The sequence below is a fragment of the Conger conger genome, chromosome 3 (assembly GCF_963514075.1).
Source record: "Conger conger chromosome 3, fConCon1.1, whole genome shotgun sequence".
Taxonomy (NCBI): Eukaryota; Metazoa; Chordata; class Actinopteri; order Anguilliformes; family Congridae; genus Conger; species Conger conger.
Genome location: NC_083762.1, coordinates 26,536,782 through 26,680,960, shown reverse-complemented (window position 1 = coordinate 26,680,960; position 144,179 = coordinate 26,536,782). Strand labels below are relative to the sequence as shown.

Genomic DNA, 144,179 nt, shown 5'->3' with positions numbered 1-144,179 from the left:
AGGTAGGTAGGCTATAGGCTATAGAGCAGCAGCCTATTTCTGAAAATGTGTGATTTATGTATTCTTTAGATTGAGACTATGTTGTAGGATATTATCAGTAATGGGCTGAAACAACTGTACGTTTTTAAATACTTTAATAGCAGAAGTGAACACATAATGAATGTAACGGACATATCCCATATATTCCTACCAGTTAAATTTGGTTAAAACAAATTTTAAAACAAAATTGTAGGCTGTCACCTACATATATCTAATATGAAGATCTAGAAATATATAGCTACATTTTGTTTATTGCATATTTGAATTTGTATGTGCTAACAAAGTAATGTACAGGATTCATTCGAAAACATTTCATTTTTATGTTCCAAATTGAGAACATAAAAAATAAACGAGTTTATTATAATAATAATAATAATAATAATAATAATAATAATAATAATAATAATAATAATAATAATATGTAGTCTTGGGCTTCATTTTACAATCCTCTCGTATAATTCACTTATTAAAAAAGAAAAAACGTCAATTTTACAGGAAGCCTATGTTGCCTCGTGGGTTTATTGTATTGTGCACAGGAAAGTCGGTAATCTCGGTTTCTTTCTTCAACTCTGATAGGACTTTGAAGAGGTTTTGATTGGGAGTTCTTTGTGCTTCCAGGATCGTTTTATTTCGAAAGGGGCTCAGGTTAAATCCTCTATTTGTGAGTTCAGCATGAGGTCCGGCCAAGACTCTTGTATCTGCACGTGTCGGGGATAGACAGGGATAAAGGGACTGCTGCAGGCCCCGGGGAGAAAAGCGCATGCCAACTAACATTAAAAAGAGAAGAAAGAAGGAGAGAGAATTCAGCCTGTCTAATCAAGAGAATAGACCTGAATGTTAATCCGACGATTAATCTCTTTCAGTGTGGAAAGTTTCCAGGAAAAACCGAGTGGTCTTTCTGAGTTTAAAGAAGCTAGTATCATCCAACTATAATGACGGAAATAGGCTGCCATATTTAGCTAGGCCCATTATATATGTATATATATATTACTGCAGCGAAATCAAATAATAACTGGAGAACGAACCTAATTCAAGTTACTATTAATTAAATGCCCAATATTACCACCTGTTTTGGTTTAGGCTATGCAATCACAATGCGCGCAGTTGCACGACAGTAGGCTAGTAACGCACAGTAACGTGCGTATTCTTTATGAATATGTCTCATTGTTCATATGCAAAGAACCATAAGCAATTATAAAAACCAAACACTGACATGAACTGACGCCGGAATCACGAGCTCAACTCGCACCTGCAAAGCAATTATCGTAGAGCTGGCCTAATTGGACAGACTATCGTTTATGTGTTGCCAAATTAATGCTATCAATATTTGATAAACATATTAATTGGGACGATTAAATTATAGGCATATATAATATAGCTTTCATAGCATACGTACGTGTGCCAATAGTTCACCATTTTTGTAATTATTTGGTCGTGGTATAAAATATTAGTCTATCCGTATTGTTATAATAGCCTAACAGTGGCACAGTGCAGCTTAAGAGGAATAACAACGGGTTAGTTGTACACGAGTCGAACCGAAGCGCTGTGTATAAGGAGAACAATGGTCCCTTGCTTTTGTAGAGGTCTCTGTGACGATGTGTTAATTAATCTAATTCATTAGTCTCTGATAATTGGTTTTTAAAACGAAACACGTTGGAAATGCACAAAGCCTCGTTCGTCCTAGTCCCACCGTAAATACAGTCTCACAAAGGCACGGGATACGGCTCGGGGGCGGCTTGAGACTGGGACAAATTGTGAAGCTTGGCAACGATTGCGTGCCCTTAATTTGGCATGAATAGAGTCGACATTAGTCAGAAGGTGATGCATGAGGCGTTTTCGGTGTCTGGATTTTCACTGCATCTGTTTGGGCGTCTCATGTTTCATCAGCAAATGAAGACTGACCTTGTTTTACAGACTTCCAATCTGACCAATAACACATTGCAATTCAAATATTAAAGATGATGACGATGGTCTGACAAAATATAAATAGTTCTGTAAAAGTAATAAAATCCTGCATTAAGAATGCACCTACCTTTGTTTAAAGACAACTGAGTATGATGGGCTGATTTTTATCAATTAAATATGCATTACTCTTGTTCTAATGCAGTGTATGTTGTACCCCCCACTCCCCCAAACTTTTCATTACCATTTATTTCTACAGTTTTCTACCCTTATAGGTTCACAAATGCCCACAAGTGAAACAATATGCCCCTGACCAGAGAGAGAGATTGATTTTGTGTGTTTACCCCTCTGCCCGGCCCCCACACCCCTCAGGGCTGAAAGGCAGCACTGGCAGGGAAGCAAAGGGTCACAGGGCATCACAGAGAAGGGGCACCCCCTGACCCCCCAGGGAGACAGCTTCTCCAGTCAAACAGTAACAAAAACATCAAAATATCCTGCACCCTGCCTGCTCATCTAAAGCCACCCCCCAACAACCACACACACACACACACACACACACACACACACACACAAAGGGTGGCCCAGGGATAGCCTTGTCTCACAAAATGTCTTGAACCTTTGACCTTTACATTGCTCTGTGCATGGGGTTGGGTCATGTTCAATACATAAATGGAAATTTTGATCGACTTCAAGGAGGGTTTATGGACAGACCAGCCCTCATTCCTCTTTGGCGTCTTGGTCAGCTCGAATGCAGCCAGTGCTGATTTCCATGATTCATCTCCCAACTGACAATGCTCACAATCTATACACATGCTGCATCCATTGCTGGCTTTTAAGTGCAGCAATTATGATAAATCACATTGCCCAAGGATGAAATAGCCCATGCTCATTCAGGATTTAAACCACACGATTCAAGATGCAGCATTCATGCCTGACATTCATGTTGCAGTGCCATTTTTAAAAGCACACATACTTATTAATAACAAAATTATTTGCTCAGTCTGCATATTTTGTGGCAGCAAAGTCATGCTCATTAATCCCATGGAAATTGGTTATTGTAGAAGTAGCGATTATTATCAGGGCACCAACGTGAGTGGCAGAAAAGGATAATTGTTTTGCTGCATAATATTTTTCTTATAATTTAAAAGTGATTATATTAAGCCATCCCACCCTCAAAACTACAAGGATGCAGTAATATATAGTTGAATGATAATTATCTGTGAATTTCCCTCATCCTTCATTTCTGGGTCCCCCACCTCCACAGTGCGCTCTTCCTTCAGTGCCAAAACATTCCTGGCCCATTAAATATTGATGGGGTAAGGATGGGAGGGACATAGGGGTTGCAACCCTCCTCTTCTGGCTCTCGCTGGCCTCTGAAGCCCAAGAGTGACCAGACAGCCTGCACCCTGGGAGAGGAGAGGGCTCAGCTGGACAGAGCCCTTACAAAAACTTCCCTGGATAATAAAGGAACAGCACAGTCACAGTGGGTATGAGAGAGCCCTGAAGGAAACAATTACAGCCAGCTAATGATGGGAGCCTTAGCAGATGAGGAAGCTTGTTATCTCGACCAGGAATTTCCCAGTTAGTTCTGTTTAACGCTACAATGTTTAGTAAGTCTATGAAAAGTTGTGAAAATGTTTCACAGGCATGAATATAGGGTTGGGACAGACTGCCACTCAACTACCCTATTCCACATGATTTTTTTCTTTACTGAACAAATATCTTTCATTGCTGGTTATGTCAGTGTTACAGAGCTATACATGCCAGATTGTTGCCCTCCAGGGCCTAAATTCAAGAGTCCTCCACCAGATTGGCTGGGCTGGGCCAGAACTTTTAGCACTCATTTAGAATACAATACTGTTCCTGTATAACAGTTTGTTTTGAACCGCTGTCCTCCTTGATTGCTTGTTTTGGAGGTATTGTGCCCACTCCTGTAGCCGGCCGTTAGTATTATTTTGCTGTTTGTGGACACACCCTATGCAGGGATTAGCTGATGACTACCTCAGCCTCCCCATCCCTGCTTGTCCCTGCTGTCAATCTACTGCCAGTTTAGAGCATTTAGAGCATTCCTCCCTGTGTCTTTTATCCCAACCAACGCCCCTGCACCTTGATCCCGTGATGGAACCTGAAAAGCAAACCTGATGGCATCAGAGGGGGTGATTAGGATGCCTAATGATTTGTTGAGCAAATACGGGATTATTTTCTAATTGGGGATATTAGTATCACAGACGGTTTAGCACCTGCCCCAACGCCACTGCTGCCTGAGGAACAGACCCCCCCCGAAAAAATAATTCTCCCTTTGTAAATCAAGGTACACATTTTCTTGCAAGCCCAGGAGTCTTTCTGGAACATTGTAAGAGGTGTGTTGTCAAATACAATTTATTTGGTTTTAACAGGTACCTATAAACCAAAAATATGGGCACTGCTGGTCAAAAAGCCTTTTACATTGAATATCTAAGTGAGCAGAAGCGAACCTGACCTCTAAATGGTATAACATTAAACAAGACACATTTCTTAAAATTATAAAGATTAATATTTATTTTGTAATGTTTAACAGTTTCAAAATAATAAAAAAGGAAAAAAGCCCTATTCAAAAGTTTGGGAACCCTGTCAGTTAGTACTTTGTAACTTGTATCTCGGGCAACTATAACAAGCTTACAAACACTTCTTCTAGCCAGCTAAGAGTCTTTCAATTCTTAAATTTTTCCCCATTCTTCCTGGCAAATCACATCTAGATCAGAAATATTCTTTGACCTCCTTGCATATAGAATATGTTTCAGATTTTTACATATTTTAAATAATATTAAAGTCTGGGGACTGTGGTGGCCATTTCCAAATCTTCATTCGGAATATATTGGCGGAATCTATTCTTCCTTCCACTCGCACAGCTGCCACACAAAAGCATAACATAACAGTTGGCAAGGTGTTTTTCACTACAAAGGCTTGACCCTTTCTTCTCCAAACATATCTTCCTTGGTGGCGGGCAAAAAGTTGGTTTTGTCAGTCCAAAGCACATTGTTCCAAAAGGCTTCAGGCTTTTCAATGTTTTCTTTTGCAAACCTCAGACTCTTAATTTTGTGTTGAGGTTGTAAGAAAGGCTTCTTTCTGGAAACTCTGCCATGTAGGTGTTTGTTGTTTAAAGTATGTTGTATTGTTGTCCTGTGAACAGCTAGACATGTATTTGCGACTCTTTTTTATGTGTCGGTTCTTCTGAGCATTTCTCACCAGGTCTCGGAAGACCTTGCCTTGGCTTTAACTTTTCCATGAACCTTCCATTCTCTAATAATGTTACTTACAGTGGAAATAGGTAGTGGAAACATTGAGAGAGTTTTTGTAGCCTCCTCCTTCTCGGTGGAAATGTCATTTAGTCATCTTCAATCAAAAAGTAACTAAGAATAATCCAAAAGGGTTCCCAGACTTTTGCACAGGGCCCTTTTCATTTTTTTCATCATTTATAAAAATTTTTGCCCCCCATTGTAGCTTTCCTCTGCCACTCCCTCCATTGTCCATTGTTGAGAATAAACCAAATTCTTCAGGCAAGTAGGCATCTCGACCAAATGTCATATCCATTAAAAGTGTCAAACACTTTTTGATCAAACAGACTTTGCAGATAACCTGTCTTAATCTTTTATAAATTTTATTAATTTTATTCACTGGGTCCACTGTGTGTTTTTTTAAATACCACATTAGCTAATCTCAGCATTAACATGCATGCATGAAAGCTTGGGATATATCATGCATGGACATTAAGGTTATGGAATTACAATGTGCTGTTCCCAAATGTGGAAAAATATCTCCCCCAAGGAAAACTATTTATAATTGAATACTTGTGATATTTTAATTATGGAATAATATTCACTATATTATACTACATCAGATGTTATGGAATTTAGTGCATAGATTGGATGTGCCACTGCTACATCTTATCAGTATGGCAGTTTTGTCACATAAAAAAAATTGGTTACCACATGTGATGTATTGAGATATTCGTGTTGTTCATAATTACTGCAGTGGTATACATAATTCTGTTTAACAAGTTTGCAGGTGTGGTTGCATTCCATATTTCAGCTTTTATTAAAGATATGTTGTATCCATTTTGGTTTCACCATGTACATTACAACACTTTTCCCCCATTTCAGGGTTCCGTGTTATTTCGGACAAATGGTGTCACATGTGTTTCTGTTTTTGGAGGAACTTGACAAAATGCTTCTGTACACTTCAAAATTCATTCTGCTGCTATCAGCAGTTACATTATTAATGAAGAGAGCCAGCATATGTGGCAGTCATACTGTAGGCAAAACCTATGGCCCCGAATATACATCCCCAACTATAACACCCCCACCACCACGTTTAATAGATGAGGGGGTGCTTTTGATCTTATCCGCAAAACCTTTTCCAGAACTCTCTATGTTCTTTTAGGTACTTTTTAGCAAGCTGTATCCTGGCCAGTCTGTTTTTGCAGCTTACTTGGGTTTGCATCTTGCAATGCCTGCCTCCTGAATGGTTGTGATTTGTCAGACAGGTGTTTGAGGGTTTTTCTTCAAGATAGTGAGAATTATTCAGTAATTAACTGCAGAGTTCTTTGTTAACCTATCAGCCCCTTTGTGATTACTGAGCCCACCAGGGCTCTCCTTCTTCTTAATGATGTTCCAAACAGTTGATTTTCCAAATAAGTCTAAGATTTGGACTGTTATTTTTCTTGCTTCTCAGGGGGACTGTGGTCCTCATGTTGACAAACGGCAATAACCAAAGGCAATTAAAAGTATAGACTGAAAGCTCTCTCATAAGCTGAATACCATATCAGTAAAATGTTATCATAGAAATATTGTTCATCTGAACATTTGCAATTTAATTAATATCAGGACTGATAGTCAGCTTTTCTGGTTGATGGTAGGGTTACTGTTTCTTTCCATGACTTTTTTCCGTGACTTTTTCTAGTGACTTTCAGCTGAATTGCTGAAATTTCTGTTTAACAGACAAAAAAGATACTAAAGAAAGCCTATTGAAATGTTTCTTCCTGGTACAACAGTGTGGTCGGATTGGTCAGTATCACGCATGACTTGGTATTAAAGTAGAATTGATCCCACTGTAAATTCCTCCACATTGTTCTCAATTTGTAAACCCCCTCAAGATGCTTTGTGTGATGGGACTTAAGCCTCTACAGTCCCCAATCACTCCTACTGCCAGTCTAATAACAGGGGCAGCTTCTTTTTGTCTCACCCTGTCAGAGAGCTGGAGGGAGTCACTGTGAGGGGGAAAGCCTGGCTTTTCTGAGCTTCTGTCCCCTCTGTCCTCCTCACGTGGATGATTTCCCCTCCTCCCACTCACACTTGCCCACAGGCTCTGTGGTAGGATCTCCTGCTGAAGCCCCCAGCTGTCTGTTTCTATGGCCAGAGACACTCTCAGGGCAGTAGGGTGAATTGGATGCACCTTCAGCCATCACTTCACCCTGAATCACCTCCAGGGTACCTGATATCCTCACTGCTGAAGACTAGTACCAGGTGTGTCGGCTGTAGACAATAGGAATGCTGCCTTTGTTAAATTAACTGATAGCAAGGATTTTCCTAGGTTATTCCCTCCCCTCACTGAAATGGGAAAAAGACCCAAGCTGGAGCACAGCATAGGGAGCCACACAAATCCCGGGTGCCACACTGCAGGGTCATACAGACACACCAAACTCCTGAATTAAAATTTCTCAGTCTCAAAATGGCAGTCCCAGGGGTGGGTTGATTGCTGGGGTTTCACAGATGACAGCGGTTCAATCATGTCTAACGGTGCCGTAATGGACTGCTGCTGTAGCCACACCATTTGCCTGGCCATTTGAGCCCCACCGGTGTCTGTGCAAAAATACTGTGGGGGCAGATGTTTCTGTATGGTAGATTAAGCATCTGTTCCGCATAACCTCAGGTAGAGGCCAACCTTAGGTTTGGATGCCTAAAACGTCTGCTTTAGAATGAGAGGGATACAATGGCACAGCCAGCCGTCGCCTGAGGGATAGTTGTTCCAAGTGACTGCTCCAAGTCTGTAAAGTTATCTTGTCCTCATTTGTAATGGAAAGCCACTAATACACACACGCACACACTCATATGCATACCCACATACACACACACACACACACACACACATATGCACACATTGATAGTTTTTCCCCCTCCCACATGCATCACATTCAGCTGTCACAGTTGTTTTATGTACTCCCTTAGAGTAAAATGTACTCTACCAGTTGATTTACATTGATTGCTTTGCTGTGTGCACACAAATACTTCAGTGAATGGCTGGGCTAAAAGTGAAGTTAAACATACAAGTTGTCTGACATGGAATACAGGGATTACCTAAAATGCAACAATATACTGTATACAAAATCCCTGCTACATATAAATTCAGCTTCTGAGTGCCTGTTGAATTAGCTGTTTGATACATTAGAAGAAACTTGTATTTCACTGGGCTGCTATATCAGATGTGTGATGTGTCAAAATCAAGCGGGTCGGTTGTGAAGAAGGGGAAGGTTAAATTTACAAGTGCTGCCCACAATGGGCCCTGAAAAGTCACAAGAGCATCCTTCCTCTAAAGAGTGTCAACACACGCAGCCCTCTTAAAACAGGAGAGCCACAGTGTGTCAGACAATGAGCTGACTGGTGTTAAACGGAGACCGCTCTTAAAGAAACGCTGAGGGTGCTTTGATTTCAGGGCAATACAAGTTCAAAACACGACCTGTTTGTAGGGTAAGCGGCCCGTACCGCCCCCGCCACTCTCCGTGAAGGGAAGTAGGTAGCAGAGGGTTGGAAGTGCTCTCAACCATGTTAAGTGCTGTCTAATTAGCCTGGAGTGGACTCAAGAGGAGGGAAGGGGGTGGAGGCACATCCACCTGTATTGAAACGCACTGTCACCTATGCCTGCAATCCCTCTGGCTATGTGGGCCCTCACCCCTCCAGATCTGCATTCTGCCCGGGTTGTGTGTGTGTATGTGTGTGGAGTGGGGGGTGGAGAGCCAGATGCTTAGATACCCACAGAGGCAAAACAGAGTCACAGGAAAGTGTCAATCAAGAGGGTAGCCATGCAGCTGGGCATATTCAGAGTGGTTCCTCTGGAAATAGATGACTTTTTTTAAACCCCTCCCCACCCTGAGAGGGGGAGTCCTCAGAGAGAACAGATAAAAATCAAGGAAATCCAATCCCACTCGATGCTGAGGATAAACAGATGTGATTCTTCTCCCCTCAATGCAATACAAGATAACCTCTCCCCCTGCCCCACCCCTCCCTCACTGCCACTGATTGCACCTGCACTGACGCTCTGAGTACCACAGCCAAGCATGACGCCAGTGCTTTATTCTGCCTTCCATAGGCCAAGCTGCTTGGTGTATACTATTATTGGAAGGGTGTCCAATTAATTGATTTTGAATTGAGTAGCAGGATATTTCTTATCCTGGTTCATTCTTGTTCTCAAAGAACTGCCAATCAATAGCTTAGGACCTAGCTTGTTCTCACAAAGCTGGTAGTCTGGAGTTTCAGTAGAAGCATACCTTGTAGCAGTTAAGATACTTTGTATTGTCAAGCACCAGCTGTGAGAGCATGGAATTATAGGATTCCATCACGCATTTCCATCTACTGTACATTTCGTATTAACTGGTTGTTTCTTTTTCCTATGGAATTACTGACTAATACCAGCATGCGAAACACAAAATCTTAATCCCTCATTGTGTAAAAATGAAGTAGCTGAATGAAGATGCAGTAATATCCATTGACTCACATGTCATCCATGGAGCAGGTGGCAATAGTTATTTGCTTTTTAGAATAAATGTTTAACATAAATTGCCTAATTTATAAAACAGTTATGTGTTCCCATACTTTGAAATACAAAGTAAAATATGTACTGTTTGTAGCAAAACATGTCTGTTTCAATAAGTCAGTGATATATTGTATTAATGTATATCATGGAAGAGTTTGTGTTCATATGTGTGTGTGTGTGTGTGTGTGTTTGCACAAATGTGGGTATTTGTGCATGTGTTTATGTGGAGGTCACTAAGAGGTAAATCTTTCCGTCCCACAATGATATTTATTGTATGTATCATTTGAAAATAAAAACCCTTTGTCTACAAAAAGAAAAGAAATGGCCGTTCCCTGCACAGCGATAGATTGACCCTTGGTAAAAACAATTGCCTTTGTGAAACCATTTGCTTTTTAGGGATGTGTTTTCAAACTCTACTATCTGGTAAGGTATGCATTATTTTCGCTCTGCACATTAGCAATCACTACTGTTCTTCTGTTCAAAGACAGGAATAGGAACAAAAACACCTCCAGCAGTGATGGTAAAAAAGTGTTGAAAAGAGGGCAATAAAGAATGTAGAGCTAGTTCACTGGTTCAAATAGCTCACTGGGCAGTGTTGTGTCCTATACTACATTGAGTAGAGGAATGCTCACTCATATTCAGCACATAAACACATGCAGCACGCACACACATACACCTAGATGCAAAACTACTCGGGCCATGACACGATGTTTGTTGTTTTGAAGTAGAACAATGAATATAAGGATAAAGTGCAGATTGCCAGCTTTAATTTGAGAGTATTTATATCCACATTGCGTGATCTCTGAAGGCCTTTTATACATAGTGCCTCCATTTTAGGGGACTGAGAGTAATTGGACAAATTGCCATAATCTTAAATAAAGCCATCATATTTAGATTCTTTGCAGTTGAAGGCTGCCTGCAGGCTGCAGCCCTCAGAAATGACCAGATGCCATATATCTTCCCTGGTGATGCACTGCAGTGTTCTTCACTTCGTGTTTGAGTTGGGGGCTTTTTGCCTTGTGTCTTGTCTTCTGCAAGTGAAACACTTGTTCAGTTGGATTCAGGTAAGGTGAGGCCAGACAAGAACATTCCACTTTTTGGCACTGTTGCTTTAGCAGTATGTTTGGGGTCATTGTCCAACTGCAATGTGTGGCTTGAGCCATTTGTTTGGACCTGAGTAGATGTTTCTGCACACATCAAGTCATAAGACTATGATAAAGGAGGCATGCTTTAGATCAGCAGTTCTTTTCTTTCTCCAAACATTTCTCTTTCCATCACTTTGGTACAGATTAATAATCTGTCCATATGACTTTGTTCCAGTATTCTACAGGTTTTTATGTACTTTTTAGTTAACTCTGACCTGGCCTTTCTTTTCTTGAGGTTTACCCATTTGCATCATGTGGTGAACCCTCCAAACCTCCTGTGGTTATGCAAGTGTAGACTTTATTTTAGTCTTTGATACAGCTACAGTATGCCCACATCCTGGAGATCTGTTCTGCAGATGACAAGCGGTTTGTCTGCACAATTGAATTAATTCCTTGGCCATTCACTACAGTGGTCTTCCATGGTCTACCAGGTTGCTTGTCATTGTTGAGCTCACCAGTGTGTTCTTGTATCGTTTATTTTGACCCACACAATCCTTCGGCTATGCCTCTGATCAATTAATTTTGATTTGTCCACCCATAATGTACTGCTTCACTGCCATTCGCACTTCAGTCTTCACATTGAGAGACAGCAGCAACAGACTCCAAATGTTCATTCAGCACCTAGAATCAACTCCATTGATTCACATTTTCAATAAAAATCCAATGATCAATACAGAGTCAACACACCGACTCAAAATATAAATTCAACTCTCAACTTTTTGTTAGCTTTTTTATGCATGAAGTAATGATGCAAATACACACAGCGGGTTAAGGAACAGCTGAGCAGCCAATTGTGCACTTACCTTTCATCAAAGTGTATAAAATGTATTAAAAGGCTCCAATTCCTACATAGTTCACCTAATATGGATGAAATACTGAAATTAATGCTGCCAGTCTGCGCTTTAACCTCATACTCATTGTTTCATTTCAAATTAAACAAAGCCAAAACAACAAAACTTGTGTCACCATCCAAAAACTTATGGACTGCACCTTGTATATGAAGCAGACATAACAACACAGAGCAAGATTGTATCTTTTAAACTGACCTGGGTGGCCAATGTCTGCATGGGTTAGAACTTTGGAGAGCCTAGTGAGGTGAATTACAATTACTGTCACTTTTCAAAGGGCCTCTCTCACAAGGCAGACTCTTTAAGGATTGTGCAAACAACTTTCTACAATGTTCTGAGGTGAGGCAAACCACATAACACTTTCATGTTTGGCCACAATATTTTCCAGATTTTAGCAGGATGCTTGTGTCAGATACTTCACTCTTGTTTTCTAGCTTTGTTTTTTGGCCTATTTGAAAATAAAAATAAAGTTTTATGGATAGCCACATTATGTTTGTGTTCTGTTAGAAAGACGGAAGGGATTTTGAAACAATTGGAATGAAGCCAGACTCTCACTGCTGTGGTTAGTAACATGTAGGCGTGATAAAATATTAAATAAAATTAAGTCTAGCCGACACTGATGCAAATGAATACGGTCTAGAAATGGCAGTTAATGCAAATGAACTTTTGTTCATGGGGGAAGGGCATGCATGTTGTGCTGTGCCTCTCTTTGAACCCTCAAAGAAGCGTTATTTCATTTTTCTTCCTTTTTTTTTACTGTCAGGGGATGTTACTGGGATGAAGCCGTGAGGTTTTTATGAGAACTTAATAAGGGCCAGAAAGGTCAGGGCCCCCTCCTTGTCTTCAACAATTACCATGAAATTCTTAATGTCCACACAGCCGAGAGGACCTCGGATTTAAAAGTGTCATCCAGAGGGCGACTCCACCGGTGGTGCCCCCACCCTGGTCCTCCCCCCCTACGCCCAAAATTTACTCTCATCTTCTAGGGGTGCTGCGATGAGAAGTTTAAGGTCCAGCCAGGCCTCTGCTGAACCTCTGACCCTCACAAGACAGAGGAGAGGAGGCCATTTCCAGGGCAATAAAAATAACCATAGCAACGCTCATCACTATGCCTACTTTACTGAAATATTACATGGAACTTCTACCATTTACATAAATCAAGACAAAATAAAATGCACAATATTTATTATACATATTCAGTTTCAGTGGGCTTGGAGCACCAATCCATGGGTCATCTATGGATCAGTAATGTCAGTAATGTTTTCCTGCAGCATTAAGCCACAGATCAGTAAGATAAACTATAAACTATAAACTATTATTGGGGCAGTTCAACCAAAAATGAAATTAAGATGTTTTTATGTTTCCATCTGTATTGGATTTTTTTCTAATGTAAATTTTTGGTGCTTTGAAGCCACAGGACAAAAGGACCGATATGGTCTGCTTGACCAGGGTGAATTTTTGAAAAAGCAACACATTATCTGGATGGACAGATACTACTTCTGGTAAGTGGAAAACGTCTTTATTCCATTTTTGGGTGAACTGCCTCTTTAAGGCACAAGTCCATGGGAGTACCTTAGAGTCTAGAGGCTTCATTTAAAGGAAATGAATGTCATCTATACAGGGATACAATTCCTCAAAATATAAAATGAACCTTGCCTCTTGGCAATTTGCAAGAAACACTAGAATCTTAAAGAAGTACTGTAACTTTCCCACTGCAGAAAGTTTTCAGATTCCTCCTTCTATTTATCACAGGCTATACTTTACAAAGAATTCCCTGTGGCCGACCAAATAATGAAGCCCATTTTTCTACCTTACATAATAAAACTGAATTCCCTCCCATTGATTTGGCCCTCTATTTAATTTAATTTTTTTTGTTTTAATTCACCATGAAGAAAAGTATAAATCAGACATTTAAGTTGGCTTAGCGCACGGCTAGCAAACAATGCCAAAATGGGGGAGAAGAAGAGGGTAACGCCATAATGTAAAATAGTTAAAAGCTTATTAGAACCATTGAAAGGCAGCCTGATATCCACTTTGTTTCGGAACACCCTGAGCTCAGCCTTTCAAGCAATTGTGAAGGGGGCAATTCAAATCTCTTTTGGTCCATATGAATGAGGGCCTCTTAAAGCTCTTTTATAAGCCAGCAAATTCCCCACAGGCGTATGGCCTTTAGCTCTATTACTGATTTACCCAAAGCATTCATCTCCAGCCTTCTGCTTCTCCCCTCCCATTGTTCTCCCCAGCCACCCCAGCACCTGACAACTCTAGCACCAGGCTTCTTTTGCTACTTAAAAATGTGTAGGCCCAAAGAATTGAGATTATTGCCATATATCTTTACCCCTCCCTTCTTACCCATTTTTTTACAGCAGTAAAAAAAAAAAGGAACGTGAAAAAAGAAAGGTAGATTGATTGATTTTCTTCACTCATGGGGTATTGCATTCGATAATGTTAACATCGGATGGCTGAATGAGGCAGGCCCTGCTCCGGAGGCTTGTTTCTTTTCATTCTTTCTCCTCAGATAAAGGAGTGAAAAAATTCCAAGTGGGCCCATTGCCTCTGTACTTAGATTAATTAGGCCTCCTTTTAAGAGCCATTCATCCCATCTCTCAAAAAGAGGTCCCAGTTACATTATGTTAAGTTTTCAGAGCCTATTTGCATTTGTTTGTGTTGCCCGAGTAAGTGTTGAGGAGCACTTGGAAAGGGACAGAAAAGGAAATAAAAACAAAGACAATGGGAAAATATACCTTCACTGGCTTTCACTATGTTCTGTGTTGTTTTCCTTTCTTATTGCAAGTTAACAGCTCTCCAAGAGAAGAGTGCTCTAAAAAACTCAGAAATAGATATGTCATTTGTTTGGATATAAACAAGATATGAATGAGAATTTTGCCTGTGTGCCTGTATTTTAGTAGCTTTGGTAACAGGCTAAATTATGTTTTCAAGTTGTATTTTATTTCAAAGGTTTGACTACAACAGTGTGAAGTCAGCACTTCAGACAATATGTTGATTAAATGAATCCTTCTGTTGAAATAATCAAAGTAGCATGCTATATAATGAATATTGTAAACATCACACACCCATGTCAGCCATGGACAAAGTTACTGATTAAGTATATATGTTTTGTTTCTGTACTGGCCCCTAGACTGGGAGTTTAAAATCGATTAATAAATACACTCCTGGATACAATGTACAGCTAAGGTAATGAATGTGAGTATAATACAATACAATTTAGGTTTGCTACTTTATTCTTCAACATAATTCGTTTTTATATGCCTCAGGGGAATGCTGGAGCTGTGTTCACCATAGACCTTTTTGATTACATGGAATCAAATTCAATATTTATTGAGTCTGGACTGGCATTATGAGCAACAAAAATATGACCACTATTTTCTTTTCAATACATACTGATTTAAACCAGACAACAGGTAACTATTGTTTAATAGTATGCAATTACTATGAGTAATAATTATGAGAAAATGGGAATTATGCATGATATTTTTTGTATTTATTATTATGTAAATGTAGTAAAATAATCAATGAATTAACTGGATGGATGAATTATCAGTATATACTCAGATTAGACAAAGTGTGTGTGCGTGCCTGTGTGTGTGTGTCCGAAATCCAAACATTTTCTCTATTCTTACTTTACTTACGGTTCCGTACATATCTAAAGATGAATGTGCCTGAATGCTGCATACAGGCCTTTGTCTCCTGCTCGAGCAGGGACCATTCAGCCCCGTGATTTGATGTTGTCATGCCATCACTGTCTTTCCCTGCTGCCATTTCCATTCCAGGGGCCAGCCAAAAGTCTGAGTAGGAGGAGTCAACACTGTGTGCTATTTTGTAAGTGTTTGAATTTCTGCAGCCTTGAATGGTGCCTTGAACCATATGATGAATATTGATCTTTTTTTCATTTTTTTAAAAAACAACAATTTAATAAAAGTACTTTTCTATCTCAGAGTGAGCAGTTGCACCCATATTCAGTTACACTGCATCATCTCACACCTGTCAGCATCCATTCATTCCAATGACTTGCATTCATTCCTGGGCCCATTGGACTCCCATCATATATGTCAAGAATCTGATACAGCGCACTTGAAATATCTGGTTGTTGTCTTTTTGTGATTTTACTTTCACAAAACAGGTGGCTGCTGGCCAGCCTGTTTCCAGCCAAATACATCTCCTATGGCTGTACATGTGGCCATTCTGAACACCAGAGAAGAATGTCTTTGTGGCCTCAGTGGATGGTCACCGTCTTTGTTGACTATATCATGTCATTTCCTTAAGTTTCCACTTTATGGCCATAAGCATCATAAGGTCACCATCACATAAGGCCATACGCATAAGGTCACCTATGATCCTGAGAGCTGAAAGAGCCAGTGTTAGATCATTCTCACACTCATATGACCTCAATTCTCTCTTCACTCTCATTGTAGAGAAGATGGTCTATGGTCTGTTAGGGTCTGAAGCACCCTATTGCTTTTTGTTAGGTTAGATACAGTTCATTGCCAGTTTCTTGACAGAAATAGAAATGCAAAAATAGTTGAGGTTGACCCAAATAAGCTATTTCTACCATCAAAAACAACAGCAACAGGCATTTGTGAGCTATCGGCAGGTTTGGAGTAGTCAATTCTGAGACAGGGAACCACGGGCGAGGGGCGTGATTAGTCCGCGTCCTGAGCCTATTTGCGTGCGGGGGACACAGGGGGCACGTGAGACAACATGGGATCAGTGGCATGGTGTCAAGAAAGCGTTCCCAGGAAGGGTGAAGGACAACAGCGTGGTTGTGTGCCGGGGGTTTGGGGATGGCAGAGACAGGGGCCTGACATCTGACAAAGCACGGGGCAGGGTGTTTGAGAGGGGATTGGGCTGTGTGGCCCGCTTAATACTGAGGAACGATTAAGAACACAAAGGCCCGGGACGGAGCACCCTGAATGGGGGCCGTGTGTCCCAGATCGCATTAGGGTCTTAGAGCCAGGGGTGGGATTAAGCCCCAGTGAAAGTGTCTGGGACGCGGTGAATGTGGAGTCAGCCTCTTTAATTGCATTTTTTTTTTATTCCCGGATTGCCAGCGAAGAGCCGTGGCAATGTGTGAGAGCACAACAAGTTAAATTAACCTTGTTGTGCGGGGGAAAATGGAAAAGGAATATTTTTACATTGCATCTGTTGCTGGGATAAAGGACACAGTAGAAAAGAAAAGCAGGCACGGTCTGGAAAGTGTGCGTGGTGATCGGACATTCGATCCAGCTTTTTTGTTGCTCTATTTTTCAGCTCCATGCCTGAGTTTAAATGAGGCACAGTTTTGGTTATTTGGGGGGGTGTAATTGAAAATGCGCTGCACCTGCCTCCACTGGGACCATCAGACGAGCATGCATGTCCGTACATAAAATCAGCAAATGATGCAGAATGCTTCTCACACTAAATTAAGGTGCTTGGCAGTGGAGCAGTGGAGGAACTTTAGAGAATGACCACAAGAGTTTTCCTAATGTTCAAAGTGTTGAAGACCAAAATTGAGACTGCTCTTGTTAATTCGTTTCTGAGATATTTGCTGAGATACCTATGCCCCACCATACAGTACAGACAAGGACCCCGAGATGAGGAAGAGGCCATGCCCATTTGGAGTGCAGCAATGCCCTACACCAGGGAGCCCTACCACTTCACCAGGGTGGGGGTAAAACGTGCACTTTATATTAGGACTAAAAGCAGGACAAAGAGGCCAGAAGAATGGAGGCAGTGTACGACAGCCTCCCAAAACAAGGAGGTCGCCTGTGGACATTGATCTTCGGTGCCTCTCGCTCCCTTTCACAGGGCCCGACAGCATCTCTCCCGCTTCACCTTTGGGCAGGGCCCTCACCCTTTCCTGCTCCTTGGGGGAATGCTGGTCGTGTGCGTTTGAACCCCGCTTCCCCCCGACGACAATAAAAAGTGCTCCCCCCGCCTCCTGCACCCCTCTTCTCCATTTCCTCGCCTCGCCGAGCGAGCGCACAGGGAGGTCAGTGAGGGCATCCTAAAGTGGATAACAAAGCTTTGAAAAGCTCGGACACTTGAAGATCGCCTGACCAAGCTCCCGTTCTTCTCCCCCTAAGTCCTCCCCACAGCCTTTTCCAACCCCGAGCCACCCACTTGTCCCCTCCCCTGCCCCACTGAAGTGCAGTCTTGACTTTACTGTCATCTCTGGCAACCCTTAGTTCATGCCCGAGGGGGGTGTTTCTGTGGCTGTCAATAGTAGAGAAACAAAGGAAAACCCCTTCCTTCACAACACGTGCAGTGTTCCACACTCTGCTTCTGCTGGAAGGAAGGGTGCTGACAGGCCCAAAAGCAATTTGTAGATATTTTCAATCATCAATTAATTGGCTTCTTCCTTCCATAATCATTTATCCAAAGCGGAATGTGTTCCCCTCACCCCCCCCCCTACAGGTTAAAGTGTGCCTCCTGACAATTCCCAGAAGTCAGAGCTCTGTGACCCCTACTGTTACGTTTATCTGCTGGCTCCATTGGCTCTCATATACCCTGGGGCCTCTCAGTTTTAGCACAGCCCCCCAATCCCTTTGCAATATCCATGTTTACAAGCTTCTTCTGCAAGAGTAACAAAAGTCAACATTTGACTGACATCTGTCCATAGATCAAATTCATGATTCTGGTCCATTGAAGGTCTGAATGTAAACAAAGGCTCATTTATATTTCATTAACTAGGTTTAAAATTGTAGAATATTGAAGATTAATGCTACCATGATTCTAGTCGCCTGAAGTTACAGTAATATCTGAGATAATTTTAAGAGAAGGCATGGATTGTCCTTGGCCTACTGATTATCCTGAATAAAATATTAAGTTTTACCAACACACTGTATGAGGCACCATTCAAGGCTGAATGACACTCCTGTTACAGAGAAGTACAGAGAATCCCACAATATCTGCTTGGAAGCTTCAGCATCTGCCAGAGTTCTTAAAATAAAAAATGCAACAATGGTTGTTTACATAATTTTCTACATAACTTACCACATGAAACATGATTACTGAACACAATAACTATTTCTGATATGTTACACTTATTTGTATCATATATCCTTATTAATGAAACCACTCTTTGCAAACTGGCCTGTATTCCAGTCACTGCACTGAGGATTAATTCCATTTGCATCCCTCCATACAATAGCTATCATGACTATCTAAGACAGAAAATTTACATTTATTATGGCCTCTCATAAGAAGTATCATTGGTTTTTAATATCCTCATTTCAAATTGGTGAGCTGCGCTATAGCTTACATAATGATGGATAGTTAAGCGGGACCTAAGCTGTCACTGTTTGATGGCAAAAAAATCTGCACCTATTACATTACACGTAAGATATGATCGTGTTTAGTGTGACAGACAATAATTATTACCTGACAAGCTTCATAAATCCTCTGACATGACCATGGCAGAACTAGGCTTAGATCTGAGGAATGCTTCATTGAAATACGTGAAATCCCCAGAAAAACACACCTCTTGTCAAAAAAGACAACATGCCGCCCCCCGCCCCCCACACACACACACCTCCCTCATCCCCTCTAAATCTCTTCAGTGCTTCAGATACTGGGCTGTCTCACCTGTTGCCTTGACTCCTTAAACGCCTGGATCTGGCCCAGAACAGGGGCCTCGCAGTGCAGGCAGGGGTGATGTGGGGTGGGGGGTTTGGGGGTGAAAGTGTGCCGACTGGCTGCAAAAAGGCGGCTTTGAATGAGTGAGCAGGAGATCAATGCAGGCCCCAGAAAATCCCATTACGGCCCAAAGGCACTCGCTGCCTTGGCTTAGACCTTTGGCAGCCATCCTGCCCAGGGCTACATCTCTCTCTTTGTGCACCTTGTCTTTTTCCTAGATTTTATCACATTAGTTCCAGGGGGAAGCTGGAAGTCTGGAATAATTACCAGTCCTGTTATACTGGCTGGACAGAGGGAGGGGAGGGCAAAGGCCATGCAGAAGGAGGCGGAGAGAATATGATCAATAGAGGAGACATCTTTTTTGTTGATGTTGCTTAAAAAAAGAAGATATATTGAAAGTGTGCATTTGAAACTGTCTTAGAGGTTCCTTTGTTGAGCAAGACTGGATCTGACACTCGAGGCCGTAAATAATGAGCTGGGTTCCTTACAGAGTTTATAAGCAATGACAGCTTGAGTCAAAGTTTTGCAGCTGTGTGATATCCACTTGACCCTTTTAACACAAAAAGTAAAAGAGTGAAAATGAAAAATTACTTGTACAAACACTGTCATATTGGCAGTAGTCTCAAGAATGTCTATGGTGACATCGCTATCATAGTTTTCACTTCTTACGAAACACTGAACACATTTCTGTATCTCTGCTGGGAGTACTTTGAAACAATAACAATAGGATCTCCTTAGCGATTCAGTAGGTGTTCATCCCACAACTTCCCTCCCATCTGTTCATCTGAACGTGCAGAATCAGAGCCGACACAACAATCAATCTGCCACACACATGATGCAAAGCAACACACACAAGTACAGCCAGCCCTCTGCTCTCAGGCATAATAAATGACAGCAGACCCCGAAAAACACCTGAGGGTAAACTAACTAGATGCAGAGCCACTCTGCCAATAGCTGCTTGGGTCTGGAGGAAAGCGACAGGGGATGCTGATCAATAACCCTCCTGATCAATCGCGGGGAATCTGATTCTAATGCGCTGGGTGAGTGGGCCACTCACCACTTGACGGAGTGGCTGTCTGGCCGAGACGGCTTCCTGTGCTCATTATTCAGGGGCTGGGAGGGACTGCTTATCACCCCTCTGAGGTTTAGAATGGGGCAGGCGTCCATCATTAGTCAGGGGGGGGCCTGTCAGTGCATGGCATTGGCTTGGCTTTCGCTATCAGCCCAAGTGTGTCGGGAGAATGATTAACAAACCTGCTAATGTCTCGAGCTCTCGGAGTGTGTCGGCCCTCTTTCACAGGGTAATTACAAGGGAGCGTAGGGTGGTCAGTATAAGTCCAGTAAAATTGTGCAGGAAACACTGCTGTATAAAAAGAAAGATTCCACTGCCCAAATGATCATTTGCATATGTTGCCAGATAAAATGCTGACTTTATAATGTAATGTATAATGTAATGTAATGTCATGTACACACATTACTGCGACACCTGATCACTGGTAAGGAATCAATTGTTGATGCATTATCTACTCTAGGAGGATAATTGATTTCAGTAACACCTACACAAAATGTATTTCAATTCAATTTCTGCAAGAACATAGCAGAAACATACCTGCTTAAATACAAGACAGCGGAGTTAAGACATAAAAATTAAAATTAACAATGTAATATAATAGTAAAGCTACATATACACATTTATTAAACTCATGCTAGAAAGGAGCAATTACTGTTTTAATATTCAATTAACATTTTGACATCATTTGTTGAAAATGTATATATTTTGAGCCCCAATCAATTTGGAAACATGTCCGGTTAAAAACAAATGGAACAAAACTTGCCATTCTTTCTGCAGTATATTGCGGCAGTAAATGTAGAAATCTTTCAGTGCTTGAAGAAAGCATAGCCCTGAAGATGGGGTCATTATTATAAAAACAAAAGGAGCGGTATTCGCCTCAGAGGGGCCTCTAGTACAGAACAGAGGTCATACCACTGTTGGCCAGCCCGGTCACAGCTGGATATTCTCCCCATCTCATCCTCAGAGGTTCGGCCCAGCAGCACAAGGGCTAGACCATAAACCAGCAACTGGGGTGTATGCTGCCCCATTGTAAACCAACAGGGGGGGTAGAGAAACACTGTCAAGAGTTCAATGATTATTTATTGAAAGGACTGTAATGAGTGTCTATTTCACAGACCCCCCCCCCCCCCCCCCACACTTACAAGGGCAAACTGAGGGCAAATTCTGACCGCACAGTCCCATTAACATCATCTTTTAAACAGGCTACAGAACCTATGTCGAGGGTACAAGGACACTTTAAACTGAGGGGCAGAAGAGCACCACCTGTGGGGCTGCTTTATACTGACTGTAATTGAAAGAAATTAACAAAATGTCACAGGCCAACAGGGCTTATTCCAGACTGAATTTCAGTCTCTGTCTTTCAGTCTCTTTGTTTCAGTCACTGAATTTCCGCAATCTGCACCTGCGCGCTATAATTCAGTCTTCAACTTCCAACTACGTCAAATAAGGGTTTAACCCCTTAGCGCAGATGCCAAATCTGGCACCTGTAGTTTAACCCCTTTGCAGGTGCCAAATCTGGCAGGATGCAGCAGGAACACACCAGCCCGGCTAACTACTGCCAGAGGGACCTCAGCCCCTTGAATCGGCCAGAAGCTACCCTCCGATGTTCCCATGCCCATAGATTGGTAATGTACCAGCTCACACAGCCCACACCTGGGCCTGCTTGGCTGTGCAGCTGACAGACATCCAACACGTCACTCCACCTCACCTTCACAGACTTCATGGGAGGCTCTTCTTGACTCCAGCAGTGCTGTGACCCTGATGTGACCTCTAGTGCAACCCTTCCAAGGCTGCTTCCACTGGCCCAGCCTGTGATGTGCAGTATGAGGAATACTGCCGTAGCTGTGAGGTATGTCAGTGAAGATCCCCTATAAAGCCCGTCCTGGCACCATTAGTTCCTCTCCCTGTCGTAGAGACCCCCCTTGAGTGGCTTAGCTTGGACCTGGTGGGACCCCTGCCCATATCTGGCTGGGGTCATATGTAGATCCTTGTGCTGGTCAACTATGCCACCTGCTACCCTGAAGCTGTGTCACTCCTTCTTGCCAACTCCAAAACAGAGAAGCTGGCTATGTTGGCTAAATTGTGTGATAAAGCTTCCACCTTACATACAATCTTTAATCACTCCCAGGACCACTCCGGTCTGCCAGCTCTGGTCACCATGTGGTTCGCTCACTACGAGCACCTGGCAGTCGAGCTGCACATTCCCCAGTGGTGGAATGACTTGCCTACCACTGTCAGGACAGCAGAATCTCTCCTCATATTCCGACGCAGACTAAAAACACACCTTTTCAAACTATACCTTAGTCCTCCCTCCTGATCCCCCCCCCCCCCCCCCCTTCCGATATCCCTCTTGTCTAACCCAAAAATAAAAATGCCTAGCTGCATCCATTAGGAAATGTAGCAGTATTTCAGGTATCTGAACAGAGTCACACCAACATAAAATCCGTTTATATGCTGCTGACATCCTATTTTTCATTACGAGCCCCTCATCCTCCCTTCTATCAGTCCTGATTACTAATTATTGGAGGGGGTCTGGCTACTTTATAACCTGGACACAATCTTAACTGGGATACTGTGGTCAGGGACTCCCCCTTTAAATATAGATCAATCAAATATCTTGGAATCCACATTTCACCAAATATAAATTAATTATTCAAACTTAACTATGCCCACATGCTAAAACAAATAAAAGACAACCTGCTACTGTATTGCCCTGGACAAACAAAACCCTGTCACACTCCGTACTCCCCTGTCATAGTATTTTCTGTTTTTGCCTGGATTTTTGTGTCTCTTGTCCTAGTTTGCTTTCCATAGTCATTTATTCCTCTGTGTCTTGTTACCTGTTTTCCTGCACCTGCACCTGTTCGTCATTTCAGTTGATTCGTCTGTGTATTTATACCCGTCTGTGCTTTCCAGCGGTTTTCCAACTCCCCAGTCAGTGCCCCACTGGTTTTTTTATTTGCCTTCTGTTCTGTGTCTGACGACCTGTTACCAAACTTTGCCTGGCCTTTTGGATTTTGATTCTTGGATTATGTTTGGTACCTTTGCCTGTTTCAACTGCCTTCCCATGTTTGGACTTTTGCTAGTTATTTTGACTACTATCTCTGCTTCACCAGTTTGCCTGCATTTGACTCCTGCCTGTCAGGTCTGCTTGTCATTTGATAAAGACATCTATTCTGCCTACTTCTGGGTTGAGATTGGTTCTTCAGTCACACCGGACACTGGACAAACAACACAAATCCACCTCGATATTGAAAAATCACAACAATACCACAATCAACACCACCCTAACAGCTTAGTGGAAATCACAACCTTGTAAAATCATTCGTACCCCATTATGGCATAATCTTGTTTTTAATGAATTAGTGTTTCTAATAAATAGTTTTTTCCAAAGATGGATGTACAGCTATTCAGTGATGGCTTAAGCATTGTTCATGATCTTTGACCACATCCAAAGAAAACATATAAGGAAAGCATCACTGCTACTTCCAGTGCATGCAGTCAAAATGATCCAGTTATTAACAGCATCAGAAACCATCGCATAATAATAATAATAATAATAATAATAATAATAATGACAGCCCCCCCTATCTAAAGCTACAATCCCTTAAAACTAAAAATAAATGTTGGCATCCAAAGATAGATCAATTTCAATTCCCATAGAGAAATGGATCACAGGCATAAATAATCCACAACCTGATATCAATTGGCAGAGTATATGCAATAACACATTTTGTATGATATGCAATTACAAAACCCAACTAATACTCTGTAAAGTCCTTCACAGGACCCACATTACCATCCATAATCTTGATATACAATAAATAATGTTTTCCAAACAATACAAAGTAGGCGGCACGGATGGTGCAGTGGTTAGCACTGCCGCCTCACAGCAAGGAGGTCCTGGGTTCGAATCCCCGTCGGCCGGGGCCTCTCTGTGCGGAGTTTTCATGTTCTCCCCGTGTCTGCGTGGGTTTCCTCCGGGTACTCCGGTTTCCTCCCACAGTCCAAAGACATGCAGGTTAGGCTGATTGGAGAGTCAAAATTGCCCATAGGTATGAGTGTGTGAGTGTGTGAGTGAATGGTGTGTGTCCAGGGTGTATTCCTGCCTTTCGCCCAATGTATGCTGGGATAGGCTCCAGCCCCCCTGTGACCCTGTTCAGGATAAGCGGGTTAAGATAATGGATGGATGGATGGAAACAATAACATTTGGTGACACTCAAGTTTGACATAATAAGCACAGTGGGCTCCAGAATTATTGGCACCCTTGATAAACCAAAAAAACAATGGTTACACACATAAGCTTTATTTTCCAACATGCATAAAGATGTGTGCTTTATTAATGATTCAAAAGTCTGACATTTTTCAAAAAAACAAAAAAAAAAATCTCAAAAAACAGGTTCCACCATTATTGGCACCCCTGGTTTAATACTTTGTGTAAATACCCATGGCAAAAAAGCCAAGATTCTTCACCTATAATTTGTGATAAGGTTTGAGAACAAATTTGGAGGGATTTATGGCCATTCCTCCATAACCTTTCAGAATCATTGATATCCTTGGGATACGCCCTCTCCAGTTCAGACCACATTTTTTTTCATGGGATTTAAGTATGGAGACTGAGATGGCTATTGAAGAATATGATTGTTTTTACTTAACCATTTCTGTGTGGATGTTGGTGTATGCTTGGTGTCATTGTCCTGCTGGACAAGACTCAGCATCCTATAAGAGGCAACCAGATTTTCTGCAAAATGTTCCTGGTACTTTGTTGTATTCATTGTGCCATTGATTATAAAGGTGCCCCTGGACCACTGGCAGCAAAACATCAATGGCCCACTGCCAGTAGGTATGAGGAGCTTGTCCTTGTAAGCATTCCATTTTGTCACCAAACATGTTGATGGTGTGTATGGCCACAACATTCAATTTTGGTCTCATCTGACCGTAGCAAGCACTCTCTTCCAGTCATAATTCCAATGAGGTTTGGCAAACTCTTGGTGCTTGGTTTTGTTTATTGTGGCCAGTAAGGGCTGTCTTCGTGCCACCCTTCCAAAGACTTTTTTAAAACTTGGAGACTCCTCGCTGGTGAGCTCAGCAATAGCAAACAACCTGATAGATCACAGAAGACCACCATAGTGGATGACTGAAGAATACTTGCGATTGTGAAAAAAAACTTATTTTCAACTGTCGAACAGATTAAGAACCAGGATGCAGGCATAGATGTGTAAAAACTAAAATAAATGTCCTGTTTGAACCAAAAACAAAACATGTGAAGGCATTACAGTATCAAGTAGGCTTTCTACCTTACCATCTGCTTGGTTGAACATCTCACACTTTTTGGTGATTTTCTGGAAAGATGAAAATTTGGCATTGCGTCACTTTTGAATAAATGACCTATTTCACTTAATTTTGTTTGTGGCTGTACTTACCCAAGACATTAACTAGTATTGCAAGTCTGGATACCATACACCAAGTAGTGCTGATGTAGGGAGCCAAAGTATGTTTTATTGTGAATTAAGGTTCTCTTTGAAATTATCAAAACAAGACACAGCCGTAACAACTGAATTGCTTGTACATACAGTAATTGGCCTATTATACCTGTTGAAGTAAACAAAGTTTCCTTTTGATCGGAAACTTTTCACCTTACCAACTATTTGGTTGAATATGCAACACTTTTTGGTAATTTCTGGCCAGATCCAACTTTGGCATTGTATAATATTTGAATAAATTAGCTATTTTCATTTTGCTTATAGCTATTCTTAAACACAATAACTACTAGTCTTAAAAATTTGTCATGAACTAAATGGTGCCATAAAATATTGGCATTTTTGAATGACAGTATTATTTTCAATGCAGTATTATGAAAATCGGAGTTTTTCAAACGGAAGATGTCAGAGTTTTCAGGTATTTCCTTGCTTTAACGCCCAAGATATGATGCTTTTAAATCGACACAAACCCCAATTTCCACTCACAAGTGACTTCTTGGGTGCCCCCCCTTTTTTAAGAGAAAATATCTCCAGAACAACAAATCCAGTGAGGCTAATGTTTTGTGTGTTCTCTATTGAATATATATAGGCAAAATGTGAGTGGTCACCGCCCACACCTCCGATTGATTTTTCACGGAATGACTCAAATGCTTTAAAATAACATTACATTTTATTTGTAAATAAATGGACAATCCAAATATTGCACGCATACCACAAGCGGTGACTTCTACTCCTACGCACACGAACACCACACAAATAGAGAAGGAAAGGTACTTTTCAGACAGCCAAGTAGCAGATCTCTATACCTCTTTATTCAAAAACAACCCAGATAAACTAAATACAGGGATGCACAGAGGCACAGACTTGTGACAGATAGGAAGAAAGAGAAAGTGAGCGATATTAAGGGAGAGAGAGAGCCAGCAACCCTTCCCTTACATCCACAGTTTCTCATGTGCAACCCGATCCGAGTGAATGGGTCCAGAATGCCGGCCACTGTGGTGCCACCCTCAACCCACTCCATTGTTTGTAACTCGCAGGCAAAGATTATGTGGTTGCCTTTAAAAAGCAAAGGGAAAGACCCCCCCACTAAAGAAAAACTTCTTTAATGGCCTGCATACAACTGGATATGGTTTTACACATTAGAGCGCTCGGTTAAACCCCTCAGGTTGCCAGAGTCACCTGGTGTCCTTGCCACCCAGCAGGACCCTCTTTCATCCTTTGTTGCTGAGTGGGGAATGGGCGTCGTTTTTTGCAATGCAGCTGGTTTTGCCCGACTGTTCCCAAAACACCCCTCAGACCACCCCCCCCCTTTTTCCAAACTACCCATCCCCACCCTCTATTCTGCTCCCACCACTTTCCAACTTCCAAATCTTAATATGCTCCTGGTAGCCCGTTCTGACAATCATTAGCATTCACACAGTCTTCCTGTGCTGTACAGTGTGAAATAATATGGCTGAAAGGGACATGCAACAGCGTGGTCACACCCCAAACTACAGCTGAGGCCTAGGGAGGGGAATGGGGAAGGGGAGGCCTGATGCAGCCTGTGCTTTGACAGTGATATTCAGTTCTGAGTGAGAACAGTCTGGAACGTGGCTCGTGGAACAAGGTTTTTTAATGGAAAATTGGAGAGCCTCTAATCTCAGGGTAACCCATTGGGTTCTTGATGGCTTGCTCTCTCTCTCCTTCTCTCTCTCCCTCTCTGTCTCTCTCTCTGAGAGGCCCCGGAAGAGTGTGCAGAGGGCATTGAATGAGCTGTTCATCTGGCCCTCACACTGTCCCACCTCCGGCTCGGCTCGGGGAAGCAAGGTAAACAAACGGCAAACAAAAGGCGGTGCTTCACAGCGAAGAAGGCTCCATGGGGGGGCCTCTCTGAGACAGCGAACGTCCACCCCGCCAACCGCCTTACAACCCCCCCCCCTCCAAAAAAAGAGGAAAAAAACCCACTCTCATTGTGGCACAGATGCGTTTTGCTCACCTATCGTCTCCTTTATCCACTCCCCAGGCAGTAGCCAGCACATGCTACTCACAAGCAGATCCCCTTCACTATCTGGATAACAATGTGTCACTGAGAATGAACAGATCAGATTATAACAATACAGTTATGCCTATTAGACAAAAAAAGGGAAATATGTTTCTGAAATGTTTTGTAAACATAACATTAAATCAAACAGTCAGTTGTTTTTAATGTTCTGATTTTTTTTTTTTTTTTGTACATGGAGCGTCTGTGTACAGTTTACAGTTTGTAAATGTAATGTTATGAAGATATTATTGACCCTACAATGTAACATCACAACATCTTAACATCTCACAACAAATTCTGGCCATTCTGGACTGTATGTTTGCTTTGAATGCACTAAACAGAGATCTGCATTAAACAGCTCCATCTGATGGCCCAAAACATTATTACAGAATGTTGTTTTTGACAGTGTATTGTTATTGTAATTAACCACAGTCAAAACAAAACAAAAATTAAGTTTGGGGAAATTACAATTACACAGTTAAAGACAATTTGTTCACATTTACTCCCTATAAAACAACTGAATTCTTATTTAATACTCATGAACACCAAAAACATAGTATCAGACCTGGGTCAAACAGGTGGTTATTTTGAGCCAAATTTGCAACACTTTAGAAACTAGTAAAATTATAGAATTTCACCGGGCCCCTTTCAAAGCAACACAATGCTTAGAAAAAAAATACTAATGTTTCTTTTTATTGATGTCTAAAGGACTAACTTATATGAAATACATGTTTTAGCTAGGTCTGATAAACACATTTAATACAGTATCAGAAGTGAAATAGTATTAGAATTTCATGGAGGGCCTTTCACCAGAAGGGCCAGTAGATTCCTGTTGAGCATCCCCATCACTTTAAATATGTTACAAGAGTTAAAGTATTTCCTAATATATAATTTCTTATTAGATGTTTGTTAAAACTTGCGAAACAATGATAAAATTGTTTGCCTCAGACCTTTACGATTCAAAAAGCATGATCTATATGGTCCACTCCATCAGAGCAGCCATTTTGGGACCCTTCAAGCTTGATTCTGAAGTCAGTGCACTAAATGGCAGAAAGTTGAAGAAAGAAAATAAAAAGACGGGATAGGGGAAAAGAGGCGAAACATCACTATTATGGCGAGGATGCCATCTTTTAAGCCTGTGAAAGCCCTCCCCAGATGGCTGAGGAGCATTTTCCCAAAAGGCATTCAGCTTTCTACAAAGCGATCTAATTGAGAACAAACTGTTATTGAATTGGGAAAGACCATGACCGTGGTGGGCCCTTCTCCAGTTCTACCTCTTGCACTGGGCTTGGGGGCCACGAGGAGGCCTCACGGCGACTTGGGCCCCAGCTACTTGGTGGCTGTGGGCTGCTCAAGGGCGGCTGAATGATGTGAGGAGTTGCCATGGATAACAAGCGAAACGACATCCCACAATACCCCTTCACTCACTCTCAGAGGGGAAACTGTCCAAACTCAACCGACTGTTAAGTGTGAGGGATACAGAAAGCTGAATGAACTTCTAGATCAATACATTTAGGGCCTCATGCAACATTGGGGAAATTATGTGTTAACTGTAAAATGAAGCTTCTGAAACTGATTTGTTCATATTCACTCAAAGGTTTAATTCAGAAACCTAAATATTTGAGATAGAATAACGAGAGAAGCAAACCAAATCCATTCTATAACAAATAACTGTTCAAACAGAGAAAAACTATTATTATTATAACAACATGTACACATTTATCTAGTATTATAATGCAAAAGTCTACTTACGTTTCCTTTTCCTGTTTATGCCTTCCATGAGTAAATACTAAAGTAGTACTCAATACACAGCTCCCTCTCCACTTGAAAAAGCAGGCTCATGGCTGATAAACTGTGTAAAAACAGTTACGCTCTTTCAAGCTGCTGCTTCCATAAAGGAGTCTGTAAGTCAATGAAGCATATCAGAGGCCATAGTAGCAACATCAGGAAAAAAGATGCCACCTTCATTTGTTTCTAAAAGTTTTGCTGGTATGATCGTTTTTGAGTATGTTCAATATAGGTTTTTCATATGTCATATCAAAAATGAGACCAAGTGATAAGACCAGTGAACACCTCTCTAAGCAATCATCAAGATTTAAAGGATCCTTTCCATTTTGGGACTTAAGATGCACCACTATTTCAGCTTTATGTTGAAGAGTGGAAAATGAATGAATTCAGGCCTTAATATGAGCAATATACATGGAACGTCCACAAATCTGGCGTATAAACTGTAGTACGGCTTCATACAGTACAACAGAATACCAACTGCCCCATTTCATTTTCCATGGTTTTTATGGAGCAGTCTGAACCTTGCTCCATCATGCTTCTTAGATGTGCTGTATATAATTGCTTGGACTATGCTTGAAAATCTTTTTGACTACTCTGAGAAACTTTTCAGAATGTCTGGGGAAATTGTTGAACATTACAATGAACTACATTTGGCATCAAGCCTTTGAGGATTTTATTATATGATTTAAATGCGTAACTAGCATTATCCAAACCAAATTCAGTTACATTGTTGAAATCAACCTCAAAAAAGTAATAAGCATTGTTTGATGCTTTCTGCAATCTGTCATTTATGGCATCAGGGTACACGGTGGTAACAAAAGATACTTTTCAATCAAATGTACATGGAATCAGAAAAGCCTGTGTAGGCTTGAAACAGCGGGCAGGTTAATTTGAACATATGTAACCGCACAGCGTTTGATGAGATTAATTAGGCCGACGTGTCACTTGGCAGGTGAACTTTATCTGATCATGCACTGTAAATAATATCCAGTAAGAAAATGGTAAAAATTGTGAGGGTTCCAGTCCATTCCTCTGTCGGCCACCAGGGAGAAACTCTTGGGACTATCACCAGTGTTCTGGAAAATTCCAGCCCGTCTAGTCCTATTGTCTTCACCTCTCTGTTGTTAATCACACCTGTGCCTTGTTATGTTAAGTTCTCCCCTTTTTATTCCATTATTCAGTCTGCGAGTGTGCTTTCCTTACGGTCTTCTGACCTTCTGTATGATTTTTTGGATTCTTATTTTTGCCTCAGTGTCTTGCTACAGATTATCATGTCCTGAGCTGTTGGGAAAAGCCAGAGGCCATCCAGAGAAGGAAAGACTGTGACAAGGCCCACCTTCACTCCCAAGGTTTTTTAAGTTCTGCCTTTTTTGTTCTCATACTCATCTTGGTTTTTGCATTCACTACTACAAAACCACTCTATTGGCTAATATTTAACAACCTGTGTCTGATCTAAAAAATGATTAAAAACACTGAAGATAAGAGCAACCTTTATGTAATGTTTCAAATAAAAAGTTTGTCTTGGACATTAAACAGTTGCTGATCTGCTACAGTACATACTTATAACATAAATTTAAGGCAAAAGGAAAAGGTACATTCCACACAGAACATCTAGCATTTCATACACACTCCAAGATATTGCACATTTCCCTCAAAATGTCATACACTTCACACACAAACTCACACGTACACTCCAAAATATCGGACAGACCTAAGATCAAAGTTTTGTTTGTTCACATTTAACATTGAATTGTGCAGCTCACACTGCACATACTGTTCTATACAGTGTAAGTCATTAGACAGTGATACATGTTTTGTTATATTAGTTCCGTACTCTATACTACTAGCCCTTTAAAGGTACAATAGGTAATTTCGGACGCCTAACGGCCAAGAGAGGAATTGCAACAACCAACAACCTCAAACCAGAACATGCACTGTTTTGGAAAGTTGATTGACAAACTCGACAGAGCCTGCCGTCTTTTTGTAGTGTTCTAGTAAGAAAATGTTCGCCGAACAGGTGACTTTATGAAATGTTGACTTTAGTGTGCTGAACAACACTATTTATATGTTTTGTCTTTTTGAAGTTTTCACTGTAGCTAACCAACTAAAACTAACCATATTATGAGCAAGCAACTTATTTGGCTATGGAACTTGATCGCTATATAGCCTAACTAAGATACGATAGTGTACCACAAACGATGCAACTGCAAGTTACAGTTTGAGACAAATAAATGTTTAGCTTAACACACATGATTCTACACGTAAAGAGATAAAAGGAACGTCTAGGTGCCAAAATTGCACTCCAGACAAGCGAAACTCTGTATACTATTGCTTATTATAGGTCCGGTCCATTGTCTCTATTGCTCAGTTGGCGTTCCAGCCGCGCTAATATCCACGATATACGGAATGTTTCAAGTTTGTCTAGTCTTTCTTTAGTGAAATTTTGAAAGATAAATGTTAATGCGTTGTAAAAAAGCGTTATGAAACTCGAAATTGTGGTATACCGTGAATATTGGCACAGCTAGGGGGAGTAACGCCACTCCGCGAAAACCATCCCGCAAGCTGTGGCAATATCCATATATAGGTTCTCAACAAGCAAATGAGCTATTAGTTAGCTTGCTGAATTTACAAATATCCACCTGAGACACTATGCGTGTACAACAATGCTCACAACGATGTTCCTATTGCCTGGGTGATATTTGTAAATTCGTCCACCTAACTATGGCTAATTTACTTGTTGCTACCAATAGCGAACTGGTATTGTTTTATAACTAGATATTTAGTCTTCGCTTGGATAATAAGCAATAGAATACAGAGTTTCAGTGATTGCTTGTCTGGAGTGCAATTTGGACAGCTACACGAGAATAATCACAGTAAGTCCCCAGGCCATTGGCTGTGGCAATTAGAACCAATGAGCTTGAATTATTGTACCTCTATGCAATGTTTTGGTACAGAGTGACGGCCCAGCCATCCATCCATTATCTTAACCCGCTTATCCTGAACAGGGTCGCAGCCTATCACAGCATACATTGGGCGAATACACTCATACCCACAGGCAATTTAGACTCTTCAATCAGCCTAACCCTAACTCTTTGGACTGGGAGGAAACCGGAGTACCCGGAGGAAACCCACGCAAACACAGGGAGAACATCCAAACTCCACACAGAGAGGCTCAGGCTGAACCCAGGACCTTTATTGCTGTGAGGCGGCAGTGCTACCCACTGCACCATCCATGCAAGTAATGGCCCATCAACTATATATTCTGACACCAGAATTTAAAGACTATAAATGCAGGCAGTGGGTGAGTCAGTGAGCCTTTTTCAACGATAGGAAGGGGTTTACAGTGGTCTTGTAGCAATGTTTTAACAAATCTTACCTATTGTCCCTTTAAGTTTGAAAGGAGACAATGACATCTCATATTGATGTCACAAATCTGGACATGCTGCATCTTGCTCAAGCAAGTCAGACTTCAAATTTGTATTTAAGATTTCTTGGGCCTGCATTCTGAACACCTAAAGTGACCTCCTGTAATGATTTAAATAGTAATGCAGGCTAAAATCATTTTGGTTCACATGCCCTAGATAGACTGGTTCCCCTACCTATAACGTTACTATACCAAAAAGAAATAAGAGCTATGTTGAGTAAATGGTGACGAACAGGTGGATTCTTCAGATGATGAGTACAGGATCAATCTACCCGGCATACTACTGTGATGTTCTGGAGAGGGACAGTCTGTTATCAAGCACCACTCCATGTTTCTAGAGGATGAACAGATTAACACTGTGGTGTCACCCAGAGTGAGTGAACGGCAGACTTGCCTGAGCACCTCAGTTTATGCCAAGTTGAATTTCAGACAAATATTTTCTATTGAGGCGGCACGGATGGCGCAGTGGGTAGCACTGCCGCCTCACAGCAAGGAGGTCCTGGGTTCGAATCCCCATCGGCTGGGGCCTCTCTGTGTGGAGTTTGCATGTTCTCCCCGTGTCTGCGTGGGTTTCCTCCGGGTACTCCGGTTTCCTCCCACAGTCCAAAGACATGCAGGTTAGGCTGATTGGAGAGTCTAAATTGCCCGCAGGTATGAGTGTGTGAGTGAATGGTGTGTGTGCCCTGTGATGGACTGGCGACCTGTCCAGGGTGTATTCCTGCCTTTCGCCCAATGTATGCTGGGATAGGCTCCAGCCCCCCTGCGACCCTGTTCAGGATAAGCAGGTTCAGATAATGGATGGATGGATGGATATTTTCTATTGAGTCATGTCTTGACCCCAATGTAGCAGAGGGAGGGAAAGAGATAGAAGTTATGTATCAGCAGCATCCCAGAGATTAGACAGGCCACAGGAGGACAGAACCAGGACTTGGTATAGAGAAAAGGAGGTGACCAAGGACTAAACCCTGGGGGACACCTGTATAGTTCTCAGAACTGTGCTGCTCTCTTCACAACCTGGAACAACCATTCCTACCATTCAGGTAGGAAGCAAACCAGTTGAGGAGGTATACTACAGGTGGGTAGGCGTTGAACTGGGAGTGTTTACAGGGACTCCATTTGATTGAAGTGCATCTTAAAAATATTTATGAGAACAAAAACTAGGGCACATAAATACAGAAGATTCCCAGAGATACAGAATCTGTGGACTGACTGTTTATCCTAATGCGGTATGAAGTAACAGACAGAATCATGCCTCATCAATATCAAGCTCTGTTCCAAAAGGTGAACATTAAAATGAAAAGCAAATCAATATAAATGTTGTTTAAAATCAACAAACACAAGCTAGCTTTCTAACTAGGATGGAGTCAACAAACATGCAAACATACTAGGTTCGGGACTTCCAAAAATGTTGCTATGTTTAGCCATAATAGGCTTCATGTCACACAAACTATATACAACAAATCCTTCTTTTTGAACAAATTATTTTGGTGTACTGTTTGTTTCGATTTGTGAGTGTATTGAACTCCTATAATACAGTGGAAAGAATAGAGCTGCTTAGAAATTAATGGATCTACACTGATCCTCCAGCTCAGCCTCAGCACAAAGTGTTTTGCTGCGTATGCTTCGTAAAATAGGTCATAATTAGGGATGGAAAGGATACAATTATCCAAATAAGAGGATAATTAAATAAGAGTATTTTCATAATCTGGAGCATAAGTACAGAAATGTGCAGTCATGTGTTAATTATGCATTACGCATGTATCCCCGACTCTGCCTTTCCCTCAGACTCACATTTGCATTTGGAGTGTCAGACAGTGGGCTACAACTCAACAGCCAGCAGGCTACTGATGGGAAGCAGCACAGTCCCACTCGAGATGCAACAGGCCTGAATGCAGACAGGTGCCAAACCACTCTTGCACTCAACAGAAACAAGTGACTAGTAGGCCAATTTATAAAGGCTAGAAGCATGTCAGTATACTGTATAGGCACACTATTAGTATCAAAAATAATGAACCTGAAGTGCAGAAAGAGTCATAATGAAAATGTTTCACTCCATGTTCGATGTTGTCAGTGCAACTACTGTATATCAAAGACTCTCAGCTTGTCTATGTACAATTCAAGTCGATTGAGCCACTACAATTATAATGGAGCCAGATTATAATACCTACAAAATACCTGAATAATACCTGTATTTTGCTGTACAATATTAGATTAGTCTGCATTGTATTAATTCCCTTCATAAAATCATTATAATAGAAAATAAATAATAGGTTATAAACGCCTATCCTAACTGAACTCACGCAGGAGGAAATATCAGCAGTAATGCAACTGGTTGGTCAGAATGTGTCAAAAAACTACTCCGTTCCCTATGCAAAATGGAACATTAAATAGAGAGAAAATAGTCGAATGCCCACAGTCAGGTCTTAATGTGTATTGAGATGAAGTTTCATTGTGACCCACACAATACGGGCTTGTGAGCGCAGCGCCGGCCTCACTCATCTCATTACTTTACTTTAGTGAGGAGACAAAAGAGACCTGTGATGGACAGAACAAAAGCCTGTCTGCAAAGTTACCAAAATAAGCGAAATACATTTCAAACCCTTCTCAAAAAGCCCACATAAATCATTTCATTCTGTTATGTCACAATACTAACCAGGGAGATGTACAGTATTACAGTGAAGATCAATACCTATCAAGTTCAGTCTGATAGCAATCAAGTTTTCATTTCGCTGAAAATATTTCAATTTTATCTTTTATCTGTTGAGACAATTATAGTTTATGGAGACTGTTGTGCTTGAAGAAAATTCAAACAATCTACATATTCTTTGGGTGAAAGAATTTTTTTTTTTGTCACATCGTATTCAATAACCCAATTTCATGTTACTTGGGTAAAACATTTTTTTAATGCATCTGTATTTTTTACATAGCCAAATTTGTTTTTCATAAGCACATTGTGTATTTAAAAAAGGATTGGGAAGCATAGCTGTGTTTGATTTGAGACGTTGTGTATGAAAGTAGCCTCTGTCCTGACCATGCTTTATGATGTCTGCGCTGTTTGCGTGCGCTTTATGCGCGGGGCATTTTCCTCTTTTAATTGGTGAGAATGGCTGGGCACTGGAGGGGAAAGACTGGGGGGAGGAGGCTGCCTTCGGCCAAGTGTCTCCGGGCTTAATTAAAGGGATCCACAGTCATATATTTTATTTTGTTTTGTATAAACAACGGCAACACGCGCTACCTTCGTCTGAGCCGCGGCCTGTTCCTGATTATTCCTCCCAAAAGCTCCCCCCCATCTGTCCCGGTTTATCTGCGCTGAGCGTCTTTCAGGCCCCTGACAAGGAGCGGCGGAGGAAAAAAAAAAAGTAAACTAGCAGGGGGTCCTCATTTCACACCAGCCCTCCGCTCTGGCCTTCCACACCAAAGCACTCTTGTATAGCTTTTTGATAGGCTTTCAATCCCGGCTCCACTGACAAGGTTTCCTTTTTACGAGGAGTGGGAGTTGTGGCTTTTTTTGGTTGGGGTGGAGGGGGGCGGGTGTAGAGGGGGCTTACGTTTGGAGAGAGTTAGGGAGATGTAGTAAGGGAGCAGAGGTGGTGGTGATGGGGGGGATTGGGTGGGGGGCATGGAGGGGGGGGGGGGGCTAGTGGTGGAAAGGAAAAACTGCAGCAGATGGGACCGATTGTGCTCTCTACGCAAATTAAGGAGTGGGACATCTGCAGCGGCAACATACTGGTGGTCTGGGGCAATTAATGCCCCTGTGGAAGAAGGGGGGATGAAAAAAAGAGGAGAGGAAAAGACAGTCCTGCCTGCCGGTGCATAGAGATGAAGTCAGGCTCACATTACAATGAGGCCAGTCACAATAGCGGGAGCCGGCGAAGGAGAGATTGAGGGGTGTGTGGAGGGGGAGTGGGGGGCAGAGGGGAAGATTAATGTACAGAGAAGCAAGCAACAACATTCTGTGCTGGCAAAAAAAAAAAAAAAAATAGGAGGGGTCTTTGGGCTGGAAGGTTTGGTCTGAGTTATAAAGTGTGTCCTTTTTTCTCTCTTCTCCATTTGAATCCAGAGGTCATTTACAGAGGTGACAGCTTAGACGTGCAGTGTTGTGGATTTAATGTGCAGCGCTTTTTCCATTTGTTTTGTCGTCCGTCCTTCACCCCCAAACCATCCCCCCCCAAACCCCCAATGTTTTTGGAGAGGTGAAGTGACAAAGCGGGGTCATCCTCGGGATTATACCTCTTTAACGTATTCTCTATTTATCGATTGGGTGCTGGGGGGGATATTTGTGGCGGAGGAAGAATGCTGGCAGGGTGTTTACGGCCTTCCCCTCCAGGGAAATGTGTGCAACAATGCAGTCACGTCGCAGATTAGCATAACTCAGCCTAATCAAAAACAGTCTGTGCTTGTTTGAAATAATTGGGGCAACTAACTGGATGGTGTTGTTGCGTAAGCTGTGGTAACCTTCTCCCTTTGGATTACAAGCAGGTGATCGACCATGCGCTCGTTTGTGAGCATTGGAGTGAGCTACCTGGACTGGTGGCAGATCAAAAAGATGTAATACTCTATACCGACTGCCGACTGAGTGTCCAGTCCCCTGTTTATTTGCTGAACGTCTACGAGAATTCCATTAACGTGATGGAATTGCATCGGGCAAAGTTGTTAGATTGTTTCATTTCAGATGTGTTCCCTTCATAACACAAGCAGTCTTTAAAGTTAAAGTAGCAGAAGAGAATTTCAGACCAAGAAATGCACATTGTATTCATGGACTATATAGTTCAGTGTCACTTGTTGCTGTTATATATCATGCTTTTTTCTGCCATCTGAAATGCAGCAAAACAGTTCCTAACACTCACAAACACCAATGCCAAGCTTTAGAACACATTCTGGATGCATCATGAAGGTATCTTGAGGATATGAATTGTGTTAAATACATTCTTCTAACACTTTTAAACACCACACAAACTACAACTCAAACTCTTCCGGCCCTACCGAAGTCCCAGTGGTGCTGAAGTCTGTCGGAAAGGGGCTATAACACAGTCAGAAAGAGATGTTGCTTTCAGCACAGGTGATTTATCACTCCATTTTGGAAGCTGCCCTCTAGCTGGGACAGAGAAACGGCTGAAAGGCTCAAGCAGTCTGGGTGAGTCCGAATAAAACAGACAATAAGCACAATACAGCCACCTTTTCTCATGGTAAATGTGATCATGTGACCAGATCAGTTCTTTCTGCCCTCGATCCTCTCCTAACACCAGGGTGAATATGAGTCTGGGGGTCACAAAGTTGTTTAATACCAGCTCGAGGTTTGTGTTCTAATTGCCAAGGCAGAAGACGGAAATAATGCCTGTCATTCGAGAGGTTTCCTTGTCGTCAATGCAAAATGCAGCTCCAACAAAAACGCCTAATTACTCATTATTATCAGTGGGCTTAACAGAGTGGGCAATCTCACAAATAGTCTGAAACAGGAACCCAGGGCGGTGCTAATCCTGTGGTTTCCTCACCTTTAGAATCGCTGCCTTCTCCTTACCGCTCTTCCCAGTGGATCAAACTCATATAATGTGAGGCAGTCTCCCAGCACTGTTAAATTAAGTATGGAGTCCCCTATCTGTCTCACACTTAAAGAGGTCCGCTTTCAAATGACAGCACACTGATTTCCTTTGATCGATCCAGGGCTGGTTCACAGTGCCTGTAGTCCCAGCTATGGACTTAATTAATCCTTGTGGGATCCATTCAGTCCATGATAATCATAGTCGTCCAAACTCAACAATACATGTTTGCTCACCATAAAGGCTCTTGAGAACTCAACACGCTTCAGTGTCTGGCAAACATTAATCATCCATTTATCATTTCATCACAGACATATGGCATAATTTTATAAACAAATAAATCAGAAATAAAAGGAATGCAGTTTCTCAGATTCAAAAGAAGAGGGAAGTTAATTTTCTTTTTCGCTTTTTCTAACGCATTTGAGTGCTCTATTCTGGAGGGAACACCATATTGGCTTATTACATGGTCAGGACTGAAGGTTTCCAGAGGTACAAAACCCAAACTGGGAAGGTAGTGTTGGTGTAGCAGCAGCATGAAGAATGACTTCCAAATATCTTTGCTGTCTACTATTGTAGTCAGAAAACACTGTCACTTAACAAGGAACAGGCTGTCTGTGCAAATATTGCATGCTTTTTAGTGCACAATTTTAGAGGTTGGCTGCATTAATATTTCTCCCCATGATAACATGCTGTAAAATATCCTTTTTGCCATCCTCTCTCCAATAATGCAAATACATAAACATGCTACTTTCTACATAAAAAAGAGTGAGCAAATTAAATGGTGGCCAAGTACAACCATGTGAATGCCTCCCAAAGAGGTGAAATGGACAGTGACGAGGTGTTAGCAGCCCCTTGTAACAAATGTGGTGTTCATGCAAGTCAGTAAAAATGAAGACAGCACAGCATACACAGAAAGCTGTTGAATTAGGGGTTTGTTTGGCGCCTCATGTTCAGGGAGAGGCTTCTACCCCGGGGATATTTTCCCTGCTGCCCTTCGGAGGGGCCATTGGCCCTTATTATTGCTCGGTGGAGTGAATCAGCCATCCAAAAATACTGCAGCCCATTCAGACCCCTGGCCGAGGGCACCCGATAGGTGACAAACTGGCAGTGAGAATGAACTTAATCCCCTAAGCCCTTGTCCAGGCTTGTCTCCCCTCTCCTTCCCTGGCTGAATAGCAGACTGCCTCCTGCTCGACACAGTCAGCTCACCAAAAAGAGCTACTGTCTTCACTGTCTACATCTTCACTTTATTCTCTTTTTTTGCTCTACTGTATAAGTTGACTTTACAGGTTTTTATTTTTTTATTTGCTTGGTAGACAAACAAACTGTGTTGTGCAACCATTCTCTGCTCAGTGATAATGAGGCTTGTCTGTTTATAAGTGTGCAGGGGGTATAGACACAGACGGCAAGGTGCAGTTTAAATGTCTGTGGTCTGTGGTCAGACAAAGACCCATTGACAGGTTTTTTTTTCCACAGGAGGCAGCTTCAATCGCAAGGCTGTCTATCTTCAAGTAATTCCTCAATGTCAACAATATTGAGAAAGTAGGACAGTAGGCCTAATTTAAAAGCCAAATGAGTAGGTTCAGCATTTTCAAGAAATGTACTACTTATAGGCTACTTTTAAATAAGATCGACATTAATAAGGAGAACTATCATTGTTCCTCACATAATTCTGGGATATGATTATACCCAATTTTCTCTTCCATTATCAATTAGAACAACAGCAGGGTTGACCAAGATGACAGTCAGTGTTTTTTTACACTGAAAACAATCCCTGATAAGAGTGCCACACATGTCCGTTTCCTCGCTACCCTCACCTAATGACCTCTGGCTCACATCCTCCATTTTGACCTCACTTCCAACCCCTTTTAGGCCAACACTAAAAGCTGGGCACCTTATAATTACCTCTTTTCCACTGACTTCCCATTCTGTGGCAATTAAGCCCTTGTCTCAGTTGTATTCAGACGTGGAACCGGGTGAGTCCACTGGCATTCAGGTTGCAGAACAATACATCTTGTTTTTGGTGTTGTGTAATGATCAGGTGTGTCATGGTCCATTCTGAAGTCAATGTGACACTCTAATCACACTTTTCACATCCGCATTGTGCATTCTCCTCCCTTTTGGTCGTAATGACATTTAACCCCCTCTTGGCATGCTTATTAGAAGGGGCTTTTCATCTTTGGCAGAAAGGTATTCCAGGACTAGGGCTTATAAATTAGGGGGAAGGATGACACCCCCCCCCCCCCCCCCCCCCATCATATAATGCACTGCACAAGACCCAATGGGCCTTCTGTGTCTGTTTGTAAAACTCTCAACATTGTGAAATGTCCACTTGTGGAATCATTCCAGCTTTCTTCTGATTCTCGCAATAGGAGCATGGAAGTCCAATACATTTTAATAGTAATGGAAATTTGTTTTGGTTTATTGCCTTGATTAGTATGACTGCAGAGATAAGAAACTGAGATTCACATATTCTTTTAATGCCGATTTAAAATAAAGATCGGACTACCATCCACAAAAATATTACAGGTCTATTAAGATCAATTGGTTCGGACAGGAAAGTAAGGAAGTTCTAAGGTGATTATTACAGATGACAGGTAGCCAAATACTGAATTGGCTTAGTCTGAGGTAAATCAATAGTTCTTATTTCAGCATATGAGGTTGGGCAGATGCCCATTGTTTAGTGTCAGGATATGTGTCACTTTTTTCCTTGAGGTGTTCCATTAAAAGCCAGGCTGAGTCTCACCAAGCTTATGAGATTAGACTTCAAGGTGGTATTACGGAAAGTATGTTTGTGACTGACTGATCCATGGGCTTTATGTTGAAAGCCTGTGTCCTGCTCCTAGAACTTCAGTAATCCTCTTTTCCTAAAATGCTACTGGTTCCTGAAAGCACTGTCCAATTTGTCAGATTTTGAGTCATGAGGATGAGGTGACAGGTGTCTGTGGTTGTCTACAGGCACTCTCTATGAGTTTCATAATGCTAAATTCAGGTGTATTGTTTGAGAAGAAAACATTAGTCATCTGAAATCTGCTTAAAAGATTGATCTCGTGAGAATGGAATTATTGTTCTATTTGTATTAATAAGAAATGGTAAAAACAATGACCAAACATTTAAAACATTTTCTCACCATGAATTACTATAAAAAGTTCCCATTGTGATGAGCTATTGGCTGGTTTAATGTTTTTGATTCTCATTGTTTGGCACAACTATTTGTTCCTAGACTAGAGCTCTGGTGTTTAGCTGGCTTTACAAAAATGGCCTCTTGTTGCCACAGCTCAAACAACACCACTGTTTAATGTACAGTATTATATTTGCATTTAAAACAGTTTAAACGTACAATTCTACCTATTGCATGTTGCAAGAGAGTGGTGGTGGGATATTACTGAGCATCAAGGATAAGAAGACATTCATGGTATTGGCTTACATGTAAGAAAACAGTTCACCAATCAGGGAGCACGTTGGGAATAGCCAATAATATTAGGGTTTACATTCTTATTGGGTGATCTGTGTATGAATTGATCCACTGGCTTTATTACGTTGAGCTTTATGCTGAAAACATATGTCCTGCTTCTTGAAATTCAGTAATCCTCTTTTCCTAAAATAGGCCATAATAGTTCTTTGCTCGTGATTCCTGAAACCACTGTCCAATTTGTCACATTTTTAGTGATGAGGATGCAGTGACAGGTTTCTTTGGTTGTCCACTGGTACTCTCTAAAAGTTTCATAATGCAAGAAGTTCAGGCATTATTGAAGAAATTAAAGAAAACATCATCTGTCATCTAGTTAAACAATAGACCTCATAAGAATGAAATTGTTGTCCTGTTTGTATAATTAATTGTTTTAAGAGATGGTAAAAACAATTAGGGAAAATTTAAAACATTTTCTCACCATGAATTACCATAAAATGCCGTAGTGTGTTACCATTTTCATGACTGCACAGGTGTTTCTGATTAGTGAGCTGTATTCAATTGCTTCCTTGGTGCATGCTAAGAGATCTTTCAGCATCTAGTCTTGATCCTAGGCTTTTGATTGAGTTTGGAGTCTGTTACTTGTGTTTGCAACATGAGGACCAGAGTTGTCCCAATGAAAGTCAAGGAAGCCATTATGAGACAGAGAAATAAGAAAACAGTGTCTTTGGCAAAGCAATAGGCTTAACAAAATTAATTGGTTGGAACATCATTAATTAAGAAATACTGAAACTCTTTTAAGACTGCACTAAAGAAGTGATTGAACACATTTGACTATTCAGAAATACCAGTCAAGCCATTTTCAATTACATCACTGTAATTGGAGAATTAGGTTCAGAATATTTCAAGGAAAAATTATTTCTTTTCAAAGAATTTGTCATCAATACGCGATGCAAGACCAAGGATATAAGCCTGAGCAGTATGCTGTCCCTGCATTTGCTGCGTATGCGCAATGAGTAAAAGTTGGGTTCTCTGGGAACCGAGCGTTGCCTTCCCGGACTTCCGATAGGGAAGCCTTGGTCCACTTGCTCCATCAGGGCAAGTGGAGATCAGCAACGCCCACTGATCCAGGGCCCTAGAAGGGAAGGCCCTCCAGATCCTCCTTGACCCAGCAGTACCCGTGGCCAAGAAAGACTTCACCTGGTGGTTCTGCGTTGATTACCAACGCCTCAATGACGCAGCCCGAAAAGACTCATACCCACTCCCCCACATTACTGCCTCCAGATGGTTCAACTCCTGTGACCTCCACAGTGGCTACTTGCAGGTGGAGTGGACCCCAGAAGAAAGTCCCAAGATGGTATTCACTATCGGCCAGGGCCTGTGGCAGTTTACAGTCATGCCTTTTGGGCTCATGGAGAGCCTGCAAGCTGACGTTCCCCGGAGCCACTTTGTCATATACAGTGCATCCAGAAAGTATTCACAGCGCTTCACTTTTCCCACATTTTATTATGTTACAGCCTTTTTCCTCAAAATTCTACACACAACACCCCATAATGACAACATGAAAGAAGTTTTTTTGAAATTTTTGCAAATTTATTAAAAATAAACAACTAAGAAATCACATGTACATAAGTATTCACAGCCTTTGCCATAAAGCTCAAAATTGAGCTCAGATGCATCCTGTTTCCACTGATCAACCTTGAGATGTTTCTACAGCTTAATTGGAGTCCACCTGTGGTAAATTCAGTTGATTGAACATGATTTAGAAAGGCACACACCTGTCTATATAAGGTCCCACAGTTGACAGTGCATGTCGGAGCACAAACCAAGCATGAAGTCAAAGGAATTGTTCGTAGACCTCCGAGACAGGATTGTCTCGAGGCACAAATCTGGGGAAGGGTACGGAAAAATTTCTGCTGCTTTGAAGGACCCAATGAGCACAGTGGCCTCCATCATCCGTAAATGGAAGAAGTTCGGAACCACCAGGACTCTTCCTAGAGCTGGCCGCCCGTCTAAACTGAGCAATCGGGGGAGAAGGGCCTTAGTCAGGGAGGTGACCAAGAACCCGATGGTCACTCTGTCAGAGCTCCAGCGTTCCTCTGTGGAGAGAGGAGAACCTTCCAGAAGGACAACCATCTCTGCAGCAATCCACCAATCAGGCCTGTATGGTAGAGTGGCCAGTCAGAAGCCATTCCTTAGTAAAAGGCACATGGCAGCCCGCCTGGAGTTTGCCAAAAGGCACCTGAAGGACTCAGACCATGAGAAACAAAATTCTCTGGTTTGATGAGACAAAGATTGAACTCTTTGGTGTGAATGCCAGGCGTCATGTTTGGAGGAAACCCGCTCATCACCTGGCCAATACAATCCCTACAGTGAAGCATGGTGGTGGCAGCATCATGCTGTGGGGATGTTTTTCAGCGGCAGGAACTGGGAGACTAGTCAGGATTGAGGGAAAGATGAATGCAGCAATGTACAGAGACATCCTGGATGAAAACCTGCTCTTGACCTCAGACTGGGGCGATGGTTCATCTTTCAGCAGAACAAGGACCCTAAGCACACAGCCAAGATATCAAAGGAGTGGCTTCAGGACAACTCTGTAAATGTCCTTGAGTGGCCCAGCCAGAGCCCAGACTTGAATCCGATTGAACATCTCTGGAGAGATCTGAAAATGGCTGTGCACCGACGTTCCCAATCCAACCTGATGGAGCTTGAGAGGTGCTGCAAAGAGGAATGGGTGAAACTGCCCAAAGATAGGTGTGCCAAGCTTGTGGCATCATATTCAAAAAGACTTGAGGCTGTAATTGCTGCCAAAGGTGCATCAACAAAGTATTGAGCAAAGGCTGTGAATACTTATGTACATGTGATTTCTTAGTTTTTTATTTGTAATAAATTTGCAAAGATTTCAAAAAAACTTCTTTCATGTTGTCATTATGGGGTGTTGTGTGTAGAATTTTGAGGAAAAAAAATAATTTATTCAATTTTGGAATAAGGCTGTAACATAAAATGTGGGAAAAGTGAAGCGCTGTGAATACTTTCCGGATGCACTGTACCTCGACGACCTGCTGGTGCTTGCGACAGACTTTAGCCATGCTCTGACCAACCTCTGTGAGGTCCTCACTGCCATCCGCTGAGCAGGGCTGCGCCTGAGTCCCAAAAAGTGCAACCTGCTTAGACGATGTGGTGAGCACTGAGGGAGTGGCCTTGGATAAGGCCCAGGTGGCTACAGTAAAGGGTTGGCCTGTCCAACGTGATGTAGTGGAGCTACAGAGCTTCCTGGGCCTGGCGTCCTACTACAGATGGTTTGTCAGACTTGCCACAATTGCAAGCCCTCTGCACTGTCTCACAGACAAGGCCCCCGTCCTGACTTACCCGAACTGCAGCCATGGTGGACACTGACGGCAGTAACTTGGAGATAGGTGCTGTGCTGGCCCAGAAAGGTGAGGATGGGAAATGGGTGGTGGCCTACTTTAGCTGTAGCATCTCGAAACTACAGTGGAACTATTGCATCCCCCACCGCGAGCTGTAGTAGAAGCCCTAAGCCACTTCAGGACCTACCTCTATGGGAAGTGCTTCCTGCTGCGGACTGACCATGCCTCCCCCCCATGGCTCCTCAACTTCAAGGAGCCGAAAGGTCAGGTTGCCCGGTGGATTGAAGCACTACAGGGCTATGACTTTGAGATCCAGCTCCAAGCAAGCAGAGTCCATGGCAATTCTGACACCCTCTCCCGGTGTCCCTTTGAGGGCTTAAAGAGTGGCGCTACTGTCAGCAACAAGAGGAGCGCAGCCAGAAGCTCCCCAGTGTGGCGACCCTCCAAGCCAAGGATCCCAGAGCTGAACCTGGCCCTCGACAGAGCGCAGCTGCGACAGGCACAATGTGACAACTTGGTGCTGTCACAAATCTAATGGTGGCTGGAGGCAGAGTGGCGACATTGGTGAGAGGTGATGGTGCTCAGGTATACTACTCCCAGTGGGCCACACTCGTCCTGAGGGAAGAGCTGCTGTACCAAAAGTGGACGGCACTGAGACGGGGGGGCCAACCTGCTGCAGCTGCTGGTGTCCCGGGGATCCAGTCCCTGGCCTTGCTACTTGTCCATGGAACAGTGGGGGCTGCCACTTGCGGGGCAGATTTTACTTGGTGGGGTGCAGCTAAGATGTCTGATCACATCCACTGCTGCGACGCCTGCACCGCCCAGAAGGGGCCGACGCAACGCTCCCACACCCCCCTATAGCAGTACCTGGTAGGGGCCCCTTCCCCACCACCAACTCTGGGAACCGGTATGTCCTTGTGGCCATGGACTATTTTACTAAGTGGCCAGACGCATACATTGTCCCAGACCAGAGAGGTGTTACAAACGGAAGACAAACTAGTTGAAGAAATGTTCTGCCGATTCGGGGCGCTGGAGGAGCTCCACAGCGACCAGGGGCGGAACAGGAGCCAAAGTGTATTGTGTTAATTCCCATGTGTAGGATGCAGCTCTCAGGGTGATGTTTCCTTAGTGCAGCCATCTTTTTACATTCTGCAGGTGGATAGCAGAGAGAAAAAAGATGTTTCAGCTCTCAAAATGTTTCAGAGGATGTGCAACAGAATTTATGGAGGCGACCACAGTGTTAGCTCGGGCCTGAAATTGGGCAGTCCAAACTGGGCAAGTGCTGGGTCGGTTGGGCCCTGCATCCAGGACATCACACATTCAAGGCTGAGCGAAGTGAACAATCAACTATAACCAGGATTCGGCAGCAGTGGGACACTGGCTTTATCCTGCCAGGGTTCCTTGCGATATCCAATATCACTGAATTAGCTCTCCTCAAAGAAAGCCGAGAAATTATGAAGCCGGCTTGTGGGAGAATGCACTTCTGTGGTAGTCTTCCTTTTATTGTTGTAGGTGACACAGCAGACACAAGAGGCACAATTTGTGCTTCCAAACTATTTATCCAGTGAGATTGTGAGAACAAGCAAGGCTATTTTACTTTGTTTAATTTTCCAGTTGCACTTCAGTATGTTTTTTCCAAAAAAAAATAGAAAATAAGGACTGTTTTTATAGAAAACATTTAATACTATATGTAAAACAACTGCTTCATTTGTGATACACTTTCTCAAATAAACAGAAAAGTTAAAATGACAGCCACAGTAAACAGCTATACAATATTTACATTTGTTAGAAATTGCTTTTGTTGTACAGAAAAAACATAAAAACATACAGTAGCCACAAATAAACAAGTTAATATGAAGACAAATCCTAGGAATGAGAGGAGTGTGTATTGGATTACATGTTCTGAGCACAGACCAGGATTAGATACCTTTTCAGTTGCATTACAAATCTAAAATATTGATGGTTCTATGATGTACACCCTTACGCCTATCTTTCAGCTCTTCTGCAATAGACATTATACACCACTCTGATGCTTCGTCATTATATTCAACTTGGTGACTGAACATTTTACTGTAGAAAATACAGTTGTGTATGTGTGAAATTGTGGATTTTATACTAATTTTCCATATATTGAATAGTATTACAACAAAGCTAATATAAGTTGAGGCAAGTGGTGTGTGAAAAAGTTATTTGTTCCACATTTTAATTGAGAAAACTTGGGAGAATGAATTATTGTAGTGCATATCGAAAACACCATGTTTGCAAAAAAGAAATGTGATCAATGAAAACCAATTGCTAAGGTTCTGGTTTCATGCTGCCATCTACTGTTGAAAAAAAAGTATCTTCCATCTATTGGTGTAGATGTCGCACATCTGTAGAAACCATATTTATATATATAAAATAAGTATTTAAAATGTAATGTTGTTTTGTGACTTTCCTTACAATTGTAACAAGACTGTACTATTCGTTTTGGGATACAAGTCTTTCTGTTCTGTAACTGATTGGGGACAAACACTGCCTTTCATAGTGATTTAAAAAAAGCATTAAAAGGCGCCCTTGCTTTAAACAATGAACCTTTAAACTGGTCCTGAATCGGTATGGTCTCAGTGGTCAACTCCCTTCACAGTGTATTCCTCTGACCTCCCTTCACTGAGTATTCTAACAATAAATAAATAAATAATTGGCCATTCCATATCTTACAATATGAGCCAGACAGAAAACATAATATACCAGTGTCTTGTGTTGAATACTGCATAATGTAACCTATGGCAACAGCCCTGCCGCCCACACCCAAGGTGAGACATGAGTGAATACTCGTAATACTACTAATTAATATATTAATTAATATTGCATGGTAAGAGGAAATCCAACTGTAATCCCAGCAGTGGCAAACCCCTGCCAACATCAGTGCAATCGGAATACATTTCAGAATACATAACCGTTTAACCATTAAAATTGTGCTTTATGAACATAACTGATGAAAGTGTCAAGGGTGAATCTGAAATCTTCAATTCACTCCACATAATAAACTACAGACCTCTTCCATGCCTGCCATTTTGTGACTGGAATGAAATTACTGTTCAACCACCCACTGATTCCCTGTCAAATGTAGCTGGAGTTGACACCTTGCCTCTGCAGATTAGATTAGATTACGCTTACTTTACTGCCACTCGTATAAATGATGTTTTTTAGGATAAAGCTGTACAGGTTTGTCTCATAAGAAAGCTGCGGCTTGGTCACCGTGCTGGTTATCACCGTGGTGTGCAGATCAGAGGCTGTTGTCTTTGGCCGACTAGCCGTCGCTCTCGGTCTTCTTGGTGAAGACCGTGGAGAGCTCCTGCAGCAGCAGGTCCCGGGATGGGCTGCCCGGGCCCAGCTGCTTCCTTTTGGGCAGGGCCTGCAGGAGGGGGCCACGAGGCTCCTCCAGGTACAGGGTGTCCAGCGAGGCGGCGGGGGGCAGCAGACGCACAGGGTTGGGCCCGATCATGCGGTCCAGGGAGCCCGTGGTCCTGGGGCCCAGGCTGACGGGTCGCTCCGCCACCTCCCGGGTGTCCGAGCTGCCGCCTGACAGGAAGCTGGTCTCCAGCGACTTGAGCACCTGCTGGCTGAAGTCACCCACCTCCTCATACAGGGGCTCCGGGCTCTGGGGCCGCTCCTCAAACGAGTCCTGCTGCATCTTCATGGGCTGGAGGGGACAAAAGGACAGGGGGGGTGTCAATTAACCCGCAACTCACACCCCAGCTCTCTGAACTGGACCAAGCAGCCAAAACTGGGTTCGGTTTTCGATGCTCATTTCCTGGTCTTGCTGAGAGACCCTGCTCACCAGTGTCACTGCAGTTGGCTCCAGTATAGGTGTTTCACCCTTTTGATATAAAGTCAATGGCAACAATAAGGTAAAAATACGAAGTCACAGGAAAATGATGCAGTCTATATTTTTTATTCATCGAATATCTCCCCATGTGCCAGCTTTCGAGTTATCATGTTATTAGGACAATACAGAAATACTGCCAGAATCACTCTCACATGCTTAGAGCTGCATTCAGCGCCTATGCTGCGCAGTCGCTGGTTCCAAATTGTATAACATGGCAGCACCTGAAAACTTGATGGTTCTAAATATTGCATGGTAGTCAGTGGACCCATCAGTGGGTGATGTAACCAGCACTTGGTCCATATTTTTTCTACAGTCAATGACCTCAACCAAGCAGACCTGGGTAAAATTGTTTTGGATTCAAATACTTTTCTATGCTTTCCTGAGTCTGGTGTATTGGAACCTATTAACCCCTAAAGTCTCACCGGCCTGTGTTTTTTTTTGTTGCATTCATCCCGTTTTTAACAGCACAATTGTCAATCACTATGGTAACCAGATACTTTGCTTGAAAGCGTTAAAACTCATGCTTCTATCAGTATGATTTACTTTAAGATGCTTTAGAGACAACAGTTCCGTGTTGTTGGTTTTGATGCTGTATACTTCTACAAAAGTGCTTGTACATATGAATGCTATTATCTACATTGTATACGCTCTCTGGAACAAGAAGAGCCCATGTACAAACTTCTCTGACCACCAAACATAGAACCGGCTAATGGTATGGTATGGAAATGAGTATATACCACAGAAGCTATCTCCCATTAGACGGAAACACAACACTGTTACCTGCAGGCACTGATTTTAAAATGGGACTTAGAGGAATTTGCCCCCTGATGATTTAAAAAACAACAGACTTCCTAATATGAGGTGAGGCCATTGTTGAAGTATTGTTGAAGTATCACAGTGACAACCTCAGGATAATTATGCAACAAGCATTAGGACAAAAGATAAATGTGTGGAGACAATGTGCCTGTAAAATGCTCAGGGCTAGGACAACACAAACTACTTCAGCCCCCTTTCTTGTAAACTCCAGCAGGACTTGGCTAAACATCCAGTTTCCTCAACAGCTTTGTACCATGATATCTTTGAATTAACTATTTATGGGAAGTTGCAGTACATCGCCTAAATGTGACATATTTTGTCTGAGAAAAATTATGAAAGGCATTAACATAAATCTGAAACCTATGAGTGGCAGAATACATGCAGAGAAAGGCAGAGAGAGATAGATGAAGCAGGACAGAGGAGCACTCAGGAATTAAAAATACCAGAAATATGCCGATTCCATCTTCAGTAGAGAAAATCAACAGAATTAGAACACATGCTTGGTTAGAGAATTTCATGTTTGAAAAAGTAAGCATTAATTAAAATGTATGACGTTCCAATCCACAATTCCACAGAACCAGATTCAAACGGTACATGCGCAACCAGCATTAATAGACCGAAGACAATAGAAAAATTAATGCAAATTATACTGCATGCAAATCATAAGCGGAGGTCATTGAGAGAGGACTGATTGGGAAAGGGAGGGTGACGGGGTCTCGCAGGCAGAATGGCACCGAGGGTCCTGTATACTTACGAAGTACATGGAGAGCGTCCTCCTAGCATGAAGCTTTCGCTGTGAAGAAAGAAGAATAAACGGGCACTACATGAGCTATGGCAGCCGGGGCAGGAGGATGGGGGTGGGACAGAGAGACTCGAACTTTAGACTGATTTTAGACCTGGTAGATTTTAGACCTGGTAGAAATGCTTCGCTTCGTGCAGGCAGACATCATTCCGTGGTAGAAGGGGTGGGGCCTGCTACTGGTGTCGAGCTATGGGCCTTACGGTTTGTGCGGCACACAGCTGAGATTAGCCTGCTTCCCTAGACACCAAGGTCCCCAATCAAAAGAAGTTCTTATTGGGTGTGACGTCACCTAGCGGAGGCTCATGTGCATGCATAAGCTCAGCACCCATTAAAAATCCGACAAGCACGCCTCCCGCTCCTCGGCCAGGACGCTGACCAACTGCGTCCCTAATTTAGGAATGGGGGCTTGCAAGGGGGCGGTTGGACCTCACCAGGGTTTTGTTGGCGGACAGCATGGTGGAGTTACTCTCGTCCCCGCGTATGGGCACCAGGGGCATGGTCCCAAACTTCTGCTTGCAGATGTCAGAGGAAGAGTGACGACGCAGCACGGGAGGCCTCAGGTCGTCATGCTGGGAGAGGGAGAGTGCACACACTGAACACACACTGTCACAATATGTATCACTGTCACAATGTGTATACAAGGTCACATTCACTGTCACACTGAGTATACACTGTCACATACACTGTCACACTGTGTGCACACGGGTAAAGACGTGGATTTAGATGAGTTAATGGTGGAGGAGCCAGGCATTGCAGCCATTTTGTGAAGCGCTGTGAATGTGTGCAAATGCTCAGCCCGTGGTGACCGACCTGTGCCTTTAGGAAATTAGTCATCCAGTCCCACAGCTCCGACTCACTGCCACAGCACAGGTACCTGTGAAAGCAGGGTATCGAGCTGCAGTTTACTGCACATTCACAACCAAATTAGGCTGCAATCAAAATTATTCTCACTGACGAAATACCTAATTACCTGATTGTCCTAATTACAATTCAGACAGAGCCCTGGACATAAATGACTCCTCACAAGTGAAAAGCGTATAGAAACCTAAGTAATCATCACATACATGCATTACAGGGGTGCGTCCAAAACAATCATGAAAATATACAATTATAAGACCTGGTGAGCTCCTTATGGTACCCACAATGAACCACATTCAGGGATAAAACTGAGAAATGTACACTGCAGTACACTGCATAGATCTGTACATTTGTAGTACTAATATAGCCGTGCTATCATTTAGAGAATGTCTGTATACTTACATCTGTTGTTTGTCCAGTAGCACAGTGAAGCCCCACCTACAAAAGGACAGAAATAAATGTCCCTTTCAACATCCAGAGAAGAATGAACAGGCTTAACAGATTTGATTCCCATTGGTAGACCATTTTCACAGGAACACAACTGGCTAACATGTACACAATATGCAGTAATCTTTGGGACATTGTTTGCATCTCACTTTGTTGGAGCTTTAAGCTTTTTCCTAATGCCAATATAGATCTTCAGGGTTTTCAGTGGCCATTCCTTCTCTGGCTTGTTCGTCTACAACGACAGAGAAACACAAGGGAACAAATCCTTACCAAAAAAGAACACCTAATGTTGTTTTTTTGTCTATGTATATGGACCCAATGATGTATTTGGAATTCACGTGCAAAATAAACATGATGTGATGTTTATAGAGAGAAATAAATCATGGAATACATTCATTCCAGCCGTAGCTTAATCCAAATGTCAACATATAATCCCGTTGGAACCATCTGTGTCTTCTTGTTCTAGCTATACCTTCCTATCCTTAAGCAGCAGGAGCCTTTGGTCCCGGATCTGGAATGTGTGCTCTTGGAATTTGTTCCCCTGCAGAAGTTTTGGGGGCTCCTCTCGACACTTCAGAACCCCATTCTTCACGATCTCGCTCTTGTAGCCTACACACCCAGAGAAAGAAGCCTCATTGCTAGGATCACAACACAAGACACAAAACATATAAATGGCACATTTATAGTAAATACTGCACTCACTGCAATTTACACAATATACAGTGCAGACCTTTGGCACCAATATAACGTAACCTTAGTTCGTGGTAATATTTAATATTATTTATAATATTCTGTCAGTAACAGCGGACTCAGATACGTCAGTCACAAAAGGAAGCACAGGAGAACTATAATAATCTACCATAACAGAAATAATATATGAACCCTTGGTTTTAAGAGGGCTGTCTTTACCTGTAAAGATGTTGATGGCCTCTCCTCTGGGGGCCTTTTTGACCACAAGGAATGCAGAGCTGGGGTTGGCCATCTTACACCACTGCAGGGCTTGCTCTAGAACCTTCTCTTTGGGATGCAATGGCCTCTCTGCCATGGGTGAGAAAAAGTTCCAAAAAGGCGTCGTACACATGTGCAACTCATATTACAGAGTCAATGGATTTTAGGAGGAACAAACCGTGCTGTATATAAACATTGTCCTATTTCCTCATTCTTATGAATCAGGTGGCGTTGAGACGCATATTCACTCAAGATTTAGAGGTTCATTTAATTGTAAATCCTAAAAATGTACAGTACTGTGCAAACGTCTTAGACACCTGTATAACATTCTGTACAGATAAGATTCTTTCCAAAATAATTCAATGAAAAGTCCTAAATAAACATACTATACATTTTACATTACTATTACATTTTAGTAATAGTTAAAAACTGAATCAAATCAGTATTTTTTGTGACCACCCTTTGGTGTTAAAACTGCATCACTTTTCTGAGATAGCCAACGCTGTCCTGTAGTTCTATAAAACAAACAGCAGGGAGGTTGTTCTAAGCATGTTGTGGAACTTTCCACAGTTCTTCTGCAGATTTTGGTTGGCTCCTTGCTTCTGATCTCAGACAGCCTTGATCAAGTTTTTATGTAAAAAGTAGTAATTTGCTTACCGTAATATGTTATTTCTTTTAATTAAATACAAAAATATCTCTGTAAAATTAAATCTTTTGGAAAATGAATATTTGAAAATCGCAAATGTGTTCTTTTGTACAAAGACACAAAAAAATGTACATATATATATAAAGTCTAGGGTGCGCCTAAGACTTCTGCACAGTACTGTATAAAAATGTACTTCTGTAACAATCAGTCTGAACAATATTGCTCATTCATTGTGTTAAGACTGATTGTTACAGCAGTACATTTTAAATGAAATGTACAACCTTAAATTAATTGATGTTTCAATATCCAGTTTATGATGTTCATAAATATTCATTATATGCATGCAAAGACATTCTACATTAGAGAAGGGTGTGCATCTACATACAATTCTAGTAGAGAATATCTACCCTTTTCCCAACCCTGCTCTCTGAATTGCTCAAGGTTATTAAAGGGAGAAGTTGGGGAAGTGCCATATTTTCCAGACCAGTCTCAGGCTCAGTTCTCACTTCTCAATTTCAGTTTCGAGTTGACTGTATGACTAGCTGATGACTACCTGAAACCGCGTGACATTTTTCTGTCTAAGACATGTGTAAGCATGCTGCCCGTAATCTCACCCAGCTCTCCATCTTCTATGGCCTCGAATGTCAGCCACACGTCCTTCTCTCCAGCTGGCACATTCCTCATGTACAACACTTGATTGGTCAGCTCCTCTGCACACATCGATGGCGACACCTGCAGGACAACAGTTGACACTGAACAATTTTGCCTATTACAGTTCTGGTGCAGGAGCACAACCTGGTGGCTGAAATGAGTAACTGCAACACAAATGAAATTTCAATTATTTATTTCAAGAAGTGGATTAATCCTAAACCAAAACAGAAATGGCTCACTCTCCATTTCATAGTACACTACTTAGCTACTCATGTCACATAGCACTGATATTATGGCTTTCTTCTAAGTTCTTCAAAAGCCAAATTAAAATGGCCAAAAAAAACATGAATAGTTCTTAAGAGATGGACCTGTGTAACCTTTTCCCCAACTGTTTGAATAACAACTTGAGTGAGTGGTATATTTTGTAAATATATAGGTATATGTGATTTACCTTAAGGGTGATGCAGCAGTCCGGAATCTTCTTCTCCAAGTAGACTTCAATGATCAAGTCCCCTGCTTGAGACAGCTGAACAAAACGGGTAAAGAAGTACAGTCACACAGTACTCTTCGAAGTCAACTGCCTGTTTTTCAGCATAGACCATGTCAAAACAGTGTAATAGTGTATAATAAGTATAATTTCTCTTATGTGTAATTTTTATAGTTGCACTTAACTTTTGTGAATTGCTCATGATCTTTGTTTGTCTACCTTGCTTTAGTCTATGAATAAAGATGTATATAAAGGTATTAATAGCCCCCTTCGGTAATATTGTTCTCAGGGGACAGCCTGCTTCACCTGTGTGTCTTTCCAGGTGGTGATGAGACTGATCTCTAGCTCGATTTGGGTCTGCTGCTCCTCGTCAATCTGCAAACATGTACACACACACACACACAAGCACGCGCGTGCGCACAAACACACACATACAGTATTTATTGCATCATACATCACCATCACACCATGCGTCACAAATACAGTCATTATTGCACCATACATCATAAGCAGCCACATCCATCTTCACAAGAAAAGGCTCCCTATGGTATTGATATTTATGGAGGTAATTTTCTGTGGGGGAAGCGGATTCCTACTTGAGTGGTGCTGATGAATGTGCATGATAGTCAAACACATCTGCACAATGCGGACCTAGAGTGAGCCTGGGACAGACATTTACTCAAACGCTTTCATGGAGTTCCTACTGTGGAATTCAGCCTTTTGATCATGCCATCAGCCAGCATTCCCATTCCAAATCAGTACAGTTTACTGCTGATACAGTATACAACATCTGATCATGCTAACATCTAGCATTCCTACACCAAAGCAGTACTTTACTCCTGAATTACAATGCCTGATCATGCTAACATCAAGCATTCCTACACCAAAGCAGTACTTTACTGCTGAATTACAATGCCTGATCATGCTAACATCTAGCATCCCTACACTAAAGCAGTACTTTACTGCTGAATTACAATGCCTGATCATGCTAACATCTAGCATCCCTACACCGAAGCAGTACTTTACTGCTGAATTACAATGCCTGATCATGCTAACATCTAGCATCCCTACACTAAAGCAGTACTTTACTGCTGAATTACAATGCCTGATCATGCTAACATCTAGCATCCCTACACCGAAGCAGTACTTTACTGCTGAATTACAATGCCTGATCATGCTAACATCTAGCATTCCTACGCCAAAGCAGTACTTTACTGCTGAATTACAATGCCTGATCATGCTAACATCTAGCATTCCTACACCAAAACAGTACTTTACTGCTGATATACAATATCTGATCATGCTAACAGCCAGCATGTTTGGTTCATCTCATATACAACAACCATCATAGTGATCTTGTGGGAGAGCAATAATTATTTCCAAGAAATCAAACATTATTTAAAAACTTAATTAATTGAACCATTAAAAAGGTTTAACAAAGGGACATAAAATAATAAAATGCAGAATGTGGAAAATTCGATTTGACAGAGTATATTTATGACAGACAGAGAAACAGACAGACCGCTGGACAGACACACACATACAGACAGACGGACTGAGAGGCCTGACTGATGTGCCCTTTGCAGACAGAGGGTCCACTCACATCGAAGACGTAGAGGTAGTTGTCGATGAGGTCCTCGATGATCTTCACCTCGTGCTCTCCTTTGCCATCCGTCTGGAATAGACTAGGCGCGAACAGCAGGGAGAGGTTCTTGGTGCACATCTGGTTGAGGTCAGCACACTTCTGAACCCTAGATCATAGACAGAGCCATTGCAGTTCAGAGAACTGCAGTTACCTTGAATTTGCATCCACCTTATCATGCCCTGCTTCTAGTCTGACATACCATACAGTACCTACTCCTACTGACTTAGCCTATATTTACTAGACATGATGTCCATGGCTGTAGACAACTGCTACTTCATGCAATTTGTACCTTATCCGGCCTATGTTCTGTTGTTCTTACCGTGACCTTTGGTAAGCACTTACTGTACGTCGCTGTGGATGAAAGCATCTGCTAAATATATATACAGTGCATCCCGAAAGTATTCACAGCGCTTCACTTTTCCCACATTTTGTTATGTTACAGCCTTATTCCAAAATGGAATAAATTATTATTTTTCCTCAAATTTCTACACACAACACCCCATAATGACAACATGAAAGAAGTTTTTTTTTGAAATTTTAGCAAATTTATTAAAAATAAACTAAGAAATCACATGTACATAAGTATTCACAGCCTTTGCTCAATACTTTGTTGATGCACCTTTGGCAGCAATCACAGCCTCAAGTCTTTTTGAATATGATGCCACAAGCTTGGCACACCTATCTTTGGGCAGTTTCACCCATTCCTCTTTGCAGCACCTCTCAAGCTCCATCAGGTTGGATGGGGAGCGTTGGTGCACAGCCATTTTCAGATCTCTCCAGAGATGTTGAATCGGATTCAAGTCTGGGCTCTGGCTGGACATTAACAGAGTTGTCCTGAAGCCACTCCTTTGATATCCTGGCTGTGTGCTTAGGGTCGTTGTCCTACTGAAAGATGAACCGTCGCCCCAGTCTGAGGTCAAGAGCGCTCTGGAGCAGGTTTTCATCCAGGATGTCTCTGTACATTGCTGCATTCATTTTTCCCTCAATCCTGACTAGTCTCCCAGTTCCTGTCGCTGAAAAACATCCCCACAGCATGATGCTGCCACCACCATGCTTCACTGTAGGGATGGTATTGGCCAGGTAATGAGCGGTGCCTGGTTTCCTCCAAACATGACGCCTGGCATTCACGCCAAAGAGTTCAATCTTTGTCTCATCAGACCAGAGAATTTTGTTTCTCATGGTCTCAAGAGTCCTTCAGGTGCCTTTTGGCAAACTCCAGGCGGGCTGCCATGTGCCTTTTACTAAGGAGTGGCTTCCGTCTGGCCACTCTACCATAGAGGCCTGATTGGTGGATTGCTGCAGAGATGGTTGTCCTTCTGGAAGGTTCTCCTCTCTCCATAGAGGAACGCTGGAGCTCTGACAGAGTGACCATCGGGTTCTTGGTCACCTCCCTGACTAAGGTCTTTCTCCCCCGATTGCTCAGTTTAGACAGGCGGCCAGCTCGAGGAAGAGCCCTGGTGGTTCCGAACTTCTTCCATTTACGGATGATGGAGGCCACTGTGCTCATTGGGTCCTTCAAAGCAGCAGAAATTTTTCTGTACCCTTCCCCAGATTTGTGCCTCGAGACAATCCTGTCTCGGAGGTCTACAGACAATTCCTTTGACTTCATGCTTGGTTTGTGCTCCGACATGCACTGTCAACTGTGGGACCTTATATAGACAGGTATGTGCCTTTCCAAATCATGTCCAATCAACTGAATTTACCACAGGTGGACTCCAATTAAGCTGTAGAAACATCTCAAGGTTGATCAGTGGAAACAGGATGCACCTGAGCTCAATTTTGAGCTTTATGGCAAAGGCTGTGAATACTTGATTTCTTAGTTTTTTATTTTTAATAAAACTTTTTTCACGTTGTCATTATGGGGTATTGTGTGTAGAATTTGGAGGAAAAAAATGAATTGAATCAATTATGGAATAAGGCTGTAAAATAAGAAAATGTGGAAAAAGTGAAGCGCTGTGAATACCTTCCGGATGCACTGTATATGTAATGAAAACAGCCAGACCAGTTACCATAAATGAAAAGCTGTGCTGCACAGCAGTTATGACGACGCCGTCACAGGCCACTAACCGGAAGAGGTGACTGATCAGAGCAGCTAGTGTCGTCCTGTTGACTCTGGGCAGACTGCGAATCAGCTCCTTGTACCTTTCCAGGCGATGCGTCTTACTGGATATCTCTACAGACACAGCACAATTATTTCCAAAAGATTTGCAACAATCACAAATGACAACCAACACAAAAGCCAATACAAGCCAGTACAATCATATTGTCTGGCATGGGATCAGGGGAGTGGTCCAATAATTCTGACAGAGATGAGGGAGCAAAAGGTTCTCCTTAGAAAAGAAGGTCTTTGGTGGGCTTTTAGAATACATGCATCTAATGATCACTATACACCTAAGATTGTTCTACAACAAAATATATCAAAGTAGTCAAAGTAAGCAAATGCAAACTAACCCCCATGAAAAGTACTTGATTGATTTGCTAAGCCAGGGGTCCTCAATCTTATCCAGAAAGGGCCAATGTGGGTGCAGGCTTTCGTTCTAACGGAGGATCTTGATTAGTAGAATCAGATGTTCCTACTTGGTTGAAAGCCTGCATCCACACCAGCCCTTTCTGGATAAGTAACTAATCCCACTAAACAGTGTCCATCGGGTTCACTTTCATTGACGTGCTTTGACTTCATTGATAATGTGAATGTGTCCTCCTCCGTTATGCTAGTAGAGTTGCCCTGCTTGGGGAGAAGGGCTGTGGGGATGCTTACTGGCAGCCTCCTGCCACGACGGATGCAGGTCGGACATGAAGATGGGGTCATCGACCTCCCGGAAGAATCTTTTGAGCACGTCGGTCACATCCTCAATGAAGTTGTCTCCAATGCGCAGCTTCACGTTCCGGGCGTCCTTGCGGAACTCCTCCATCAGGAGCTTGATCCTGGACTTGGCCCCATTTTTCCTGTATATTCCCTCATGAACCAGGCCTGGGAAGCAAACCCAGCACTGCTGTCATCATTGGAGCAGTTGTGATTTTACACAAATAGTTAGTTATAGTTCCTGGTGGAAAGCCTTCATTGAGACTGGTGCCTACTGTGGCCAGGTTATACAGTATCATGCACTAAAGAATATGAAAGCGTATGCAGCGCTAGTGTTACATTGTCAAGGGCGGGACAATTTCCCAAAGACGAATCCAACTATGATCTGAGGGAGTCCATGAAACAGAATCACAGGAACCAATACATTTTTTATAGAATCTTCTACTTTTTGCTAAAGAAAATCAAGCTGAATTAAAAACTATTCAATTTTTTAACAAAGCTCTCCAAGAGTAATATCAGTGTAGGTATCCATGCATTGTTTCTACTATAGAAAGATCAGTCACCTTCCCAACTAGGGGAAGCAGAGCCATCTAACTCATCTGTATTTGCATCAGTATGGATATCTGTATAGCTACTGGATGTTGCCTCATGGGATGTAAAAAAGTAATGGTCTTTGAGGCTGGTTATGTTTTGTAACAGAAAACACCATCTCAAGACACAAAATACTTGTTTTTGAGGGTCTTCAACCAAGTCATAACCAGGATTTCATTAATTAAGCTATTGTCTGTACCAGCAGAAGACCGTTTGAACTGATGTAGTCATTATGATTATCCCAGATTTCCTTTCAGTGAAGATACATTCTTTGTAAGGGGGGCCCAATGTAGTAAGCAACCATGTACTGGGCAGACTCACCATACTGGGTAATGAACGCGATGCAGCTGTCCACAATGATGGGTATGTCACTCCTGCTGAGCTGCTGGTCCTTGAGGGCATTTCCCTTACCGCCTGCCGCCGTCTGGATGTCCGTGTACCAGAGGGAGAAATCTGTCCGCCCCACCCCCTGCAGGTACACTGTCCTGCAGAACACAGGCTGTCATTCAGACCTCCAGCCACTGGGTGGCACCGATGAACATAAGAATACATACACCCAAGACTACTTATGAGATGGCAGCTAAGTACTAATATATGGAGTCAATAAACCGCTTCAAGTTCACTCCAATCATATGTAGAAGATGTCTACATTTTCATCTGCAAGTACACTTGATTTTATAGTCGTTCAAAGTGGGGATTTGAATGTTGTTTATGTAACTCTCATCCCAAAAATATCTGACCATTTCCAGACCTCTCAACACCAAAATCTGCACAACAGGGGACTGGAAAGGTCTGAACATTTTAAACCAAGAGTGTCAAATCTTATCATAAAAAGGACCAGAGTGGTTGCAGGCTTTTACTTGAGCCCAGCACTAAGACACCAAATTCAAGTCCTGATTGAAGACCATGACTGGCAAAAATAAAAAAACTGCACCCACACCAGCCCTATTCAGATAAGATTTGACGGCACTATTTTCAACCCTTATTTGCAGAGAATACTAAATACTTACCGCCCTCTTTCCACCAGCACCAGGGTGTCCTTCTTTTCGTGGCTGTCATTCTCAGAAGTGATACCTGTGAGAGAACAGGAGGAGAGGGTTACCATGGGTAACACAGACAAAACGCATCCACATGGTGGAGATCGGGATGGGAGCCATAACATGTTGTGTTAATGTTAAGTCATGTTCATATTAAGGGCAAGGCTGAAGCCATTATAAAGCTTCTAGCATATGAACAGAATAGCCATCTACTGATGATAATGCAGTGTTGCATTAGGAGTTTTTGGGGGCCCCTTATTATCCCCAAATATCAGAAAAAGTACAATAGGACAATACCGGTGATGACAAATTGTCATCAGCAACAGACGGCATCCCTCAAAATAGTGCAGTTTTGTGAAATACAGGTGGCAGTCACTGAATCCAGTAGATGTGGCTCATTGTATCCAGTACAGTAATGTACTGTAGAGTTATAGGTGGGACTCACTGAGCTCCTGCAGCCGTTTGAGATTGATGATGTCCTCGGCTGCCCCGTCGTTCTGTGGACAGATGAAGAGGTTGGACTTCTGCAGGACGAAGAAGCCCTCCTTCCACTGCTGGGGGTCCAGCATGGCCTTGTAGCGCAGGACGCCCACGCGCTCAAACTCCCGCGCGAGCAGGCAGTGGCAGCTCAGCGGCGTGGCGGCCTGTCGCAGGACCCACAAACACATCAGCTCTCACTACTGAACACCAGAAAGGCCAGAGCAGACGCCGTCAGGTGTTCAGACTTTACACTCAAAAACTTTACTCTAACACTGTAAAAGCTATACTCACCTCCTTCCATGGCTTTTCCCAAGTATTTGGGCTCAAAAATGATTTTTTTTATTCAGTTCATTCATTCCATAGTTGAAAAAATCTACTACAAAAAGAAATACTAGCAGTTTGTTCCATTGTTATCGAAAGAAAGTACTGGTACAGAGGTATGAATGTGTCGCTCTCCTCAAACATGCTATTCAGCAATTGAATGACTGCCGCTTTGATGTGAGCTGCTCTATCAAGAGCTATGGAAACTAGTTTTGCAGTAATCAAACAACACAAATTCTTGAAATTGGTTTGAAGATGAAGATGATAAAGCTGGAGGTGGGACACTAACTAAGACTGGACTGAGCGCGCTGTGAAACGCAGCTTCACCTTTCCGATGGCTCTCGCCCAGCTGTGGAGGGCATCCGGGGTCTCCAGACCAAACTGGTAGAGCTTCTCGGAGGATAAGTACAGTTCAAAGGTGTAGCGGAACCTGAAACAAGTTGGAGAAATGCTAATTCCAGTTTGCCAGTGAGCAGTTGTAAATAAATGATGAACAGTAACTCCGCTAGTCCCTTCAGAGATCCAAACCTCCCCACCTGTCGATGAATCCAGTGTTGTTGCTTGAATCTGGCCGGCTGACCCCCAGACATATGATATCTTTGACGTCAATCTTCATGCTGGGATCGTGGCACCGATCAGACTCGTAGAACAGGATAGACTTCTCCACCGAGCACCAGTACTTCTGGAAATCTGGGGGCACACGGGTGATGTCAGAAGGTTCTGCTGCTTCAAAATAAAAGTACCAGTCTATGCATTTCTAACACATTAAAACTCACAACTGGAATTTAAATGAAAAAGAACTAAACATAACATTCATAATTTTCAATTATCAACAAACAGGTAGATATAGGGCACATGATTGAGGTACCTGAACAATCTGTTGCAATTTCTCACTATATTTAGATATGCTACATTGTCTATTTTTGTGCACTTTCTTCCCCCAAGAAAACTGAGGAAGGACATGTAATCTGGCAAAAAGGCAGCAAATTAGCATGCAGATGAACAGATGCCTACCATCTCTGGTTTTCCGGGATAATGTCCCCCTGTTCATGGAGCCTGACTTGTAGAGGTACCCAGAATGCAACACTGGCTGGATGATTTCATCATAAACACTCTGTGACCAGTCCACAGAGCTTAAATCTGCAGACAAAAACAAAACAAAAAAGAGGCAATGCTCCTTCCTCTATTTCTTCCGATTCATTGTAATTGCAGCAAAAGGAACTGATATTTATTTAGAAGTTGGTGGCTGCAAATACATTTTTTATGGGAACAGAATGATTCATCTGCTATATCAACACTAGACACAGTTATTCTAGATGCAATGTCTGGTAGCAGAGGCAGTAGACATGTCATTATGCAGTTTTGGTCATTTCCAGGTTATATACATCACATTTCTTTATCTGTAAAGCAGTAGTTCCCACCAAATACTTTGTGTACAGGTGACACCTTAGCATAAACCTATGAAGAAAGGCAGCCCGTATCATTACAATGTATCTGAAGTGGCAGTGCTGGAGAGGTACACAAATGAGCTCTGGGGTTTTGAATAGCTTAGCGCATAAACGTTTTCCACCGTACTTTACAACTCCTAACAATGTCAATGTGTCACGAATCTGATATTCTGGATACTCCTTCAGCCCTTGAAAATAACACTACTGGTTGCAACCATCTCCTCTTTCCGACCAAAAAAAAAAGAAAAAAGCTTCAAATATTTACACACATACACTCCTGCTGGCATCCAACAGCCTCTCTCCCTCCGTCTCCTGTTTCGGAGCATTCTCTGCCCTCACAAAGACTCTCATTCAGTGGAACTTTCCGCTGCCATTCGGCCTGTTTAAGTATGGGCGCACAAAACCTCAGAGTGCCCCACAGGGGGCTGTGCAAAGCCACAATATGGCACATTTTTCTGCACAGTGACAAAAGGCTCAAAGAGGGGAAAGGAGCTTCTTCACTCCCTATGGGCTTATCTTATCCTCATTACTCACCACTTTCCGGGCACAGTACAGTTCACTGGCAGTGCTGGTTAGGCTTCTTTTCTGCTCATGTTGTGTGGTCAGAGTGTCTTTCGCACAACAATCAGGGATCCGGGTATAATTAGCAGGCTTAAATGCAGAGGGCTGAAACTTTTTACGGGGACCTGCTGGATAATTCCTCTTTGGGTGGATATTAAACATGGAATGTTTTGGCGAATTAAGATGATCAAATTACCCTGAGGAGCCTTATGTCATATTTCCAGCTGACAGTGAAATGTAAAATAATGTGAGTGAACCACCACTAAAGCCCAACAAACAAGGACACTGTAACAGTGAATGTGGAGCACTATTTGAATTGGAGCGTGCTGTAATGCTTTGAAAGCACTAATTCCTGTGGTTTGGTAGGCGAGGTTGTGCGTTACCTGAGGTAGCTTGCGGGCCGAGCGAGTTGGACGACAGACGCTTGTCGTGTCCGTTAGTGTCGGAGCGGTGGGCTGCCTCGGCCTCAGCGAAGATGTGCGTGACGGTCTTCAACAGGTTCTGTTCGGACACGGCGGTGCACAGAACCTGGGGGGGAGAAGACGCTAAAACGTGAGCATCGCTAAAACGCCCTGCCCCGCAGGAAACTCCAGCGAGTTTCCCACAGCCCTCCCTTCCGTTTTTTTTTCTTTTTCTGAGAGAAACGCTTTTCATATATGGCCCGGAGTACTTGCAAAAGTGTTGCAAAACCAACCTCACATTGATCATCACAATAAAAGAAAGGCATGAGGTGTCAGATATCCATACTGATGCAAATACAGATGAGTTTCATGGCTCTACTTCCCCTAGATGGTGAGGTGACTGATCTTTCTACAGTAGAAGTAAAAATGCACAGATCATTTTCTGATACATGGATATACAGAACAGACACCAACACTAATGAGCTTTGTTAAAGAATAGAAACCAGTACCTATGTAAACAGGAGAGGGCGTTAACATGTCCCTGGGACATTTTTATTTCTGAAGAGCCAAACCTTTGTTACCATCGCTTAGCCACCAGCGGCTTTGTTTACCTATGCTATCATGTTAGCTATGCCGAACAAGAGGATATGGTATTGTACATGTACTGTATCACGTGGATTGCAGGTTGCCATGTTTGCACCTTGAGGAGTTCCTCCTGGGTGTTGAAGGTGGGGAGGGGGCGCCGGTAGCGGCCCTCACGGTATTTGAGGATGACAAACTCCCGCCGCTGTTCTGGGGTGGCATCGCAGTCCAGCTCTTCGGCCAGAGACAGGCGGGCCGCCCAGAACTCGTTGGCCCGGTCGTTCCCCAGCATGATGAAGAGCTGTGGCAAAAAACGCAGAACATCACAAACTTAAAGCAGCAAGCAAACCAGTAGCCTTTTCTTAATTATGAATTAAACACTGCAAAAAAACTTAAAAGAAGTATGTCTTCTTAGTATACAAGTCTTAAGTAAATTTAGACTTTAAATCTTATTTCTATGACTTTTTTATGAAATGAGACTAAAATAAACTGCCATGGGGTGAGAAAATTTCACTTGTCAAGTACACATTAACTTAAAACAAGCTAATAGTTTCTATTAGTTTCTTACTATAAGACTAAAAATGCTTGTGAAGACAGTCATTTTTTGCAGTGAAATAAATCACTGAGCTGTTTTGGTCCCAATTCAATCCAAATCCAAACTGCCTTGTCCTTAAATCTCAGTTCTGACTTTAGGAAAGTGTGAAATGTTATTTGAGACACTTCTCCATTATGATTCTGGCAATTGTTTAAATGAAAGAAAACTGCTTTTTGTTTTTAAAGTAAAATGTTTTAAAGTTTTTGTGCTAATTGCTTTCTTGAAGCTATGGTTTAGATTGAATCGGGGGCTCCTGCCCATGCCCCGTCCCCTGTCTCCCACCCTCACCTGCACAATCTCATTGCTCCACACACTGGTGTCCAGTTTCAGGCTCTGGACTTTGGACACCATTGTTCCGAGCCCTCTGTGCTGACCTGCAGACAAAAGGAACAAACAGAGGGACAGCAGTGCTGAAATTTTATCTGCTCCCACTGAAATCCAGGCCTTCCCACAGAGATTACGCTCTCTTGTAGTAATCTTAACGAGGCTCGCATAACCGGAGAAGCACTTATGTCATCGCTGGGCTTAGCACTCACGATACAGTACGGCATATATTGGTGTAGAGAATTTTGCCATTTTGAATGAGTTTCTCTTCAAGCGGAGGCTGTCAACATAGGCACATTAAAGCCATGCTATCCGTTCATTTACAGTACTGGACCCTGCAAGCCAGCCTTTAGCCCTCAGACTGCCTCACCTGCACAGTTCTTGCAGATGACCACGCAGAGGTTGATGGAGGCCCAGTCGGGATTGATGGCCTTGCAGTCAGCGCAGATCTTGTTGGACCGGTTGGACCAGATCTTCTCGGCCACCTCGTAATCGGAGAGCGTCTCTGCGATGGCCTCCTGCAGTGACTCCATCCAGTCCTTCTTCTCCCTCTCCGACTCGGCAGTGAAGCTGTGGGAGGGGTGCAGCGCGTTACTGGCCTGCCGCCCGTGGTCACGCGTTCCTACGGCGACCACAGGGTCCTCGAGCCCCCTCCCCCTACATGCCACCCTCCCACTGCACAGCCAGGGGAGGGCTGCCCATACCCTCGCCTGCAAAGCAGCTAACTGCCACCAGAGCTGGGTCAAATAGGTAATTGCACTGGATTCAAATACTTTTCTATGCTTCGCTGAGCTTGTCTGGTGTACTAGAACCTATGAAACACTCAAATTGAGACTAGCAGAGCCAATGAGACTAGTAGACAGACGAAAATGTATTGCTGCCAGTGGTGCAGAGGATTTTTGGGGACAAATTTACCTGAAACTTTTGTACGGAGTTATCAGGTCAAAGCTTTTGTTCTTGCCGTCTCTGATGGTAGAGCCCCTGGCCTCTATCAAAGTTATCCCGATTCCATTCTTAAAACACTGGAATAGAAGCAAAATTTAAAGTGAACAATGAAACATTGAACAGAAAAATTGTTTATACATATGCAAACATCTGTATAAATATGGTCATAAATATGCAACCATTTTTTCCTAAACACTTCAATTCTTTCTCTTCACCGTTTCATGAACTGAGGAATACTAAGGATTTCAAAATCAGCGTGAGAATGTTTTTTAGACTTGGCTTTGTCTACTCTACTGTGGGTGGGGCTCCATAGCCTCCAGGCCTAAGTTTGGAAAGAAGAGAGGGATTACTTTTCCTCTGGGACAGTGAGATCACCTGCTCGCTTTTGTACAGCCACACTTGGTCAGTGTAGATAGCGGCGTGGATCTTGGACTTGGTCCCTTTGAGCTCCAGAAAGCCGCTCTTCTGGCAGTGGTTGCCAGGGCCAAATCTGGGCCGCCCGAACACCAGCTGCTCCTTGACTCTCTCCTGCAGCGTGCCACACCATTTGTGCCTCAGGGCTGCAGTAGGAATGAAAACTTGTTGGTTTTTTTGGACCCTACATGCCCTGCTTGTATTCACCACGGTTCCCACTAAGTTCACCCTTGGGGACAGAAATAAGGGGGTAATTCACTGGGCCGGCGTTAGGCGCTGGAATAGTTTGTGGCTCAAGTGACACACGGTTAAACGTTCACAGGCCCTGAGGTCTGAGGTCACCTCCGCTGCCTGTGTCTATGTACATGCTCTTGAAATAACGTGTGTTTACCTTCATTATCTGCACGGAAGACGAACGTCCTGTGGTTCGTCACAACCTCAAATTTATTGTCTTTGGCAGCGCGGGCCATCTGTATCGCAGCCAAAGGAATCACGCCTTTTGGGTAAACTTCCTGGAGGAGAAGCCATTTGAGGCGGGAAGGGGGGTGATGTCAAATAAGGTTTGGTAAACAACAAACACTGTTAACCATGCAATGTTCTATAAAAAGGACATTTCTGAAAGCTCTGTGACTTGCATGTAATAATATCATAATATAAAAATTATATAATAAATACTGACACTGCAAATTGCAAAGAAAAGGAATTTTTTTTATTGCTTTGCTTCCAAACCAGAAGAATGTGACACAACTTCTACATGCATATATGCAACAACAGTCATGTACAATGGTGTGCAAAAATGTGGGTACCCGTGGTTAAAAAGCCTTTTACAATGTATATGTAAGTGAAGAGACGCGAACCTGACCTCAAAATGGTACAACGTTAAACATGAGAAATTTCATCTTTTTTTTTCTTCTTTTTTTTTTTTAAGCAAGATTACTTTTTTTGTTTCATAATAATCAAAAATGAAAAAAGGCCCTGTGCAAAACTTTGGGAACCCTGTCAGAACTTTGTAAATCCTCCTTGGGCAACTATAACAGCTTGTAAACAATTCTCTGCAGAACCCCTAGATCAGAAATATTATTTGGCCTCCTTGCATGTATTGCATGTTTGAGATCTCTCCACAGATTTTCAATAATATTCAAGTCTGGGGACTGTTGTGGCCACTCCAAAACCTTAATCCGTCTTTCCTGGAGGTTAATTTCGAGGTATGCTTTGGCTCATTGTCTTGTTGGAATAACAAACTTCTCTTCAATGTCTGGACTGACCTTTGAACATGAATTTCTTGATATTCTTCCTTTCACTTGCACAATATGTCCTGTGCCCCCAGCTGCCACACAACCCCAAAGCATAATGGATCCACCTCCATGCTTCACAGTTCGCAAGGTGTTCTTCTATAGAAAGGTTTCACCATTTTTTCTCCAAAAATACCTTACCAGTAATCATCTTTTTATAAAGTAACAAAGAATAATCCAAAAGGGTTCCCAAACTTTTACACAGGGCCTTTACTTTAACTCTGTACCATTTAGAGTTCAGGTTTGCTTTCGGTCACATACAGGTTCATTATAACAGACATTTAAACCAGGGGTACCCAAGTGTTTTGCACCCCACTGTAACAGATTGCCAACAGTTTCAAATCAGAGGTCTCAGCGAATTCTTAATTCAAATGTAGCTGAATGAAGAGAAGCAATGACCCGACATCCTAAAATGCACAACGCTCATCCTGAAAAGGACAACTCCCATCCTGAAATGCACAATGCTATGCAGTACCTTCTCATTGCCGAAATACATCAGATTTTTGCCATCAAACTTCACATATCGCTTCTGGAACACATAGTTTCTGGAACAATATATGATGGGTTGGTTAGTACTGATAATCAATAGTTTATCGCTATAAACCATTTTTAGCACAATATCACATCTTTCACTACAAAATGACAAAATTCACCCCATTACAAAACTACATATCCAGTATAAAGCCATTGATTTCTCAATCAATAAACATTTGAATTTGTAAACAAAACATCTTACAGATTCATAAAACTCAAATTGAGGAAGTTGCTTGTATAACTATTAAGAATGCGAAAGAATGGATGAAAATAAGAAATACTATATATTATTTATGAAGTCTCATCTACAAGGGTTGTGCAAAATTTCTGATCACAATTCGTGAGTTGGATGTTGAACTGAATTGGTCACACCCTACAGGATGTTGAATTAAAGTGTGAATTGAAATTTCAGGAAGTGGAAAGACATTCTAATCAGTCACAATCCGTCACACAACAAAATAATCTCACATATCATTTACCAGAAATACAAAGAATTACATCATTCATTTCTGAAAATGATTTCCACCTACTCCCTTGTATAGAATCGCAAGGAAATCTTAACCTTGGTACCTATCACATTAACTAGATTCATGTACTATAATATTCTAGACCTATGCCATGTTCAGAGAAATTTGTTTTTTAATATATAAAGCCGCAATTCCAATTCCCAATGAATGTTTTACACACATTTAAGGCATTGCTTATTTACACACTGAATTAATATGTGGCATAATGCATATTTTGTCATGCTAAGGAGTCACAATAGAATTAAATTTAAATTTAAATTTAAATTAGATTTCAGCACAACCCTGTCATCTACTCTATTCTACATTTATTCCCATTCGGGCCGTGAAACAACACAACAGCACAACACGACACCATATAAAAAGAGAAGAGAGGAGGCACAGACACACCGGTTTGGGAAGACAGACATGAAGCACAGAGAGTTCCGCAGAAAGGAAGAGACGCAACAGGAGCACGTGCGCAGCAGCCAGGGCGGCTCGTACCCTTGAGGCGAGAGCTTGTCCAGCCAGCCGCTGAGGATGGGCGTGGCCCGCTCCGACTGGGAGGTGTAGCTGGCGTAGGGGGAGATGGTCAGGTCCTCGTCCAGCTCCCCCGGGTACAGCCTGGGGGGCATGGAGAGGCACCGCCCAGGGGCGGGGGCGGGGCTGGAGTCCCCCACTGTGCAGTAGCCCTGCGACCCGCAGTGCACTGGCCGGGAGGGCCGAGGTGTTCTGGCCGGGGGCCGCGGCCTGCCAACGGAAAACTCGGTCACCCATGACCACTTGCTGCGAGACCGGCTGTGTAATCGCACCATACCACTGGCCCGTGTCTCCATGCTGGTCCCTCTCAGCATATTCAACGGTTTGTGTCGTTTTATACTTTATACGTAAAATACCTTAACGTGCACGTCATTCTGAAATACATTCCTCACAGACAGTTCAAACAGGAATTGTTGTGCAGATACCCCGATGGTCAGTAATAACAATATAACGTAAATAACTACTATTACCTACATTTGAAGGCTTGAGTGTGTAGATACAGACATGTAAGACCGCACCACAGACAGCGAAAACAGGGAATCAGCAGGGTAATCTGAGAGCATTTAGAAATGGCAGAGAGCTGCCCTGAAAGAGCGCAGTCAACACCAACACAAAGATCTTTTTGTTAACGCCCACGTAGGCCTGCCTGAGTTTAATCGAGGGGCTCTGCCAGTGCCAGCTGCCCTGTGCCCTGGTGCTCATTAAATCACAACTCCAGGACCCAGGATGCAGTTCTCTTACCCAGAATCCTCTCCTTTCATGTTTTCATCCTTTCTCAGAGCACCAGTGTCTGCTTCATGTTCGGTCCTTGCAACCTTTGAGTAACCAGCAGGAAACAAAACTGTGTTAAAATACAGAAACTTTGAAAAAAGACTTCAAAACTCCATATATCTCCTGTCCAATGCTTAAGCATTACTGCCAAATACTGCCAAAACCGATATGTTTAGTATTTCCCTATACAACATTAAACACAAGGTATCCTCCCCTGAAGTTGTAACAATCGGTCATCCTACAATAACCTCCACCAAATACTAAATCAAATCAAAACTTTTAAAGGAGCTGGTAGGTTTTCAGACGCCATAATGCAACTTGGGTTATTCTACTAGATACGGTTAAATACAGTTTATTCTGAGTGACAATGTCAGTATCTCGTGTGGGACTGAAATGCTCATCTATCTTGTCAAATCCTAAATCCAACAAAATTATTTTCAATGATCTAACAAAAAGTTAGTTACTTATCTCTGGAAGAAACTGGTATTCAGGTGAGACACAACAGACTGGTTATTCTAGAAACTGGGTTAATATAAAGTGAACCAGGAATGAGAAGCCATTCTCAGGCCTGCACATGCCCTGCTCCTTTAACATGCCACCTGCATGTTTAATTTTCCCTGTAGAAGGCTAACACTCACACATCCCACAGGCCATGCTCACCTCATGAAGCTGCCTGTTGTTCTTAAACACTGTTTCACAGTAAGGGCTGATTGACTCTTCTGGGTCTACCTGGCTACCTGTTTTGGAAGAACAAAGGCACTTGGACAATGCAACAAAACTGTCTTCATTGCAGATAGAGTATGGGCACACTGTGCTGGGCCAAGCACAAAAAAATAGCTTCTTTTAAAAAGTATCTTAGTAGAGCACTGCAATGAAGCTTCTTTATCGTTTTCAATTAGGGTGTGTGGGTACATCTCATTCACAAAAGTGAACATGATAGCATGAAACATGTCTATATTTACTCCAATACAAACTTGTCACATGCAGATTCAAACTAACATGCACAAGTAAACTCTGATATGAGTGCATGATCCAACTTTTTGATCTTCACTGAGCACTGTTTGAGAGCAGTGTGGGGATTTTCCCGTTGTGGACGGGAGACTTACTGAGCGCTCTCTCAGTTGGGTCCGGCAGGCTGTTGTTTGAAGTGCTGCAGAAACAGAAACTTTTTGAGAATTTCACTCTGGTTCATAGATATTATTGCATGTTAATACAATACAACCATTTCCGATGCTCTCAACACAAAATGTGATGCCTGCAAAAAGGCCTGCAATGGCCATCTCAAGCACCGGACCTCAATTCAATGGAAAACCTGTGAGCTGAACTGAAGAGAGCAGCTGATAAGCTCAAGAATGTGAAGGATCTTGAAAGGATCTGCTGAGAGGAATGGTCCAAAATCTTCCCAAATGTGTTCCTTAACCTTGTCAAGCATTGTGAAACACTGTGTCATGTGGTTATCCTTGCCAGAGGTGGATGCACCAAGTACTATACCAGGGGTGACAATAATTATTAAACCCTGATTTTGCTGAAATTTATTTTGTATTAAATGAACATATGATTTTGGTTGCTTACAGTATTTCACGTTGGCATTTTTGGTATTTCAATAATTACTGTAGATATTGTTTATGTTTTAAGTATTTTTTTTGCATTGCCAGTCAGGGGTGCCAATAATTCTGGAGCCCATAAAAGCTTTTGATTTCAAAGTAATGGCCTCTTATACAGTCAAATCAGCAGGTCGCTGAAAAAATATTCTTTATACATTTATTTTTCTAATTTGTGTTCTTGTAGGAAAGAAAACAGGTACAAAAGAACGTTTCAAGATTACAACCTGAAATGTACAGTATAATGATATCAAAACACCATATTTCAGTTCACTGCATGTATAACATAACACATCTTACAGACAATGCCATCGCTGTGGGATGGTTACCATTCTATATCTGTGGTGCATTCGGATCATGGGATCTATGGAATTTAAAAGAAGTTTGTTTGGTAGTTGCGTGTTTTAACATGTCTGTTACTTATTCTTGGCCCTGGTGACACATCTCTGCCACAATATTGTGGAAACTACACAGGAAGTGGTGAACAAATGAGTCAATAATTGTTATTTTTCTGAAGTAATTGGTGGTTCTCTGCACAATCTGATAAAACAGTTTGGGATCTCTGTGAAGTGAGCATCCTTTGATCAGAGACCATCTTTGAACGCCAAACTGAAATGTACTGGCACTAGGAGTTCTGTTTATAAAATGAAGATTTAAACTACATGATCATAAACAGAACACATATTATTTTTCATATACCCTTTAAAAGGTTTTGTTCAGGGATTCATTGTATCTTTTAACACTCCAGAAGAATATTACCCCTATTTATGTAGAATTTGCCTCCACTCCTTAAGTGGTGGAGATACCAATTCAGGAAAAAAATTGTATAAAGTGGGCTGTACAAGAAAATAAGAAGACATATAGCATTTGCTATATATTCTGAATAACCTGCATCTATACATGACTATGTATGAATTTCTGTATACTACAATCAATACTTAAAGGTCCAATATTGTGGAAAATGACATTTCCAGTGCAATGTGGATTATAAAGGAGTTATCAACACACTGTGAAAATATCAAAAGCATATCCACACAATCCGTGTGAAGAAAATGTGCATTTAAATGAGCCGCTATGAATTCCGTGAAGTAGTGACATCACAACCATATGTGACTCAATGCCATAAAGGGTGTGCCATTGCACAGTTCTCAACTTCACAGTTGAGAAAATCACAGATTTTGTTCAAAAATCAGGTGAGTGCACATCTGGAATCTTGAAATACTATAAATCCATTATGCGTCACAATGGATATATGCAAATATGAAAACATCTAAAAAATATAAGTATAATAATAAGTATAAGTATAATATAATATAATAATAATAGCCAAGTCCGGCCACTTTTCCTGTCGGTCCTCCACGTTCTTCAGCTGTAGCCTGTGCAAATGAATGCAAATTAAGTGCTGACAATATTATTGTCACAGCCCTTTGAACCCCAGCAACACTATAGAAAAGCCTAATTAAATTAGGTTCTCCACAAAAGTATTGGGTTTGCAAATGCACCCAACCATCAACAACATGAACATACAACATGCCTATTTATCTAAACTCAAGAGGTAGGCTAATAGATCTGCTTCGATACTTTTGTGCGGTATGGCATGAAGACAGCTACTGTAGGTCAGCTTGATGAAAGTGTAATAAGCGCAAATAAAACATAATGTGCTAATGTAAACTTACATCTGAATCAGTCTGTATGTTCTTAGCTTCTTTAAAACTCATCCACCGATAGAAACAATATCCAATTTTAATGACATTTCTGTTCCGACGAAGATCACTTTCATGAAGCTGAATAACTACTCTGGGTAAAACCCGGATGAAACTGACGAGTCTATACAAGAAAAGCAGCCACTCTTAACCGGTTTCTTTCAACATCATCAACCTGGTTGCTATTCAAAAAACTGTCTGAGCAAGTCAGAGAGTAGGGGAGACATTATCATGGACCTGACATGTCATCTGCGTAAAAATTTACATTATGTGTTTGGTCCCTGCTCATGCAAACCACAGAAACTGTGCTTTCTCTGTAGAGAAGATAGACGTTGTGAGAAGAGTGTTAAAGTGAACTCCAAGCAGTGGAGTTTGGTACCGTTTTTCTCAATGTGCCTATAATATACCTCATTACCTTTTAACTTTACTTTTAATAGGCAACTTTTTCAGTGTAAGTTGCTTTAGGGAGTGTCATGAGAGTCTTGCGGTATTGTTCTCTACCCCAACTGTACCCCATACAGAGTGGATGATGTCTTTATGATACACGATCAGCTGTAGTAACGTTCCAAGAATCAGCAGTAAATGCGTGTGTCCAACGAGTTGTGCCGTGTTTTTGAATCCTTAAACCTGTGTGTCGCTGCTGGAAGAAAATCCTAAAGGAAACACTGTATTCAGCTCTGTTCTTAATTTTTTGCTTCAGCACCACCCACCTTGTAGCCGGAACAAACACAAGCACTAGTCACAGATGCCGTTCAGTTAGTTGGAGCTAGCCAGCCAATCAGAACAGAGGTTTGTTGATGTTAATGAGCCTTAAAAACACAGTCAATAAAACTGCCTATTCTTGGCAAAGCTCATGAGAGGCACTGGAGAATGGACATTTAAACAGATAGATAGTTTTATATATCATGGAACTTTCAACTACTACTTGTGCAGCCAGTTAACATTGATACTAATATTTCATTTTGTGAAAACACCTTTTTGGTATCAAAGTGAAAATAAACAAAGCCCTCCTGATGCTTTGGAAATTTAACAGAGAGCTTAACTTTAGTCTAAAGACAGGCAGAGCATTTTAGTCGATGTGAAACGCCAGGCTGATGGAAATACGGGCACAGAATCCCAAGCATTTCTGAGTACCTTAATGACTCAAATGTGGTAGAAAGCTTTTCTCACTTCCATCTACTAAAAAGTGATACTCTTCATTAAACTACTGCTCATTTACTTCCACGTTTACATCTGTGCTATTTTAGTTTCTACCAGCCATTTATCAATTGTATCTGATTTTAGCCTCAGTGTAACTTGTACACACATTTCTTTTGTGGCATAATTTTGTGACATAATTTACTTGCGAGGACTTAATGCTTAACCATTTGTCAATGTGAGATGAACTGGGTACACATCCCTGCGTTAAGCACACTTCCTTTTCACCAGGGTAACACATTAATTAACCTGGCAGCTGAAGCTGACTTTTCAGAGGTCGCCAACTGTTTTCTCATTTAATCAGTAACTTCCTTAAGCTTTGCAGTGCTTCTATAGGCTTGGTTGAGCACAGAATTGACCTTGTCTAATGCGGCTACATCAAGTATCATCAGGCTAGGAAATGAAAAGCGAAAGTACAGTGCAGTCTAGATGCACTCTGCAGCAAGGCAGACTTGTGTGTCTAAGCCCACAAAACAAGACAAAAAAAGAAGATTTTTTTACTTTTCTGTGTGTTGGTATATAATGATGCAGAACTCAGTTTCATACTCAGTTTTGTTTTGCCAGTCAAGCCATTTGAATTCTGCTGTGTCACAATGAAAAATGCAAATACAAAATGTGTTTTATAGAGGTCCATAACTTAAAAAAAGTGGTAAATCTGTGGACATTTGCATCTAGAGATCATTTGAAGGTGATGATCTCCAAAGGTCATATCTCCAAAAGCACATTTCGACCCACTAATTCTACATAAGCATCCCTAAATGTACAAAGATTTTGGGCTTATCTATAAGCCCAATCTATAAAACTCACATTTTGTGGCGTCATGATTTTTTAAATTGCAACACCCGGCATGCTTTTTTAAACAGCTCTACCGGGAAAATGAAATCGAGTATGAAGCTTAAAATGTATTTTACATCTCATATTTATCTACCAACACACAGAACTTGAGAAAAATCCAAGATCCAAGAGGTGCTGTGGTGCAACCACCTGGAGTTGGCCAGGAATGGCGGACACTTTCTGGGTTCTTCCAACCTTCCTTCTCATGTCACTGAGCTGGGAAATCCAAGGTATGTGTGGCCATTAACACCTCCACATCCTGTGCTTTGAACACCAAATGCAAAAACAATTAATCCTATATCATCCTCACTACAGCATTCACTGTTCAGAGTGAAGATTCGGTGGTTTTGTTTGGGTTTTTCACTGAAGAATATTATCTTTTAATACACCATTAAGATTAGCTTCAACAAGAGGTTGTAATAGGTTTGAACGGTGGGGCCAAGGAAAGTGTCTGAAAATGTGATGCAGTCGAGCACACCTCTCTCTCTCTCACACACAAACCTGAACACCCTTCAGTCACAACAACGCCTTTTGTATTCCAATGTCTTGTGAAAATTGTGTGGGGACAAAGGCAGGAAGTTTCAAATGCCGGCCCTGTGTGCTCTCCAAGGAAGTGCCGAGGACTTCAGACGCTTTTGATGGCAGTTTTTAAATCCAGTCACAGGGTGACCTATACATGGACTTGTAAGAATGAGATTGCTAACATTACTAATGAGTATGAATTAATATGTGTGATATTATATCTGGCAGGCAGTGAACAAAGAAATGGACAAACCAATGTCAAGACACAAAATGTGTTGGCTATGGTATTTTGCTGCTGGAATAGCCTAAGCTCTAATTTCCAGTGTTGAAAATAGTAGTAGTAGTAGTACCGGTTCCATGTTAAGCCATCCAACTCATTTCCTTTCACATGCTTTATTGTTGACAATTAATAAAAAGATTATGTGTGGCTGTGCATTACTTCGTGTCAGGCGGTTTACATTCTAGACTAGCAATGCACAAGCTAGTTAACAAGCAATCTTCGCTATTTCTGGGGGGTAAGGATGCAAACACCACAGGGAACTTAATGCTGCATTATTATAGTTATTATAGTTTTCCCTAATAACTGTACCTGTTTCTCTCAGTAGAGGTCTTCAGCTCCTGCCGGGGTGGGGGTAGGGGGACAGGGCGGTTCCTGTGCATTTCCGCCCTTGTTGCTTCAGGGCCAGGTAAAGTGCCCCAGTAGATTTCGTTGGGGACCATCTCCACGGGGCAGCGAGGGGGACTGGTAGTGGGGAGGAACGGAGGCTCCCCGTGGGTACATGGCGTTCCGGGACAGGAGGAGATCCTGGGAGGGGTTAACTGGTCCTTTTCTTCCCTCCCAGGTGACGAAAGCACCCTGAACGCGGCTGGAGGTATCCCCCGATTGAGCCTTGGAGGCACAGGGGGCAGATCTCCACCAGAATCTGAACAGTTACTCAACCGTCTCTCACAAGAGCCCCTCCTCAGGCCGGGACCTGGGTCCTCCAAGTCTGAGACGGAGTCTCCAGGAGGGAAACCCTCCAACATCGTGAAGCAGAGAGATTCCTGAGACTCCCCTTTGGAAAGCCTGGATTCTGGAGTTGGACAGGAAGGCAGAGGCTCCGTTTTGGGCTTGTGGAACACAGTCCGGGGCTTGGGCACTGGCTTAACCAGCGCGCCGCTCTGCTCTGGTTTGGAGTTTGAGAACGTAGACGGAAGGTTTGGGACAGAGCTGTTCCGATGGTGCCCAAGGGAGACGGGGACCCCATTCTGGGGAGACGGGGGCCCCGACCCACCAGGTGCCCGTGGCAAGGCCAAGTGGATGGCCGATTCAGACTGGCAGCGGTCGAGCAGAGGCTCCTGCCGTTGTCGACGAATCTGTTCTGCAATTTTGAGGATGCGCTTCCTGTGGCCCGTGGCAACTATCCCCAGCTGATTGAGAGTCTCATTGTTGAGGCGAATGAAGTCTTTGGCCTGAAGGAACCCAGACTGCCTGAAGACTTCCAGGTACTTATCCAAGTGAATAGAGGCCAGTAGGTTCCCCACATCCACGTTCTCATCCAACATCGCCATAACAGACAGAGACTCCTGGACCCTGCTGGCATGAAATTCAGCGGCCAAAACCGGCCACATGGAAGAAAGGACACCACCCCGTCATCTGGAATTACAAACAATGAAACAGAAGACATTGGCTTTATTATTTCATTTATATAGCTTAATTCTCAATGTTAAAAGGCTTCTTCAGGTCAAATTTCTTTAATCCACAGACTTTATTAGGATGTGTAATATGCAAGTATGGTAGGTCTACTGCTTCATTATTTTGTTGTGTCAGCACAGTGGCTGTGGTGTGAGGTGGAGTGTGTGTGTGTGTGTGTGTGTGTGTATGTGTGTGAGTGTGTGTGTTCTTATGGATTCAATGACATCATAGTGACCTTTCCAGAAGAAGGGGTCATGACGTTCCTACTGCCTCACAGAGTCTCAGAGTCTGAGGTCATTCATCAGACAAAGCTACCTTATTGTCCCTTTTAGACTGTAATACTCTAAGGAGAGAATAAAGGGATAGACTTCTTTGGCCACACAATGAGAAACATGAAGTACATATTATGGACATCAGTAGTTCTCATTATCATTGGCTCGCTTATCATTAATTGTAGCACCAGGGTTATATTGTATAAACACATTTGAAAACGGTGTACATTTTTACATTCCGTGTTATATTTACATAAGCAGCCTAACAATATGAAGTTGAGATAATGAGATAAAACTATTGGTAATGGCTAACATTTGTGTGTGGTTTCAACCTGTGGGAAACCTAGGGTGTAAACAGGCTGCCTTGAGTCACCAAGGAGGGCAAAACATGGTCTGGAATGTGCAATTCTGGAAAGTGCTGAAATGATAAGGTATCATAAAGACCATTATTTTCATGAGTGTTATTATTTAAAATAATAATTAAAAAAATTATTTAAAACATCTCGTTATGGAACTTGTATTGTGAGGTGCATTTCTCACAATTTCTCAGGCATAAAAATCTCAACAGCTAACAGCTTGAGCACCAAGCTCTGAGCCTGTTAACACTGTCTCAAGCAGCAGAGAATTGAGTTCAGGCCTATGATCATTGACTAATGGATGTGGAGTGAGTGACACCCTGCACAGCATTTGTTTATGGAAGTGTGATCTCTGACTGGCCCTAGTCATTTAGCTGTGAGGTGTTAAAAGGCCCTACTAAAGGAAGTTATGATTAAGTCCCAGATCAAAAGCTTACCAACAAAGGTGCTGACAGACAATGGACAGCACACAATTATCCTAGATAATTTTGAAAGAATTACTGTAGAGCCAGATAAGACCTTATTAGTTCCAGATAAAGGCTGTATAGTTACTTTAAACCGTTTAAATTAGAGACTGATTTTGGCTTTTGGGCTGAGCTGAGTGGGTTTTTGACATCGAGTTAAATTAGCCAGGGGAAGAAACAGGGTGTTATCAAGTCAACATAATTTGTAAATAACAATGCCAAGATAGTGTAATAACTGTTAACCTACAATTGAAGATGTCTTAACAATAACTGATCCTGTAAAAAATAATAATAATAAAAAAATAGCAGACGAATGAAAAGACCAGCCAGGGCCACTGACTAATGGAGAGACACCACCCAACCGGGGGCCCTCCAGGGCAGTACACTGTGGTTAGCTGACGTTAGCTGCAGAGATACTGCTCTGCAGGAGGTAGAGTCCTGTTAGAAGTGCTAAGAAATATATATATTTTACTGTGTTATCTCCCAAAGGGCATTTGAGCTTGAGAAAGCTGCGTAGCGTGAAATCTCAAGGCTGACTGGGGCTCACTGCCAGACCCAGCTGGGGGACGGTGGGATGAGGATGTGGGGGGAGGGGGAGATGGTGCTCAAGATAAGTGCCTTTCATTGAACAGGGTAATCTTCTAAAATGTTTTAGAAGATTACAAGTACCTGCTAATACGCATGCATCTATGCAAGAGGTTCGTCATGTTCAAAAGGTAAACTGTCCAAGTGATGCAGATGCCTTTGTACAAGTTTCACTGTTAAGCTCAATTGCTTGTGACAAACAAGAGAGCAATAAATGAGGACAGCAGCAAGTAAAATACTGCTTCATTCCAGAGGGACTGTGTAACCTTGATTTAAGCACACCCTCAGCTCTCAGAAGGCCTGTTAATTACTACTGATGGTTAACTTGACCTGAAATTAAAAACCTTTTGACTGGTGAAAAAACAGATGCTATCCTGGTGAAAAAACTGATGCTATCAACAGGAAGTTATAAACTGTGCTTTGGGTGGATTAAAGCCCAAATGATATCAGCACAATATAGACTAATGCGCCAAAACACATCTGACATGTTCTCGCTTGTCAATAAAGAAATCCCAAAACAGAACAGCAGATAACAGACACCTAATGACATGCTTCCTTTCTGGTGCATGTCCTCCAAAACATAATACACCGGAAGGGGGTGGGAGAGGATACTCTGGTCTGGTGAGTATTTCAAGTAAATCAAAAATCAGTAAGGTCATCCGACAAATAAGTCAAGACATGCAATTGAAAATGAATGCTAACAGTAGAGCTTAATGTGGCCGAATGTGGATTAATGTCCTAGAACTGAGGTAGAACCATCTAAAAATGCCCACCTATACTCATGTGCAAACTATTTAATGAAAATCATTTGAATCCAGTTCAGCAGAGTCAAAATGCAGTCTCATGCAATACAAGTCCATAACAAAGGCAGTCCTTCTGCCATTTTACTTCAGCCAGTTCCTACTGAGGAGTCAGTGAGACACTGATATGGGAATATTTCCTTCCCTGGACTGCCCTGCAACAGTGGGGTGGGTGCCCTCCACAGTGATTCCGTCTGAGCGGACCGGCTGAACCTTCCTATCCAGATGTGAACAGAGAGCCAGGGGGAAAGGTGGCTGTCAGGAGGGGACGTGACTCACATCCCCGTCTTTCCCCTGCCGGCATTCTGGCAGGTGACCCCTGGCTTCAGGGCTCTGACAGGCTGGCAGGAAGCACATGAGCCGGGCTGATAAAGGAAGTCTACGCAGGGAGAGAAAGGGTGGGGCAGAGGGTGAGGCCCAACTCTGCGGCTCTCATCCCGCCCTTGCAGAGATATGTGCATTGAGCGTCGTCCTCAAACTAGCCGTGACATCTGAGGTACACTGTCCAGGTTGCACTGATTACACAAACAAATCACAGACTGAAACAACTTCCACACTGCAGCATTGACTTTTCCAGCAATCTAGTGGCTTCTCCTGTTCACACAACCCATGACTATCTGGTATTTTACAGGGTCACTCTTGACAGTGCCATTAACTGTAGTCTGAAAGCAACCTTGCCAAATTTTCTAAAAGAGCCATGGAAGTAGGAGAATACCAAGACACTAAATGTAGGAGTCCCGCCAAGGAATTATTTGATTAAATACAGCCATACTAGCCAGATAAGCCAACTAAGATTTTCTATGCAGTTTTCTACAGAAAAATGTAATCAAATGAAAACTGAAAGCAGGGTAGGCTCTCAACAATTTGGTGTATGTGCTCAGTTCTTTTCTCTTTTTTTCAGTAGTAAGAAACAAAGTAGCTTGATGAGTGTCTTAAAACAACTTTTTTTTAAGTTTTGTTAATAATTCTTAAACTGGCAAATTGCTCTTTCATCAGCATGCAAAACATGACATGCGTCTGACACTTTCCAGACAACACGCTGAAGGGAAAACTGGCTCTGAATTTGCCGTCATACACTCCAGAAGAATTCTTCGAAAGCTTTCACCACTGTTCTTGGATTCCTCTGCTGCCCAGGCTTGACTCTGACAATCCTTCTCACAATCCAGTTAAACTTTGATTAGGCTACATTAAACGGCACAGTCAACTCTTGCATGACACTCTGAATTTGTTTTCCAATAGTGTTCTATCAAATGCTCTGCAGGACTAAAGTCGGATGAAAGTCTCATTGCTTTGCACAAATGGAGCTATTGTGGTTGGGGAGTAGACTTGACCTTTTCAAGTGACTGAAATAGACATTGCAGCCAAAAAGTAGCAGAGGCCTATACCATTGTCCCCACACACTGGTTATGAGGCATTATGCTTTTAACAAGCAGTTGCCTCAATCAATCAATTTAGCATTGCAAACATAAATAACTAAAAAAAACATGAACATTTTCTGCCATTGTGAAGTCCCTACAGATTTCTGCATGGCAGAAAGCAAAACTCCACCAAAGTATTCAGTTGGCCATACACAGCCTTTAGTTTGCTTTGTCAGAGTCATTTGCCAGGAATGTGCTTGATACAGTAGGTCTATGCACTTTCCCTGACAAAACCCACTTATGGGCTTGGATTTCATCTCTTTCCCTTAACGTTTGCATTTATTTGCATGTCAAACAGGATTATTTTCTCAGAATACATCAAGACATGGCGGCACGGATGGTGCAGTGGGTAGCACTGCCGCCTCACAGCAAGGAGGTCCTGGGTTCGAATCCCCGTCGGCCGGGGCCTCTCTGTGCGGAGTTTGCATGTTCTCCCCGTGTCTGCATGGGTTTCCTCCAGGTACTCCGGTTTCCTCCCACAGTCCAAAGACATGCAGGTTAGGCTGATTGGAGAGTCTAAATTGCCCGTAGGTATGAGTGTGTGAGTGAATGGTGTGTGTGCCCTGCGATGGACTGGCGACCTGTCCAGGGTGTATTCCTGCCTTTCGCCCAATGTATGCTGGGATAGGCTCCAGCCCCCCTGCGACCCTGATCAGGATAAGCGGGTTTAGATAATGGATGGATGGACATCAAGACATTTTTGGTTGGCATTTATATAGCACCTTTATCCAAAGCACTGCACAATTGATTCTTCTCATTCACCCATTCATACACACACTCACAGACCAACGGCGATTGGCTGCCATGCAAGGCGCCGACCAGTTCGTCAGGAGCATTTGGGGGTTAGGTGTCTTGCTCAGGACACTTCAACACAGCCCGGGCGGGGGATCGAACCGGCAACACTCTGACTGCCAGAGGACTGCTCTTACTGCCTGAGCCATGTCGCCCCCAAGGTGTAGTCAGATCAACAGCTAAAATTTAAACCTTACGTTTGACCTAGTGATAATTACTATGAAGAACTGGTGTTCACTCTTAACTTAGGCCATCAAAAATGGTACTAACCAGATACAATCTCCGCCCAGCACAATCCCCGCCCAACATAGCCCAAACCACAACTTCTACTTCAGCATCAGACAGGACGCAGAGATGAGGATGGGGGGAGGGGGGTTATTTTCGGATTAAAAAGTGTGATAGACTGCTCTGTAGAGGCAGTGCCTCTGGCTGAAGAGGAGATGGGGGAGGGAGAACATTCTGGAGTTAATGGACATTCTTTTGTAGGACATGTGGGTGGGTGTCTAGGGCCTATCGTCAGTCAGGGAAGGGAGAGGTGTTCCCCTCTTTAAATCACCTAATGTGAGGACACTGACACAAGACTAAGGTCTTTTGTGAAATCAGCCTCACCTTACCCAGTAAAACAGTAAAATATGGAAAAATCCAGAACCAAAGACCAAATTCCAAGAATTAGATAGGAATACATGTAAATGTGAGACATGGTGATTCACAGTGACTATACATGTAGGCGTCATGCTTCTGGCTAAAATAGGTTAAATTCAGTGCCTCATAGTTTCATGTCTCATGGACGTCTGGCATTAGTTACAAGTATCCATAAATTTCACCCTCTTTCCCAAGTGATATGCACATGCACTTTAACACTAAACACTAACCTGGATTCCCCACAAGGTTCTGGGCTAAGGAATGTGCACTAAATTCTGGCCTTCAAGGCAAGTTACCGTTTCCTTACATGTCTGCAGGCTATGTCTTTCTCTTGATCAGAACAGCAGAGTTGTCCTCGACTTCCTCAGATCTGGTTATTGTTTTTTGGGTTTTTTTTGGGTTTCAGCAAAACAGAGGAGGTGTGAACATGTGTTCCCCATTTAGCCTAAACAAATCATCACAAATAGCAGATCTCAGTCAGACATCTGACAAAAGAAAGCAGCGGGCGTAAAGCACTATCCGTAATATTCTTTAATTTGTGTGGTTACAAAGTTAACTTAAATTCGTGAAAAACCCCTTGATCATTGAATCCTACAGTATGGGCCACACACAGCTGAATCATGACTCTCTCCTGGGTAGGAAAGCAGAGAAACGACAATCAATAACTGATGCATTCTGGGGACAAAATGGCTGGAGACCTAATGGCGTTTGAGTCACGTTAGGTTAGAAATAAACAAACAAACGTGGCTTTGCTTTCTCCCCTCCACCTATATCCACATTTTCCAAGTTAACAGGATCTATAGCGCCGAACCAATCAGAGCCCCTGCTCCCGGTTGCCGTGGCTTCCCTTGGCCCCGTAAAGTCCGCATGAAACACAGGATACAGCTGTCCCTCAAACCTGGCTAAAAACACAGGGCCCACACCCTCCTCCCCTGCCTGCTATAACAGGAAGGCAGATAAACTTGCGAATGTTCAGAGAGATCAGAGATAATGATGACCCTCTGCCCCGTGACTCTGCCCAGTGAGGTTTGCAGCTCAGTCTTCAGACAAACAGATTGGCCAACATCCTTTCTAATATCGGCAAATAATTTAAATATTTAGTGGGTGGTCTGTAGCATAGTGGTTAAGTGGTTAAGGTACATGACTTTGATCCCCGGCGTAGCCACAATGAGATCCACACAGCCCTTGAGCAAGGCCCTTAACCCTAAATTGCTCCAGGGGAGGATTGTCTCCTGCTTAGTCTAAATCAACTGTAAGTCGCTTTGGATAAAAGCATCAGCCAAATGACATGTAATGTAATGAATGCAAACCTACAGCACCTGATGTGCTGGGACAGGTTTGATGTGACAAATGTCAGTCTGACACTGGCCTGCACACCATTTAAGCAGGCTGCATGGAGTCATCCATGAGAGCAAATTTCCTTCTGAAACATACCAATGCAAACTTCAAACCAGAGAAAACAAACATGAAGCATGCAGAAAGCTTGGCAGTAGGTTGCTTTAGCAACTGTGAAATATGCAGTAAGGGAATGGCTATTCAGCAGGTTCTCAGACATAAATATTCAGTGACCGCTTCAGCTGCAATAACCTTACAAGCAGAGCATGCAACGCCTAAACAACATTGAAAAACCTGTAATCTACTGAGCAAAGGAGTAGCAGTTCAACATTTCTAACCATTTGACATCAGATAAAATTCCTGTAAACCAGCTGGCTGTCTACAGTATCTTTAGAGTACACCTAGGCCAATATTCCTAAAGACAAAATCACCTTTTGCAGCACTTTCTGTGTTAATAAATATGTCAACATGCCTCTTGCAGTTTATGTAACACAGCAGCTTCTTGTTTTACAGGCTCATAGTGACAGAGTTTCCACCAATTGTTCACAAGCCGTTTCCTTCCTTCTGCTTTCAGTGGTACTTGCATGTAACACTTTTTCCACCTGAAGATGGTGACCGATTGAGACAGTTAAAAATACAAGTTTCAGACAGAGAACCACTCAGTGGACATGCTACTCTCTGTAACCTTTAGGTACCATGCTACAAAATGTGAGGAATGCATGCAAAATTCAAAGTAAGGCCAGTTAAAGTAATTGGTCATGGTATTTTCTGAAGCGAAACTGAAAACACACCACTGTCCATGACAACCCCAGTACGCAAGATATAGGCAATATCTTTTTTATCAACTTGGCATATTGTATCTTGAGAGTTTCGACAAGGTTCCGTTAGCTTCAAAATGGTGAAAATACTGGTCAAAATCAAGGCATTATGATGAGGTTGGAGAGCGTAGATGGTCGTATCATCCCAGCTTTAGTTATGACCAGACTAAGCTCTTGCAACTAGCAATTCAAAGTCCTCCATACCTTTGAAGGGAAACAATCCATCCACTTCCTCAACAGGCTTACAACCACCATCGCATGAATCACATTAAAGAGTCAAACCAGAGCCTTCTGTTCTGATGGACACCCTCGAATTGAACCCTCGTTTGGTGCTTTGAGTTCACACGCCGACGCCACTGCCTCACTAGCTTTGCCCAGCTCCATATTACAGCTGCCCATATGATCTGCACCCCCTACACAGACACCCCATTCATAATCTCATGGACAACATATGATCCCACAATCATGAGCCACACAAAAACAACTGAAGTCTTTTATTTTCCTTAATAAAATTAGCAACTGGTGGGTGGTAGGGTGGTAGGGGATCTCTATATCTATGCTCAAATCAGTTTACAATTTCCTGTTGTTGTCGTTCTTGTTGTTAGCCATAGCTATCCACCCACTGTAGCAGTATGTCAGTGTGCCAATTGAAGGTTAGCATAGAGCCTTGCAGAAATTTGAAAAACGAAACATTCCACAATGTGTACAATAACTCGGATCGCAGGCAGTTACCAATGATAGTGCTGTACAAATGTGTGGAATTAGCAATTTTCACTCATGTATGACACTGAAATGAGCATCAATCATGACAACTTTTCAGCCATAACACAATGTATTTATGTCTGTGTTTCTGCCAACAACATTGCTGTATCATGGTATCAATGCACATCCGAATAAACCCAAGGGAAACAAGGAAAACTCATATATTTTTTATATTTCCCCACAGAGGAGGGATGTACAGCACTGCAGTATGCACACTGTCGTGTCTCGCTTCAAAGCACCCTCCTCTCAGGTAACCGGGAAAATCTTCCAGGGCAAATCTTCTGTCTGATCCTCCAGGTCAAACAATTAGTGGAAGCTGCAGAGTGAAAAGCGTTTGGCTGAAGGCAGGGATGGAGGATGTCTCTGGGATGGAGGGTGCAGGGGTTGTATATAAATAACAGTGGGCCACTATTGTGCACCACAATATGTCATTGTTCTGGGCCAGGCCGAGGCCGCGCTGCTTCGATGACTGAACGCACTTGTGCTGATAAGCCGGCCCCTCGCTTGGTCACATTTCCACCACTGGGCTCGGTACACGGGACTGAGGCTCTCTGTTTCATTCAAGCAGGGCCTGCTGCTTCATTCCCAGCCCCCGGTGGCCTCCTCCTCCCCTCTCTGGAGGGGCTCAACCCCCGCGGGGCTGGGGGGCTCTTCAGCCGGCTCCTTGAAGGCCATCGGGAGCGGTGCTCGCTCAGGGGTGCAACAAGGGCCGATCCGTTTTAGGATTTTGTGCAAACTTCAGGTCTTTATTATTATTTCATTGACTCAATCATATCCTATAAGACATGTGTATGAGTACCGGCTACAGCTGCAGACTGCAAGTGTATTGTAATGATTTTACGGTGCTCAAGTACAGGCTTGAACCAGGGCAATGTATAGGGCTTTTAAAAACAAGGCAATTGGTTGGAACAAAAATCAGTACGCAGACCAGCCCTGAAGGACCAGAGCTGTGTACCCCTGCACTCCTCCCCCCTCCGCTGGGGAGGCTCATGGCAGCGGATGCTAAAGTGGCACAGCCCAGCCCTCCTGGCCTGACCGCGTGGGAGGGCATAATGGCCGTGACTGATGTGGCTGGCCTTGCCTCTCCACACAACAGCACAAACACCAGAACAAGAACGTCTCAAGACCTCTAGTCTCATTTTCAGTCAACGGACATCTACACTATGTTCATTTGATTACAGGAAAACCACCACAGCAGTGCTCCTTTAAATAATATTAGGGCATTGTGGGACATCCAATAGCAGCTCAGAAAATGCATATACGTAAGAAATCCAACAGCAAATAGGGATTTAGCATTAACAATCTCTGATGTTCTGGAATTGTGTATTGCCTAGTAAACACAAAATGGAGACTGAAAGTGATGGAGCCATAAGTAAGCTACACTTCAAAGGTGCTGTCGCTGTGGCTGAATAAACCTCAGAGAGGAACAGATTAGTTAGATCAGAAACTTTGTCATGACCCACCTTTTGTTTCACATGTGCATCTTGGGAGAACTGTGTGTCTGAAAATGTTAAATGCTTTTTACAAGAATCCTGTTCCCCTCCTACACGGTATGACCATGGCGTGTAATTTGATGAGCTGTCTAGTTGAACAGAACTGCCTGAGGCTTGGAATGACCTTGGGCCCAACCTTCAAAGATAGCCCTAACCCTCTCACATCAGCCAGTTGATAAAGTGTCCCTCTTTAAACTCAGGGGTCGTTTAAAGCTTCCAGCCATGTTTCTTAGCTCTGTGAATGGAGCCTGAAATAGGAACAACTACAATATGCGCGTCAGCTGAGCCAATTGGAGCAGAGGTTCGAGGCTGTGTCTGTGAATACTGTGGCTTCGTAGCCATCAGTGCGTGTGTGTGTTTGCGTGTGAGTGTGTGTGTGTGTGTGTGTATGTATGTGTGTGTGTGTGTGTGTGTTTGTGTGTGAGCGTATGGTGACAGACGAGAGACTGCATCATGATGCTGGATAGATAATTGCAATAATCTGGGCAGTGATCAATGCTACTAGCATGTCATTTTTGCAGGAACTACACTCAAATGTGCTCAAATGATGACCCAGTTGCTGTGAATTGCCATTATAAGTCAAGTACATACAGTGGTGTGAAAAAGTATTTGCCCCCTTCCTGATTTCTTATTTTTTTGCATGTTTGTCACACTTAAATGTTTCAGATCATCAAACAAATTTAAATATTAGTCAAAGACAACACAAGTAAACACGAAATGCAGTTTTTAAATGAAGGTTTTTATTATTAAGGGAGAAAAAAAATCCAAACCTACATGGCCTTGCGTGAAAAAGTGATTGGCCCCCCTGTTAAAACATAACTTAACTGTGGTTTATCAAACCTGAGTTCAATTTCTCCAGCCACACCCAGGCCTGATTACTGCCACACCTGTTCTCAATCAAGAAATCACTTAAATAGGACCTGCCTGACAAAGTGAAGTAGACCAAATGATCCTCAAAAGCTAGACATCATGCCGAGATCTAAAGAAATTCAGGAACAAATGAGAAAGAAAGTAATTGAGATCTATCAGTCTGGAAAAGGTTATATTTCTAAAGCTTTGGGACTCTAAAGCTTTGGGACCATGCAGGCCTCACTTGCCTCAGTTAAGGTCAGTGTTCATGACTCCACCATAAGAAAGAGACTGGGCAAAAATGGCCTGCATGGCAGAGTTCCAAGACGAAAACCACTGATGAGCAAAAAGAACATTAAGGCTCGTCTCAATTTTGCCAGAAAACATCTTGATGTTCCCCAAGACTTTTGGGAAAATACTCTGTGGTCTGACGAGACAAAAGTTGAACTTTTTGGAAGGTGTGTGTCCCATTTACATCTGGCGTAAAAGTAACACCGCATTTCAGAAAAAGAACATCATACCAACAGTAAAATATGGTGGTGGTAGTGTGATGGTCTGGGGCTGTTTTGCTGCTTCAGGACCTGGAAGACTTGCTGTGATAAATGGAACCATGAATTCTGCTGTCTACCAAAAAATCCTGAAGGAGAATGTCCGGCCATCTGTTCGTGACCTCAAGCTGAAACGAACTTGGGTTCTGCAGCAGGGCAATGATCCAAAACACACCAGCAAGTCCACCTCTGAATGGCTGAAGAAAAACAAAATGAAGACTTTGGAGTGGACTAGTCAAAGTCCTGACCTGAATCCTATTGAGATGCTGTGGCATGACCTTAAAAAGGAGGTTCATGCTCGAAAACCCTCCAATGTGGCTGAATTACAACAATTCTGCAAAGATGAGCGGGCCAAAATTCCTCCACAGCGCTGTAAGAGACTCATTGCAAGTTATCGCAAACGCTTGATTGCAGTTGTTGCTGCTAAGGGTGGCCCAACCAGTTATTAGGTTTAGGGAGCAATCACTTTTTCACACAGGGCCATGTAGGTTTGGATTTTTTTTCTCCCTTAATAATAAAAACCTTCATTTAAAAACTGCATTTTGTGTTTACTTGTGTTGTCTTTGACTAATATTTAAATTTGTTTGATGATCTGAAACATTTAAGTGTGACAAACATGCAAAAAAATAAGAAATCAGGAAGGGGGCAAACACTTTTTCACACCACTGTATGCTAAATATGAATAATAATCATACCAGATTATAAAATATATATATATTGCGGCAACCCCTACTCGTATAACTACAGTTCAAACAGAGTATGGCTTCAGAAAATGTATTTATAAAGTTTCATTAAAGTTTGTTTCAGTGCTCTACAGAACCCTTAACTTTCAGGCATAGAAATGTTTTTGTATATTTTCTGAGGTTATTAGATTGTTCCATTTCGTGCTAGTTAGAGATTAGATCCTGTTCAGATTGCTATAGTTGATTAGCCCCACACATCTGTTCTCAGTGCTTTGCTACAGAAGGGCAAAGTCATTCTGTGCCCAGCATATAGAGTAAGATGAAAATATATTCACCGTACTCTATATGCAATTATTTTGTCATTTTAAATGAAAATATCAGAAATAAACATGATATTCAGATTCACAACATTTGTATTCACTTCCATTGGTAAAAATATTTGGAACAATTTCTTTGTGTATTAGCATTCCCATTACAGTAAATATATTGATCTACAGTAATGCTTTAAGTGAGGGGTTTAAAAATCAGGAACAGTTTGGGATGAAAGATTCCTTTCACTAACCCCACTCCTTCTGCAAAGAACACAAAAAAAACTGCACAGATTTTCTCTGCTCCACACCAAATGGCAGCTTCCTGCCTTGTTCTCCCAGCTCACTGGAGGAGGGCGAAAGCCGGGTTATTAAAAGCATTGATGCCACGTGACCGATCCCAAAAACATATTCTGGGAAGGAAGAGGAACAACTGGCACGCAGGCCGTGCCCCAGAGATGCTGGGCCCTACATGTGAAATGGACTGAAAGGGATGAAACTGTGAGTCCTAACAGTTTGCCCAGTTCCCAGCAGCTGCGGCGTCAGAATTAAGCAAAAATAAAGAATCCATCTTCCATTTTCTACCTTTGATTCTGCCAACATACAACATATTCCAAAATGCCTAACTGAGTCAGGCGAAAAAAGGTGAAGTATTTTGCCTCTATTTTGTAAACATTTCCCATGGTCGCCCTCCCATGACAGGAGTCCATTCTGTATCATCTCATACTGGCAACATCCGGGCTCCCTGGCTTTGACAATTTTATTTCCGAGGGTCCAATTTCTGATCTGGCCCAGATTCCTTTCAGACTGCATCAACCCATCAAAGACTTCTAAAAACAAACAAATGAACAGCTGCCAATCTACAAACCACAGGAAGTACAGCGAGAAGAGCGGAGATGAACGCTGAATCACAGAGAAGATTTTGCATCAAAGGCTTAATTTCGCTCCTGGCCTTCTTCTACGGTGATGCCTATGGCACCCTCCCATTAGAACAGTGCACAGCAGAAGTGTGAATCGTGTTTTCCCACACATTAGATAAAAACATGCATTTTAAAAATACAAAATTAACCTTGTTCCAGGGGCACATAGTTCAATAAACTACATTCAAAGCTATTGTACAAAGATTTTTTAAATATCAGCCTGCTTCTTCACCTCCACACTGTAAATGACACTTCTTTCTTTTTTGTAAGAGATCCGGTTCTCTTATTGTGGCAACACTTGCTCACTATGTCAAATTAACTCTTGTAAAAATGAGAGAGGACCATTGAGCAATTATTGCTTCATAATTAGTAGAGAATGGTAAACTAATTACCACATGGAAGGCTTTCCACTTTCAACTAAAGTCTTTAGGCCCTTGCAAGATAATCAGCCAATACTATTTCACTTCTCAAAATTCTGTATGATTATCACTGTTATGCTTGGGTAAACATTAACTAAATCGCTAGTAATGACAAATTATGATTCAAGACAAGATTTCCATTTTAAGTGATTGATACAGAATCTTTATGAAGGAGAGGAAAATTGAGGCAATAGCTATAAAATTGGAGACTGTGCTATTTGTATGAATGGGGCATGGAGTGCAAGCCATTAATATTTATTTTAGGATTGTCGAGGACCCGGCCCTTCAACCCCTCGCAGGATTCAAATAAATGATCACACATGTTCTGGCACATATTGCATACAAAGCTGTGATCTCAAATTACAAGGAGTGATTGGCTTTTTTGAACCAGCTTCAGCCCAAATATTACAGAGCCATTATCTTACACTTCTAAGGATCTGCATCTCGTTAGCGAGGTATATTTAAGCAACAATGAGCTTCAGCAATGTCTTTAGCAACGCTACATCCCCTGCTTTGGGCTGACTCATGAAAGCACGGAGCAGACACAAAGCACTGGCGTATAGTCAACGCAGAGCTGGCTTGAGTCTAGCCTGAGCTTACGGTACACCCCGTGGTCTGCCATGCCAGACTATTGCAGCACAGCATCATATGAAAACACTGCCTGAGTACACAGACCGAGTGTCAGCTTCCTATTTTCAGAATGGAATTTCCACTGCATTATATGAGACTATTAGAATTCTGATCCTATTGGTTAACATCACCATATGCACATGCATGTACCCGCCATGTCTGTCAAATTAATATCCTACAACAAAACTTCAAACGTAATGTTATTGTTTTGTTTTGCTAGATGCCATGAAACTGAGAATAAATGTATTGACATTCCCCACTGTCTCTTTGAAACGCATTAGGTCTAACTTTACTCGCTATGGTGGCAGACAGATTGCTTGTGTCCTTAATTCAGCTAGCGTTTGTTTACATCCCTGCAACTGTCAGACTTCAAACTTCAAATCAACTGTCGGACCTTTCGGACTTATTTCATTAATGCATGAACGACTTGCATTAGAGCTCTGTATTTGGTGCATCTTATTCATTATAGAGAAACTGCATTATATGTTCACAAGCATTTTCTTTTTCACAATCTATTTACATGTTTCAAAAATGCAAGTAGAAATTTCACTTAACTTTCTCAATGGAAATGGAAATCAATGTGATCAACGAACTAGCACTCTGCTATTGAATAATGCAATACAATAGAATTAGCCTATCCTAAATGGCATTTTACCCTACTTCGCCTAATTGCACACCAGTAGATTTAAAGCCCATCAACCTACTGACTTTTTATGGGACTAGCTTGCCAAATAGACTTGGGCAAGTGAATCGTCGGTTTCTGGAGTGCCATATGAGAGAGACTAGCTGCATAAGCTAGGTATACAGTTATGACTTTAGTCCACACAGATGAAACATAAAAAGTTCACGTTGGCAAGAGTATCTTACATTCGCCAATTTCATCCATCACTAGCAAGCCAGCGTTACGGTTTACCGTGAATGTAGCTAGTCTAGCCCGACACATCTTTCTGCCCACAACAGCGCACAAAATTGGGCGGACTAATGCTAACGTTAATTATACTTCAATAAAGTCACGACACATCTGACAATCAGTTAACGTTCGCTAGCTAACAACTGTTAAGTTAACGTTAATTAAAATGCCAAAAGACTCCGTCGTTTTAGATGCCGAAGCTCAAGTTATACTATAGCTGCTTACAGCTAACACGTAATTACTGAGCAATGCAATCTCAAAGCAAAACTGCAATCTTGTAAACCAAGTACAAAGTTGTAACGCATGGATGAACATAAAAAGACATGGTTTTCTATTTGTAGTCAACGTTGCTTATATGATGGATAGCGGGACAATTCGCGTTCAGAAAAATAGTTGATACCAATATACCGCCGCATCTACAGAAGTTAGCGACATGAAGTTAAAATAAAAACCCTGTTTTTTATGATATGCCCTTTTTTGCCTTAACTTATATGTTATGAGCTCACCAGTGAGCAAAATAGCTACCCAGAAGCAAACGCTCACGTTAAATCCCGAAAGTTAGCTAGACAGCAACATTCCAGAAGTTAGCGTGCTGTAACATTTAATGCGTAAGAACTTACCTCCTTTTCACCTGTTGTTCCTGCGGTTTTGTCTACGAACCGTGTTTTTTAAAGAAACACTTAAATTCCTGTTCTCCGTTACTATTACTTTGCGGATGTGCGAAGGCACTCACGGGTAACTAGCTATCCAACAGGAGCGTTGACGGGAAGGTTTATTTTACTGCTGCTGGGACGCGCTGGCTATCGTGGACACAACGAAAGTACCAACGCAGCCCTTAAAGGGAAGGGTGTTCAAGGTGGCTATGCCGACTTTTTCTCCTCGTGAATCTTGATATCGATCATGTCATTTTTTCCTATTCATGCCAATGTATGAAAAGAAAAAAACAATTTCATTAATCACTGAGTCAGATGAGATTTAGGATGTTTACAGAATAGGCCTACTTTGTGTTGCTGCAATGCGTCTGAAGTCTTAAGAGGAAGCTAACAAATGTAATTCAATATTTGTCAATATAGCTTGGACTAATTACAATCGCGCACATACCCTACTATTAACAACCAGGCATAACTTAGCCTATCGTTGCATTTCACGCTTGAGTTTCAGGTTATTTGTTACTGTTATATATTTAGTACAATTCATGCATTATCCTAGTTAAATATGTCTCAATATTGTGTCCCCATTCTGTAAATCTTTAACAGCACAGTTTATGTTATGTTAACAACCAATTTGTGCTGCTTATTAACATATATATATATATATATATATATATATATATATATATATATATATATATATATATATATACAGTAAATCCTCAAATTGTGTCCGGGATTCTATTTGAAGCCGGGCCTCGGATAATAGCCGGGGGCGTGGTCGATTCGGACAAATAAAGGCCGTCCCCCAAATACAAGCCGGGGTAATATTGCCTACCAGTAGGGCTATCAGTCCGGGAGCGTGTCTATGTTCCCACAGATCTATGTTCAGTTGACTTCACACTCAGCAGGCTGCTTGCATGGGACCTGAAGAAATCCAGTGTATGTTTGTGCAATTTAGACACAGTACACGTTCAATTATCTATAAGTTTTTAATGAACAAGCAAACAAGTGAAATAAGAAAAAAAAATACACTATTTATGCAGTTCACTTAAAACTGGAAAGGGCTCTACATCAGTACTTTTCAACCTTGTATGTGCCAGGAACAGGCATCTGCAAGTGCTGTCCTTTGAGGACTATTTTGACATCTAAATATATAAAGTTCAGTTTACACGATCAATAATAAAAAAATGAAAAAAAATTAAATCTTAGAAATGTGGGAACATAGGGCTGTGGGAACATAGGGGTGACCCCATCAGTCCATGAGCACTAGAAGACATTGGCATTCATTTCGATTTAACTCAATGAAATAAAAGAGCTCTTCTTCATATTTTATATTGTTGGTTGGTTTAATACTGTTGCCAATGAAAAGTCGTTGTCCTACACCATGGGTCTCCAACACGTTGCTCTCAAGCTACTAGTCGCTTGCCGCCCCCTTCTGAGTAGCTTGCCAAAAGCTGAAGCAGTATACATTTAAACACAATTGTTGCCGCGAGGGATTCCAGCCTAAATCAGTAAATCAGGCAAAATTAAAAATTAACTCAATTTAGGCTACTTGGCTACGCAATAAGGTTTCCATGTACACCACAGCGCACGTCCAATGAATGAATGAAAGCGGCTGCCTTGTCTCGCAATAAACAGACGGGTGAACAGTGAATCATCAAATACCCCCCAGATTTCATCAGTCCCAACATTTAGCAATTGAATCAAACAGTCCAAAAGTAAATTAAATCCCAAACCAAAGCGAAAATCCTTTGATAGCCTACCGGTATGCTGCTCCAAACGAAACGCATGTCTCACAATAAAACGCACTTTAGGAAAAAAAGATCCTTAACTTGCTGTTATCTACGCTAATTTGTTATTGTTCATGAAGGCGTGTCTGGCAAGTTGGTATTTTATGAAGACGCATCTGTTTTGCCTTTCATTAATGGTTTAGCTACTCAAGTTGCGTTTCTGAACGGTTACAGGAAGTGTTGAACAGTGTCGGCCCACTTTAAGGGTAGCCTTTTACTTTATTTCTAAGAATAAAATTCTAGAACAGAAGCCTAATAAGAAATAAAGGCCTGCCTCGAATACAAGCCTGCCCCAAATAAAGGCCTGTGCCACAAAAAGGCCTTTATACACTTATATATATTTTATATATATATATATATATATTTTTTTTAATGAGTTATTCCATAATATGCCTACTGTAAAATCCAGCTATGGCAGCCTGACCAGCTTGAAAACAGCTGGTCATAAGCTGGTCTAGCTGGGTATGAGCTGATCAACCAGCATGGCCAATCTGGTCCTAAAGCTGGTCTAGTTGGGTATGAGCTAGTGCTGGCAGTATATCTGAGTTGGTAGCTGGTAGCTGTTTTTTTAAGCAGGTATAATTTTAATGCACATGCAAGCTATAAGTAGAAGTAGAAGCACTGTAGAAGGCAGGATCCTGAGATGGCTCGACCACTACATTTGCGTCCTGTTTGTACTGCTTCACATTATCGATTAAGGAAAAGGAAAAGGGCTTTTTGGAAGTTCAAGCACATGCACCCTTGGTTACGTAAGCATCTCCATATAATTACAGTGATACAAGAATACAGTAGGCCTACAGTGACAAGAATTTCCGATATCAGCAGACAAAAGTGTAAGAATTGTAAAAGGATGCCAGAATAATTCATTGCTTGAAGCAAAGAGTAATGCAACTCTTTATGATCTGGTCCATGCTACTGTGTTTTGTAACGTGGAAGCAATCACACCACTTTTTGGATGGATCTCAAAATTTATCAGAAAGCAGATTATAGTCTGTTAAATAAGAAATAATAGCCAATGGGCTCTCCTGTGAGAAAACTGAAAATCTCTGATTTGAGGAGTTTCCTTTATATCCCTGAAAAAAACTATCCCACTCTTATGTGAACAGGAAGTGTGCCAAATGGGAAACAGGAAATGCCTGAGACAATACAGATTTTGAGGAGTGGCCCCAGCTGCAAGCCTGTGTACAAAAAGGGACAGAGACAGACATTAAAAATCCCTTTATCATTGCAAATGATTCAGCATCTGACCCACATTTCTGTTAAAATGTGAACTTTTAAAGTTTAAAATAATGCAGCAATACTCACAAGAACAAAGCAAATTTGTAGTTTGATAAGTGTGGTTTAATGATCATGTAATTGTCTTTTTTCCTGTCTTCAAAGACAAAGGGGTTGGGGGGTAGCTATTTCTCTTACATTCTCATATTGAAGTGTTATTTTGCTTTCAGTTTTTTCACTGGGCTGACATAATAGGGAAAAAAAGCTTCTAAATCTCAGTATCTTTCAACCCTTCAGCTGCATTGTGAGTAAGGTTATAACCAACGGGCTTCTACGAAAGAATATTAACTGCAGCAGCTAATGAAAGAAACTGGCAGACAACAGCCTATTCAACTTCGCCCATCAACCTCCCCTTTAATAGCAAATGGTCAAATGAGAACTTGAAGATACTCTGTCCTGATATTCCCAGAAATATTACTTTTTTTCCTACATGCCATGGTGCCTGAATTCCTGAATGAATATGTACATCTTTTACATTTCTATTGTAATTTAGATTCATTTAAGAAATATAGTCAAATGTTGGCTTCAAATAAACAACTTTCAGAAAACATGCTCAGAAACATGGAGAGGCTGGGAACTAATAATGCATGTACTGCTGTGGTGAAAGAGATGCCCATGAATAACAAGAAATAATTGTCAAACAGGTATTACGTAAAAAATAGGAACTGAACTGACAGGAAACAAACAGTTACAGAGCTCTGTTTCTCAAAATATACTGTTGCAACATCAGTAACAGACCACGCATGCGGTAAGCATGCTGAGCATGTGTATTTAAGAAAGACTGAATTCCGTAAGTCAGACATGTATTTTTATTCAAAAAAAAGAAAAATGCATACATGGGTAAAATTATTGAAATGTAGAGAAGCAATTAAGGGAGGTAAATCTGCACACTCAGATTATCCAAGCACTATGGTGCCATATACAAAGAGCAAGCTGTGAAACCAACAGTCAATGCAACTTCTGTGGCAACTGTCTAAGCTATGTCTTCCCTTTTGAGTTTGACCTCACAGCTGCCATATATTGTAAAGTATCAATGAAAACAGGAGAGACGGTACCAGTGGCTTTTATGCAACCTCATATGCCCAGACTACATGTACTGTATTTCCATGGATTGCTGTTGTGGTCATCTAGTTTACATTTGCTTCATGCACTTGGCCCAGGTATCGGCAGACTGATCTTTTTGCTGGGATATAATGTAGTCTCCTTATTTACAAGAGGAAGTGGCTTATATTAAAACACTGCCAAAGGCTGAGCAAAAGAATAAAAATAGTTTATACTCATGTTTTAGTCAAACACAATCCTCCAAAAATATATAGTTAATATCATTTCAATGTTGTGTCATACGTATTCACTGTATTTGCTTGTAATGGTGAAGGAATTAAATAAATACATAAATAAATAAATAAATATATAAAGGCGTAATTGAATAAATAAGTTGAAGCATGCTGCTTTAATTAAAAATTTTCAGGCTGACCAAGAAAAGCATGCACAAAATAAATGTATTTTGTTATTACTATTCTACTTTGGACTACACTTCTTAGTTTTGTAAAATACCGTTCATTATTTTTAACTATGAAAATAAATATGATTGCACTGATTTTCAGACTTTACTTCTTAAGAATTTCTTGTCTATTGCTTGGGTTTTGTGTATTTTCATGGCCTTGTAAAGTAAAAGTTTCACACATCAATAAACACCTGGCAGACTGACACTAACGAGGCTGGTGCTGCCTAATCAGTGTGGAATAATAGACAGAAGAGACAATACAAATGTTGTGATTAATTCAGTACAACCAAATACAGTAGGTACTAAAATACCAGGTGTTACGATGTCACCAACTAGCATGTCTTGGGAAGCCTAACTGATTTACCACATTTGACTGCAACTATCTGGATGACAACTAATTTGACATATTGTGGCTTTTGATTACTACCATGTGTTCACTTTACCTATAAGCTGGTGCACACCTATGCACTCCTCACACAAGGTACTCATTTCATCTAAAATGGGTAGGGCAATGCATGTATGGTAATATGCCTCATAAATGTGATATTCAGAATTTTAGTCAGGTTAACGTAAGCTTACAATATAGAATTAACTGGGTAACATAGTTCTGACATGTGAAGTGACAGACAGGAAGAGTGGCGTGAAGAACTTGTGGATGATTCCAAGATATTGTATCTCATTATCTGACATTATCATTACACTATTTTGATATCTTTTCACAGCTGCTCACTATTGCTGTCCCCAAGCAGTTACTGAACTGTGACACTTGTAGTTCCATTTCCTGTGGAGCCGACTCAAAACAACCGCCTTGGTGACCAGATTTCCACATTGGTGGGGGAGTGCAGGGTCAGGCAAATTCCACTGCCCAGTAGCAAGTATTAACACATGTTCAGTTTCTCCCAACAGGGGCTGCTCAAAACACCATTCTAGCTCAAGGGAGTTTGCCTAAGAGAAGAAGCAGCACAAATCACACAGCAACAAGGCTCCCCTCACTGCTAAAAGCTCCAATGTTATTAGGTTCCTGAATCTTCTTTTCATGGTTACAATTATTCTGGAGAACTCAAATTTGGATATACAGAAGAATTTTCACAGTAAGCTAGCACTCCAATTAGCAGAGATTTCTTAGGTCATTTTTGGCTCAAGCTAATAAAACCATTTAACTGTTCCCGCATTTTGAATATTTCATATTGCCATTCACCAAAATCTTGTTGCGATACAGAAACTGGGCCAAAATGGTCTTTTTAGTGTCCCTGATATGAATCTTTGGAGGCTTTTCAAGATTTCCTATGTAAATCCAACCAATGATAAGATTGGCTGCAGACCTGAATAATAAAAAAAATGCAAAGATTGCCATGAAGACCAGAGATGGCGATACAAATCCATATTGCATCACACTACATGAAATATGCACGTGCACACACACACGCACACACACGCTTATATACACATACAGTCAATAAATCCTGTTTTCCCTCTACTGCCTCCTCCGTGGGTGGGGCTTCCCCTGAGGAAGATTAGGTTTCCTCCTCATCACTGTTGTTGTGCGACTTCTCCTCGCTCAGGCCACTCTCGTCAATGTTCTCCAGCGAGTCGGCTCTCTGCACGGTCAGGTCGGCCACGTTGATGCAGGGCAGGGTGTTCTGCTCAGGGTACATCCACGGCTTCAGGCTGGGGTTGTGCTTGCGCTTCCACTCCGGGTACTTCTGGCAGGCCTTGTAGATCTTCCTCATGGCCTGCCAAGGAGCATACAGAAGCAACCACAGCTGAGCAGCTGGCCCACAGTGATAGAACATACACAAGCGAGCATGTACAAAGCTGAAGGGTTGAGTTTTTTAAAATATTGCTTTAAAGTCTTTAATCTAAGATTGATATCTCACATTCAGGTCTTGACTCTTAGTCTTGAATACATGCACCAATATGTTTTTATTTTCAGAGCTGTGTCTGTGGATGTATGGGTGTTTAATAAACCAAATAATATTCATTAAAACAAAAAGTGCGCATTTACACATTGTATTCTCTATTCATATATTGTGCATACCTCAAATGAATCAATGCTCTTTTATCTTTTATTTTTAATAACAAAATGAAGTTTGAGAATATATGTTGTTATATTATTTTACCAGAAGGTGGCAGTATAAGGCAGTACACGTGTATTTGTGTCCAAGGCTGTTATTATCAGAATGCTTTCGTGGCATTGGTGTGACAGTTATTGCAGTGGTGGCACAATTGTAAATTCATTTTAACTATTTATTATCATCACAATCAAAATAAAAAGAATACTCAACTAAAGGAAGAATAATAGTCCATAATAGTACATTTCCAGATTTGCTAATTGACGGCAACATAACTTCAACCAATGTGTTAAATCTATTCAAAGAAAATAGAAAACTATGCTAGATATACTGTGTAAAATATATGTCATATCTACAGGAAATGGCATGAAATATGGAAGCAAATGGTTGTGCTTACCTTTGGGGCCACAAACTGAGAGACTTTATTGACCACCCACTTGGGTAAAGACCCTGCAGCAGACACAGAAATATTCAAAAATGGACTTGGGCCAGGATAATAGCACAATAAAAAATATAAACTCTAAAAATATAAACTCTAATCAATGATGCCAAGGCCTAAATGGAAATGCATTTCTAAAAAGCACTAGTTAATAAATAACCGAAATCAAAGCACAAACAACAATTGGGCTGAACACATATGCAAAATTGCCATGTACAAAATGTACGAATGTCATCTTTGTGAACAAAATTCTTCTTTGTTAGGCATGTTCATCTCACATAGTAAATAGCATATTAATAACTGGAGGAGAGAGGGGTGCATCATATTATAACACACAAGGCTTGCCCCTGTCCCAAATTTCCAGTACAAAAATACAGACCTAGCAGTGGAAGACATTAATAATCAAAGAGAAATCACAAAGCAGTTTGGAAAAGATGACTTCAGGGCATGAATAAAAGATGCCTTCAGCACAGGTTTATTTTTGTCTCCTGCTTCCTGACTCATCTGCTCAGAAAGTTTAAAGGAAGTGACCCACAAGAGGAAGGCACTGGTAAAACACAATGCCAGACACATAACTTCCGCTTTTCGACACTTAGTCATCAGAGACGATCTATGTTTTAATAGGAAATGTGTAAAAGATTTTACTTTGGTTCTTTTCATTATCATTAATCCGGATGTACAGTATCTGTTCAACAACCTGGTAATAATCCTTCAGTACTGAAATTAACTGTAGTTCAAACTGCTAGCATAGTTTTCTTATGACAAGACAAATTTGTCTAGATGAATGGAATCACAGTTAAGTAAACAATGTTTGTACTGTATATGTAAGGTTCTTATTGCATGTAGGTCCTTCCCCTTCATACAGTCTCACCTTTTGGGTCTATCTGAGTCAGGTAGTAGAGAGTACAGCAGTTTGTGCCATTGGATTGAATCAGGTAGCCGGTCAGCAGAGATACAGCTCTCACATAGTCTTTTTTTGGAGGGTATTGCTGGGGCAAGATAAAAAAAAAAGATATTAAAAATGAGCGCAAAATGATCCATCTTGGACTCACGCGCATTGTGTGTTAGTTAAACAGATCCTTTTACTGTGGAAGCTCTGAATTGCATTTTTACAGACCAGACATGAGAAATAATGCAACAATGCAAACTACACAGTGCTTTATTTGACACTAATACATATTTTATCAATTTTATAATTTGTATGCCTAACAGATTATCCAGCACGTAGAATTGAACATGAGTTACCACATAAAATAATTAGTCAACTTAATAGATATTTGGTGCCATTGGTGATGCAGTATGACATATTGCTCAGGATCTGTGGTACTTAACTGTAACGTTTCAGAAATTAGAGGAACCTGCAGCTCACTTTGACACAGAAGCTTGACCGATGACACTGACCTATCTGTCTTCTGTTTCACTACACATTGACCCAGGAACAACCTGACCTGCTTTTGCAACTCTGTTGACATTTTAACATGCACAACAACCATTCAGGCTAGACTTACCGGGTGTTTGACAGAGTAATTGATGATCAAATAGTCATTTCCTAGAGGTAGCCAGGACCGCATGGTGACAAAGTCTCTGTTCTTCAGTGGGCTTGGGCACTTCCCTGAGGGAAAATAGATAACAAGAGTTTGTGTGCTGCACAACCACATTTCATATTTAACTATTCATAGCTGTGTTTCTGTGCATGCAGACGTCCAATCATCTGTCAGTCTAGATTAAAACATGTTTATTATGTGGCTTATTCTTAAGTTTTGGCAGCACTCTCAAATCAATACTAGTGTCTTGGGACTATGTCAAAGAAAATGTTAAACCCAATTCATTATACATCAAACAATTTTTCCAACCATACTACAGTAAAATGATTTCTGTACACCGACAGTATATCTGACCCCATGCTGTCTTGCATGTTGCTGTACAGCTGTCTAAGTTATTCTGTTTCAATTACCTCCAAAGAAGACAAGACATTATAAACAGGAACATTTGTGTAGGCAGGATAGGACAAAGAAACCCTAAGTGAAGCAAAAGATTAAACTAGATTAGAAATGCATGAATCAGCTTTTGCTTTGCAGCGGAGTAATGATGCGTGCAGTCTCATTATTGCTCTGTTGAGTCATCCCCTTGCCTTCATGGATATTTGCACATATCCCTGTGACAGAAAGCCGTCCAAATGGAGATGACTTAGGTGGTAAATGAGGTATTATCGATTCCACCACTTCTCAGACACTGCCGAGCATTATATGCTATTATAACTACTGCCATAGGTCGCAGAAAATCACGCCTCAGGAGTTCAAATTTGGAAAAAGCCTTCCAAATAGAACCTTCACCACAAAAACATTTCTGAACAAGTAGTTTTGTCTTGTAATGAGACTTGGAATGTTTTTTTCTCAAGCATAAAATATTAGCTTGTATTCAGTTACTGTTTGCTTGACAAGTTAATTTACCCTTCTTACCCTATCGTCTTGAAATGAGTCAAATTGTCACACCTCATTGCAATATTTGGGTCTTATTAAGTCTCGAACATGAAAATACTTGTTTGGATTGTCTTATTTTCATTTGTTTTTGCAGTGTTTGAGTGGTTGATGTCAATGCCAGATGCAATGCTGCTCTTCAAGCCCAAAGGAGGCAGGCAATGTAGATGAGGGAGTAAATAAATAAATAAACAAATAAATAAATAACTAGACAAACACAGCTGGGTGATGAGAGCAAGGGATTGTGGGAGAGCTCAGCCCCTTGGCCTGAAATGGAATACTTTATTTTATGCTTTCAGGAGTATTCAATTAGTTGAATTACTGATTTGAATTACTTTGAATACATCAGGTCCAAGCTGCTACACATCCACACAGAGACAGCCCCCTTCTTAAAACCTACAGTAATTTGGATGTGGCTGTTATGCAATGGAAAACAAATGATGTTCGGTTCTTCCCATTTCCACCTAAAGCATATAAAAGCCAGCCGAAACACATTACTTCTTCCAGGAAGATACAATAAAATATAATTATATATTATATATAACTATAGAGGGGAGAGGACAGAGAGGAGTGTGATAGTATTTTTACCACCCTGGCAGGTGAATTGAATTACAGTTCAGCATATGTCTTTTCTCACAGACATATATATTTTTTATCTTAATGAAACCCCAGCTGTATTGCAGTTGGCCAAGAGGCCCATATAGCAGAAACCAAAAAATCAGCACCAAAAGCAACATTTATATAATGGTTTTATGCCATTAAAAGCTCAGTAAACAAAATGACTTTTTTCTTTGCTAAGTCTTGAACACAGTGCATAATACAATGGGCTCCAGAATTATTGGCACTCCTGACTGGCAATGCACAAAAATATTTAAAACAATAAACATTATATATATATATATATATAATGTTTATTGTTTTAAATATTTTTGTGCATTGCCAGTCAGGAGTGCCAATAATTCTGGAGCCCATTGTATTATGCACTGTGTTCAATATATATGTGTTCAATATATATATATATATATAGCACAAAACCAAGAATGTGAAGGATCTTGCAAGAATCTGCATAGAGGAATGGTCCACAATCCTTCCAAATGTATTCCTTAACCTTGTCAAGCATTCCAGAAAAAGGCTCCATGATATTATCCTTGCCACTATCCTTGTTGTTTTACATTGCCAGTCAGTGGTGCCAATAATTCTGGAGCCCACTGTACATTGGTATGTATTTACACAGGCTATGAATACCGAAGTATGCCATAGTTTAAATTTTTTAAAGTATATTTTCAAAACTATGGGCTTTAAAGAACAACACAAGCAGCAAAGTACTGAATACATCCACTAATTTACCTTAACACAGTGAGGTAATTTTAAACGCTGCTTCAGTCTGGATAAGTGAATATGACTCACCTGCACTGAAAGTGCTTTGTCTTCATTGTGGATTAAATGGATTTGAATGCTTTGTTTGTCAGTTTGTCAATGGTGAACACTCGTATTGCATTCAATAATCTCTGTTTGACAAATCTCCCCCTTGCGCCCATCTTTAACCTGATAGCTACTGGTTGATCACAAGAACAAATGGTAAATGGTCCACATTTACGCAGCACCTTCATCGAAACGCCTTTATTCAAATGCCTTTATCCAAAGCGTTTATTAACCTATTCACCTACACTCTGTTCTTACATCCTGAGCCAAAGTCCCAACTCACAATTCTTCTGTTGGTGGGCTGAAGGCCAGTGTGTAGGTTGCAGTGAGACCGCATGAGGGAAACAATGTGTCTACAGCATTCATTTCTGCACCACTCACAGGAATAATAGCCCACATCTGCGTTCACTGTCAGCCTCCCAATGTCAAAGGTGTCGATCATGTTGCTGTCCCACTTCTTCCTGTAGCTCGTGTCATGAAGGACATCGTACAGAGTCTCTGCCATCACATCCTTACACACTATCCTCATCTGAAAGAAAACATGAACACATTTTATTTTTGCGTACTGGACGGGACACTGGGTGATGATAATGATGTGTTTAACTATAGAACTTGTACTTTCACTGGCTCTATGAATGGTAAATACACCCCTCCTAGAGTTTCAGTTCTGTTTCTTTTGGAAAACCGTAGAATGCACTTACGTACTGTATGTGCATGCTATTTTGACATTGCAAAGCAGCCATATTAGAAACATACATACATTTATTATAAGCATTATTATCAGCTTAATGCCGAACTGAAATCTTGAAATAATTTTGCCGAATTCTTTAAATTGCTTTAAATAACCAGCATCTCAAATTGACTTAAAACCTGACATTTAAATACCTATCCTGGCTAACAAATGAAAACATGGCAACCAAGAACCCACAAATGATGAATGCCACTTGTCTGTGACATTTTCCTGACAGTTTTCAAAATTCTTCAAAACCTCGTTGCACTGCTACGTTGATCATTGCTTTTTCATTGTATTGCTTTGGGACATTACTGCATGCAGTCATATAGGTAATGAATACGTGGAGTATACTGCAGGTAATTATATTGAGTGCAGTTGCAAGTTTTTGAAAGCTATCTGGTGACGAGCACATGTTGTTTGAAGTACAGTAGCCCTTACTGAACACAATAAACAAAACCAAGCAAGTCTGTCATACACATCATTGACATGTTTGCCGGCAAAATTAAATTCATACAAGGAGAGGCACCTCAAGCCTACTGTCAAATATGGCAGTGGGTCATTGATGTTTTATTGATTTTTTGCTGGCAGTGGTACAGGACCACTATTTAAGATCAATGGCACAATGAATTCAACAAAGTGCTTTTAAATCTTGGCAGAAAATCTGGTTGCCTCTGCTGAAAAGTTCTGCATGGAGGAATGGTAAAAAAAGACCTCCAAATGTGTTCTCTAACCGCATCACAAATTTTATGAAAGACTCATGGCTCGCACAATTCATGGGTACAAATAGTTGTGGAACCAGTTTTTTAAGGAAAATTGAATCATTGAATCATTAATAAAGCACACTGCTTTTTGTGCACATTTATCAAGGGTGCCAATAATTCTGGAGCCAACTGCAAATCCAGTTTAAGGGTCAACAATTTGATTGCAAATTCAGCTTGAGATCAGTGAAATTAAAAACATGAAGCAGTTTCCTGTCAGTTTTTTTCTTTGCACTTGATGGTTGAACAATTTAATGTCCCGTCAAACCTTCCTTGACCTTGTCCGTATCTGTTCTTTTGTTTCAGGCTAGTTCATATCCTTCACACACTGTGGATCAGACACATTGTGTTCTATTAAACAAATCCAGTTGACTCCGTATATGACTTCCATCTGTTCCGGTCTAAAGGTGCCGATTCTGGTCTATTAAGGGATGCCAGGCAGCTCATACCACGCTTGATTAAATGCTCTGATGATAGGATGAGAGGGCCGACCCTTATCTCTTCCTCTTAACACTGCAGATTTTTCCTAATCACTGAACCTGTGTACTCACTGGTTTTGACCTCTAATCTTCTTACAACGTTCAGCTAAATCTCAAGGTTGCATAGTGGTTAAGGTACATGACTGGGACACACAAGGTTGGTGGTTCGATCCCCTGTGTAGCCACAATAAGATCCGCACAGCCATTAGGCCCTTGAGCAAGACCCTTAACCCTGCATTGGGTTACACAATGCAGAGCACACTTTGCTGCTGTGATTCATCTTACATCGTTACGTAAGCCTGTCCTGGCAGAGCAAATTGTCAAATCAGTAGGGATATCAGGAGGGAATCAGCTGGTTAGGTTTCGCTACCATGCATGCCATTATCCCCTTGAACCGATCTGATTAATTAGGTCTTTAAACTATTGAGCTTCCCTCGGAGGTGATATTTCACCCAGCCGAGTGCCAATGACACAAGGACACTGGAATGGGCTTCAAGACTTTGCCAACCATAAATGGATATCATTTAGCCAGACTTGACTGATATAAAAGCTAACCAATATAATGTGATCTCTTCAGGACAATGATGAGTGCAAAATGTTTTCTTTTTCAGATATCATGGGCACTTCGATAATGGATCTGTTTGTATTTCACAAAATTAAAAAGTAAACTACAGGAATTGGGCACAACAAAAATGATGTTGCGGGCAGCATGTTTACACCCATAAGGCTACTGTCAGCCGACACAGAGTCCTTATCTTAAAAAAAAAGAAAAACTACGAATGCTGCTTCCACAACTCACTGCACATCTGCTATACCCAGAAATAATAAAAGTGGCAATGACTATACTACAGCAGTGCATATATCTTACACATTCCCTCCTGTAATTTTCTCTGCTAAAAAAAGCATTCTGCTGGCCTTATCACTGAATTCTGCTTACAAATCATAAAGCAGGAGAATGCATTACTGAAATGCCAGCATAGCACTGTAATAGCCAACTCTGGCACAAGCCAACAAAGTCAATGGCCTTAGGATCCCCCTCATGGACTTTATACAAAAGCAATTATACAAAAGATAATTCCCCAGCATCAATAATTAGAGCAGTGATCATGGAAAGTAGATGGAAATAGGAGCTTTCTAAAAGATTGGTTCCATTTTGAAAGTTTCTTTATTAATATGTTTGCAAGCTACAAACTATAAAGCTCTAGCACTAAATGCTCTGCCAGAATAGCAGTTCTCTACTGAAATGTGCTATGCTTGAATACAAATGGAGAAATAATTCCATCTGACTTCAGGATTAGCTAGCAAATATCTTCTAATTACTATGCCATATAATGCATTACATCTGACTGAACTGGTCATGATTCAAATTTATATACAGTAGACCTACTGTAAAGCATGCAATTAAAATGACTGACATCTGCTTTGTCCAAGTGAATGGGAACAGAGGAGTAAGAAACATCCTCACTGGCACATCCGCTTGTGCTTAGTGGATGTGGCATAATGTTTTAACCACACCCAGGCTGTGTTAGCACAACTGTTGCCTTGGTATGTAAGTGGACAGTCTCTTTGCTCAGGAACCCATCAGGTCAATCAGGCACTTGACAACTGCCTGCACCAAATGTATCGGTGTCAGTGCATTCCTCCAGCACAGTAACTGTGCAGCTCAGCTGGTGGATTAGAGGGCGGAAAAAGTCAGGACTTTTCCGCTGGTGAGGACTGGCATTGCTGCGATGGTGGAGGCGTGGGAGCCCCACAATTATGACTGGGCACAAGGATTAGACATAAAAATAGGATGTAAAAATAGGGATGAACATGTTTAAGTGCACATAATAAGGCCCAGCTGTGGTAGGAACATTTCTACAGTAACACTGAGCTATGACCCCCCCTAAGCTATGCAAATTTAACTTTTGCACCAGGAATTGCATCAGATGGGGCTGTATAGAAGATATTAAACGGCACAATCCTTTGTTCACTTGAGAGGTTACGATGCTTTTATTGTACATGCTTTTAATAGCAGGCTGCCCCATTATAAAGGATGTGTGAAATATATAGTGTGCACAGTGGAAATATTTAATTAGGATCATTAGTCAGAGGTGGAACAGATTTAATAAAAAAAGTCTTCTTTTATTAGTCCCTCTACAATTTTACAATACTTAGCCCAATTGAACAATTCTGGTCCTTCGGGTATAATCATAGATTTAATTACTGTAATCTGTTTTTTGAGTCATTTCTGGAATATTGCATTTAGTAGTAAAAGCTTTACAGACTTACCATAGCACTTTCTAACAGATTTAGCCAGTTACCTAACACAGGTTACAAATTCAGGTAATATTTCTGAAGCTTGACACAGCGGGTTATGATCTTCATTATGACCCTTCATTTCTTCATTAATGCAGAATACACAAAAAGGGTCCAGAAGCCCTGTGAAGCTGAGTGTGATTTTGTTGTTCAATTCAACTGCAGGATACCCACCAGGGTGCATAAGAACAACTGTGTAGGTCATCAATGTCTTCACAATGCAATGCAGCCAAAACTATACTTTTTAACATGATGTTTTACGTTAATTTCTCTCCAAGGGTGGTTTAAATCCTTTTATCTATTACAGCTTTATACTGAATCTTGTGATCTGTGAGCAGACCAAACTGCATCTCATGGGGCCTAGGTTGTGACTAGTGCACATCTGCTATATAATGGCCTGGAAGAACAGAAGCATTTTGCTTTTTAGCTGCTGTAATATACTGTACATTACAAATACATGTCTCTTTGTGAGCTTTTGGTAGTTTTTTGGCTTCATATCTCTCCCACTACCTTGACATAACCCATTTGGCTTTGTAATGATACTGGTCAGAAGCTCTGATCATCAATAATAATCAATCAATAATTTTTGTGCTGCCCTTGTTGTACTTTATGAGCGGCTGTTTGTAATGCGAAAGAATTACAGTCTGGCCACCAAGCCTTTACAAAATAGTGAAGGAGTATTGATCTTTTATATAGAGAACATACTGCTCATCACTGGCTGGAGTACATTAACCTGAAAGTGCTTAACGGGCATGGCCGATTCCAACCATTCATCACACAGCAAAACTTTAATTAACCTGCCCTTGGCCTGTACCGATCTTCTCTATGTCAATCAGCTGTAGCCAGCTAAATGTCTTGCATTGTAACAACTCTAAGAGGTATAGGAGTCCAGCAGGTCTAATTTGCTGCTGTAAACCTTTACTCCGGCAGTACACAATCAGTCGGTGCGCTTTGAAAAACAGCCACTTCGACAATACAATGCCTCTCAGCCAGTGATTGCAATAAATGTTTGGATCTTTGCCATTGTGCCACATTTGGCCATCAGCGCGCTAAAATAAATAAATAAATAGATCAGCGCAATGGAACAAATGTCTTTTTCCACTTTGGATTTCTAGCGCACGAGTTGTCTTTCATGGTGCTTGCGTAGATGCGCAGTGAAGTGAAGGGTGCAGAGTGTCAGGTGCGTTGCCATCGGATATCATCCGAGGCAATGATGCAAACGCTCCGCGTAACTGAACACCTGACCCCCTCTCACCGGATTCATTATTCATGAGCAGTCCCCGCCCTCGCCCCGGCTTGAACAACCGCTCCCCGTTTCCACTCGGTCGCCTGGAACAAACTGCCGGGGCTCTGTGAATGGAACGTCACCAATGGCTTCTGTGGGCGTTCAATTATTCATTTCAAAGGCACAGCTGTGTCCCGCAAGGCTTCATGAATGATGAAGTGGAGTCCATTATCGCTGTTTAGTTGGGTGTTTCGGGAGCCCAAATTCTTTTCCTAGTGTTCCCCCTCCTGACCCAATCTAGAAAGATAAATAAAAATCGATTGCTTCCTTTCCTGTCCACCCCTTAGCTGACACAAACTGTGAGGTCAGCTGGAGTCCTCCCAAATAAATATGTCAGGCCACCAAAAACAGAGCAGTAGAAGTGGCTCGGGTTTCGCCGCCTGTCTCTACTGCCGTTTTCCGCTCTGAATTTTTCAGAGCGCCCCACAAGTGCATCCTACCTGAAGAGGACTCCTGTCCTGCGGTTGTGAAGCTGACACTTGCGCAGTTTTCTAGGCTACCCTGTCTGTACTTGTACACAGCAGCTCCACAGTTCACTGATGAAATTTAGGCGTGGTAAACAGGCAATCCTTTCAGAGCCTCTCCATCATGCGCCTTTCACAATATGGGGTGATTTAGACTGGTTCAAAAAAGAAAGTGTTTGTGAAATCGTCTCAGTGGAACTTTGCAATACGATTTTATTTCCTCTGAGTACAGTGGACACACCAAGGCCTCTTTTATCTCGTCCAAAGAAGCCTTGTGTGTCAGCAGTGATTGTGAACAAGTGGCTGTGCTGCAGACATTGCTGCATTTTTGTTCCAGTGGAAATTCCAGCTATAAAATATAGGCTATGAAGCATTCTTAGAAATACCATAATGCTTTCTGAACTTAGCGAAGGTTAGACGCATTGCAGTATTGCTAAGTATTGAATGACCAAGGCAAGCAATTTTCAAGTGCTTTGGCCACTTATCTGGTTTGGCTGTGAATCTGAACTGCAGATCTTGACTATCACACAAACATCACCAACAACACCAGAATAATCACCAGCATAATCTATGCAGTAATAACTTGATAATACTCCAGGGCTTTCGCCCCTCTGTTCCCTCACTTGCGCCACTGTGTAATGATTTGTTCAATCACTATCATGTGTAAGAGATTTGACTTAATTGAGCACATTTATTGTGGATGCACAGCAGGTATGGAGGGGGATGAATGTGGGATGTCACTCTTCACCGTTGAGTTTTCTGAAGGTGTCATGGGCTTAACTCAACAAATCACCGAAGGTAGTTTAGTTGGAAGGTTGCACTTAACAACCCCAAGTTCAAATAAATTATTTATTTTCTTCCACACTCTTAAAATTGCACAGATTAGGCAGCCTCTGGTGCATATTGCTACACTCCCAACCTTCTGCACCAGAGTGTGCCCTCCATGCTCACATGCCCCTCAACATTGCTGCCACACCCATAGGGTACTTGCCTGTCCCTCAAAGCAAAGCCTCAGCTTCTGATACCTACATAATGCCAGGACCTGGCCTGACTTAAACCCGAGTGGCAGCTGCACCAACCACTGATCTAAAGATGAATTCTTCAGAGCAGTTAGTCCTTCATTTGTGGACCACAAACTTACTATATTCTGTTCAAAAACTGGCTGTGGTCACCAATCCAATAATGCTAGTGCAAGTTGGATTACAATAAAGGATGATTGCTCTAATATTTCATCAGCTGTAAAAAATCACACAATCGCAAATTCTACAGCAACATTGTAACGTTTCTGTATCTGTCCTGTGTGTATTTATGTTTATTCTTGTTATTCATTCGTTTTTCATACATCCTTGGTTATTGTTTTCCATTACAGTTCTCATTTGTCATCCCCTGTTATGTCTGCGTCTGAATGTTTACCGGCCTAGTCACTGTCTGCGTGTCCCACTATTTGGGTGTTTACGGTAGTTTCGGGTTTTCAACATTCCTTGCGATTCTTACTTCCTGCTTCTCTTGGTAGTTAAATGTTGTAAAGCACTATTCTTACTAACTACTACTAATCTGGATATTATACAGTACTAATCCAATTAATACACTTACTGTCTGTCTAACTAACTAACAGTCACTTTTATTGGGTAGTTTAGAAGTATTCACGTAACTAATTCACTAACGCAATCTCTTGTTTCTGCACTGTTCTATAACTCCGCCTCCCTATGCTATCCCTGATTACTCGCTTAGTTTCAGCAAAGTGTTCGCACCTGTCTCTGACTAGCACTACGTCTTCAATCTATGCAAATGTATACTCCCTAATCTGGAGCCGTATGTTTTACATGTTTGTTTACGTGCATCCAGTCCGCGTTTTCGTCTCCCTCCTGTTATTATGTCATTACCCTATTATGTTTCCCCACCTGTTGTCTATTTGTTTAGCCCACCTTTTTCCCAGCCCTGCCTAGATTGTCACCTTCCCTCATGTATTTAAACCTCAGTCTCCGTTTCTACCATTGCCAGAACGTTGATCAGTTATAGTGCCGAATTACTTGTACGCCTATTTCTTGAGATTCATAAAGACACCCCTTTGACCTTGATTTTCGAGCCTGCCTTACCCTCTTGTTTTGTTGTCTTTTGCTTGCTGTTTTTGTCTTTGTCTTGGATCTCCTGGCTACGAATTCGGAATAAATAACTACGTTTTCAGATTACCCCCTGGTCTGCGTCTGGTTCCTCAGTACCGTACATAACAAACATGCTGTATATAGCACCAACAGCAAAGAACTGTTCATAATACATTCATATTGCTGTTAAAACAAGTAGAATTCCTCACAGTGCGCTGGACAATAATGCATCACAACAAGCAGCTACCGTCTTCAGTGCAGTTGCCCAGTATGCCTGTCAGCTAAAATTCATGACACACAAATCAGAAGCCAGTACTCACTGCTGTTACTGTAGGCAGAAGAAATGTAGGTTTCTAGCCCTACAGAAAATTATTATTTCAATTAATCTCTGCCTAACATAATTATCACATTGAATATTTCACCAGAATATTTGTTTATCAATGGGAATGATTTCCTCTAAAACTTAAAAGATTAAGTAATGACCACATAATTGTGTCATTAAAGTCCAAGCTTATCATCCACAAACTTTATAAATCTCACTGCATCCGACAGTAAAATGTGAGTGATAGACCTGGCTTTCTCGATTGAATTAACCTAAGCAAATTGCTGTGGATTTACAAAAGATAATCAAAGATGACGTAATGAATATACGGAGACCCAATCATGCTTTGAAAAAAATGTTAATGACATTGTTGCCAAACATAATTGGGAAAAATATATCCACATTATTAAAGTAGTACTGGTGGATTATACTGGTTGGCCTGGTATTTGATAAAACAGTTTAGTCCAGATATACACCTAAATCAGGTAACCTGATAATTGCTTGACATTAAATACTAGGCATTCCTCTGACCTATGTGAACCATGAAGGCCAGCTAGCAATTGTTGTTTCCAAGAAGGCCTCCTGCATTTCACACAAATTCCACAAGAACATAAAACATACCTCTACTGGGGACCTAATCTGCATAGACCCTTTTTCACAATACCTCCCTACACACCAAGGTCACATTAGAGTTTGACAGCCTAACAGAAAACTTCTTCTCCTTGCCTGACCCCCACAATGGACAGTAAGTGGAACTGCAAAGCCCTGTTGAGACAATCTCTGATTTGGAAAACACAAAATGGCCTATTAGTGTAAAACGCCTGTATGGAAAAACAAAATTCTGTGGTTGTATACCACTCCCAAGTCTCATCAGGGAACTGTGGAACTCCACTCCCTTGTTTGCCATCAGCAGGCAGTTTGCACACACAGCTCAGGGCATTGCTTTCCCTTTCAGGAGTAAAGCTCAGCAGTTATTTTTATAGCTGTGTTTCCATCAGAGTGCTGAAGTAGGCAGAGTGGAGAGTGCTGGGGCCGGTGCTTGGGTACAGAGCGTAGCGTGCAGTAGGCACAGCAACAGAGCGCCCCCCCCTCTCATGCTGCTGAACAGAGAGTGGCTGGCACACAGGCCTCCTCTCTTCTGACAGCTTGAACAGACCCTGGTGGGACAGCTTCCGGGTAGAGCCCCAAGCTGCCCTGTTGCCAATGCCACAAGCTGTAGTCACCGCTTTTTCCTGAATTCAGTCAATTCTTCATGTTGTTATTTTGACTAATTAAACTTCTACATCATTTCAAAGTGGGAATTACTATATTGTGAACAGCATGGGGTCTTAAAAAACCTACCCAAAACCTCCCCAAACAAGAAGAAAATGTTTTTTGTCCAGTATAAATCATTCATATTCCTATTTTTCCACCACAAGCACAGCACAGTTACTCATCACAATAAGTGTTAACACAAAATAATGGCACGATAATATCAACCTCTAAGAAGATAATGTGCTGTTACCACTTCCTACAGAGTGGACAATGGGTTGGACTTTCGGTGACATAAGAAATGAACAGTGAAAGGTGAAAATACTCTAAAATTGTGAAAATGCCAGCAATCAGAAGCTCAAATGCTAGCTAAACATTTGAGCTAAAGAGTAGCCCATGTCATCTACATGAATCCTCCAAACAAATACTGTAAGTTACAGGTATGTAAGTGATAAGGCAAAGCGGAAAAAAATTACGTAGCTAACTTGGCTAGCTAGCTAGCTATATACGTCAAAAACTGCAAACAACAACATTAGCTAATAACGAGTAACTATTTACAGTCTATGTCATGCACAAATTCAGTGCTTACTCTTGTCGCTTCTCTCTTCTGATTCACTGTAGAAATTCATATTAACTAGGAGAGGAGATGTCTTAGCCATGATAAAATGTTCTGAAATCATCAATACTTTATTTAGTTATTCAGATAAAATGCTGCTATCACCACTGTATCGGTAAATGATTCTGGCTTTTTTGGTATTATCTTGTTGCTGTGACAGAATATTCATTCTCTGGTGGGAAAATATTTGCTGGTAAAGCAGTTTTCGTTTCTACATATAGACTTTATTCTCCAGTGGGTCACTGTAGTTACATATGAGTCTGGGCTAGGGGGGGCTGTTTGCTCGGCAAATTACGGAACAGCAGTGGCACTGCGGAAATTAATTGGGAACAAAAACTTTCATGTTTCCTCTCATCCTGTGGTTGCAGGAGCACTGATTGTCTGCGCCAAGCAGTCACGTGGCGCATGGGGCATGGCAACACATGGTATTCACAAAGGGGTTAAGCAGGAATTTCAGTTTGAAGCTTGACATTTGTTTATTACCTTAAGATCTATTTTGAAAGATTCTACCAATAATGCATTCTACTCAATTTAAATTTCACATATCTGACGTTATTGGCAATATATTGTATACTGCAGCGGGTCTACCGATAATATGAGAGTACAACTCCTTACGTTTAATACTGTTGTGTGCTTATGACAACAAAGCATCATGAATGCACAACAGACTAAAGCTGGATAGGAGCACTGTTTCTACCACTTACCGCCTATAAAGTCTCTGTCGCATCTGCTTTGGCTGACTGGATTTTCAATATGTTCAGTCAGAAGCAGTTCTGGTCTCAGGGGGGTGTCCTTACAGTAGCTGCAACAGTCTTGTGTTTGTGCATTGGCATTTGCTAGGCTGATTCACTCATGCATGATTCATCTAACAAAACACTCCCTGGATTCCCATTTTTTCTTCAGTGTAGAACATTAGGAACCTTTTAATGTAGCTTGCTTTTAATTAGCCATGCTACTGTGCCCTTTCTCTGCCAATTTGAAGTTTGGCTGTGGGTGCATGCCAATTACTGATTTTGTTTCCCAGTCTGAATAATTAAAAGACTGGTGGAATTCAACTCATATGCTTCTGAAGTACTTTTCCTTTGAAATTACAATCAACACTCTCCAGCACAAGTACACAGCTGTTTCAAACAGCTGACCTCATTTTCCAAAACAGAGAGGTCTACCCACGTTTGGTTGAAGGAACCTCACAAAAGTTGTGCTTTGTGAATTATGCTACAATTGCACAATGTTGCAAAATAAGATCCACACCAACGCATATTGATTTACAAAAAGATTGAAATTGAATTGCTCATCAAGTGCGCTATATTCCCTATTCTCTATGTTGAAAACAAAACATTGATTCATCTTCTAACTAGAGCATTCCTTATGACAAATCCTGGTTTAGCTTTTGTAAGAAATGTTCAGTTTGGAGTGGTCTAATTACAATGTGAGTGTGATAGAGTGAGAATCAATAAGTTAAACAGTAAATTATATTGGCCCTCAAAGACTATTCATATTCATGGATAATTACTGTCCATACTGGTCCATGATCACGTATTTCCTGATTTCCACTATTATTGCATATTTGTCACGTAGAATGGTTTCAGATCTTTAACAGATATTAGAATTATTATTTATTATTTGTTAATAATTATTATTTGATTTATTTAATGAAAAAAGTTATCAAAAACCCATATCACTCCAGTGAATAAGTAATTACCCCCTTATACTTAATATCTGGATCATGACATTTAGCAGAAATAATTGCACTATTCTTCTGAGGTTTTCACCTCCCATATTCATCTTACAAAACTGGAAATGCTTTCTGACTTTGGGCATCCACAATGAGGACAGAACAGTATGCATCCTTTTATGCACGACTTAAGCCAGATTAACTCAGGATTGTCAGTTAATTTATACTGTAATGGAATACAGCCATGTATATCAAACTTTGTATAACTTTTATTAATTATGCATAAAAGTAGGTATCCTGTTGTAGTTTTACAGGGGTGCTTTTGAGGACTCATTTCTCATTTTTAATTTTGTGTAAATGGCTGCAGATTTTTAAACCATATTAAAAATGACAGCTCTATATATATATATATATATATATATATATATATATATATATATATATATATATATATATATATATATACAATAACATGCCAAGTGTTAATATTGTTTTTTGTGAGTATATACTGTATCATTATCATGGCATTATAATATAAATATGACCTATATACCCATATAAAATAAAAATTTCTCACATTTCCCAAGTGATATTTGGGCATTTACTCACACTTTCTCAACGCACCATTTCCCTAAATGTGATGAATGTGAGAAACGCATTCTCATACATAGTCACTGGATCAGTTAAGATAATCAATCACAAACTCCCCAAGGACAATGCAGCTACTGTACTTCTGTATATGTGATGCATTATTTACTGGGTTACTATGCGACTAATCTTTCCGAGTAGATTCAATACTGACACCACTTCTCAAATAACAATAAACATTAGATGATGGTGGAGATGTTATTTACACCATGGTACACCATCAAACTACCGGCAATTTAACGCTGTTACGATTTCCGAGACAACAACTACAGCAAACACCGTTTGGGAAAGCATGAGCAACACTAATGTAAACGAATGATGTTAGCAGGTAGGCTACTACATGCAAAGGTACAAGCCATTCGTTTGTTATAGGCTATTCCGCACTGCGGTCCTTCTTAGGATGAAACTGGCGAACACAGAAAACGCACGCTTGCCTTCAGTTTCTGAATAGTCTTTGACTCTTCTTCTCTGCACCACACCGTCACAGCTCCTTTGTTGTATCTGGCTGTCCATCCGTCCAGACTTTCGCACTGTTCCTTGAAGGAGGTAAAATCGGCATCGTCCGGAATCTGGACCGGCATCTTCTTCTGACGCGCGGCGTCGCTTGCGGCACTTCAAACGGATCAGACGGGGAGTGATTGCCCTTTCGAATGGCAGAAGGCAGCCGCAATCTTCTGGTTTACTTTTTGCTTCTGTATCTGCTCTTCCACGAGCAATCCCCTACTTTCAGTCACTCAATGGGTGTTTCGGTGCTGATGTAGAAATAAGAAACTGCTTTCAGTCTATTGGACTTGGTCTTCTATTCAAAAAATAAAAACGTGAAAATGCCCGTTTAAATTGTATCCAATTTGTGCTATGTATCCAAATTATCTTTTGCGTCCGTTCCTTTTGGGCTAATATCTTCGTTGCTGAATCGAGCTTTTAAATTCGATAACTTTTCTGAATGCTGATATTTCGTTATTCCTGTAGGAGCACAAATATTGTACTAGTGACTTTAGGCATTCATTTGCAACGCCTTCTGTCACTCGCCTAGACTGGAGACCAATATATAGGTAAGGCGTCACGTTACTGATACCCCGGGTGCTCAGGTGGGGTAGACTACACGACCTCGCATTCAGTCAGACTGAATGATGGGCATAGATCGGATGTCATGTTAGGTCTGTAGCAGTAGATTTCCTTTCTTTGCTTATTTTGTTTAGCTGCTATTGTGACTGGATGGAATATGAGAACGCCTCTCGGATTTCTCCATGCGTCTTTAGACTCCCACTTTTTTCATAGTCCCCTGACCTGTAGGCCTTCTCTCAGTTGTATGAGCAAATTCAAAAGTTGCATTAAAAAGTTGGATGGAAACCACAATAGTATAGTTCACAAATTAAATTGCTAGTAAAATGCTGTGCATTATATTGAATTACGGGGAAAATATAAATGAACAGGACATCACAGGTTCTGAATGTGTCTCCATTGGAGGCTAAAGCTTTGGCCTACTTGAATAATTCTCAGAACAAAATCTTGCTACCGTTCCAGGTAGCCTACCAAAAAAGGTACCAGGAACTATGGGGTGTTGCTAGCCGTCCTCTCCCTGATTGGTCTCCGTGCTACCACACTTTTCACGCTATTTCACAATCATATTCAGAAAGAGTAACTTAGTGTATTTTACAAAGTGATTCACAGTCAAGAAATCATTTCTCAGAAGTCTGATAGTTCTGGTACGGATGGTTTTGCGCAATGGAAAAGTGACAGTAGTGTCTAGGAATACAAGTGACTGGGAAGGCCACTGAAGAAACTTGAATTGAATGTTCCTGAAACCAGTTTGAGACTACTTTTGCTTTGTGACATGGTGCATTATCATTTTGGAAGTAGCCATCAGAAGATGGGTACATTGTGGCCATGAAGGGATGTGCATGGTCAGCAACAATACTCAAATAGGCTGTATCATTCAGGTGATTGGTATTAATGGGCCCAAAGTGTGCCAAGAAAACATTCCCCACACCATTACACCACAGCCATCAGCCTGGACTTTTGACACAGGCAGGTTTGGTCCATCGATTCATGCTGTTGGAGAGAAATTCATCAGACCAGGTTACGTTTTTTCCAGTCTTCAACTGTCCAGGTTTGGTGAGCCTGACAGAAGTGGATCCCAACATGGTCTTCTGCTGTTGTAGCCCATCCGCCTCAAGGTTCAATGTGTAGTGCATTCTGAGATGCTTTTCAGGTCACAATTGTACAGAGTGGCCATTCGCCATTGACCTCTATCATCAACAAGGCGTTTCCATCCACAGAACTGCCACTCACTGGATGTTTTTTGTTTTTCGCACCATTCTTTATAAACAGAAACCAAACCAGCCCATGTGGCACCAACAATCATGCCACGGTCAAAATCACTGAGAGCTGAGAGCTGAGAGCTGTTTTTCCTATTCTGATGGTTGATGTGAACATTAACTAAAGCTCCTGACCCCTATCTGCATAATTTTATGCATTGATCTCCTGCCACACGATTGGCCGATTAGATAATCGCATGAATAAGTAGGTGTACAGGTGTTCCTAATAAAGTACTCAGTGAGTGTACATTCAATAAAACACTATATCCGCACTCTTTAGGAAGAATGAATAAGTCGGTTACTGTAGCAACACATGTTTTACTTAAGTGTTATGGAACAAGAACCCGTGATATATCGTGGATATTGGAACAGATAACCACCCCGCTAGCTATACCAATATCCACGATATACCACAGGTTCAAGTTCTATAACACTTTTATACAATGGTTACCACATTTATCTTTCAACATTTCACAAAAAAAAGACAAGACAAACTTTAAATTAATGTATTTTCAATGGAACTATGATTTATGGTATTCTTCCACTGAACAGTAGTTCATTAGCTAGCAATAATTTATCCGTACTCCACTATCTAATGTATCCCCACTGCACTAACGTTAGCTAAGCAATGCTATTGCAATAATGTATCCCCACTGCATTAACGTTAGCTTGCTAGTTAACGTTACACCAGACAATGACACACAAGTAATTCGTCTTTGTTGTAATCGTTTATCTGGACACTGCCAGATAACGTGCAGTTATTGAAATAACTCATAGGATCGTTATGAGTCGTCATTTGCTTCGCCGGGGTTTGGAGGTCTTGCTGGTATTTCGATCCAACGATGTTCCTTCGTTTTTTTCGTTCTTACTTCTGTCCAAAACTTTGAGAAGGTCAAATGACACTTTACAATAACGCCACTATAGCGGTGAAATGATGATAATGGTAGGTAATTTCGGCTACAAAGTAGATAAGGGTCTACAAATGCGGAGTAATATTAACCGGACCTACCCATTGTATAAATTCAGGTCAAGGAACCAGTTCTGTTATAGAATAAGTCTCTTTTTAAGCTCGACATCAGTGATTGCAGAATGTTTCACATAACCACAGTAAACCTTTCAATGATCTAATAACTTGTTGAGGTTTAAAAGTAAACATTAAGAATGGACATTACATTTCTCATTGTCAATTTAGCTTTATTGTTATGCTCTGGTTTTTCTGCAAACTACATTTAGAGTGTATTGGCTACACATATCTTCCAGAAAACTAGACTGGATATTCAAAATATCATGATGCACTGATAATGGTTATTGGTTCCTTGGATCACCATATTTTGCAAAGAGCAAATCATTTACACAAAATGCTACTATTGAACTGAGCAATATGTTTTTGTTTCAAACCTATTAACAACTATAATCAACAAGTTTTTAATAGGTGTTTTTCATGTTCAAGGGATTTATTACCATTTTTTACAATTTTTCTAAACACTTTTTTTCAATTGCTTAGATACAATACACAAAAACCAACAATAATTTGTTGAAACAAATCACTTGTTCACATTTATACATCTTAAAATGAGAGCATATAGCTTATTGTGCTATATAGCAAACAATTACATTTTTTAAAACAGATCAAATTAGATGAATCAGTAGGTTAATTAGCTTGTTCAACACATGTTTCAGTTTGTTCACAATGCAGCTTTGGCTTGTTATCATTTGCTTTGTCTTTGAATTCTTCATTAATTACCAAATTTTAGTTTTAGTGGCCATGTGTCCAAACTTTCACCAAGTAGGAGCCTATTTGTCTTTATTGTTTGCAAGATATCATAACATGCACAACATGAATGTCAGACTGTTATTTTTCAAGGACAGCTTTCTGACATAATGTGGCTTAAGATGGTAAATGATCCCTCTATACATGAAAAGCACCTAATGAAGAAAATTAACAGCTTTGTTAAAATTCTGGGATTTGGAACAAAAACCAGCAAGCAAGGTTGGACCAGGGTTGAGCGCTACTCCTGTGGTGCAACAAGCATACACTGAAAACACCAAAATACTGAATAATACTAGAGCATACCAGTAGATGGCTCCCATTGATCTACAGAAGTGCAGGAGTATGTTCAGTTTGAACCATTGGGTCCGGACCTGCTTCTGCATTTTTACATCGTTTAAGAAGCCTGTCAATAGAAATACAGTATTTAACAGTCCTGGGTGTATATATATATATATATATATATATATATATATATATATATATATATATATATATATATATATATATATATATATATATATAAATTCATTCATTCATTCATCAATTTATTCATTATCCTAACCCGCTTATCCTGAACAGGGTCGCAGGGGGGCTGGAGCCTATCCCAGCATACATTGGGTGGAAGGCAGGAATACACCCTGGACAGATCGCCAGTTCATTGCAGGGCACACACATCATTCACTCACACACTCATACCTATGGGCAATTTAGACTTTCCAAACTGCCTAACCTGCATGTCTTTGGACTGTGGGAGGAAACCAGAGTACCCGGAGGAAACGCACGCAAACACGGGGAGAACATGCAAACTCCACACAGAGAGGCCCTAGCCGACCAGGATTCGAACCCAGGACCTGCTTGCTGTGAGGCGGCAGTGCTACCCACTGCACCATCCGTGCTGCCGTTTGCTTTATATTAGATTTTTGATTGTCCTGAATTAATTTGGAAAGATTAATTTTAGTGACAATTTTGTAAATAAAAAAAATAAAGGTATCGAGGGTGTTTCAGGGGGAAATAAGGAATTTAACAAACATTTCATTTTCAACAGCGGAGTAGAAAAATGTATTTTATTTTACAAAATTGGCACCAAACGTGCTGAGCATATCCAAATATTACCCCAATTTGGAATGGCCAATTGTATGCAACCGCAGCCGCGTACATGCGCGAACGCGTCTGCCAATTTAGGAGAGTGTAGACATCAATGGTTCTCCTCTGAAACTCGTGATGTCACCTGCTGCTTCTTTTCTCAAACTACAGCTAAGCATGCACAGAGCGTAATTGGAGGAAAACCTTTCATGAGCGTGCAGTCCATGACGTGTGCCTCATTGACCAGCAGAGGTCACTTGATAGCGATGAAGCGAAGCCCTATGTGAAACCCCTCCATGCGCAGGACGAGGCAATCACGAATTGCGCGTCAGACTACCGGCTACAGTTGGCACTGGTATGGTCCGGATTCGATCAGCCTTGAGTAGAGAACATTAAATATTTATTCACCATTCTGCCATTTGCATTTCTGCCTTACCAGAATTGAGGAGCTCTGAGAGATATGCTTGTGTCAGTGAGCATGTTTAAGGCATTCCATTTTACTGCCCCTCAGTCCAGATATTTATATCTTTTCAAGCCATGACATGGATTACATGCATAATTGCTGACGTAAAAAGGTACCATTAGAAATAAAATATGCTCCTAATAATTGAATATGAAACAAATAAGCATTTGGTCTCCATTACTGGATAACTTGTGCATTGTAACATTATCTCCCCTTGATTAAAAATGTGTGAATTCAAAATTCAAAGAATGTATCTCTGAAATTTTCTTAGCAAGCAGAGCAGCTGTGTGCTGAGCTCACAAGTCCCAGCTATTTTCACACCGACATCTTCCCCTCTACCCTTGTCCTCCGTTCGTCCCCTTGCAACCCCCGGACGCGGAAACACCATTCCTTTCTTTTCTCTGTTTGGATAAAGTTGCTCTTTGTGGCCTTGAATAGCTGTCCGGTGACATCACTAACGCGTGCCTGGTCCAGTTGTTACTCTCGGGTCACTGTTTTTCATTTGACTGGGATCCCGCAGGCCATGTTAGGTTCATAAGGTCATAAGAGCATTGTGCTTTGAATTGGACATTTAAGAGACATGAAGGGGGAACCATTGCTGTGATAGATAAACCATTGCTAAGTCTCATGATCCCAAACCTTTAATGGGAATTTTATATGAGGAGTTACCCCCCTCTTTAGTGGTAAGGTAAAAGTCTGAGATGCCGTGGGAAACATCAGGAGAAGGACCCTTTTTCCATGGCTGTAAACGAGTTATGGGTATTATGTCAAATAATGCTGTTATAAATAGAGGCCAGGGTGCTGACATTTTAACAGCACACTGTGGATGCGTATATTTACACACTGCGAAGTTGCTTGAACCTTGCCACACAGTTGGTGCACATGCAGTAAATCGGCCGGCTTGGGATAATGCTCCCCCAGTGCATTTCACCCGAGCAGTTGACCCTCCTCACCTCTTGACATCTGCCAGAGTAACCTGATCCCGACATGAACACAAAGCCTCACTTATCGATACAGGTCCACTCTGTCAGCCTGGGAGACAAAGAGAAAAAAACACCAAGGGGACAGACAGACTGCGGCCCAAAAGAAAAGTTCACCTCAGGGTGTGTCCAGAACTTCTGCCCAGCCGGAAATAATCCAGTGTTCATGAAACACAGTCTCTCTCTGCCCATTGTTAACAGCCCCATCTTAATTCCCTTAAGTCTTTTATCCCTTCACCCTGATTTAGTATTTGAGGCCCAATGACCTTTGACATGCGACAGGCCAAATTACCTGTAACAAGCCAAATATTTTGAGCAATGTTATTTGTCATTGCTTGTGATGTATTTTTCATTCACATGTAACTGACAGTGTTTTAAATGGCTAAATACAAAAGGGACCTGGCGTATGTATCAGATGATAGGGACCATGTGTTTGGAATGAATATGTAAGGCGTCCAGACTCTTAAAATCTTAAAAGCTTGACAGGAGCGACTTTGGCAGCGCAGCGCAGATCTCCTGGGGATGGGAAACAGCTTTCCTCCAGAGGTATAAACAATGACGGTGAAGAAGGCCGAGACAGAGCAGGAAAGAATGCAATAGGGGAACCGCAGAGGGACCTGGGGGCTGAGTCATGGCCACTGGTTGTGGCTCCACTCACGGCAGTTGCCCCTCAGGCCTTTTGTAAGAGTTCTAAAGGAGAGGAGGGCAAGAAGTTACCGGTGTCTTTAAAACACTGACTCAATTGTTTTAATGCCGCTCCCAGCACTGCAAATAAGACTTGTGGTTAATGGAAAAGGCGCAGGAGTTTTCAAGGGATTCTGCTCAACTTAAGTCATGGCCATAGTAACATTAATCTCTTGGATTGAGGCGTTTGTTGAAAAAAAACCTACCCCACACTTCATCATTGCTCAGGCGTTTGTTATTTCTCCTGCTAAGTTCACATATTGAGTCCCATATATCCAATACAGATGAAAAGCTCCATGGATTTCAAAGACAGCCCCTGCCGGTTCACACACTGAGAAAGAATGCTACTGCCCTTCAGAGGGCAGTAGCACACACATACATGCACACACACATACATGCACACACACACTTTCCACACACTTTGACACCCTCTGCACATGCATAGTAGTCATAATACTGCTGTTTCTTATGATACATCTGTGTCAGATTTAAAATTAATATTCTTGCAGATTAAAATAATGTTTAAATATGTGAGAGTCAACTTTTATTTATTTTATTTCCATGAAAAGCATAACACTTCCACAGTGTCTGAACAGGAGCTGGAGACGGTGAGCGTGTGACAGACATATTAGAGTGATGAGTAAATGTCTGCCTGGGAGGGTGAAGGTGTTCACACTCATCTTTTCTTTCACCTCTGTTTCTCCCTCTGTGTGTGCACATAAGCTAGTGTGCTAATATTCCCTTATGAAAAAAATCACATGAAAGTTTCCTCACAAGGCTATGTGCAGGCTGGGCATATTATAATGGTTTAGCATTCATATAGTATGAAGCATTGATGTTAGATTCTGTTTCTTTTTAAGATAGCTACAGATGAAAAAGCCCATATTTTATTCCTCTCAGACTAAATAGCTGGTTACAAAAATCCACTTATATAATATGTGTGCTGTTAATCTAGATCTGAAGAAATAGTAAAAATGGATGTGCTAAAGAAAGAAGTAATATTTTGTCAATATGTTCAAGGTGTAGAGGCTTTTTAATCTTCAGCTCTTGCAGCACATTGCTGAACAGTCAGCAATGTGAGTAGGATGGCCCCTTTTATTTTGTCTGTAGGGCACTGCTGTAACCATGGTTACTTGTGTTGTTTTTTGTTTCAAGCTAGCCTCCACATGTAAGCAGGAAGTCATGCCAGACATTAAGGAGACCAGTGGTACCCCCAAGGAGATTGGAAAAACACACATAATTATTTCTCCTTAAGGTACACTGTTTCTCAGCCCTTGTGGTTTGATACGGGAAACCCCCAACGTGGCCAGGCGACTGTGTAGTAGGTGCTCTAAAATCTAATAAGCCGAGTCCTCCTGTTTCATGAAATGGACGGAAAATGAGGGTGTTGAGGATTCAGAGTTGGTGATGAGGTGTGGGTAAAGGTTGTGTACCAGTAAAATAATTCCGTGAAACAGCATGGTATAGCAGATTGAAAAAAAAGCATTGAAACTCAAGACACACTATATAACTTTTGTGCAACTGCATAGGTCAAATTCTTGTAGAATTTAAATGTCTTCACTATAGGGCAACAAAGCAATGTACAACAGGATTCCAAATCCTTCAAGACTAAAATCCTACTAGCTGTCTTTGAATGTATCTGAAAAGTTCCATCATTCAAGCAGTAAGCCATGAACTCCTTCAGTTTGCCGTCTGCCTTATCACATATTTTCTTATCGATTTGGTTAGTTACCACACAGAGCAACCATGCTTACTGCTTGATGATTCATTAAAATGATTACTATGGTGTGTGTATATATGAAAAGGCAATTAAATGTTATATTGCATTTACCATTTTTGCATGCAGGAATCAAAGAAAATGCAACAGAAAAGATATTGGATAGTAGATGTGGAGGAAGGACATGTCAGGAAACAGTACAGGGCAAAATTAACGTATAGCCACACATTGTTGGCTCCTGTTGGACACAGGAATAAAGGGTAATCGAAGAAACAAACCACTAAGTAACCATGCTATATATCATCCCTGACTTGAATAACAACTTAGAAATACAACCTAGGCACTATTAGAATAAGCTATCAGTCTCGTCTGCACTCTGAAGTTGCCCATAGATTACATAAGTGATTTTTCAGGCTTTGGTTGTCGACTCTATTGTGATCTCGGAATTATTAATGAAATAATTACACCGAAAGACAGCACACAACAGGACATCTGGATTGGAATGTGTGGCTTTTGTCATCCAAAGATCAGCTGGATAGCCATCTGCCCATTAGATTGAAACCATCTTCTTAAGGTTTAAAATAATTTTCATTTTAAAAAGCATGTTACAAAGCAATTTACCTGCTGTAAAATTTCACAAAACAGTGTTTTAGTTTGCAACTGTAGCTATGAAAAGAATGAAATGACCTTAGTCTTATTTTTAAATAATAAACTGAAAAAATGAAAGCACAATGCCAGAAGTCATGGTTATATGAGATACATTTCTGCTTTAATATTGTCACTTGCCTTTTTCACCTTTTGACAACCAGTGGCTGTGAAATTATCTTCACAAGCCTGCGGTACCAGCTGTTATCCTTATTTAACATTCAAATGAAATGCAGAGATTCAGTTGTGTTTTGTTGTTTGTAAGTTTTAGTGTTGTCTTTTTCATGATGATGAAAAAAAACATGACAAATATATTATTTCCTTGTGGTTATTTCCATTTTAATACTGAACAAAATCACTGATGTATTGGCCTAAAACTAATTCCAGTGAGTTAAGTAAGACTAAAATTAAAGGCATACTATATCAAATTGTTTTGGCCTGGAAAAAATAATTTATTTTTATAAAAATGAAGGATTAAAAATGCATGCATTTATTGGATAAGACTAGATATAATGTAACACAGCTTTTAAGCTTGTAATACAGCTATTATGTATCAAACAGCCTGTATGAATAGAGCTTTTAGCAAGAATTCTGTGTATCTGAGAGGAAATATGTTGGAAAAATATGGCCTATGGGATTCCCACAGGAACAGGACGCTGTGATGTTTCCAGATGGGCTTTGCTCTTCAATTGAAGTTTCCCCTCAAAGGACCAGCTAGTTAAAAAATAACTGAGACTCACAAACATACATTTTCTGACCAGGTAAATGATCAAATATACCTGTAATTCGGAAATGTATGGTTTGGCATGTGACATTACAAAATTTTGGCCATATTGTTTGTGTGAGAGGAAAGTTACACACACGCGGTAATGTTCTAAATATGTTTTTATGACTTCCAGCCCAATTACCAACAATCTCTTGTGTGGGAACTTTGCAATGGGGGTAGGGGGGGCACCTAATAAAGTGATGTGCAAAACTTTGGGCACCCCCGGTCCAAAAGCCTTCTACAATGAATATCTAAGTGAACAGAAGCGAACCTGACTCTAAATGGTACAATGTTAAACATGACACATTTCTTCAAATTTTATTTCTTTTTATTTTAAAATAATAAAAAAAAGAAAAAGGCCTTGTGCAAACATTTGGGAACCCTGTCAGTTAATACTTTTCCACTTTCTTCCTGCCAGAAATATTCTTCTGCCTCCATGCATGTACAGAATGTTCAAGATCTCTACACAGATTTTCAATAATATGGGGACTGCAGTGGCCATTCCAGAACCTGTGGTGGCCATTCCAGAACCATTGTCTTGCTGGAATACCCAACCTCTTTTCAACTTCAATGTCTGAACTGACCTTTGAATATTAGCCTCTAGAATTTCTTGATATTTGGTGAAATCCATTCTTCCTTCCACATTTCCTGTGCCCCCAGCTGCCACACAACCCCAAAGCATAATGGATCCACCTCCATGCTTAACAGTTGGCAAGGTGCTTTTCTCTACAAACATACCATACCATAACATACTTTGATGATGCCCAAAAAGTTCACATTTGGTTTTGTCAGTCCAAAGCTCATTATTTTGGCTTCAGGCTTCTCAATGTTTTCTTTTGCATACTTGTATTGTTGTCATGTGAAGAGCTAGACCTGTGTCTGCTACTCTTTTTTGCAGCTCTTTTGCTGTGATGAGTGGGTTCTTCTTCTTCTGAGCATTTCTCACCAGGTCTCGGGCCATTCTATCTGAACTCTTTCTAGGTCTTCCAGACCGTGCCTTGACTTCAACTGTACAACACGACAGAAAAGCCACTGCAGTTGGATACTTTATAGAACATGGAGATCAGCACTGGAATTATACTCACCTGACTCACTGAAGCCATAACGAGTAAATCACCTAGGTCTGGGCCTTAGTAATGATCTTTTAAAAAAGTAATAAAGAATAATCCAAAAGGATTCCCAAACATTTGTAGGCGGCCCTTTTCCTTTTCTTTATAAGTCATAAACAGCAAAAAATGACAATAAAAAGTAAAAAGATGACACATCTTGCTTTACAATTTGCAGAAATTTCTCATGTTTGACTCTGTACCATTCAGAGTTGGGGTTTGCGTTCGATCATGTACAGATTCATTGTAACAGACATTTAAACCAGGGGTGCCCAAATGTCATACAGAGGCGATGGCGAGTGATGGCAGTCATACTCTGTGCAGTGCAAATGCTGAAGTAGCACATATGATTCCTACAGTAGGATAATCATAGACCATCCTGGATCCCTGCTATTTTTTTATTGTTTCCCCAGTGATCCAGTGAAAAATTATCAGATAATTACTGCCCTGCAACATGGTCTGGGTTTGTCAGATGTGGTTACTGGCAGCACTGATGGCACTACTTTTCTCAATAACATCTATCCCCTCAATATGACGTAATAAAACCTATGATATGCTGTTGCATATGCCTACCACAGGCATGTTGTATCCCAGAAACTACCACACTGTTTCCACCACACCGGAGCCAGTAATCACACAGTAAACTTGGGGTCCCACACCAAAATAACACAACAAATCAATGATCTTGGAATGGGACGTACAGTGACTGACTAAATGTTGTAGTGGGTTTTTGGTCCCCCTCCAAACCTGGTGGGATTAAGAGGTGTGCAAATGCAAAGATTGTACTTTTCTGGGTTACTGAGTTGATGAGGTTCCTGGACTGCAACCATATTTTGTCCAACCAGTTTGGCAAGATCTACTCTGGTGCCTAATATGTCACAGCACACTGAATTAACATTTGTTTCAGATCTGATGACACTGCAGAGTGCAGCAGAGAGATTTGCAAGAAACCAGGGAAGTATCAGTTTACAGCTGTGGATTTGCTAGATGCATCAAGGTAAAATACCTCCTGTTCATTTTGAAGACAGTTAATGCTACACTGTATGACATGCAAGAAACCACAGCATGTCTGCCTTAAATATTGAGGAATGTTCCTTGTTCCATTTCTTTAAACAATATCCATAAGGGGCTGAAACCAGAGGTCTTGCTGTGCAATGAAAAACATGATCCTACTGTGAGCCTGCCCATTACGTGATTAAATGTATTATTTCTGTTAGAAAAAGAAAGTGGGTCTCAGTAATACTATGTTTCAGCACAAAGTTTAATTATTTATGGCACCAACTAAGCAAAAAATGATTTAACCACCAAAATGTATGTATACATTATATGGAGAATTGATAGTCGTACTCACCAGTACCCAGTGGTGCATACAAGTCATAATTGTTTATTAAAAATAACTGCAGTGTGATAAAATAAAACCCATTTCTTATCAATTTTGACAGTATGTAATGAGTTTACAAAAAATGAGAAATTTCCCCCCTCGAAATACTTAGGCACATTTTAGATAGCTATTGCAGTTATTATTGATATTACTTTTTGATATTACTAGGTAAATGGGACACATCATGAATTGCATGTTTTTTATTATCCTGCATTCCAGGAAGTCCAAATGGAATAATAATGGCTTTCAAATGAAATAAATGATACTATTAAAAATGTTATTTGCCATAAAGAACATTTCAAATGTACCTTTTCTTTCACCTGCACTGCACCAAGCCCAGTCTCAATTCTGCCAATGAAACACAACCATCACATAGATCACATATGTGATCCTTTATCTGGCTTTATGATTACCATAGCACATGGAATATTATTTGCATCAGAAAGTGCTTATGAAGTATAACTTGACAGTTTCAAAATTAATACACACATTAATTGATATCATTTAAACATTTCTTGGAATCCTACATACTATGTCTATTCCCTTTCTCCAAGGAACTGATCAGAGAAAAGAGGAACTGAATCTGTTAAAGTGATTCAGATCTCAGCTGGTGACATAAAAATATCTTTCCTGTATGGGTGAAATTTCCTCTTTGTCAGAGATTCATACCTCTTTCCTGTAGCTATAACAGTGGGGTAAGATAATGGAAATCAGGACCGTTTCAGAGTGCCGTTGCAGATATTGTGAAATACACATTTAAGTATTTTCAGTTCTTATCCAGATATCGTAAAACAGATTTATGTATTCTCAATTCTTGTCTTGTGTCCTCAATGTCTTTTGGCTTATGTCTCTCTCTCTGAAATGGTAAGGTTCTGCTATTTATTTATTTATTTATTTATTTATTTATTTGTTTAATTCTTGGGTGAAAATAAGGATGGTTCCCCTTTGGGTAACCAGACCACAATTCCTTGGCCTCACTACTCTCCTCACCTATGAATTTTCTTTAAATTGGCGAGATTACTTAAGTAAAAGGGCAACTCTGTTCCAGGAGATCTTGGAGTGCAAAACCAGGAACAGAGCTGGAAACCCCTGCTTTGGACACTCTACTCTTAAATATTGGGAGTAGACGGCTGCCTGGACAATGTAGAAATAGTGGCATCAGCATAATGTGAAAGCAGTGACCCCACTACCTTGGCTTCATTTTGCAATGCAAACAAACCTCAAAGTCCAAGCTCCACGTCTTGTCATGCCAAAAGATTGTCATGGCATTTGGGACAGTGGGAATCACTGTAGGGTCAACACTGGCTGCCTATGGGGATGATGTAAATGAGACGTGCTGGATCAAACCATTTATGCCACCACAAAATATGTATATGTATTTTACTTCATCAAGTAAAATTTTTGTTAGTTTGGAATTGTCACTGATTACTTTGGCTTAGAGTATATTTGCATTCCACTAACCTCATTGCAGAAACTTGGTGCGTGTTTGGCGAAGCAAAGTTTCCTGAATATTCCAAAAGTTTAAAACTGAATTTAACCACTTAACAAACGTTTTTGAATCCATCCATCCTCAGGTGATTTACTCGTTTGGGCTTCAATGAGTCAGGTGAGTATAATTCCAGGGCTGAACTTCATTTTCTGAAGTAACTCCATGCCTTCTAAATATCCAACTGCAGTGGCTATTCTGTCTGGTGTTAATAACTATGGGTTCCTCTAAACATGTCAGAATGAAGATGGTTCATTTCCACCAAGAAGGAGAAGGCTACAAAAACTCTCTCAATGTTTCAAACTACCTATTTCCACTGTCATATACATTATATGAAAATGGAAGATAAATGGAACTGAAATCAAGACCTGGAAGATCAAGAAAGATTTCAGGTAGAATGGCCCGAGACCTTGTGAGAAATACTCTGCAAAAGAGCTGCAAAAAAGATTAGTAGAAACAGGTCAAGCTGTTCACATGACAAACAACAAAGACCTACATGGCAGACGCCAGAAAGAATGACCTCAACACAAAATTAAGCATCTGAAGTATGCAAAAGAAACACTGAGAAGCCTGAAGCCTTTTGGAAAAAACTGACAAAAATTGACATTTTTTACCACCACCAAAGAAGGTAAAAGGGTGAAGCCTTTGTAGAGAAGAACACCTTGCCAACTGTTAATCATGGTGGATCCATTATGCTCTGGGGTTGTGTGGCAACTGGGGGCACAGGAAATATTGTGCGAATGGAAGGAAGAATGGATTCTATTGGATTCCACCAAATATCAAGAGATTCTATGTTCAAAGGTCAGTCCAGACATTGAAAAGACAGATGAAAGTTTTGGAATGGTCACCATGGTCCCCAGACTTGAATATTATCGAAAATCTGTGGAGAGATCTCAAACATGCAGTACATGCAAGGAGGCTGAGGAATATTTCTGAGCTAGAGATGTTCTACCAGGGGGAATAGGGAAAAATGTCCAAAAACAAGAATTGAAAGACTCTTAGCTAGCTACAGAAAGCAGGCTGTTATAGTATAGTTACAAAGTACTAACTGACAGGGTACCCAGACTTCTGCACATGCAGGGCCACTGTCTTTTTTTATTATTTTGAAACTGTAAAAATAAAAAATAATTAATCTTGCTTTAAAATTTGAAAAAATGTGTCATGTTTAATTTTTTTGGAAGTCTGTTCCTGTTCTTAAATATTTATTGAAAAACTGTATTACCGTTGTGTTCATAGGTTAATAGCTTTTAGTTCAATATTTCAAATGTAGTGGAAACATTACACATTTAATTCCAAATCAGAGCATTAACAAATTGTATCAAGTCTATGTTATTCTTTTACAGGAAAAGGAATATTAATCGGTTCAAAAAATGGCACTGTTGACATTTTTCTCTTCAAACTCAAACACTTACTGGATAAACATATTGAATAAATGTAAATGTTACCCCAATGGGGTTGAGGTCGGGGGATTGAGCTGGCCACTCCATTACCTCAATCCTTTTTGTCTGGAACCAAGATGTTGCTTGCTTACTCGTGTGTTTGGGGCTGTTGTCTTGTTGAAACACCCATTTCAGGGGCATTTCCTCTTCGGCATACGGCAAGATAATCTCTTCAAGTATTATTAAGGCCCGGACACACCAATCCGACGGTTGGCCGTTTTGGAGGGCTCCGACGCCGATTCAACATGTTGAATCGGCGTCGGAGCCCCCGGAGCCGTTGATGAGAGAGAGCTCTCTGATTGGCTGTCCAGCTAGCGAATCAGTGCACGAGAAGAGAAACGGAAGCGACGAAAGCAAGCAAACGAGGAAGTCAAGAGGACACAGACAAGTTACTATCACTACCAGACATAATTTTCGATTAGTATTACTAAATAGCGAGAGAACAAGGACATTGCTGCAAACTGTTTGTTGTGAGCGAGACATGGCTGCTTCTAGGTCCAACGCAGTGCAAACGCATTCCCCGGTCTTCCGGTTTCCAACTCTCCTGGTGTGGAGAGTTATTATCTCTCACGCAGGTGCGTCGGCCGTCGGCGGACCATCGTTGCGGTGTGTTCGGCACAGCTAACATTAACGACGTGTATCGACACGAGGCGATCTTTGTCGGCGCTCCGTGGCCGACCGTCGGTTTGGTGTGTCCGGGCCTTTATGTATTCAAACTGATCCATGATCCCTGGTATACGAACCCAACACTGTAATATGAAAAACATCCCCATACCATGATTTTTGCGCCACCATGGTTCACTGTCTTCACAGTGTACTGTGGCTTAAATTCAGTACTCAGGGGTCATCTGATGTACTGTTGACGACCTCCTTTCTTGCCGTATGGCTCGCATCAAATTCAAAACATTGGTGCTTGCCTTCCAAGCAGTTAAGGGGTCTTCCCCAGCTTACCTACAAAAAATCATCAGACCCTACACCCCTGCCAGACCTCTTCGTTCAGCCTCCACAGACCTCCCCCTCTCCGAACTTCCACCTCACGCTCACGACTACTGTCTGTTCTGGCTCCACGGTGGTGGAATGAACTCCCCGTTGAGGTCAGAACTGTAGAATCTCTTCCCATCTTCAAGCGCAAACTTAAGATGAAGATTTCTCTTTGGGCCAATCGATGTGTTCCAAATTTTAACTGATTCTGCACATGTCATTTATTTAAACAATGGTGCTTTATGGGGGCTTCTTGCTGATAACTTAGCTTCGATCAAATCTTCTGACTGTAACAGCACTTACAGGTAATTGTAGATCATCTTTGATCTTTCTGGAGCTGATGAATGGCTGAATCTTTGCCATTCTGACTATTCCTTGATCCGTTTTAACAGTAGTTGCTAGTTTTTTTCTGCCTGTTTCGGGTTTTTGTTGCTATTTTAAAGCATTCGAGATCATTTTAGCTGAGCATCCTATAATTTGCTGCACTTCTTTATACGTTTTCCCCTCTCCAGTCAACTTTTTAATGTTTGGAACGGCCCATTTTACTTAGCAAATCAGAAGGAAATATATTTTATGACAATGTGTGAAACATTTGCTTCTCTTCTTCCTTAATAAAGGACAATTAATGACACCTGTTTTTTCACAGAATAAATGAATTCTCTAATTAAACTCCGCAATGCTATTATTTTGAACACGCCCCTTTCAATGAATAAGTCAATACTCAGAACAAGCAGCGTGCATGTCATGACAGTTGGGTCTGTTGTTTTTCTATTACACTACTACATCTGCGAGTAAATTATTTGCCATGCAGAAATATCACTACTACTAACAGTGGCTCATCAGGTTACTGATTTTTTACTGCTATTTTTTGTTAACTGTATACTCCAAACCCTGCCCCTCTTGAGAGTTTGACTTGACAACACTTGTCTATGTGCACAGCCAACATTGTTTTTGGAATGATTTTTAATTGTATATTTTTATATATTTTTTAATACAGCTGCTATGTAGTAGTACAGACAACACAACTGAATCCCTAAATGCATAATGCCGCATGAAATCTGTTCTAATATTAAACTGCTATTAAATCCTGAGCACTAAGTTAGTGATTCTGTAAAATGGAAACTCAATTCCAATTGAAACCTGCTTAAATTAGGCCAATGCTTTTACAAGTATTTTCTGGACTTAGCTAGCTAAATGTCGCTTAAGGGTATTCAACTAATCTTTCACGTAAGGAAGCTAATGAATAAGATAACCTGCTCGCAAGTAAAAAAGGTCAGCTGCTTGGGGGTATATGGTAACTCTGTTAATAAGTCGGCAAGCAGCTGGCTATCCAGCGAAGTGAGCTTTTCTAACATTTCACACATTTTGTGGGACTGGAGTTATTTCCTTGGAAATAATGTACAAATATACAGCGTATTGTAGTTTTGTATTTCACATTTTGTAATTTAAGCTATTTTTGTTTCAGCTCACAATGTGTATTTGATTGTTGTGGAATGTATCTCTTAACAAACAGTGTTGTTTTCACAGTGTTGAGTAAATGTTAAAAATGTATTTACAATCCAATCAAAAGTTTTACAAGCGACAACAAAACTTACTATTTGCTATGTATTCATGAAAATAATGTGTTGCACAAACACATACTAGTTAATTGTTAAATTTAAAAAAATAATAATAATTAGCACACAAATGGTGTAAAGTTTTAATGGATTTATTTTTTTCTGATTTTATATATCTTTTCACATACAGTAATATGTATTGGAGAATTGAATGCAAACAAAACACCATGGGCGGGGTTTTAGGTCACACTACAATTAAGAGAAACACAGGTTAACTACACCTGATTCATACATTTATATTATGCACCTGGTCCAGCATTATTGTTGTAAACAGTGGTGTCTCACATAAGGAGCAGCCTTGTACTTTTTTGGAAATATTGCTATTACCCAGTGCGTTAATTATTTTTATTTGATACTTGCCGTAGTTGAGACAGATTGCTATACACATGTACTTGAATGCAAATGTATAAAGAAGTGGCACGGCACTACCTGCTGCTTGGTGGTTGCTGGTCCATAAGTGAAGCATAGGCATTATTCCCATATGTGTGTGGTCAGGTATCTTATTTTTCACAACAAAATAAAGTGGGATCAAACCATGCCATTGTATGCCTGACCACTTACATTTGCACGCATAGTTTTGTTCCTTTTTATTATTATTATGATTAATGGTTAAGGTGGTTTGATCCCCGGTGTAGCCACAATAAGATCTGCACAGCTGTTGGGCCCTTGAGCAAGGCCCTTAACCCAGGGGAAGATTGTCTCCTGCTTAGTCTAATCAACTTTATGTCACTCTGGATAAGAGCGTCTGCCAAATGCCTGTAATGTACATATAAATATATACTCATATAGTATATATTTATACACTTTTTAGCACATGCTTTTATCAAAAGTAACATACGAATCAATACATTTCATGAGCATATTGATTCTAGTTTGTAGAAGCACAGGCCGTAGAAAGACAACACAATGTGACCACTGAATAAAATACACTTTGCTCCCCACTTTTTTCCATTGTAATGAATTTACTCACGGGGGAAAACAATTTGATACTTATATTCTTGCTTTAACTCATGATGCAATATCTTTCCTCTGGACCTTTCTGACACTCCTGTTGGAAACGCTTAAGAGAATTCCTTGCCCTGCACAAGCCTGAAGTAAAATTATGCATGAGTCCCTTTGCCAAGAACCCTCCAGGAATGATTAGAATCTCCATCACAGACATATATTGGAAAATGGAGGCATTTGACAGAGAACCCATGGTTCACAGGCACTTGGATTACAACTGAAAAAAATCTAGATTTTCTCTCCTTTCCCTTTACGTTATATTATTCAGAAATTACACAATGACTGACAATACCTTGATTTTAGAATCGTATCAGTATGTCACATCAGCACTGAATCAAGCATTCATCATACCAAGTGCTTTGAGAACAAAATTCATCAAGCTTTGTCACAAATTACACCCTTCTCATATACACGCCTTGTTGTACCAAAAGTTAGTGACTTTCAATCAGTCAACATGACCAGATAAACCCTTGATGACTTATTTCAGCCTAACAGCATACTAGAATTCTCAGTAGGCCAGCTGTGCAATTTAGCAGCCGAAGGATTGGTGTAAATGCTAAGTATTGGAATATAAAACCCTGTCCAAAAATGATTGTAAGTAGGGGAGACCACTCCTGTGGTTCTGACCATTGGCACACGGTCACAACTTTTTTATTTTAAAATTAAACATGAAAAGAAAAAAACTGAGGGATGACATTCCTGAAGCTGCAACACAACAGGAAGGACCACCTATGAAATTGCATTCCAAAGGAGTCCCAAACCCCTAACTGCCACACTTTCCTCAATGAGCTCAGAACAACGTAATGCATTGCTGATCATCCCTGTGATTAAACATATTATTACCATCATTATGTTATTACTGAAACTACAAAAATATATTAATAATAAGGATAATAAGGATAATTATAGACTCCATCTTGATCAGCTGACCATACAAATAATCTGATCCAGCTATGCAACTGCTACTGCGACAGCTGCTTCTATACTACAATTTAATACAAATAATAGTAACAATAATAATCTGCAACTTTCACTATTTTAGTATCTAAACTCGGTTTAATATAATCGTGAACAAAGCAGACATTGTTCACCTAAATTTTCAGTTGCATTTTGTTCTGCTGCTGTAACATTTCCACCTAGTACCGGCGAGTAAAAATATTAAATATGAATCTTTCGAAATGAGTTGAGAGCTAAATTATGAACTGTGGTGGAGTTCGTGTAACGCGCTAATATCTCAAATTGCTCTTCCTCTCAAGCCCCTCCCAAACCTAAAAGAACTGCCCATATATATTAAAGCACCAAGCGTCGCCGAACCCTCAACTCCTAGGAGCCTTTCTGGATCTTAGGCGGTAGTTTACCTGGAAACGGAACAAAATGAAGCATTTTACTTTGCTGACTTTGGCTCTGGCTGTAATTGCGACGCTCTGTGTCGCGAAAACACCCTATAAAGCAGTTCTTCAGCATAGCAGAATTAGGGGAAGGCAACATGGGTATGAAGCTCTCGATATTTAGTTGAACAAACTATAATGTTTGAGGAACAGTTTTTTGCGCGAAAAAGAATTTCCTGTATGCTAACAGTTTCGTAAGGCTAATTTATTGTGCAGTGACTGTTATAAGGAAAACATATTTAATGGGTATTGTTAATATACATTTATTAACCAAGGCGCTCTATGTGTGGTTATATATTTGGAAAGCAATGATTAACAAAATCTAGACAAGCGCTCAAGCCTATAATGCTAATGAAATCAGCCAGCTATATTATCACCAGTTTAGTGGGCGCAACTGAGATTCAGTCGAGTAACTTAAATAAATAGCTTTTTTACACTGCCACAAAAAAAAACAGTTTTTTGTCTCTTACCCTTAGCCCCAATGTATGCGCGATGCAGACAATCCCAGGCACTGATAAGAAGTACTTCACCAATTGCAAGCAATGGTATCATCGCAAAATCTGCGGCAAATCAACGTGAGTTCGTTTTTTTTTTCATTTAAAAAAAAAAAAAAAAGATTTCTGTATTTTTCTTTGCTTCTGTAAACAGTTTCAGAATATACTTAGGATAACACCTCTCAAAATAATGGAGTATCGCTGTATTACGAACTCAGGATACCCTGTGGGCATAACTGTAATATAGGCTACTTAGATAATGCAGCATGCCAAATTATAAGGAAACCTCCAGATTATTCTTCTGACAACAGACATTAGCATGCTATTTGTGCAACATGAGTCTTTTGCCATATTGGTTTCTAATGACAGCAGTGTTATCATGTATTATGTTATACTTTCATGGTAAGTTTATACAAAGAAACTTGAACCTTTCATTTAGACTGTAAATTAAAGGCTTTCTAAATCCACGGAGATGTTTCTGTGGTTTATCACTTTTCAATAAATCATTTATTGTTTCATGACATTTAGACTGAGAATGCTTTGCAGCCTCTCCAAGATATTCATTGAAAAGTGTTTTTGTTTTTTAAAGAGTTCAAGAGAGCTGTGTAATACTGTGCTGGAAGTTTCAATATCTTCTTTCATCTCTAGGCTGCTAGAGTAGTAGGTTTACAGCCAACTGTATATGAGCTTTTGCCAATAAAGGCTTGAGGTATAGAATCTGAACAGGCTACATAATTATGTTTGCCTGAAACAGCTGACTGCTATTGGAACAGTCTCATTCAGTTGCTGAAATGTTGAATAGTTTCAGGACGATGGTGGTTAGCAGAAAGAAACAGTTATTCAGTTGCCTTTCCTAGTTCCAAGGATCTGATTTATCATGTTATTCCTCCAATTAAAACAAATTTCCCACAATTTCCCAGCATAGCAGGACCTATGGTGATTAATTGAACATGCATTGCTTCTGATGGCTGGACATGAACTGAGAGTCTTTTGTTGCACAGCACAGACATTTTTATGCCTCTGTCTTGAGTAGACAAGATGGTAGACTTAACAAGTGATGAGAAAGTCACCTTGTGAAAGTTTTAGTGAGTGAAATGCTTGGCCTCTTGATACAAGGATGTTAACAGCGTTTTTTACCACCTGTGGCCAATTGCATACACACAGGAAACCCCGCAAAGCATTTCCCTTTCCAGGAAAAGGAAAAACCATTAAACCCAAATGCTCTGGGGTATTCTAACTGGTGTGAGGCCAAATTGAAGTATAGGATATACTACAAGGATATCTGGTTATTTAAGCATCTTAATGGCAGTCCAGCATATGATGCAATACCCAGAATGCATTAATAAATAAGTGTGATGACATGTTAATGGTTAGTTCAGCTCATATTTTAACATTATTGACTCTCTTCACAAATGCCGTTACATCTTTGTCCTTTAGCATAATGCTCTGGGATGAACAACTTTCCCCATATAGATGAATACTCAGTTTTCCATTTTGTTGTATCTCAATGTTTAGAAAATTGCCTTTGTAGTTGGCCAAAGTTTTTGGACACCTAGTGTTTGGCTGTACAATTTAGAGAGACATTTTGTGATTATTTGCCTGTGTCCCAAATCCCTCTCCAGAACCCTGTCCATTGATCAGATTCACAATGCTTCAGTTCATTGGTTATAGTGCCCCAATGGGGTGTGCACACAGCAGTGCAGGGTTGAAAGCACTGATCCTTCCCCATGTTACCACTGTTTGAACAACTGTACTTATTGGTCTGCTGGTGGACACTTTGGTGTTTAAAACATGTCAAAACACAAAGCCCTGTGCAGCTGTTCGCTAGTCTGGTTTACAAGCCCTGTGATGAACCATAAAATCCCTTCTCTTTAAGCAGGTTCTACATTTTGTTGCACATTTCTAAACAAATGCTGTGGCCCAAGACCTGAATTCATTAGGTAGTCACTTGCCCATTGCTCATTCATGACTGGCTTTGGTGTTTTAAGTGGGTGCCATTACATTAGAATCAGAATGCCCATTATGTCATTTTGAAAGTGATTTTTTCTATCATGGGATTTGATGTTCTAAAATATGCTTACTGTTCAGATTTTCATCACATGAAGTAGAAAATCCAGCTAACATTTAGCCATAAAAAGCTGAGTTAGACCTGGGAGCTTTGAACAGCATTTGTACCACCTCATATAAAACTTCTGGAAATCATTGTTATTGTTATTATGTAATATCATATTATTTTTTACATAACCATATTCAAAGATATGGATGACATTGCATGGAATGGTGAGTTTTACTAATACTAATGAATGGTCTGTTGATCACATCTCAAGTACATATATTTTAAAGACATTCGTTTACAGTCATGGAAAACATATTTTCATCTAACATCATGTTTGTCGACAAGATAAGCTGATTTTGACATATCTGCCTAGTAAGGTGGAAATGGGTACCTTCTCACTACTATTGAACTGTAGTAATCTTAGCTGTATCTTTCTGTACATCTGTCATTTCAGTCATAACCACTTCATACAGTAATTGTCCTGTGTACAGTATAATTTCAGAGAAGCCACAAAGTGCAGTCCCACCAACTGACTCTACCCTTCTGTGTTAATGCCTCATGTGAACAGTGGTGTACTGTGGAATATTCAGGCAGAAATTCAGTAGGATTTCATTACATCAGTGATTTTGAGTAAATGCCATGTTGAGGTCTTGCAAAATCCTTGGGATTTTTTTCCTAACCTGGCATAGGAAAATTGAAATGTTGTTAACAATCTCAAACCATTTGAAAATGTTTGGTTAGACATTTCCCTCATTTGGCGGCTTTCAAACAGTCATATTTTTTATGACTATGATTTTTTTCATTTTATTCATGTATTTAGTATTCAAATTCATTTTCAACATTTGCAGTGCTTCAAAGTATAACATCAGCATTAATGAATTTGTAATTTGAATTTGTATTTGCAATTTTCGAAGTTCTACTTTTTCAGCACAAGGAGAGAAAGGACTGTAATTGAATTCATGTGCCTTTAATTGTGAAGCGCAGCTTAATTGATCCACCCAGTCTGATTAAACATTAATCTAGAGCAAAGGATTTCAGGGAAGGCAGGCTAAACATGAATGCATTGGCAAGCAGGATGGTAGCACTAGTTTGATTGACACTGGTTTTAAGGTCTCCGCAGGGAACCACAGTATTATAGTTAAAGTCAGTGGGCCTAGCATTCCACAGACATGAAAGAATCAGTCAGAGCAAATGGAACTCAGATCATTGTTCTGAGAAATCTCACAGGAGACAGGAGTATTTGCTATGGGAATAGACATGCAGAGCAGCCATGTATTCACCATCTATTAAACTGTATATGGTAAATGCATTATTTTCAGTAATCAGGTACAGATGACATGAATTAATTCTGTTGAAATGAATCCGAGCTTTCTTGGCACTGAATATAATTGCGGTGTGTGGGGAATTTATAAAGAAATTGATGTGAATGAGATGTACTGTATGACTGTATTGTAAGCACAACTCCTCTGATTGATTGGTGTCTGGCACTGAATCACCTTAGATTAATACTGTTGTTGATTAAAACTCTGGCAGATTTAAAGGATTTTGGGTTTGTCCTCAAATCTTTGCCTGAGCAGGGCTTTGACATGCACCCTCAAAGCTGCTCTCGTATGAAACTGCAAAAAGGCATCAATCACCTGGTATCCAAAGGAGCTTCTGTTCACTTAAGCCACCCCTCCAGCAGAATCTGTGCTGCAGGCATGAAAGGGCAAAGGCACTGCAAACAGTGCAACAATATACAGGATTAATAGCATTTTTCTGCCTGTATTTTCAGTTTTCGAGTAATTCTCCCATCAACATAATTTATGGAAGTAATTTACTTGACCTGATGTATGCATAATTATTGTAGTTATAATATTCAAACCAGCATGTTGGGCTATAGACTGTTCAAAAGGGAGAAGGATAAAATAACTTAAATCTGATTTTATATCTGTATGATATTCTTTGTATGTTCTTATTTGGAGATTGTTTTCGGCATCATCAGCCACTTCTGGGCATGTGAGGACGGTTCTCGGCAGAGTTACAAAAATAGACTCTGAGCTTGTCCTTGAACCAGTCAATTCAGAGATAATCCCACTTAGTATGGTAGTTAAATCACTCCCATTATTTTCAGGATAACATTTGTCATCAAGACCCCTTGAGACATGAGGCTGAGGGGTAGCTGTTCAAACAAAGTTTGAGTTTGTAATGTGTATTCATTAATTCATTCAAACTTTATTTCAGACTCAGGGTCCAGATAAAAGACAAGAGATAACATGTAGACAGAAACTCTAATAATTTGGCCCAAAAGCAATACTGGATTGTTGAAATAAAACAATCACTGTCAGCTTTAATTTGAGAGAATTTCCATCCATATTGGGTGATCTGTTTTGGAATTACAACTCCTTCTAGACAGGGTCCTCCCTTTTTAGGGGAGCAAAAGTAATGGGACATTTGGCTGCTCAACTGTTTCTTGGCCAGCTGTGTCTTTACATCTTTAGTTTAATCACGAGAAAGCTAACAAAAGGTCTTGAGTTGAGTCTACAATAGGCCTGGAATTTGCATTTGAAGTTTATTGCTGTTGACTCTCCACATGAGGACCACATACAGTGGGCTCCAGAAGTATTGGCACCATTGAAAAAAACGTGTTTACAACAAGGAGTGCACTTTATAATGATTCAGTTAAATCAACCCATGTCACTTTTTTTTTTTCAAATGAATAAGTTATTTCCTAAAAAATCTGATTCCACAAATATTGGCTCTCCTGGTTTGCAGAACTTTTCAGAAACAGAATCACCTCTTCAGTTCAGACCACAGGTTTTTTATGGGATTTAAGGGTGGAGACTGAGATTACAGAATGGCTTTTCCCATGCTGATGGTTGCCAAAGGGATTTTGCATGCTTGTTGCCTCATTTTTCATACTCTAGTGAAACAGGAAGTGATGGAATGACTGGATATAGTTACTTTAGACTGAGATGAACTAAATTAAAGGTTCTGGTTTCAGCAGAGCTTTTGTAGCTAGCTACTGCAATGGCGGAGGTGAAGAAGCATAAATACAGCGAAGCAAAACAACAAACCAACAGGGCTTGTTCAAAAACCTGCCAACCTTTGAAGTGCTTTTCCTCAATTGCGAGAGCTGAAGATCACAAAGGGGATAAAAAGTTGTGTGTTTTCTGTTAGACCTGTAAGTAACGATACCTCTAGATATCCAGCTAGCTATGTAGATGGAAAGTCAGGTACTCAGGGTGAGTGGGTGG

General features: G+C 41.1%; 3 protein-coding genes across 6 annotated transcripts in view; 1 reads left to right on the top strand and 2 right to left on the bottom strand.

Annotated features, from left to right (window-relative positions):
- Positions 1-47,112: 47,112 nt before the first annotated feature.
- On the bottom strand, positions 47,113-94,291 carry arap3 (ArfGAP with RhoGAP domain, ankyrin repeat and PH domain 3). Of its 3 annotated transcripts, none has more exons than XM_061235394.1 (34): positions 93,922-94,291; positions 77,212-78,258; positions 71,872-71,915; positions 71,426-71,502; positions 70,736-70,809; positions 69,959-70,204; positions 68,893-68,962; positions 67,517-67,637; positions 67,087-67,271; positions 66,682-66,788; positions 66,137-66,336; positions 65,731-65,816; positions 64,966-65,148; positions 64,248-64,392; positions 62,870-62,995; positions 62,392-62,581; positions 62,183-62,285; positions 61,500-61,698; positions 61,028-61,091; positions 60,339-60,502; positions 59,382-59,594; positions 58,691-58,796; positions 56,582-56,729; positions 55,285-55,353; positions 54,943-55,017; positions 54,455-54,572; positions 53,156-53,284; positions 52,719-52,855; positions 52,396-52,478; positions 52,202-52,237; positions 51,752-51,815; positions 51,373-51,510; positions 50,894-50,932; positions 47,113-49,137 (listed from the first exon to the last, which is right to left on the bottom strand). In XM_061235394.1, the coding sequence occupies exons 2-34, from the start codon at positions 78,231-78,233 to the stop codon at positions 48,745-48,747; spliced, it is 5,154 nt and encodes a 1,717-aa protein (XP_061091378.1). In that variant the 5' UTR covers positions 78,234-78,258; positions 93,922-94,291; the 3' UTR covers positions 47,113-48,744. The 3 variants fall into 3 exon arrangements, with proteins under 3 accessions (XP_061091378.1, XP_061091379.1, XP_061091380.1); XM_061235395.1 differs by having other exon boundaries at positions 62,392-62,545; positions 93,922-94,290; XM_061235396.1 differs by lacking the exon at positions 50,894-50,932.
- A 3,519-nt stretch (positions 94,292-97,810) lies between these two features.
- On the bottom strand, positions 97,811-118,558 carry stard15 (StAR-related lipid transfer (START) domain containing 15). Of its 2 annotated transcripts, none has more exons than XM_061235722.1 (6): positions 117,999-118,558; positions 105,315-105,462; positions 102,543-102,646; positions 101,906-102,023; positions 100,993-101,045; positions 97,811-100,256 (listed from the first exon to the last, which is right to left on the bottom strand). In XM_061235722.1, the coding sequence occupies exons 1-6, from the start codon at positions 118,143-118,145 to the stop codon at positions 100,038-100,040; spliced, it is 789 nt and encodes a 262-aa protein (XP_061091706.1). In that variant the 5' UTR covers positions 118,146-118,558; the 3' UTR covers positions 97,811-100,037. The 2 variants fall into 2 exon arrangements, with proteins under 2 accessions (XP_061091706.1, XP_061091708.1); XM_061235724.1 differs by lacking the exon at positions 117,999-118,558 and adding an exon at positions 115,215-115,278.
- A 19,751-nt stretch (positions 118,559-138,309) lies between these two features.
- tgfbi (transforming growth factor, beta-induced) overlaps positions 138,310-144,179 on the top strand; it is a 23,605-nt gene continuing 17,735 nt past the window's right edge. The window contains exons 1-2 of the mRNA XM_061234605.1: positions 138,310-138,495; positions 138,870-138,968. Coding sequence (XP_061090589.1) covers positions 138,380-138,495; positions 138,870-138,968 — 215 coding nt within the window. The 5' untranslated portion in view covers positions 138,310-138,379. The remainder of the gene's footprint in view (positions 138,496-138,869; positions 138,969-144,179) is intronic.

What these genes read in the sequence shown, in the direction of transcription:
- stard15 (XM_061235722.1), bottom strand. Translation starts at nt 118,145, where the DNA reads ATGCCGGTCCAGATTCCGGACGATGCCGATTTTACCTCCTTCAAGGAA. An exon ending in AGACTATTCAGAAACTGAAG is followed by an intron (nt 105,463 to 117,998) that starts GCAAGCGTGCGT and finishes GTTTTCTTTCAG; the next exon opens with ATGAGGATAGTGTGTAAGGA. An exon ending in AGATGTGGGCTATTATTCCT is followed by an intron (nt 102,647 to 105,314) that starts GTGAGTGGTGCA and finishes ATTTTCCCTCAG; the next exon opens with GGAAGTGCCCAAGCCCACTG.
- arap3 (XM_061235394.1), bottom strand. Translation starts at nt 78,233, where the DNA reads ATGTGGCCGGTTTTGGCCGCTGAATTTCATGCCAGCAGGGTCCAGGAG. An exon ending in CTTCCGTGCAGATAATGAAG is followed by an intron (nt 67,272 to 67,516) that starts GTAAACACACGT and finishes TTCCTACTGCAG; the next exon opens with CCCTGAGGCACAAATGGTGT. An exon ending in CAAACGGCTGCAGGAGCTCA is followed by an intron (nt 61,092 to 61,499) that starts GTGAGTCCCACC and finishes GTTCTCTCACAG; the next exon opens with GTATCACTTCTGAGAATGAC.